General features: G+C 38.5%; 3 protein-coding genes and 1 long non-coding RNA gene across 6 annotated transcripts; 2 read left to right on the top strand and 2 right to left on the bottom strand.

Moving 5' to 3' along the window:
* The first annotated feature begins 8,944 nt into the window (after window positions 1-8,944).
* On the top strand, window positions 8,945-22,405 carry TRMT61B (tRNA methyltransferase 61B). Of its 2 annotated transcripts, none has more exons than XM_055400922.2 (7): window positions 8,945-10,218; window positions 13,008-13,110; window positions 15,954-16,144; window positions 19,954-20,045; window positions 20,549-20,775; window positions 21,465-21,542; window positions 21,627-22,405. In XM_055400922.2, the coding sequence occupies exons 1-7, from the start codon at window positions 9,505-9,507 to the stop codon at window positions 21,668-21,670; spliced, it is 1,449 nt and encodes a 482-aa protein (XP_055256897.2). In that variant the 5' UTR covers window positions 8,945-9,504; the 3' UTR covers window positions 21,671-22,405. The 2 variants fall into 2 exon arrangements, with proteins under 2 accessions (XP_055256897.2, XP_055256898.2); XM_055400923.2 differs by having other exon boundaries at window positions 8,949-10,218; window positions 20,549-20,748; window positions 21,627-22,403.
* On the bottom strand, window positions 21,881-56,556 carry SPDYA (speedy/RINGO cell cycle regulator family member A). The gene is made up of 7 exons (XM_055400924.2): window positions 54,979-56,556; window positions 53,950-54,202; window positions 51,892-51,950; window positions 49,398-49,483; window positions 42,449-42,620; window positions 34,140-34,437; window positions 21,881-22,015 (listed from the first exon to the last, which is right to left on the bottom strand). The coding sequence occupies exons 2-7, from the start codon at window positions 54,182-54,184 to the stop codon at window positions 21,927-21,929; spliced, it is 939 nt and encodes a 312-aa protein (XP_055256899.2). The 5' UTR covers window positions 54,185-54,202; window positions 54,979-56,556; the 3' UTR covers window positions 21,881-21,926.
* Window positions 56,557-58,939: 2,383 nt separating this feature from the next.
* On the top strand, window positions 58,940-59,806 carry LOC129539894 (uncharacterized). Its single transcript, XR_008682542.2, has 3 exons — window positions 58,940-59,071; window positions 59,279-59,337; window positions 59,750-59,806. It is a non-coding gene; the product is annotated as an uncharacterized LOC129539894 (long non-coding RNA).
* Window positions 59,807-66,434: 6,628 nt separating this feature from the next.
* On the bottom strand, window positions 66,435-101,827 carry PPP1CB (protein phosphatase 1 catalytic subunit beta). Of its 2 annotated transcripts, none has more exons than XM_055400925.2 (9): window positions 101,708-101,827; window positions 101,340-101,479; window positions 83,004-83,135; window positions 81,243-81,473; window positions 79,181-79,285; window positions 77,703-77,774; window positions 73,334-73,485; window positions 70,326-70,460; window positions 66,435-68,238 (listed from the first exon to the last, which is right to left on the bottom strand). In XM_055400925.2, the coding sequence occupies exons 2-9, from the start codon at window positions 101,389-101,391 to the stop codon at window positions 68,134-68,136; spliced, it is 984 nt and encodes a 327-aa protein (XP_055256900.1). In that variant the 5' UTR covers window positions 101,392-101,479; window positions 101,708-101,827; the 3' UTR covers window positions 66,435-68,133. The 2 variants fall into 2 exon arrangements, with proteins under 2 accessions (XP_055256900.1, XP_055256901.1); XM_055400926.2 differs by having other exon boundaries at window positions 101,631-101,765.
* Between the last annotated feature and the right edge of the window lie 18,978 nt (window positions 101,828-120,805).

The following is a 120,805-nucleotide window of genomic DNA, read 5'->3' as shown; positions in this document are numbered from 1 at the left end:
GTCCTCACAACAGCCTTAGGGTGTAGAAACTATCAACATCTACATCTTTCTGATAAGAAATTGACGTGCAGAGCTGGGCAATGGAGGAAGAGCTTGAGCACAGACAACCAGACCCAATGAGTATGTAGGGTTTATATAGACGACCCTCTGATACCCAAGCATATCAATTCCTTGATCTCCTCCCTTTCAATGACCTCTATGCCACACCAGCCCCTCACTCCCACTATCATGTCCCAGACCTTGCCATGCAATAAATGCACCTCTTTCATAATCTCAGTTTCCTCACACCATTCTATACCACCAGCTCCAATCTTTTCAGCTCACTCCCTCTAACTCCCAGCATTCAACCGGTCCTTCTACCCGACCAGACCATCAATTCTTTCATCCTATAGTCTTTTCACCAGCCCTCATCCCTCCTCCCTGATGGTTGCACTTTCCTCTTAATTTATCATAAATTATCTCATTACAACCCTCAACTCCCTTGCCTCTTTCCCTCATCAAAGTCTTGGTAAAACCACGAGCCTGGGGAGTTCCCTGGCAGGCCAGTGGTTAGGATTCCACAATTCTACTGCTGGGGCCCTAGTTCCTTGGTCAGTTCAATTCAGTCACTCAGTCATGTCCAGCTGTTTATGACCCAAAGGAATGCAGCACACAAGGCATCCCTATTCATCATCAACTCCCGGAGCTTGCTCAAACTCATGTCCATCAAGTCGGTGATGCCATCCAACCATCTCATCCTCTGTTGGCCCCTTCTCCTCCTGCCTTCAATCTTTCCCAGCATCAGGGTCTTTTCCAATGAGTCAGTTCTTCACATCAGATGGCCAAAGTATTGGAGATTCAGCTTCAGCATCAGTCCTTCAAATGAATATTCAGGACTGATTTCCTTTAGGACTGACTAGTTGGATCTCCTTGCTGTTCAAAGGACTCTCAAAAGTCTTTTCCATTACCACAGTTCAGAAGCATCAATTCTTCAGCGTTCAGCTTTCTTTATAGTCTAACTCTCACATCCATACATGACTACTGGAACAATCATAGCTTTGACTAGATGGATCTCTGTCTGTAAAGAAATCCCTCTGCTTTTTAATACACTGTCTAGTTTTGGCATAGCTTTTCTTCCAAGGAGCAAACAACTTTTAATCTCATGGCCGCAATCACCATCTGCAGTGATTTTGGAGCCCAAGAAAAGAAAGTCTGTCACTGTTTCCATTATTTCCCCACCTATTTGCCATGAAGTGATGGAACTGATGCCATGATTTTACTTTTTTGAATGCTGAGTTTTAAGCCAGCTTTTTCACTCCTATTTCACTTCCATCAAGAGGCTCTTTAGTTCATCTTCTCTTCCTGCCATACGGGTGGTGTTATCTGCATATCTGAGGTTATTGATATTTCTCCCTGGAATCTTGATTTCAGTTTGTGCTGCAGCCAGTCTGGCATTTTGCATGATGTACTCTGCATATAAGTTAAATAAGCAAGGTGACAACATACAGCCTTGATGTACTCCTTTCCCAATTTGGAACCAAACCATTGTTCCATGTCTTGTTCTAACTGTTGCATCTTGACCTGCATACAGATTTCTCAAGAGACGAGTAACATGGTCTGGTATTCCCATCTCTTTAAGAATTTTCCACAATTTGTTGTAATCCACAGAGTCAAAGGCTTTAGCATAGTCAATGAAGCAGAAGTAAGATGTTTTTCTGGAACTCTCTTGCTTTTGTTATGATCCAATAGAGTTGGCAATTTGATCTCTTGTTCCTCTGCCTTTACTAAATCCAGCTTAAACATCTGGAAGTTCTCAGTTCACATACTGTTGAAGCCTAGCTTAGAGAATTTTGAGCATTACATTGCTAGCTTGTGAAATGAGTGCAAGACAGTAGTGGGGTGAAATCACGTTTAGAATCAAATCCCATACCTGCCAGACATGCTCTGAGGGCTCAAACATACCTTGTACACACCAGGACGCAGAGACCCCACAGAGATTGATACAGAACTGTGTTTAAGTGTCCCCTGAGGAAGTACCAATCAGCAGTGGACTACTGAGGGGCAGGGGCTCTGGGTGCAGTAGACCTGGGTATGGCATAAGCCCTCTTGGAGGAGGTCATCGTTAACCCCACCATAGAGCCATCAGAACTTACACAGGACTGGCGAAACAAACTCTTGGAGGGCACAAACAGAACCTGCGTGCACCAGGACCCAGGAGAAAGGAGCAGTGACCGCACAAGAGACTGACCCAGACTTGCCTCTGTGTGTCCAGGAATCTCTGGCAGAGGTGTGGGTCAGTCGTGGCCTGCTGCAGGGTTGGGGGCACCGAGTATAGCAGTGCATGCATGGGACCTTTTAAAGAAGGTCACCATTATCTTCATTACCTCCAGCATAGTTTGGCCTCAAGTCTAATAACAGGGAGGGAACACAACCCTGCCCATCAACAAAAAATTGCATTAAAGATTTACTCAACATGGCCCCGCCCATCAGAACAAGAACCAGTTTCCCCCTCAGTCAGTCTCTCCCATCAGGAAGCTTCCATAAGCCTCTTATCCTTCTCCATCTGAGGGCAGACAGGCTGAAAATCACAATCACAGAAAACTAACCAATCTCATCATATGGACCAGGGCCTTGTCTAACTCAATAAAACTGTGAGCCATGCCGTGTAGGGCCACCCAAGATGGATGGGTCAACGGTGGAGCGTTCTGACAGAACGGGTCCACTGGAGAAGGGAATGGTAAACCACTTCAGTATTCTTGCCTTGAGAACCCCACAAACAGTATGCTGCTGTGTCACTTCAGTCATGTCTGACTCTGCGTGACCCCATAGACAGAAGCCCACCAGGGTCCCCCGTCCCTGGGATTCTCCAGGCAAGAACACTGGAGTGTGTTGCCATTTCCTTCTCCAATGTGTGAAAGTGAAAAGTGAAAGTGAAGTCGCTCAGTCGTGTCCGACCCTTAGCGACCCCACAGACTGCCGCCTACCAGGCTCCTCCATCCATGGGATTTTCTAGGCAAGAGTACTGGAGTGGCTTGCCATTGCCTTCCACGAACAGTATGAAAAGGCAAAAAGATAGGACACTGAAAGATGAACTCCCCAGGTTGGTAGGTCCCTAATATGCTACTGAAGATCAGTGGAGAAATAACTCCAGAAAGAATGAAGAGATGGAGCCAAAGCAAAAACAACACCTAGCTGTGGCTGTGACTGGTGATGGAAGTTAAGTCTGATGCTGTAAAGAGCAATCTGGCATAGGAACCTGGAATATTAGGTCCATGAATCAAGGTAAATTGGAAGTCGTCAAACAGGAGATGCCAAGAATGAACACCGACATTTCAGGAATAAGTGAACTAAAATGGACCAGAATGGGTGAATTTAACTCAGATGACCATTATATCTACTACTGTGGGCAAGAATCCCTTAGAAGAAATGGAGTAGCCATCAGAGTCAAAAAAAGAGTCCAAAATGCAGTACTTGGATGCAATCTCAAAAATAACAGAATGATCTCTGTTTGTTTCCAAGGCAAACCATTCAATATTAAAGTAATCCAAGTCTATGCCCCGACCAGTAATGCTGAAGAAGCTGAAGTTGAACGGTTCTATGAAGACCTACAACCTTATCGAACTAACACCCAAAAAAGATGTCCTTTTCATTATAAGGGATTGGAATGCAAAAGTAGGAAGTCAAGAAACACCTGGAGTAACAGGCAAATTTGGCCTTGGAGTACAGAATGAAGTAGGGTTAAGGTTAATAGAGTTTTGCCAAGAGAATGCACTGGTCATAGCAAATACCCTCTTCCAACAACACAAGAGAAGACTCTACACATGGACATCACCAGATGGTCAACACCGAAATCAGATTGATTATATTCTTTGCAGCCAAAGATGGAGAAGCTCTATACAGTCAACAAAAACAAGACCAGAAGCTGACTGTGGCTCAGATCATGAACTCCTTATTGTCAAATTCAGACTTAAATTGAAGAAAGTAGGGAAAACCACTGGACCGTTCAGGTATGACCTAAATCAAATCCCTTATGATCATACAGTGGAAGTGGCAAAGAGATTCAAGGGATTAGATCTGATAGAATGCCTGATGGACTATGGACAGAGGTTCGTGACACTGTACAGGAGGCAGTGATCAAGATGATTCTCAAGAAAAAGAAATGCAAAAAGGCAAAATGCTTGTCTGAGGAGGTCTTACAAATAGCTGTGAAAAGAAGAGAAGCAAAAAGCAAAGGAGAAAAGGAAACATATACCCATTTGAATGCAGAGTTCCAAAGAACAGCAAGAAGAGATAAAGCCTTCCTCAGTGATAAGTGCAAAGAAATAGAGGAAAACAATAGAATGGGAAAGACTAGAGATCTCTTCAAGAAAATTAGAGATACCAAGGGAATAGTTTATGCCAAGGTGGGCTCAATAAAGGACAGAAACGGCATGGACCTAACAGAAGCAGAAGATATTAAGAAGAGGTAACAAGAATACACAGGAGAATATACAAAATCTTCATGACCCAGATAACCATGATGGTGTGATCACTCACCTAGAGCCAGACATCCTGGGATGTGTAGTCAAATGAACAAAGCTAGTGGAGGTGATGGAATTCCAGTTGAGCTCTTTCCAATCCTAAAAGACAATGCTGTGAAAGTGCTGCATTCAATATGCCCGCAAATTTGGAAAACTCAGCAAATTTAGAAAACTGACTGGAAAAGGTCAGTTTTCATTCCAATTCCAAAGAAAGGCAATGCTAAAGAATGCTCAAATACCGCACAGTTGCACTTATCTCACATGCTAGTAAAGTAATGCTCAAAATTCTCCAACCCAGGCTTCAACAATATGTGAACCGTGAACTTCCAGATGTTCAAGCTGGTTTTAGGAAAGGCAGAGGAACCAGAGATCAAATTGCCGTCATCCATTGGATCATCACAAAGGCAAGAGAGTTCCAGAAAAATATCTACTTCTGCTTTATTGACTATGCCAAAGCCTTTGACTGTGCTCAGTTCAGTTCAGTCGCTCAGTCGTGACCAACTCTTTGCGACCCCATGAATCACAGCACACCAGGCCCCCCTGTCCATCACCAATTCCCGGAGTTCTCTCAAACTCATGTCCATCGAGTCGGTGATGCCATCCAGCCATCTCATTCTCTGTCGTCCCCGTCTCCTCCCACCCCCAATCCTTCCCAGCATCAGAGTCTTTTCCAGTGAGTCAACTCGTTGCATGAGATGGCCAAAGTATTGCAGTTTCAGCTTTAGCATCAGTCCTTGTGGATCACAACAAACTGTGGAAAATTCTGAAAGAGATAGGAACACCTGACCACCTGACCTGCCTTCTGAGAAATCTGTATGCAAGTCAAGAAGCAACAGTTAGAACTGGGTATGGAACAACAGACTGGCTCCAAATCGGGAAAGGAGTATGTCAAGGCTGTGTATTGTCACCTTACTTATTTAACTTATATGCAGAATACATCATGACAAATGCCAGACTGGATTCAGCACAAGCTGGAGTCAAGATTGCCAGGAGAAATATCAATAACCTCAAATATGCAGATGACACCACCCTTATGGCAGAAAGCAAAGAAGAACTAAAGAGCCTCTTGATGAAAGTGAAAGAGGAGAGTGAAAAAGTTGACTTAAAACTCAACATTTAAAAAACTAAGATCATGGCATATGGTCCCATCACTTCATGGCAAATAGATGGGGAAATAATGGAAACAGTGACAGACTTTCTTTTCTTGGGCTCCAGAATCACTGCAGATGGTGACTGCATGAAATTAAAAGGTGCTTGCTCCTTGGGAGAAATGTTATGACCAACCTAGACAGCATATTAAAAAGCAGAGACATTACTTTGCCAATAAAGGTGTGTCCAGTCAAAGCTCTGGTTTTTCATGCATGGATGTGAGAGTTGGACTATAAAGAAAGCTGAGCACCGAAGAACTGATGCTTTTGAATTGTGGTGTTGGAGAAGACCCTTGAGAGTCCTTTGGACAGCAAGGAGATCCAACCAGTCCATCCTAAAGGAAATCAGTTCTTAATATGCATTGGAAGGACTAATGCTGAAGCTGAATCTCCAATAATTTGGCCACCTGATGCGAAGAACTGACTCGTTGGAAAAGACCCTGATGCTGGGAAAGATTCAAGGTGGGAGGAGAAGGGGACACGACAGAGCATAAGAATGTTGGATGGCATCACCGACTCAATGGACATGAGTTCGAGTAAACTCTGGGAGTTGGTGATGGACAAGGAGGCATGGTGTGCTGCAGTCCATGGGGTCAGAACTGAGCAACTGCATTGACTGACTGACTGAGATGAGTGCAACTGCTCAGTAGTTTGAACATTCTTTGGCATTGCCTCCATGATCAGGGAACTATTAAGAAGATCCCACAAGCTGCAAGATGGGGCCAAAACAACACAAACCTGGTAAAATTGGTAAAATCTAACTCTCCACCCACAAACAACTGAAGGTGAAGAGGAAAGCCACAACCACCTTATTATTACTCTTGACCTACTTTAAATTGATCACAAACCTCATATGGGATGTCAGTGCTAACCAGTTATCAAACAGTTGGTCCCTAATTCATTCACTGTTTCACTGTTGCTGTTCAGTCACAAAGTCGTTGTCTGACTCTTTGCAAACCCCATGGACTGCAGCACACCAGGCTTCCCTGTCCTTCACTATCTCCCAGAGTTTGTTCAAACTCATGTCCATTGAGTTGGTGATGCCATCCAACCATCTCATCCTCTGTTGTCCCTTTCTCCCCTGCCCTCAATCTTTCCCAGCATCAGTATCTTTTCCAGTGAGTTGGTTCTTCCCATCAGGTAGCAAAGGGTTGGAGCTTCAACTGCAGCATCAGTTATACCAAAGAATATTCAGAGTTGATTTCCTTTATGGGCCTTGATGCCATGATCTTCGTTTTCTGAATGTTGAGTTTTAAGCCAGCGTTTTCACTAGCATGAACCTGGGAGAGAAAATGCTAGTTGCCTTCAAATCCATTTCCCTCTTCTTCAGGATTAATATAATTTCAGATTTTTGGTTAGGCAGATATTCAGTTGTAATAAAGACTAAATTTCTCAGCTTTCCTTGCTGCTAGATCTAGCCATGTGATTAAGTTCTAGTGAATGAAATGTAAGCAGAAGTGATATATGTGTTTTTAGGAAAGTGTTTTTAAAGAAAGAAGGCATGACCTTCTTCCCACTTCTCCCTTCTTACTGTCTAGAATTGGGATGAAATGGCTGGAGGTTGAGCAGCCATACTCAATACTGGTACTTTTAGATGTGTGTAGGACAAAATATTTATATCACTGTATGTTATTCAAACAACAGAAAGAAAGGAATGCTATTTACTGTTCACAATTTCATAAATTATGTATTTAAATGTACTTCCCGTATTTTGTCAATGTACCTTCTAATTCTTACTCCTTCTGAAATAACATCCAAATATCTTAAATAACATTTTAGAGATAATAAAGTAGGAATGATAAATTTTAAAACAATTGTAAGGCTTAAGATTCAGAAGGTTCCAACTCAGACCCATATTTAGCAGTGATAATAAAAAGAACTTTTCTTAAATCGAAACCAAAAGTGACACATGCAGTTGGTACAGGGGAGAGCAGGGCTATTTTGTCTTTTCATGTTTAGGATTAAAAGAGAGAAGTCTTGATGATGGAGTTTACAATGGTTGATGTTTTAGAAAGCACAGATTAAAAAGGATTTATGTCTTTGAAAGTAATAACAAGACTTATTTTCTCAAATTTAAATTGAATTAGTAGTTCTCTGAACATATTCCCCTGCTAGCTCTGAATTCAGTCGTACTGTTGACTGGTCTTTGAGAAGGGCTGTTACAGTACAAAGAGCATGGACTGCTGAACCAGACTGACCTAGATAGGGAACCCTGTCATGCCACTTGTCAGCTATGGGCTATTGCCCAAATCGTTTAATCTCCCTGGGTCAGTTTTCTTATGCGTAAAACTGGAATACTTATTTCTGACACAGGATTGTTGTAAACTTATATGAAATAAATATCTAATGTGCCTTGTAATGCCGAACCCTCAATGAAATTTTACCAACTGAATTAATATTAAGCAAACAAGTTAGTGATATTTAATGTCAAATGAGATTTTGGACTCCATAGATAACTTTTCCCCCCATTATTAATTTTGTTTAGTTTTTAGGGTTAAATTCATTTTTATTTAAAAATTGGGGGGGGGTGGTGCCAAAACCTGAAAATAAAAATTTTTAAAGAGATTCAGCAAGAGAGAATTAGAAAGCACAGTCAATTCTCTCTCTTTCTTTTTTCTTAAACAACTGAATTAATTTTCTCACAGTTCTGGAAGCCAGAAGTCCAACATCAAGGTGCTGGCAGGTCTGGTTTCCTCTGAGTCTTCTCTCCTTGGCTGTAGATGGCCATTTTCGACCTATGTCTTCACATGGTGTTCCCTCTGGATACTCATCTCTTCTTATGAGGACAGCAGTCGTACTGGATTAGGGTTCACTCTAATGGCATTTTAAGCTAATTACCTCTTTAAAGACCCTGTCTCCAAATACAGTCCCATTCTGAAGTACTTAAGGTTAGGGCTTCAGTGCATGAATTTAGTGGGCTGGGGGTGGGGGGTGGTGTGGGGAATGAAATGCAGCCTATAACACCCCTCTACTCTGCCACTCCTGTTTTAGCAAAGGTTTTTCCCTGATAGCTCAGTTGGTAAAGACTCCACCTGCAATGCAGAAGACCCCCAGGAGAAGGGATAGGCTACCCACCCCAGTATTCTGGCCTGCAGAATTCCATGGAGAAGTCCATAGGGGTCGCAAAGAGTCAGACCTGACTGAGAGACTTTCACTTTCCCATTTTAAGACACTAAAATTTTGCTTAGTTTTGAGGAGGGTAAAATACTTAAACTAAGTATTATATTTTAGTTATTGAAAACAATTCTGTTAAATGAGCACACCGTGGATACAAGCACTTTAATCTAGGGTGGCCTATTCCCAGGGCCTGGGGAGGACATGCAAGTGGTCACAGCCCGGTCAAAAGGGCCTCGCTAAGACCAGGGGAAGAAGGCGGCGCTCAGCGGGGAAAGGAGAGACAGTCAGCAGGTGGTAGCTACAAATGCAACCTGTAAAAACACATCTCGCGGCCAGTTTTACTGATGGTGACTGAGCGACGTTCCTGTTCCTGATGAATAGCGAGCTAACTCTGACACAAGACTTCAGCTTAGACAGCGCTTTGACAGGCTGTGTCTCTGTTAATCCTCTCGTCCCCGGACGAGGCTGGTGGAGATGTGTCAGCGGTCAATTGTTTAGCCTGAACACATTCCAAAGAGGAAAACGCGCCCCCGCGCAGGAAAGGGACCAACTCATGGGACAGTTAGTCAGCGAGGACGGGCGGCCACCGCGCCCCCTCTGGAGACAAGCGCCGTAGCCGAGATCTTCCCGCTCAATAGCTGTCCGCCCGGGGGAGGCTGCGTCACTGCTACGCGCAGCGAGAGGCGGAGCCTCGCCGCGCCTTCCGTCACTCGCCTGCGACTGCGCCTGCGTGGATCGTCATGCTGGCAACCAGGTGTGTCGGTCTGGTACTGCTACCGCTGCGGCGCCTCCAGAGGTTTCCAGGATTCAGGACCTGTCTCTTCCTGCGCCGCCTTGGGCGAGAGTCCTTCGAGAGAGGCCGGTTACTGTGTTTTAAAGCCTCACCTAGAGACACGGGAAATGAAGAAGGAGAGCGCGAGGCGGCACAGAGGAAAGCCCCAGGCGCAGAGTCGCCTCCATTTCTCCCGCCCCGCTTCCGGGGACTTGGGACCAGATGTCTGCCGTCGCTGGAAAGCCTCGGACTCCCGGCGCCGCGAGAGGAGTCACCCCCTCAAGAGAGCGAGGGCTCGAGTGGAGACCGGGACCAGTCGGATCCTGCACACCCGGGATCCGGGAGTCCCTCAGTGCCCGCCTTGGTCCAGCCTGCCACCAGGGACGAAATCCTTCACGTCTCGTCTTCCTGGTCCGCTTCCAGAGTGGTGCCTTTTCGGGTTGGGGAGCTGATTTTAGCTGAGACTGGGAAGAGAGAAACACAATTTAAAAAATTATTTAGGTTGAGCAACGCCGGACACTTAAATAGTAATTGGGGAACAGTCCCGTTCAGCGAGATCGTGGGGAAGTTCCCTGGCCAGATTCTGAGGAGTTCCTCTGGTAAGCACTTCATGCTGAGGAGGCCGGCATTGGAGGATTATGTGTTACTGATGCAAAGAGGGCCTGCCATAACGTATCCTAAGGTAATGCCATGGGAGTTACTAAGAGCAAAACGGATGCAGTACTACAGATCTGATTAATGTACTTAAAGCACCTCTCAGAATGTTTCAAGTTTCTAGTCTCACTTTTTTTTTAAACCAATGACTATAACTTTTACATATTTTTTGATTTCTAATTCTAGGAAGAAACAGCCAGATTTTCATTTTAACTTGAGAGCTTCTATTCTCTGATCTGTAAAGTGACTTACTATTATGGAGTGCTGTGGACTCACTAGGCATTTAATAAGAATGTACATTTAATCCCCATAATACTTAAGTTTGCAGGTTCAGCTTTCAAGAGAATGTTGAACTCTTGGGGACAATTGTTTAGTACCACTGTGGTGATATTTTAAGCATCATACTTAATGAGGTAAGTTATTAGAGGTTGTTGTTCAGTCATTAAGCTGTGTCCAACTCTTTGTGACTCCAGGGACTGCAGCATACCACGCTTCCCTGCCCTTCACTGTCTCCCTTAGTTTGCTCAGACTCATGTCCATCGATTCCATGATGCTATCCAACCATCTCATTCTCTGTCTCCCGCTTCTCCTGCCCTCAATCTTTCCCAGCATTAGGATTTTTTTCTAATGATTCCACTCTTCGCATCAGGTGACCAAAATATATTTTATCAACAAAAGATTTATTACTATGCTTTTATCATTAGGGAAAAATGTTTGTATTAAAACAGCTAAAATTAGACACTAAACATAAAAGAGATATTCTTTAAAGGAAATTACCTACCAATTCCTTGTTATAGTCTTATATCCATTGCTAGTGGATTATTTTAATCATTCATCATAGTCACTGCCCTTGAGTAGAATGTTCATTTGTAATTATAACAACTCTTCCTCCAGTCCTAGATGAAGAATCATTCATTATTTCTTCAGCAAATAACCACCAACTTAATACATTCAGAGCACTATTTTAGGGAGATGTAGGGGTCGCTAAGAGTCAGACAGGACTGAACGACTTTCACTTTTCGCTTTCATACATTGGAGAAGGAAATGGCAACCCACTCCAGTGTTCTTGCCTGGAGAATCCCAGGGACGGTGGAGCCTGGTGGCTGCCGTCTATGGGGTCGCACAGAGTCGGACACGACTGAAGCGACTCAGCAGCAGCAGCAGTGTTGAACTACAGTCCTTGCTCTCAACATAGACCTCATGCCCTAGAGCAATGGTCCCCAATCTTTTTGGCACCAGGGACCAGACTCATGGAAGACAATTTTTCCACAGACTGGGGGTGGGGGGGCGGTGTTTTCAGGTTGATTTAAGCACATTACGTTTATTGTGCACTTATTTCTATTATTATTACATTGTGATATATAATGAAGTGTTTCTATGTCTTATATGAAAGAGCCAAGGAAACAGGACTGCTTCTCGTGGGCATTTCATTGAAATGATTGCTGGAGCTGCCTCCCACTCCTGTATGAAATTATCTGTGCTCCCTCCCACTTCTGCTCCCATATGCCTGACAGATGGAAAAGGATATGTGTGTCTGAAAGACTTTGAATTTGTGACTGAAACTTTTTGAAGAGTACACCTTAAATATTATGTGTCTATGTATCATTTGGTTCAAATCTTAGTCCATCATTTCAGAAAATACATTTTTGGCTTTCAATTGGACCACTGTACCTGTTAAATATTAATAGTTTCTTATGCAGCCAAACCCATATTTAATACACAGTTTTTTTGTGATCCAACAGAGGATCTTTTTTTTTTTTTTAGAATTTTCACTGCAGCTTTTCCCAGAAAAGAAAAAGATAGTAAAAACTTAATTGATATGCTGCTTATTAGCAACTTTGAAAGGTTTGCTTTTGGGGGGAATGGTGAAACAAATGCTAACATTTACATTTTTCTGTCTATAGCATTTATAACAAATAGTGTAACAGTCATCTGCATGGTGTTTGGGAGTTCAGCATCAGTATTACTTGCCCACTTAATTCCTGGCTGTGTGACTTTGGGCAAATTACTTAACCTTTCTGATTTCTCATCCTTATAATGGCAGTGGTGATCATTTTCTCATTATTATTCTGATTAAACAAGATAATATTTGAAAGCAGTTTGCATAGTTAACAGAAGCCTAGCACCTGGTGAATTTTCAATAAACAGCTATTACTACTATCATCCATGATATTCCTGTTAACAAAACAATTCTTTAGTTATAAAGTTTGGCAAATGTGTCCTCCTGCCTGTTCCTGGTATCCTAATTCTAAATGAGAATTCATCATTTCATGCAGATTATGTAATAACTTCCTAACTTGTCCTTCTGCCTCTAATTTTTCTCAATTCTAGTACATCCTGTATTGCCCTGACAGATTAATCTTTATAAAATGCCATTTATATTACCTCAGTGACACATCCTAGTTATTTACCATTGTTAAGTTTAAATGCTTTAGCCTGGATTCAGATAAGCAAACTGTATTTTATTCTACCTCTTTTTTGTTGAAAGCTGTTCCTACCTTGTGACTGTTTCCTTACATTTTCTATGTCTTTAAGCTAGGGTAGTCTGCTGATTTCTCTCCTTTCTCTGAGCTGCTAATGTTACTTATTGTCTGTAATTTCAGTATTATACTTAAGTCCTTCTGTATTTGCTAATTGATTCCTAAATCTCTCATTTTGTCAAGTAAACCATAAACTCTTGGTAGAAAGGGCCAGAGTTTAATCCTTTTTTTTTTTCCTCCTCCACTTTTCTCCAAGTCCAACATAGTATTCGAAGGAGTAGGTGCTTAGTACATATTTATTGGCCACACAATCACCCTTGCTGTATTTCAATCATAGGATATAAATGTGATACTGTCGATGATGAATATCCACCCAGGTGATACTGTTTTGGAAGCTGGCTCGGGCTCTGGTGGAATGAGCTTATTTTTATCCAAAGCAGGTAAGAGATTAGGGTAAATGAATAAAGATGACAAAACATTCAATCTGTTCATAATAACAGAAAGTTAAATAGATACAGATGTTTCAGAAAATGTTCACATAACTTTGTGATAGAGAGCATTCTCCTTGAAATCAAATGTAAGCAATGATTTTTCTATTCTGTACATTTATTCAAGTCATTTTCTGTCTAACCCTCTCTCTGTTTGCTTTCTATTGCTCCTTCCATGCTTTTTTTTTAACTGAAATTTTTATTAGAACATAACACAGCTGCAGAAAAGTGCACAGATCATTAGTGTATACCTCGGTGAATTTTTATGTAGTGACCACACTCATTTAGTTATTTCCCAAATCAAGATAGGAAATATTATTGTTCTATTGAAACCTCAACTCCCTCTCAGTCCTTATCCTATCCAAAGGTAGAAGGTAACCACTACTCTGACTTTAATCACCATTGATGAGTTTTGCCTGTTTTGAATCTTACATAAAAGGAATCCTTTAGTACTGTATGCTTTTGAATCAGGTTACTTTCATTCAACATTCTGTTTGTGAGGTTCAGTCATTGCATGTAGCAGTGGTTATTTCATTTTAGTTGCTATTTTATAAGTAAAGCACAGTTTGTCCATTCTGTTGTTGATGGGCATTTGAGTTGAATGTTGTAAACAGTCCTCGAGTGCTCCTCTGCACATTCTTGTGCTTTCTTTTGGTGCACATGTTTTTGTTGATAATAGTGCCAAATAAATACTCAGTATCAGAAACTATAGAAGGGAGAAAAGGGCTGTCAGCTGCTGGGGAAGAGTCATATACTATTAGAGGCAAAGAATTATCATTGTTCATGAATAAATTAATTAAACTATTAAGCTAAAACTAGATCATGAAGAATTTTCCTTTCTTAGAGAAAGTCTCTGAAAATTGTCAGTTAAACTACTGCTTGAAGGTCAAAAATCAAGACGTATATAGTAAACATAAATATCTGTTCATGTTACCTCCACCTGAATTCTGGTTACTGTTGTAACTGATTACTGCTCCTTTTGGCCACTGAATTCCTCTGATTGTCAAGGTTGCTTTGGCTTGTTTGACTGCCTCTGCAGTGTTCCCTTTCTCACCTAATAATAGACAGCACTCTCTTTGGATAAATTTTTTTAAAAACTCATTCATGTTGTTTTTATTAGTGCATTCTTTTTTAGCTAATAAACATTGTTAGAGCAGTTGTAGGTGTATGTGGGTAGATTTTATAAAGATTACAGATAGACATATACTGAATTAAACCTTTTAGTTTTTGACCTAATGTCATCACATACAAACATAATCCAGCTTATACTGGGTCAGGGGTCAGGAAATTCATTTTGGGCTCCTCACATCTTTTGTTGGACTCTTCTGTGCATAGTTAAAGGCAGCCATTTCTTCACAGTCTGTGACTGATTCCTAAATGCATTTGACAAAGTGAATTTATAAAAGTTTGTGAGATAGGAGTGTCCATATTTCTAATACCTATAGTGTTGGAGGAGTGTCACATAGCATGAATAATCTTGACCTATGAGTGATCAATAAATCATTGCTATTTACCTTCAGGATGGATATTTTCACTCCATAATTTTCTAAACATTTAGCTTATGCTGCTATTAACATTAATTTTTATCCCTTGAGAACATGATGAATTACAGCTGGACTTACATTTTAAAGAGACATGCTGGAATTTAAACTCATTTTAACTATAGACTGATTAACCTGGGACAGCCTCCAAATCAAATCACCTCATATAGAGAGGGATAGAAAATTAATTGCTGTATTTAAAATGTAGTAGTTTTCTGTGAAACTGCAGTATTCCTATGATAGTTTGAAAGTTTTTCAGACACACACAATAATACAAGTATCTTTGAAAGTGAAGTGAAAGTGGCTCAGTCTTGTTTGACTCTTTGTGGCCCCATGGACTATACAGTCCATGCAATTCTCCAGGCCAGAATACTGGAGTAAGTAGCCTCTCCCTTCTCCAGGGGATCTTCCCAACCTGGGGATTGAACCCAGGTCTCCCGCATTGAAGGTGGATTCTTTACCAGCTGAGCCACAAGGGAAGCCCCAAGTATCTTTTAAGTATCCAAAAGGCCTAACTTCATCCTAACAAGACATGCAAGTTAAAACTACAGTGATAAACTATATGCAATTTTTAGGTTGATACAAAGTTTGATAACTCTGTTGGAGAGAGTATGGAGAAATAGTCACTCTAATACATTATTGGTCAAGTATAAATTGGTATCATTTTTTTTGGAGAACAATTTGGTAATAATTTTCAAAATAAAGAAAATTCACATGCCCTTTGAGTCAGCAATTCCATATTTAGGACTTTATCCTAAATATATAACTGGCTTATGTTTACAAAGACCTAAGCAAAATAATTGTCACTGTGGTATTGTCTGTAAAACATAAGACGAGAAACAAGCTAAATGTTCTTTGGCAGGTGACTGGTTAAATAAACATAGCCATACAAGGGAACATAATAGCTCTTTTAAAAAATGCAGTAGATCGTTAATCACTGAAATGCCATTGGTAAATAAGAAGAAAGGTACAGGACAGTATGTATGATGGGACACTGTGTTAAAAACAAAAAAAGAGATACTTGCACACTTGTAGAGGCACCGACTATCTTGGGAAGGGTAAATAACTGTGGTGATATGGTTGCCTCTGAAGAGGGAGACTGACTGGGGATTTGAGATAGGATAGAGACTTTTGTAACCTTGAACCACTTGAATTATTTTTTCACACCCATGTATTATTTTTGAAAAATAATTTTTTGACATTTTTAATAAACTGATTTATACTATGTACTGTCATAATTTTTTTTTAATTAAGTTGGATCACAAGGACGTGTCATAAGTTTCGAAATTCGAAAGGACCACCACAAACTGGCTATGAAGAATTATAGACACTGGCGTGATTCATGGAAAATAAGTCATGTAGAAGAGTGGCCAGACAATGTAGATTTTATTCATAAGGATATTTTAGGAGCAACTGAGGACATACAATCTTTAACATTTGATGCGGTAAGTTTTCTAAAGTGGGTCCTATGATATTACCTAATACTGAGTACAAAGAAAACAAAGACCACACTTCTTTTCCATACAAAAGGATCTCCCTTCATTATTTGTCCCATTTCCATTTCTAGAGTGGAAGGAATATTTTCCTTTAATATCATGGTGGGATTTAGAGCAGAGATATATACTGAACTAGGTGCCAGAGTTGTCAATAAATGTGCCTGTGCCCTGCGTGCCATGCTCAGCCACTTCAGTTGTATCTGACTCTTTGCGACCCCGTGGACTGTAACTCGCAAAGTTATGTGAAGCAAAAACTTCCAGAGGCACAGCTGGGTTTAGAAAAGGTGGAGGAACCAGAGATCAAATTGCCAACATTCACTGGATCATAGAAAAAGCAAGGGAATTCCAGAAAAACACCTACTGCTATTTCATTGACTATGCTAAAGCCTTTGACTGTGTGGATCACAACAAACTGGAAAACTGTTAAAGATATGGGAATACCAGACCATCTTACCTGTCTCCTGAGAAACTTTTATGCGGGTCAAGAAGCAACAGTAAGAACCTTATATGGAACAACTGACTTGTTCAAAATCGAGAAAGGAGCATGACAACGCTGTTTATTGTCACCCTATTTATTTAACTTACATACCAAGTCCATCATGTGAAATGCCAGGCTGAACGAGTTACAAGCTGGAATCAAGATTTCTGGAGAGATATCAACAACCTCAGATATGCAGATGATACCACTTTAATGGCAGAAAGTGAAGAGGAACTAAAGAGCCTCTTTTGATGAGGGTGAGAGAGGAGAGTGAAAAAGCCAGCTTAAAACTCAATATTAAAAAAAACTAAGATCATGGCATCCAGTGCCACCACTCCGTGGCAAATAGAAGGGGAAAAGGTTGAAACAGTGATAGATTTCCTCTTCTTGGGCACTAAAATCACTGCAGATGGTGACTGCAGCCATGAAATTAGATGACTGCTTCTTGGCAGGAAAACTATGACAAACCTCGATGGTGTATTAAAAAGAAAAGACATCACTTTGCCAACAAAAGTCCATATAATCAAGGCTATGGTCTTTGCAGTAGCCATGTATGGATGTGAGAGCTGGACAATAAAGAAGACTGAGTACTGAAGAACTGATGCCTTTGAACTGTGGTGCTGGAGAAGACAATTGAGAATCTCTTGGACAGCAAGGAGATCAAACCAATCTTAAAGGAAATCAACCCTGAATACTCATTGGAAGGACTGATGCTGAGGCTGAAGCTCCAATCCTTTGGCCACCTGATGCAAAACGGCCGTCTCACTGGAAAAGACCCTGATGCTGGGAAAAATTGAAGGCAGAAGGAGAAGAGTGTGAGGGAGGGTGAGATGGGTGGTTGGCATCACTGACTCAGTGAATAAACTTGGGCAAACTTCAGGAGATGGTGAGAGACAGGGAATCCTGGCATGCTGCAGTCCATGGAGTTGCAAAGAGTTGGACACAACCGGGCTACTGAACAACAGATATTGAATGTAGTTCCCTGTGTTAAACAGTAGGACCTTGTTGTTTATCTATTTTATATATAATAGTTTGTATCTGGCAATCCCAAACTCCTACTGTATCGCTCCCACCTGTTTCTCATTTGGTAACTATAAGTTTGGTTTCTATGCATTAGCAGTAGGATGAATTTGAGAAATACTGAGATTTGTATTTGTAGAGATAGATTTGTAGGACTGGGTAATTTTAATCCAAACAGAAGCATCATAACCCCACAGATTCTCAAAAGAAGAATTCAAGGTAAAGAAAATAATGACTCTAAATTTCTGATTTGAGTGGCTAATGAATGGTAATATTGTTGGCTGAGTATAATAGAGCTTTGGATTGGCAGGCTGCTTGGTAGTCTGACTTTTGGTCCTGGTCAGTAATATAGTAAGACTGCAATCAAGGAAATCCATTTATGTCTACAATGTTGGCCCCTTGATTAGTCATTGAGATCTTTACTTGGATATCTAATAGGCATCTTAAACTCATGTCCAAATCTGAATTCTCAAATATTTCTCCCCAAGCTTGTTCTTCCCATTGTCTTTGTCGTTTTCCTCAATAGTAAATGAGGAAAATTTACTCCATTCTTTCAGTAGCTTAAGCTGAAAACATTGAATTTATCCTCACTTCTCTCATATCTCACAGCCAATCCTAATTCTAATTGGCTTTGTCTTATCACATTCAATGCTATTTGCTATTGCAAGTCTTTCCTTGCCCAAGTCAGAATATACTTAATGCCACTGAACTATACACCTGAAATGACAAGTTTTATGGTATGTTTACCACACTCAAAAAAGTTTTAAAAGTCAGATCATGTCTAAAACTTTCCAGTGGCTTCTCTCTTCATGAGTAAAGCTAAAGTCTGTAAGATTCTGCATAATTTTTCCCTCCCCCATTTCCACCACATCCCCATCATCTGAGAACTCTTCTCTTGCCACTTTCCCACTTTTGTCCCCACTACAGCGATAGTGGCCTTCTCAGACTCACCAAATATGATTCAGCCTCACCAAATATGCTTCAGCCTCAGAGCATTTGTATTTGCTCTTCTCTCCATCTGGAGTACACTTCCCCCATAAATATCCACAGGGTGAGCTTAATCACTTTCTTCAGGTCTCTCCATGACCAGCTTATGTATAAAATAGCATTTCCTTTCCTTGCCTTGTCACTCTAGCCTTCTATTCTCCTTTATAATCCTGTAGTTCATGTCACTCATTACTCTCTGAATTACATATTTATTGAATTTTTGTTTAATGCCTATCCCTTAATTAGAATATAAGTTCCTATGAAACAAAATAGAATGTAAGCTCCCATTTTATTTTTACCACTTAGCAAGATACTTGGCACATGGAAGTTGCTCAATAAATATTTGGTTAATAAATTATTAATGGATGATGACCCATTTAAAAAAAACCAAACGTGAACAGAATACTTTCTAATTTAGTAAATTTAAGGATGTGCCAACTAGATTAGATTTCTGGAGTTATCAGTAAGTCAGTTATTTTCTCTTTTGGCTATTTATTTTTGTTTTCAATGAAATTTTTTTGAAAATTTCCCTTACTCATTGTATTCACTTGACATCTTTTGAGTATATAGCTTTGTATTCTGCAATTGAATGAAGAGTAAAGAAATAAGGGACATGATTCTTATATTTTAGAATCTCTAAAATTAATATTCAGAAGTTTTCTTTTGAACATAAAAATACACATTTGAGATAATGTGAATTTCTATTGCAAAAAGCTGAAATAAAGCATTGAAATTTTATATATACAGTGGACCTTTGAACAACAGGAAGTTTAGGGGCAACAATCCTGCTTGCAGTCAGAAATCCGAGTATAACTTACAGTCAGGACTCCCTCTCCATGGTTCCATCATATCCAAGGGTTCTATATCTTCAGATTTAACCAACTGCAGATCTTGTAGTTCTGTAGTGTTTACTATTGAAAAAATCCTTGTGTAAGTGGACCTGCGCAGTTCAAATCCATGTTGTTCAAGGGGCAACTCTGTGTTTATGTGTATGTATAAAAGTAGCTAAAGATTCCTGTATTAACAATATTGTCAAGTACAAGACTTGGCATTACAGTTTTTATGTAGTCAAGAATTATGACAAAATGTATAATAATGAATGTGCCTTTTTGAGAGAAGTAAAATGATCATCAGTACTGTATTCTAAAAAGTGAAATATTTTAACTAGGTATTTTAACTGCTTTCCCAAAGTATATCATTTCACCACAATAAGAAAAGACAATACATGCTTTATTTAATCAAAACTCAGTCTGATTCTCTTTCCCCACTATAGGTAGCTTTGGATATGTTGAATCCTCAAGTTGCTTTGCCTGTTTTATTCCCAAATCTTAAACAGGGTGGTATATGTGCTGTATATCTAGCAAAGTGAGTAATGTGACTGTGCTTTTTTGTAATGTTATTTTTTTAATTTATTTTTAATTGGAGGATAATTGCTTTACAATATTGTATTGGTTTCTGCCATATATCAACATAAATCAGCCATAGTTTAATGTTATTTTAAACACACTTTTGTTTTAAATATTAGGCTAAAATGTTCATCTTGTAACTGAGTTAGATGTATATTTTATCTCATAAAACTGTTATGAAAGAGCATATGTCCCAAATTTAGTTATATTTCTGGTTAAAGCATCCTTTACATAAACAGTAATATAAGATGGCTATTTCTTCTGACAATTTAGAATAAAAGTTTTTAAAAGTGTAATCTATATTTTTTTACTTAGTATTCTCTTTTGTGCCCTAACTTGCATTTTTACTTTTTTTTCCCGTCTTGATTTGAGTATAGCATTTAAATTGGGATAAGAGGTATAGTGAACTTAAAGTTATTGCTGTAGTAGAAGTTTAAAGTACATTTTTCACTTTTTTGAAAGCATCACACAGGTTATTGAACTTTTAGATGGAATTCGCATCTGTGAACTTGCCCTCTCATGTGAAAAGATAAGTGAAGTTATTGTCAGAGATTGGTTGGTTTGCCTTGCAAGACAGAAAAATGGAATTTTAGCTCAAAAAGTAGAACCTAAAATCAACACAGACTTACAAGCACACTCTCAAGAAAAAATTAGAATTGAAGGTGAGATGTTTCAATATGATGACCATGGTGAGCTTCAATTCTATTTTATGCATGTGTTTGCAATAATAAATGGAGAATACATTCCTGAGTGTATGAGCAATACATTATAAAATATTTCTCAGGATTTATTATTTTTTTCCTATGGAAATTGAAATGTATTTATTCTATTCATTTAAAATCTCTAAGAGAAAGAATCATGACTTTTCCTGCCTTTTATGTAAAACTCTAGAATTGAACTTCTTATAATATTCATATTTGTGACAAGGGGGTTGGCTTATGAAATACTTTAAATATACTAAAGAATATTTTAAATTTAGATCAGTGATTATCACTGACGGGAAAGAATTTAATAGGACTTGGTATGCAAATAGCTAATATTCCAAAAAGCAACTTCTAGTATGCTGCTGGAATTTTCCAAGAACTAAATTTAGTTCCTTATTGTATGTACACATTATTTAGACCATAAACAAGTTTTCAGACATCTATTGATTTATGATATGGGCTTATTCATTGGTAATAAAACCATATATAAAGTTTATCATGTAATCCTCGACAAGTTGTTTCTGTAAGATAACTGTCAGAATAGCTCCAAAACAAACACTAAAAAAAAAAAAAAAAATTACAAGAAAGGGACAGAAATTTGTTGTTTAACGGTTTTGTAAACAAACTGTCAAATATTTTATGTGGCTTATAATACATATTTTGTTTTATAACAGAAGAATCACATTCTGATTTTCCCTATGGATCGTTTCCCTATATTGCTAGACCTATACACTGGCAAACTGGTCATACAGGTGAGTAATTTTTTTCAGGCTATATTATATGGTGTTTTCTTCTCATTATTGCAATCACCTTACCTTTTTCTCCCCTTAATTTAGCTTTTCTTGTCAAATTGAGGAAGTGCAAAGCACAACTTAACTGAGTACCTCAGATGACAACTGATTTGAAGACTTGAAAAGTATCAACATAGAACTTTATATTGCAAATTACTACTTTCATGGATTGGTATTTTTAGCTATCACTATGATTTGTATAACTTTCACATGTAACTTTGAAAAGTAATAAAAGCTGGAGAAACATGTAACATTTCAAAACGGCTTAAATGTCCCATTTTGACACTTGTCTTGCAGTTTGGCGTTTTGGAGTAAATGATTCCAAGTTGGTTTAGTTGAGCCATTTCATTCTTCACTTCCTGTAAACCACTCCATAGATTTGTCTTTCTTCATGAAATTAGTTTTCCTTTCTTTGTTTGATTGATGGTCATTGGCTACCAAAATAAAATATGCATTTTGAGGTAAATTTTATGTATCTGTGTATTTTAAATATATACCTTACTGGCTTGTATGTATCTTAAAAAATAATAAGTCTAGGCTATAGTAAATAATAGGGAAAAAACTGAAAATGATATCACTATCTTTAAAATTGTAACAAAAGATGTAACAATTCTTGAAATCTCTTTTGCCCTTCACAGAATTATTTTAACAGTTTGAACGAACATCAGAATTATTTTGTTGTTATATAAGTCAAATGTTTGGTGAGTTTCCTGGTGGTGCAGTTGTTAGAGCTTGGCACTGTCACTGCCGTGGCCGAGGTTCAATCCCTGGTCAGGGTACTAATATCTTGCAAGCTGCATGATGCAGCTAAAAAAAAAAGTTTGGAGAGATACACTTTATAAATATGAACTAACTAGGACTAGATTTTATTATTCATAGGCACCAGTCATTTAGCATTTACCATGTGCCTTACATGTCTTAAGGAGTTGATAATGTCTTTTTATTTAATATGTGTTGCTCATCCTTAAGGTTATCCATATTTTACAGATAAACATAAGCTTAGAGTTATTGTTTAAATATAGATTTTTATAGGTTTTGAAGTAGTAGTGCCTGTAAGGATAAATGCTTCTTATCTCTTAGGTTAGAAGTACTTAATATACATATCCTAAAAAACATTTTACATACTTTTCATTATGTGGAAAAATCTAGTCTAAAATCTCTGCCTTTTTAGATTTTATACCCTATAATAGAGATAGACATTTAAAAAAAATCATACAAATATAAAACTAAAACTGTTATAAATGCCTCAGAAAAGTACAGGGTACAATAGAGATTTTGCTCAGGTAAAGTAATTACCTGTGCAAGTGACAATTGAGCCAAGACCTGAAGGGTAAGTAAGAGTTAATTATAGCAAGGGAAATGAGCACAAAAAGGGTCAGTGATATTGCGGTTGACTGAAAGAGACTGAAAAGAAGGTAGGGGTCAAGCCATGCAGGATCTTGTAGACCTGTTATGGAGTTGGTCTAACCCAAGAAAAATGGGGTGCTACTGAAGGATTTAGTGAAGTAAGGGGTAACATGCTTAGATCTGTGTTTTGAAAAAAAATCACTTTGGTTGCATTTAGAAAACTGATTAAATCATAAGCAGAGAAGTCTTCTGTTTTTATTTCTGTGTGATAAGTATCTAAACACTCATATAATAATAATGGCTTTAAAGTTTTTATAACATTTCCAGATGTATGGAAGTTCTAATATACATTTTTAAATTCCATCATGGAATACTCCCCATTCTTCTGCCCTTCTATTTAACTGCTAGTGAAATTCTGTCCTTCACTTATTGTTTTGAATGTAGGCCCTAATTGTACTTTTTGAAGGGTATGACTTAAAGAGGAGAGAAAAGTTGTACCTTCTCCTGTTTCATGTAGAATAATTTGTTTGGTACACTGCTCAGTAGATGTTGAACTGAACAAGACCTCACAGTGTCGAGTCTAATACTGAGTTGAAAACAAAACTACAGAAGCAAATAAACATTTATTTGTATATTTAATCAAAGTCCAGTTTAAGCCCTTTATCCGTCTCTTCAGTGAATACTAAACATCTTTATAATTCGGTTTGTGGGACAGATGCCTTCTTCTAAAGTTAGCTTTCTTTGTTCATGTCTGGCCCTCATTTACCATAAAATACTCCTAGAGATCTGTGACTGATTCACAGCTGTCTTCCTAGTAACTTGCAGAGGTCCTGACTTTTCCACCCAGTAAATGGTCAGTAAAAGTTTGCTGATGGCTTTGAAGCCTAACTGGACCAGGTGTCATTTCATCAATGTTGACTTTGTTGTTCTAGGAGGAAATGTAAGTATGTAGCTCGTGGATTGTGGAAGACTTTGATTTTGAACTTACTTCAGAATCAGTAGGAAAGTTAAGTTTCCGTGTTTATGCAAAAGCAGGTATTTTTTAAAAGTCTGTGTCTGCGTATTTAAAGGAAGGAAAAACCATTAAATGAGAAATTTCATAGTAATACATAGTGTACAACTACAAGGTGATTGGTAGTAATATACAACTAGGAATGGTGGAAGAGGAGAGAATCCAAAAAATTATTGTAAAGGAAGAACCAGATAAGCTGGTAGTTCACTGGATGTAGAGGGAGAGAAACTATATATACTCAAAACTTTCATCCACTGTTCAGAAGCCCTTTCCCTTATTTCTCTGGGCTGAACAGTATTCAGCCAACACCCAGCTCATAAATTACTTCCTTGGAACAGCCTTCACTGTCTCTTACCCTGAAGAGTTAATTTTGAAATCTTTTGTGCTTGTAAATGTTGATTATATAATTAGCATTGGTAATTTATAAGCCCTGATTATGACTTCATTAAGGATTTTAAAATGGGATGACTAGAACAGTGGTAATGACAAAAGTCAATAAGAAAGTTCAGAGAATGATTTATTTTTGAGGGAAAATTATTTGCTTTTAGATTATATAGCAGTTGGAATGTCTCATGCCTGCCTATATGACCCAGGAGTAAGGTTTGGTATATTGCTTTCTTTCCCTTATGTACCCATGTTTCAGATAGATTAGCCTAGGTGCCATAGTCTTAAAATAGCATAAGGTAATTTAGTTGGTATAAACATGTACTATCTCTTCAGATAAAACTGGGATCCATCTTGGTGTTTTTATTGTTGCTGTTTCACTATGCAACTGTAACTTTTCTGAGTTTGTTTATTCATCAGTAAAATGAATGTCATAGTGCCACTTCAGGATTTCTTGGTGGAGTCAAGTGTTAAATGAGAAGGATTTATTTTTGAGGAAAAATTATTTGTTTAAATCTTTATAAGGTAGCTTAGCCCATGATTGGTGGTTGTGATGCATGTAAATTTGTACAGAATGCTTCATCTATCCCCCACAACCTTATCAAAATCAACTATTTTATTCTTTATAAATGTTATATAAACTTGTTTGTTGAACATGTTCTTTTGAGAAAAAAAAATGTTAAGGTAGAAAAACATGATTTTAACCTGAAAAGCAAGAAGTTGCTTGTATTTGAAGAAGGATGGAAGCATGGATACCATCTATTGCTAGTCTTAGCATAAAAGCCTGGAGCAGAGCATCAGTTCTTTGTATCCCTCCTGGAGAATGAATTATCTGCAACCACAAACCTTAGGTGATTCCAACAACCTTATGTGAACTGGAGGAAGAGAATTTTGCTGAATAGAGGCCACTACTGGCATCAACAGCTGCTGAGGCAGTAAGAGAATGACCACCGTCCTGATAGTATCATGTTACCCTTAAACCTCCCCAGCCCCAATTAGCTCACTCTCTTGTTAAACCTATTGAGGGAAAGTGAATATAAATGTCTATTGGTCAAGTGTATGTATGAACAATAATTTTTCTTTGTATTGCCTACCCTCTGTCATCCCGAAACAATAGGTTTTACATTAGCCTTGAGTTAATACTGAGAACAAAACAGGAATGAGAAAGTAATTGTTTCTTTATAAGGACTGATCCTAAAGCTGAAACTCCAATACTTTGGCCACCTCATGCGACAAGTTGACTCACTGGAAAAGAGTCTGATGCTGGGAGGGATTGGGGGTGGGAGGAGACGGGGACGACAGAGAATGAGATGGCTGGATGGCATCATCAACTCGATGGACATGAGTTTGAGTGAACTCCAGGAGTTGGTGATGGACAGGGAGGCCTGGCGTGCTGTGATTCATGGGGTCGCAGAGTCAGACACGACTGAGCGACTGAACTGAACTGAACTGATACAGGACTTATATATCCTAAGCCAGGGTGTCAGGGTGTTCATCCAGAAACGGATGAAAGCACAATTCCATTTACAATTTCCCTAAATCAAGTGCCCCGCTTTTCACCTAAAATCCCTCAAAGACCAGTTTTTGTTTTTTCCTTTCCTTGAAGCAAGCTGACTGGCAGAGCCTCTTCCTCCCTTGGTGCACTCTGATTTCCCATTGAAATATCAAAGCCTAAGCATAGACTGTGACTACTCTTGATATCTAAGGGGCTAGTTTGAATAAAATATAAGTGCTTCTGTTCTTTCTTTAAATATTTGTTCAAATTGTGGTTGGAATTCTCTTCTAGTTCATACAGCCTTCCATCAGGGACTTCGTTCTTAATGCTTTCACCAATTCCTTAGTCCTTGGCAGTCAGCTAGGACTTCTGTGGCAACTTAGTTTTACCACAGAAGGCAGGATTTCACCAAAGAGGCCAGTAGAGCATCATAGGAATTGAGTAGATTCAGACCTGGGTTCAAGTGTCACTCTTATCACCTTGGGGAAAGTATTTAACCTTTCTAAGCCTCTGCTTCCTTATCTACAAAGTGGAAATACTAGTATTTACCTTAGGCTTGGCTGTGAGTATTAAGTGAGGTTATGAATGTAAAATGCTCAGCACATTGCATGGGACATTTTAAACATCTAGTAAATCTTACCTGTTATGAGGATAAAAGAGCGTAAGCAAAAGGAGCTGGGAGAGAGAAGAGGGATACTTAAAGGCAACTCTTATTTTATAATTTAGCCTATGGTAGATCCTATTCACCCTCCAATATGAGTGAATGAATAAAAATTATGCTTGAAGATGTTACAAGGGAAGAGACTAAACTATCACTCAAAATATTTAGTGATTACTATGGCCAGTGAAAGTGAAAGTGTTAGTTGCTCAGTTGTGTCCGACTTTGTGACCCCCATGGACTGTAGCCCACCAGGCTCCTCCGTCCATGGAATTCTCCAGGAAGGAATACTAAAGTGGGCTGCCATGCCCTTCTCTGGGAGATCTTCCCAAGACAGGGATCAAATCCAGGTATCCCAACTTTCAGGCAGATTCTTTACCGTCTGAGCAGGGAAGGGAACAATGAGAGGCATGATCCCTACCTTCAAGAGTCTTAAGAGATTAGTTTCTCTTTTAGTAAAACTTCAGTAGCTAATGCTATAAAGATGTAGTAAAAATAAATAGGTGAAATTCTGAAATAATGTGGGTCTCATTATAGTCTTAGAGCCATAAGAAATTGCCAGTCCTATGTTCATATGGGACAAAAGTACTATAAGAAGTAAAAAGGATCACTGCTGGTAGAATATTATTCTGGTTCTGTTTCAAATTGGGAAATGTCAGAGAAAAACAACCTTTCTAAATATAATTTAAATGGAAATTAGAATGTGGTTGACTCAATGTATTTCCAGTTCATGGTTCACTTCAGTTGCTCAGTCGTGTCTGACTCTTTGCAACCCCATGAACCGCAGTATGCCAGGCCTCCCTGTCCATCACCAACTCCCGGAGTTTACCCAAACTCATGTCCATTGAGTCCGTGATGCCATCCAACCATCTCATCCTCTGTCGTCCCCTTCTCCTCCTGCCCTCAATCTTTCCCAGCATCAGGGTCTTTTCAAATGAGTCAGCTCTTTGCATCAGGTGGCCAAAGTATTGTAGTTTCAGCTTCAACATCAGTCCTTCTAATGAACACCCAAGACTGGTCTCCTTTAGGATGGGCTGGTTGGATCTCCTTGCAGTCCAAGGGACTCTCAAAGAGTCTTCTCCAACACCACAGTTCAAAAGCATCAACTCACCTGCACTCAGCTTTCTTTATAGTTCAACTCTCACATCCATACATGACTACTGGAAAAACCATAGCCTTGACTAGATGGACCTTTGTTGGCAAAGTAATGTCTCTGCTTTTTAATATGCTGTCTAGGTTGGTTATAACTTTCCTTCCAAGGAGTAAGCGTCTTTTAATTTCATGGCTGCAATCACCATCTGCAGTGATTTTGGAGGCCAGAAAAATAAAGTCAGCCACTGTTTCTACTGTTTCCCCATCTATTTCCCATGAAGTAATGGGACCGGATGCCATGATCTTTGTTTTCTGAATGTTGAGCTTTAAGCCAACTTTTCACTCTCCTCTTTCACTTTCCTCAAGAGGCTCTTTAGTTCTTCTTCGCTTTCTGCCATAAGGGTGGTGCCATCTGCATATCTGAGATTATTGATATTTCTCCCAGCAATCTTGATTCCAGCTTGTGCTTCTTCCAGCCCAGCGTTCCTCATGATGTACTCTGCATAGAAGTTAAATAAGCAGAGTGACAATATACAGCCTTGACGTACTCTTTTCCTATTTGGAACCAATCTGTTGTTCCATGCCCAGTTCTAACTGTTGCTTCCTGACCTGCATACAGGTTTCTCAAGAGGCAGGTCAGGTGGTCTGGTATTCTCATCTCTTTCAGAATTTTCCACAGTTTGTGGTGATCCACACAGTAAAAGGATTTGGCATAGTCAACAAAACAGAAATAGATGTTTTTCTGGAACTCTCTTGCTTTTTCCATGATCCAGCAGATGTTGAAAATTTGATCTCTGGTTTCTCTGCCTTTTCTAAAACCACCTTGAACATCTGGAAGTTCACGGTTCACATATTGCTGAAGCCTGGCTGGAGAATTTTGAGCATTACTTTACTAGCATGTGAGATGAGTGCAATTGTGCAGTAGTTTGAGCATTCTTTGGCATTGTCTTTCTTTGGGATTGGAATGAAAACTGAACTTTTCCAGTCCTGTGGCCACTGCTGAGTTTTCCAAATTTGCTGGCATATTGAGTGCAGCACTTTCACAGCATCATCTTTTAGGCTTTGAAATAGCTCAACTGGAATTCCATCACCTCCACTAGCTTTGCTCATAGTGATGCTTCCTAAGGCCCACTTGACTTCACATCCCAGGATGTCTGGTTATCTGGGTCATGAATCTTTTTTATATAGTTCTTCTGTGTATTCTTGCCACCTCTTCTTAATATCTTCTGCTTCTGTAAGGTCCATACCATTTCTGTCCTTTATTGAGCCCATCTTTGCATGAAATCTTCCCTTGTATCTCTAATTTTCTTGAAGAGATCTCGTGTTTCCCATTCTATTGTTTTCCTCTATTTCTTTGCATTGATCACTGAGGAAGGCTTTCTTATCTCTCCTTGCTATTCTTTGGAATTCTGCATTCAAATGGGTTCTTTCCTTTTCTCCTTTGCTCTTCACTTCTCTTCTTTTCACAACTATTTGTAAAGCCTCTTCAGACAACCATTTTGTTTTTGCATTTCTTGTTCTTGGGGATGGTCTTGATCCCTGTCTTCTGTACAATGTCACAAACCTCCGTCCATAGTTCATCAGGCACTCTGTCTATCAGATCTAGTCCCTTAAATGTAATTCTCACTTCCACTGTATAATCATAAGGGATTTGATTTAGGTCATACCTGAATGGTCCAGTTCACAGAGTGCCAACAAATATCTGTATAGTCAATGCTATGGTCTTCCCACTGGTCACATACGGTTGTGAGAGTTGGACCATAAAGAAGGCAGAATACCAAAAAATTGATGCCTTCGAACTGTGGTGCTAGAGAAGACTCCTGAAAGTCCCTTGGACAGTAAGGAGATCAAACCAGTCAATCTTAAGGGAAGTCAACCGTGAATACTTGTTGAAATGACTGAAGCTGAGGCTGAATCTCCAGTATTTTGGTCATCTGATGTGAATGGCTAATGTGAATGTCACTGGGGAAGTCCCTGATGCTGGGAGGTGTCAGAGGATGAGATGTGGATGGCATCACCAATGCAATGGACATGAACTTGGGCAAGCTTCAGGAGATGGTGAGGGACAGGGAGGCCTGGTGTGATGCAGTTCATGGGGTCTGAGTCAGACATGACTGGGCAACTGAACAACAACCATTGTTCAAAACCACGTAAATCACCCCAAAGAAATATGTAAATAAATTGTGGTACTTATACCATGTCATGACTAAAAATCAGATTTTCAAAGACTAAATAATGACAAATTGCTTTAAGATAAGTGAAAAAAAGCAAACAAGGAGAAAATAGAAACAGAAAAGTGTATAGTATGACAAAACAATATCAATACAGTATGATATTGGCATAAAAACAGACACATAGATCAATTGAATAGAATGGAGAGCACAGAAATAAACCCACACATATGGTTAATTTATGACAAAGGAGCCAAAAACACATTGGGAAAAGATAGTCTCATCAATAAATGGAGTTGGAAAAACTGGATAGCCACAAGTAAAAGAGTTTAAAACTGGACCAGTATCTTACACCATGCACAAAAATAAATGGATTTAAGACTTGATACCACAAAACCCTAGATGAAACAGAGGGAAGGCCCTTGAAATTGGTTTTGGCAATTGCTTTTTGGATTTTATACCAAGAGCAAAGGCAACAAAAGCGAAAATAAAGAGTGGAATTACATCAGACTAAAAAGCTCTCTATGGTATAGGAAACCATCAACAAATGAAAAGGCAAACTACAGAATTGGAGAAAACATTTGCAAATCTTATATCTGATAAAGGGTTAATATCCAAAATATATAAAGAACTCATAAAACTTAACAGAAAAAAAATCCAATCAAAAGATGGACAGAGGAAATGAACAGACATTTTTTCAAAGACATACAAATGACCAATAGGTACATGAAAAGGTGTTCAACATCACTAATTAGCAGGGAAAGGCTAATTAAACCCACAATGAGCTAACATCACACCAGTTAGAATGGCAGGTAACAAGAAATAACAAGTTTTCATAGGGATGTGGAGAAAAGGGAACCCTTGTGCACTGTTGGATACAGTCACTATAAAAAATAGTATACATGTTTCTCAAAAAACTAAAAATAGAACTACCATATGATCCAGCAGTTCCATCTCTGGGTATTATCTGAAGGAAACAAAACCACTATCTTGAAAAGATACCTGCATCTCCATGTTCATTGCAGCACTATTTGCAATAGTTAAGAAATGGAATGGAAACAACCTAATTGTCCATCAACAGATGAATGGATAAAGAAAATAAAATGAGAATATTTTACACAGAGAGACACACATCTTTAAAAGAAGGATATCTATCATTTGTGACAACATGGATGGGCCTTGAGGGCATTGTGCTAAGTGAAATAAATGAGATAGTAAAATCACTTATATGTGGAATCAATAAAAAGCCAAACTCATAGATACCCCACCAGATGGTGGTTGCCAGAGGTGGCGAGGAAAGGGGCAATGGGTGAAAGCAGTGGAAAGTATAAACTTCCAGTAATAAGATAAATGACAGTGTCTTCCTGGCTCCTAGCTGACTGGGCCCCTTTTCCTGCAGTGCTCTTGAGTCTGATATGGTGGGACAACTCACCCCCACCATGGGAATGAGCTCATGGTAGAGTTTTGCCAAAAGAATGCACTGATCATAGCACACACCCTCTTCAAACAACACAAGAGAAGACCCTACACATGGACATCACCAGATGGTCAACACCAAAATCAGATTGATTATATTCTTTGCAGACAGAGGAGAAGCTCTATACAGTCAGCAAAAACAAGACTGCGAGCTGTGGCTCAGATCATGAATTCCTTATTGTCAAATTCAAACTTAAATTGAAGAAAGTAGGGAAAACCACTAGAACATTGAGGTATGACCTAAATCAAATCCCTTATGATTATACAGTGGAAGTGAGAATTACATTTAAGGGACTAGATCTGATAGAGTGCCTGATGAACTATGGACGGAGATTTGTGACATTGTACAGAAGACAGGGATCAAGACCATCCCCAAGAACAAGAAATGCAAAAAAAGCAAAATGGTTGCCTGAGGAGGCTTTACAAATAGTTGTGAAAAGAAGAGAAGTGAAGAGCAAAGGAGAAAAGGAAAGATATACCCATTTGAATGCAGAATTCCAAAGAATAGCAAGGAGAGATAAGAAAGCCTTCCTCAGTGATCAATGCAAAGAAATAGAGGAAAACAATAGAATGGGAAAGACTAGAGATCTCTTCAAGAAAATTAGAGATACAAGGGAAGACTTCATGCAAAGATGGGCTCAATAAAGGACAGAAATGGTATGGACCTTACAGAAGCAGAAGATACAGAAGCAGAATACACAGAAGAACTATATAAAAAAGATTCATGACCCAGATAACCATAATGGTGTGATCACTCACCTAGAGCCAGACATCCTGGGATGTGAAGTCAAGTGGGCCTTAGGAAGCATCATTATGAGCAAAGCTAGTGGAGGTGATGGAATTCCAGTTGAGCTGTTTCAAAGCCTAAAAGATGATGCTGTGAAAGTGCTGCACTCAATATGCCAGCAAATTTGGAAAACTCAGCAGTGGCCACAGGACTGGAAAAGGTCAGTTTTCATTCCAATCCCAAAGAAAGGCAATGCTAAAGAATGCTCAAACTACTGCACAATTGCACTCATCTCATATGCTAGTAAAGTAATGCTTAAAATTCTCCAAGCCAGGCTTCAACAACATGTGAACCATGAACTTCCAGGTGTTCAAGCCGATTTTAGGAAAGGCAGAGGAACCAGAGATCAAATTGCCATCATCCACTGGATCATCAAAAAAGCAAGAGAGTTCCAGAGAAACATCTATTTCTGCTTTATAGACTATGCCAAAGCCTTTTACTGTGTGGATCACCACAAACTGTGGAAAATTCTGAAAGAGATGAGAATACAAGACCACCTGACCTGCCTCTTGAGAAATCTGTATGCAGGTCAGGAAGCAACAGAACTGGACATGGAACAAGCGGCTGGTTCATGCAGAGTACATCATGAGGAACGCTGGGCTGGAAGAAGCACAAGCTGGAATCAAGATTGCTGGGAGAAATAGCAATAACCTCAGATATGCAGATGACACCACCCTTACGGCAGAAAGTGAAGAGGAACTAAAGAGCCTCTTGAGGAAAGTGAAAGAGGAGAGTGAAAAAGTTGGCTTAAAGCTCAACATTCAGAAAACAAAGATCATGGCATCCGGTCCCATTCAGTTCAGTTCAGTTCAGTTAAGTCGCTCAGTCGTGTCCGACTCTTTGTGACCCGGTCCCATTACTTCATGGCAAATAGATGGGGAAACAGTGGAAACAGTGGCTGACTTTATTTTTTGGGGCTCCAAAATCACTGCAGATGGTGATTGCAGCCATGAAATTAAAAGACACTAGATCCTTGGAAGGGAAGCTATGACAAACCTAGACAGCATATTAAAAAGCAGAGACATTACTTTGCCAACAAAGGTCCATCTAGTCAAGGCTATGGTTTTTCTAGTAGCCATTTATGGGTGTGAGAGTTGGGGTATAAGGAAAGCTGGACACAGAAGAACTGATGCTTTTGAACTGTGGTGTTGGAGAAGACTCTTTGAGAGTAACTTGGACTGCAAGGAGATCCAACCAGTCCATCCTAAAGGAGATCAGTCCTGAATATTCATTGGAAGGACTGATGTTGAAGCTGAAACTCCAGTACTTTGGCCACTTGATGCAAAGAACTGACTCATTCGAAAAGACCCTGATGCTGGGAAAGATTGAGGGCAGGAAGAGAAGGGGACAACATAGGTTGTGATGGTTGGATGGCATCACCGACTTAATGGACATGAGTTTGAGTAAGCTCCGGGAGTTGGTGATGGATAGGGAGGCCTGGCGTGCTGCAGTCCAATGGGGTAGCAAAGAGTCGGACACGACTGAGTGACTGAACTGACTGATTAATAAGATAAGTAAGTTCTGGGGATATATTGTACAGCACAGTGACTATAGTTACCAATATCCTATATTTGAGAGCTGCTAAGAAAATCCTAAAAGTTTTAATCACAAGAGAAAAACAAAAACAAACTATGTGTGGTGATGGATGTTAACTAAAATTGTGTTAATCATTTTGCAACATCTATTAAATCATTATGTTGCCCACCTAAAACTAATACAGTGTTACATGTTACTTTTATTTCAGTTTTTAAAAGTGTGTAAAAGAAACCAATAGTTACTCACTGATAAAGCTAGATGGTGAGATTAGAAGTAAATTTATTTTCTTCTTAAAACTTGCTTTGAATAAAATAAACACTTCAAAGTAAATGGTTCAGGCTCTAAATATACTTGGGATCCATGGTGAATTAGGCTTTAACAAAAGTCACGTTAAAAATCTCTTAGTTTAGGTAAGCTACCACAAAACAGATACCAAAACAAAAAGTAGCAACTGAAAAGGGGAAAATTTTCAATACTAATTTAACTCTTATTGTTATAGTATAAAATTATTACGGACCACTGCCTACAAGGACTACAGGTCAATAGATAACTTCGATTCATTACTAAGGTGCATAGATCTGCCATATTGCTAAATCATACCTTGAGAATAGCTATAAGCTTGAGAAGTATCAACTATTTTGTCCATTGAGAATGAGGTGTGTGATTCCTGAGAATGTTTCTCCACCACCTCTGCTGTATCACTGGATGAAGATGATGATGAAGACAATCCCAGTCTAACATATCTTCCTTTTTTACCACATAGTGAACAATCTACCGGTGTGGCACTAGGTCCCCGGGGTAGTTGAACTTCATCTCTGTTGTAGTTTCTAACAGCTCCACTGTGATGCACAGAGCGTTCTCGTTGCCATATATAATGGGTTGGAGCAATGGCCATAACCTATAGTGGAAAGCTTCCTTTTAGAATTTTTAAAAAGATTTTAAAATTTAGTTAAAGAACAAAAATTATAACTTAAGAACAGCTATCTCTAAAACTAGATCTAAAAAAAGCATCTCCAGATAGGGCAGTATTACCTATAAAGTGATTCATTGCTTGGATCCTTAAGATAACAATTGGTAGAATATTTAAATTATTTCTAACAGGAAATAGAACTGAAGCAACTTTCCAGGTTTTGCTCAGATATTCTAGGTTTGGAAAAGATAATGCCCCCCAAATAATACATCATTCTTAACTCTGGAATGTATTGGGTTGAGAATATTTTTAATTGAGGTTTCCATCTATGTATGTTTATCTTAGCATGTTTGCAATAATAGCAAGACATATGGTAAATGAGAACACAGGTAAGCTGCTTAAGAATAGTCAGTTAAGTTCCTCTCTGTTCCTGTTTTCTTGTCTGTGGTATGGAGAGAATAACACTATTTTAGCAGGTTGTTGCAAGTATTAGATGAGGTATTATTTAGAAAGTACTGAAGATTCTGCACTACATGTCAGACACTGTTTTTTAAGGTGTTAGATAAGATACTGCCTTTAGAGTCGGGATAGACTTAGTTTCTTATCCTGCTTCTGCCACTTGCTAATTGTATGATGCTAGTTACTTAACCTTTAGGAGCCTCAATTTCTTAATATCTAAAACTGGGGATACTATCTGCCTCATAGGATTGTCCTGAAGGTTAAATATGTATAAAATCATTATCACACAGTAAACATCTGGCCAATGAAAGCAAACAATAGCCATTTAAAAGACAAGCTAGGGAAGTGTACCTACCTGCTGAACTCATGGTGTCTAAAATGTAAAAACAGAATGTTAGAATGTTACTTCTAAACAACAACAAAAAAAATGTTTAGTTGCAGTTATCAATGACCCAAGGTAAATTAGAATGGTAGAATTTGAGAGCTACGGAGTGCTTTTAAAAAATATTTAAGTTTCTGGACAAAACTATAATTCAAAAAGATAGACAGTGCTTTATTAATTGCCTAGACAAGTGATTTTTCAGACTGGTTTGAGAAGCCCTTGGTTTCACAGATAACACTGGGGATCCCAGGAGGGGCGATCAGCTTGGAGAACCTCAATTTGGGGGATCATATAAAATTTTGTTTGTCAAGAAGCTTTTGTTGTTAAGAATGAAAACCTTAACTGCACCCCCCACCCCTAGTCCGGTTAAAGTCAAATCCCTCAGAAAATAGGGTTATTACGGTTATTGTCTCATTCAAGGCAATGAATAAAGAATACTAGCTATGCTAACTTTATGATCATTTCTTTTCATATTAAACTTTTTATTTCGTATTAGGGTATAGCCAGTTAACAATGTGATAGTTTTGGGTAAATAGCAAAGGGACTCAGCCATCCATATATGTGTAGCCATTCTCCCCCAAACTCCCCTTCCATTCACAGTGCCATATAACTTGAGCAGAGTTCCATGAAGCTATGCTAGTTTTTAAAGTGTACTTTAGGATTGGATTTATTTTATAATCTACTTCTTAAATCCTTGAAAAAAGTTTTCAACCAAAGACATGTAATGAAAGTTATATATCTTTTAAAAGGCAGAAGTAAATAAAGATGTTAACTGTAAACATATATATTTCTATGACTGTAAAATTTGTTTAAGAAATACCCAAGGTGAGGAACTAAAATGTCAATTTTTCTTATTCCTTCCTAATTTGTCTTTAATTTTTCCTCAGTATTGCTCTATTTCCCATATCTGGAATGGCCTTTCCCTTTACTTGTCTTAGCATTGTTTTTCCTTCAATGCCTGGCATAAATCCCACCTTTCTAGAAACTCCAGGTTTCAAATTTTGTTTTATTGTTAATCCTATATTAGGACTCAGCATATAAATGTTAGTACTCAGATATATCTTTTTATGCATGTAACGCCTTCCGGACAGGAACAGCTTCTTGTACATCTCTCTCTCAAATGCCCTCTCCACAACTGTGAAAGTGAAAGTTGCTCAGTTGTGTTCAACTCTTTGTGACCCTATGGACTATACAGTCCATGGAATTCTCCAGGCTAGAATACTGGAGTGGGTAGCCAGTTCCCTTCTCCACAACAGTACACAGTCATTAAATATTTCTTAATGATAGATGAAAATAAAAAATTAAGAGGCCACCGATATTATTAGCCTTCAACAATATAACTTTTGTAGGAACCCTACAACAAAGTCTAATGAAGAGAGCAGAGGGAACTATGAAGTAAAGGGAACTCTAAAACAAAGGGCACAATAGAGAAGATTTGGTACTGTTCTTTCTGCAATAAACTAGGCATCATAGTCTCTCCACATGCTAACCTAGAGAACTGCATACAAGTGCACACTCATTTAAATATATATGAGGTCTACATATATTTTACACACACATTAGAATGTTACAGTAATAACAACAGTGAATTAAAAAGAAAACCGTATCACAGTCAAAAAAGCAAGATTTTGGTCTTAATACTATTTAGTTCCTATGACCTTAGGCACATTGCATTAACTTTCTGAGCCACAAGACCTTTTAGATATGAGAAAAATAGGTCACTTAGAGTTATCAAATTCTACAATTCTATGAAAGTGACTTCTCTGAAGCATTGATAGCACTTGACCTATCAGAAACATTATCCTAGTTTTTTTTTACTTCATCTCACTCTTATTTTTAGTGATTTCTTGGTGGGGGTGGAGGTAGGCTTTGGTGAGTTTTTAAAATTTAATATTTGGCTGTTTTTCTCTCTATGCATTCTACTTTCTACTTCTCTGTGATCTCAAGTGGCAGTATAATATAAGGTGTTAAAAGCAATGACTCTCGAGTTAGACTGCCTAGGTTTGAATACTGTATGCTGCTTTTCTAATTGTGTAAACTTGGAGAAGTCATTTAGTCTTTTTGTGCCTATTTCCTTATCTGGATTACCTAGTTATCTGTAAGAATTGTGAGAGGTAATACATGTGCAGTACTGAGACCAGTGCTCAGAAAGTATTAACATTACTTTCATTGTGGATCTTTTATCTACTACCAAACTTTAAACATCACTTAATGAAATGACAGATGTCAGAGAACACAGAACACTGGGAAACCATCAGATGTGAAGTCAAGCTCTGGTTCTGCCATTTAACTATGTATGATCTTGAGTAAATTTCAACCTCCGTGGTCCTCAGTTTCATCACTTATTAAATGAGAATGCTACAATCCTCAAAAGTACTTTTGTGAGGATAAGGAGCTAATTTATATGAAAATATAAATTTGTAAAGCACAATGCAAATGTATAGTGTAATTATTGTAAGCCAGTTTGTAGCTAGTACTGTAACTTGCGTTTATTTTAGGATATGTGACTAAAAAATGGATTGGCAGTGTGCCAGTACTGGGCTCTTAATAACAAATGCATAGAACACTTAACTAAATTTCTTAGCATGTCTCCCCACCCCCCAAAAAAAAATTATATATCTGGATATCTGGATAAGGGTCAGTGCTAAGGCTGCTCAGTAAAGAATTGTTCCATAGTCTTGTTTATTTTTAATGTTTTTTTATTGAAGTACAGTTGATTCACAATGTTTCAGGTGTACAGCAAAGTGATGTGGTTGTATACTTTCTCAGATTATCTTCCATTATTGATTATTACAAGATACTGAATGTAGTTTTCTTGTTATACAGTAGAGGTCCTTGTTGTTGGTTATCATGGATAAGAAAGTATGAAAAAGAAATGGAAGCTTTAAGTTCCATTATGTCAGTCAGTTATATTTACTGAGTACTACTACAAGTCAGGCAGCGTTCTAGATACTGTACATATAATAAGCACAGAATAAAGACCCTCTTGGGGACTTCCCTGGCTGTCCAGTGATTAGGACACAGCACTTTCACTGCCGAGGGCTCAGGTTCAATCCCTGGTTGAGGGAACTAAGATCCTGCAACCTGCACAATGCAGCCAAAAAAAGAAAAAAAAAAAAAAGACCCTCTTGGAAAGGGGGAAATAGACATCAGCAAGATAAGTAAGTAAAATAGAGTGTTATACAATGGCTAAGTGTTGTGAGGAAAACCAGGAAAAGGAGTAGAGAGTAATACAGGGATGTACTACTTGCTATTTTACCAGTTTTATTGAGATATAACTCAGATATCATACAATTCACTCGTTTAAAGTACAGAATTCAATGACTTTTGATATCTTCAGGGTAGCACAATGATTACCACAATAAATTTTAGTACATTTTCATCACTTCATAGAGAAGGCAGTCACACTCCATTCCTCTCTCCCTTCAGCCTCAGGCAACCACTTTCTATGATTTTGGATTTATGTATTCTTCACAGTTGATGTAAATGAACTATGTGGCTCTCTGAGGACTGGCTTCTTTCACTTGCATAAGGTTTTCAGCATTCATCCACTTTGTAGCATGTATCAATACTTTATTCCTTTTAATTGTCAAGTAATATATCATTGTATGGATATTCTGTCTATCCATTCATTAGCTGCTGGACATTTCAGTTGTTTTTACAACTATTGACTATTATGAATAAGGCCGCTTGCTATAAACATTCATGTAGAAGTTTTCAAAAAATATCTATTTATTTTTGGCTGTGCTGAGTCTTCATTGCTATACTTTCTCTAGTTGCAGTGAGCTTCTCTCTAGTTGCGAAGCATGGGCTTCTCATTGTGGTGGCGTCTCTTGTTGCAGTGCACAGGCTCTAAGGGCACGTGGGCTTCAGTAGTTGCTGCTCCTGGGCTGCAGAGTGCAAGCTCAGTAGTTGTGGCACACGAGCTTAGTTGTTCCATGGTATGTGAGATATTCCTGGACCAGGGATCAAACTGGTATCCCTTACATTGTAAGGTGGATTCTTAACCCCTGGAGCACCAGGAAAGCCCCATGTACAAGTTTTTGTGTGAACATATTTTTCATTTCTTTAGAGTATAAAACTAAGAGTGGAATTGCTGGGTCATATGGTCTCTGTTTAGCTTTTTGAGGAAGTGCCAGATTGTTTTCCAAAGCAACTAAATAAAATTCCCACCAGAAGTGAGGGTTCCAATGTCTCCACATCCTTGTCAATATTTGTTATTATCAGTCTTTTTTTTAAATTACAGCCTTCCTAGTACATATAAAGAAATAGCTCCTTGATTTTGATCTTACATTTTTCTGATAGCTGTTGAGCATCTATTCATGTGCTTTTTTTGCCCATCTGAATATCTTTTTTGAAGAAATGTGTATTCAGATCCTTTGCCCTTTAGAAAATTGGGTTGTCTCTTTATTTCTGAGTTTTAAGAGCTGTTTATATATTTGAGATACAAGTACCTTATAAGATAGATGATTTGCAAAGATTTTCTTCCAGTTTCTTGGCTATCTCTTCACTTTCTTAATGGTGCCCTTTGAAGAACAAAATTTTTAAATTTTGATGATGCTCATTTTTTAATCTGTATTTTCTATTCTTGCTTGTGCTTCTGGTTATTACATCTAAGAAACCTAATCCAAGGTCATGAAGATTTAACACCTATGTTTTAAGAATTTTATAGTTTTTAACTCTTAAATATAGGTCTTTGATCCATTTGAGTTAGTTTTTATATATAATATGAAGCAGGGGTCCAGGTGCTTTCTTTCGCATGTGGACATCCAGCTGCTTCAGCACAATTTGTGGAAAGATTATTCTTGCCCCACTGAGTTTTCTTGGTACCCTTGCCAAAAGTCAATTGAACATAAATTTCTGGACTCTTCAATTTTTATTCCATTGAGGGAGATACTATGCAATATAGGGTGGTAAGGAATGATTTCTCTGAGGTGACACTTAGCAGAGTCCTGCATGAAGTGAGGAAGTGAAGCATACTAACTAATATCTGGGGGAAAGCATTCCAGATAATAGGAATGGCAAGTGCAAAGACTCCAAGGTGGGAGCGTCCTTGATGAATCTGAGGAATAGCTATAAGGCCAGTGTGGTTGAAGTGAAGTGATCAAGGCTGGGAGATAAAGTCAATGAAATAAGGGAGGAGAGCTGGCAGACCAGGTGGAGCAAGGTAAGGATGTTGACTTTTACTCTGAGATGAGAAACCTCTGAGTTTCTGAGGAGACATGATTTGATTTCCTAAAAGATTTACTCTGGCTGCTATGAAGAATAAACTGTAGGAGAGAAAGACTGTGAGGGAGTCTATTTGGAAAGTTATGGAAATAGTTGAGGCAAGAGATGACAATTAAAGTAGGGTTTAGTGGTGGAGAAGGTGAGAAATAGTAGGTTGCTGGATATTTCTTTAAGGTATAGACTGAAAAAAAAAAAAAAAAAAGCCTAGGGTGACAGTTTTTGGCCAAAAACTAGAATGATGAAGTTACTGTTTATTGACATGTGGAAGATTGTAGGAGGAGCAAGTGTGGAGGTCTGTATGGGAGAATCACAAACTCAATTTTCAGCATGTTAAGTCTGAGGTATCTACTAGATAACAAAATATGAAGTAGAAAATTAGATATGCCAATCTGGAATTAGGGGAGAACTCTGTTAGTTCTCAGTGCTGAAGCCTTGAGAGACTGAACTTATCTGTAAATCCCACTGACATTGTCAGTGTCAGTGAAATGAGTGAAAAAGTCAGTGAAAAATCAGTGAAAAAGTCATTACAGCAACTGACTTTTCAGGTGTCTAAAACATTGTAGTCTTTTATAACCCACATCATTCTCTAACAGTCTGGTGCCAGCAACCGAGGTAATTCCAGCTCCAACAGAATAAAACTGTTGCAGTTAAAATGTGAGTCATTGTATCTGATGAGTAGTGGGCAGCCTACCATGAGAAAGCATTGCCTATCCTGACCTCTTGCCTCCAGTGCCGCCTCTATGCACTTGGCTGAGTGTTCCACGGAGCTTGAAGCATTTACTTTGATAAAATCAGAGTGTTCAAATAAGAGCACTATCATACCAAGGATGGCAACAGGTGCACAAATTACCCACTCCTGACCTGGGGAGGCAGTGACAAAAAATAACAAGACAGGAATTTTTCAAGGCCCTGTAATAGGAATGAGTCCTTTAAATTCATTAATGAGGATCCACTAATAGCAGGGAGGTAGTCATACATACTCATCCTTTCATATTTTTCTATCGAATATAATCATGTGCTGTATAGTCTTCTAAGTTATTTCTGAATCTTTGCATTTCTCCCAATATTCAACAATTCTAATTTAATCCAAAACCATGTATAACTTCTATAACTTCATCTCATTAATAAATATAATTAACAAGATTAGTTCTGGACAGAGTTCTGTGACACACCTCTAAAGTCTTCCCTCAGGTTGGATACTAATCCATTAATTGGCTTCTCTGGCCTGTAGTCATTAAACTAGATATGACTTCATTTAACTACAGCATTATCTGCCAAAACTCTTCTGAACTAGTTCTGGCTTACATTAAAGAACTTAATTAATTACATGAACTAGTTACTGCCTTCCATTAATTTTCTACTCCGATATTTTTAGTTTGAAACATTAACTTTCTTTACTGAAAACCAGAACATCAGATAAAATAACTGATCTTTTAATTCAGTGTCTTTCTGCTTTACATTAATAGAATCTGTCATCAAGGAAACTTAATGTATGCTATATGAACAGGTATAGTTTTAAAGCTTATTTAAATTTATTTAAATTTTAATACCATACTGTTTATATTTCAAGCTTATGAATGTGAAATTTTGATACTTTAGTGGAAATTATTATTCAGCTCAAATGTTATTACCCTGAAGTACTTTGGAATGTGGACACTATTTCTTCCTAATATATTGGTGATCTTTTAGAGAAGAGAAACATACTAAAATAAAAAATACTTTCTATGGAAGTAGGCTGTTCAGAAAAAAGAAATAATTTTTAATTATTGTGCTATAAATTTAAAATATCAACATTTTAATATACAAATTGTACTCATGGTAATCATCAAGGTTAACAGTTTACCCTTCATTTACAAAAAATGAAGCATAGAACCACATTACATAAAGAGAAGACAGAGATTATATATATAAAGCATTTAAAAATCTTACCTCCTCACAGCATCGCCTGCTTACAATAGCCCTATAGTCAATTCTATCCCAGAGTTGGTCCCTTAACTTTAAGAAGTCAGGGAATAATTTTCTCCAGTTTTTCCCTAAAGCCCATGGAAAAATTTCATATTTGGATTCTTCTTCATCTTCTTCAACTGTATTAGCAAGATACCTTAAAAAGAAGACCAACAACTCAAGAAAGAAATGGGTGAAGTACAGGAAGAGAGTGTTTGCGCACATACAAAAAACCCAGCTTGTTTATAAGCACAATAAAAGATGTTCAAGCCTTATGAATGATTAAAGAAATGTATATAAAAAAATAGAGATACAATAAACTTTACATTGTTGAGTTCTGGATATTTTTATATTCCTACAAATTTTGAGCTTTGTTCTAGGATGTAATTATTTGAAACAGTCTGATCCTTTCAAGTCTTGATTTCATGATTTGTTAGATGGATCTGGAGCAATGTTCAGTTTGGGGCTAATTACTCCCCACTAGGGAAAGATGTTTCCAAGTACTCTACTCAGTACTGAATTATTCAGTGTGAACTGTAAGTTTTTTCAGTCTGGCTGGTGCGAACAGGCACTAATTGAGCCGCGGGTGCATGTTAGGCACTGTGTTCCCTCTAACCTTTTCGTATGGTCCTTCTCTACACTCAAATACCTGAGGGGGATTAGGCATGCATAAAAGTAGGAAAACAAGACAGATAAGAAGAATCATTAGCCAATCAAAACTGTAATAGACAAAGACACTAAAACAGTTACAATTATTCCAGATGTTCAAAAAGACAAGTAGACACATTGAAAGTATACTTCTAGAGATGAAAACTTTGTGTACAATGAAAATTACACTGAGTAAGGGTAGTGAAGTGAAGTGAAGTCACTCAGTCGTGTTCGACTCTTTGTTGCCCACCAGGCTCCTCCTTCCATGGGATTCTCCAGGCAAGAGTACTGGAGTGGGTTGCCATTTCCTTCTCCAGGGATCTTTCCAACCCAGGGTTCGAACCCGGGTCTCCCACATTGGAGGCAGACACTTTAACCTCTGAGCCACCAGGGAAGCCAGCAGATTAAATGTCACAGAAGGAAAGATTTGTGCACTGAAGACATAGCAATATAAACTATCCAAAATGAAACACATTGAGAAAATGAAACAAAAATAATGAACAGAGCATCAATAAGCTGTGAGACAACTTCAAGCAGCTTAATAAAGGTGAAATTGGAATCCCTAAAGGGTGGTGGACAGAAAAAACACCTGAAGAAATAAGTACGGAAAAATTTTGAAATTTGATGAAAACTATCAACCCACAAAGAAGCTGAATGAACTCCAAAGCACAAAACATATAGAAAATTACACCAAAGCATATCATAATTAATTGCTTAGGGCCAGTGATATAGAGAAAAATCTTAAAAGCAGTCAGAGAAAAAAATAGACACATTAAATTATACAGGAATAGAGATAAGGATGAAGCAGATTTCTCACTGGAAACAATGCAAGCTCCACAGATGATTTTCTAAGAAAAAAAAAAAGGCAACTTGTAATAAAAAGATTTACAAAACATATAAGGGAACAAGGCAAAATGAAAAGAAACAGGCTGTGAAGTGTGAAGATACTGGAATTAATAGACAAACACCCAATAAAAGGGGGTCTTAAAAGCAAACAGAAAGGTAGGCAAATGATCCCAAGTGGAAGGTTTGAGATGTAAGAAGTAACAGTAATCAAAGATACATAAATATGCAGGCAAATCTAAACAAATGTTGAATTTATAAAACAACAATAATAATGTCTAACTTTTTAGAGAGCATCATGTAGAACTAATGGAATTGTAAGAGAACAGAAGTTGGGTCTTGTAATTAAAAATAACTAGGGTAATTGCTGAAAGAATAGGTGTAGAATGTGAGATTTCCAAAGAAGTAGAGGAAAAAAGGTGTCAAAGGTAAAATTTTAAAAATCTCAATTAAAAAAAAAGATAAAAGTGGAGGGGAAAGAAGGAACAGAAAAAAAAAAAAAGGAATATTTACAAAGTACACCACAAGATGGTGGGAAAAAATGCAAATATATAAGAAACAAGAGTATTTTTTTCTGTAGTGAAAGTGAACTACAGCTACACATATCAATAGAAACTAGTCTCAAAATAATATCATAAAGCAAAAGAAAGAATTTACAGAAGGCACGTACATATAATTTTTATTGTACAGCCCCAAAATAGGAATAACCAAATAATATATTATTAAGAGGTATACACATAGAATAAAGGAAAGCAAAAAAATGATTACTTGTGGAAGGAAGAGGCTCTAATTGGGAAACTGTGTGCTGTGAGCTTCTAAGATTCTGGTAATGTTCTATTCTCAAGTCAGGGGTACCTGAATGTTTGTTTTGCTTGTATTCTTTCACACACACATACATATACACTCCAATCACTCTTCTGTAGATATTTCATGTTAAAAAATTTAAAAGCACACACAGAAGTGTGAGTACATTTCTATTCATGTAACATACACACTGGTTCATATATAGAAAATTATTTCTAGACAGATACATATGAAACTGTTAATTATCCTTGAGGAGGGAGCTCAAGATCTTGAGATACGAGAAGACTTACTTTTAATTGTATACCCTCCTATGTAGTCTTTTTAACCATGCACACATTCATATTTGTGTGTGTGTGTGTGTGTGTATGTCTCAGTTGTGTCCTACTCTTTGTGACTCCATGGACTGTAGCCCACCAGGCCCCTCTCTCCATGGGATTTTCCAGGTAAGAATACTGGAGTGGGTTGCCATGCCCTCCTCCAGGGGATCTTCCTAACCCAGGGATTGAACCTATGTCTCTTGCATCTCCTGCACTGGCAGGCAGGTTCTTTACCACTGGCGCCACCTGAAAAGTACCCATTCATATTTAGTTACATTAATATGAGTACTTACATATTTTTATTCTCCCTTAAAATAATTATATATTTTAATATTATTTAATATCAATATCATAAAGCACCTCATTGTTAAACTCAGTTATTCGAGTCAAATTGTGCCCTCTGTGAAATTACATCAAGTAATTTCTCACTTTAGTATCCCTAAGAATTGTTAGTAAACTGTAGAGTTGGAAGAGGTTGGCCCCTTTCATGCTTGCTGATTATGAAAAATCTATAATGCACATACTGAGTGCCACACTCAGTATGGCAGCAAATTTGGAAAACTCAGCAGTGGCCACAGGACTGGAAAAGGTCAGTTTTCATTCCAATCCCAAAAAAAGGCAATGCCAAACAATGTTCAAACTACCGCACAATTGCACTCATCTCACACACTAGCACAGCAATGCTCAAAATTCTCCAAGCCAGGCTTCAACATTACGTGGATCTTGAACTTGTAGATGTTCAAGCTGGATTTAGAAAAGGCAGAGGAACCAGAGATCAAATTGCCAACATCCGTTGGCTCACAGAAAAAGCAAGAGAGTTCCAGAAAAACATCTATGCCAAAGCGCTTGACTGTGGATTACAACAAACTGTGGAAAATTCCTAAAGAGATGGGAACACCAGACCACCTTACCTGCCTCCTGAGAAATCTGTATGCAGGTCAAGAAGCAACAGTTAGAACTGGACATGGGACAACGGACTGGTTCCAAATTGGGAAAGGAGTACGTCAAGCTGGATATTGTTCACCCTGCTTATTTAACTTATATGCAGTGTACATCCTGCGAAATGCCAAGCTGGATGAAAACAAGCTGGGAGAAATATCAATAACCTCAGATATGCAAATGATACCACCCTTATGGCAGAAAGCAAAGAACTATCTTTTGATGAAAGTGAAACAGGAGAGTGAAAAAGCTGGCTTAAAACTCAGTATTCAAAAAACTAAAATCATGGCATGCAGTCCCATCACTTCATGGCAAATAGATGGGGAAACAATGGAAACAGTGACAGACTTTATTTTGGGGGGCTCCAAAATCACTGCAGATGGTGACTGCAGCCATGAGATTAAAAGATGCTTGCTCCTTGGAAGAAAAGCTATGCCAAACCTAGACAGCAAATTAAAAAGCAGAGACATTTTTTTACACACAAAGGTCCATCTAGTCAAAGCTATGGTTTTTCCAGTAGTCACATATGGATGTGAGAGTTGGACTATAAAGAAAGCTGAGCGCCCAAGAATTGATGCTTTTCAACTATGGTTTTGGAGAAGACTCTTGAGAGTCCCTTGGACAGCAAGGAGATCCAACTAGTCAGTCCTAAAGGAAATTAGTCCTGAATATTCATTGGAAGGACTGATGTTGAAGCTGAAACTCCAATACATTGGTCACCTGATGTGAAGAATTGACTCACTGGAAAAGACCCTGATGCTGGGAAAGACGAGGGCAGAAGGGGACAACAGAGGATGCAATGGTTAGATCACCAACTCGATGGACACGATTTTGAGCAAGCTCCGGGAGTTGGTGGTAGACAGGGAAGACTGGTGTGCTGAAGTCCATGGGGTTGCAAAGAGTTGGACACTTCTGAGCAACTAAACTGAACTGAACTGATAATGTACTATGGTACAGAGGAACCTGGTAGGCTATAGTCCATGGGGTCGAAAAGAGTTGGACACGACTGAGCAACTTCACTTTCACTTTTCAATATAGTATTAAGACCACATTATGATTCCATTCTACATTAACAATTTTTCAGGCTCCATGCAATGAAATGTCTGTATCTTACACATGTAAGTTGTCTTCTAATTTGAAATAGATTTTTATTGGAGCAGAGTCCATTCATTTTGCATAGGGTTAATTATGTTTATTCAAATAAAGAGTTAAGAAATTCTATGTTAGCCATTGAGGTATGCAAAAAAAGTAAGGTACACATTCCTTGCCTTTAAGGAGTTTATAGTCAAGTAGAAAAGGCAACCAAGTATGAAAAAAATACATAACTAAAAAAAGAATACAGAAAATAGTAGAATTTCAGAATGTTAAAAGAATATATAGAAAATAACTTGAAATAGAACTGTGGCTGAGAAAATATTTAATGAGAACTACTGAGTTGGGTGGGCTTCCCCTGTGGCTCAGATGGTAAAGAATCTGCCTGTAATGCAGGAGACCCAGGTTTGATCCCTGGGTCAGGAAGATCCCCTGGAGAAGGAAATGGCAACCCACTCCAGTATTCTTGCCTGGAAAATTCCATGGACAGGGAAGCCCGGTGGGCTACAGTCCATGGGACTGCAAAGAGTCAGACATGACTGAGTGACTATTACTTCACTTCACATTGAGTGGGGTTATATCAAAAGTATGATTAGATATAAAAATGGAAATTATGATTCATGTTACTTTTAATGTGAAGCTTATAATACAACATGCAATAAAACCTGACATGCTACTACACAGTGTAAGCTAACAAAGTGCTTTGCTGGTAATAATTTTACAAAACTGGTCAAATTCAATTTTGGGCATGTGGTAAAATTTAAGTAAAGTTTCTTTTGGCTTGTTTTCAATTTTCAGGTGAGAAAAAATACAAAATAGATATTGCATCAATATACAGATATAATACTAAGAGACACATTAATAGCCATACAGCTTAGTGTCAAATGGCTGGATTTGGCCATTGGCAAATCACACCTAAATCTGTGCCCCAGTTCCACTGCTTACTAACTTTTGTGATCTTGGAAAGCACTTCATCTTCCTAAGTTTCATTTTTCCTATCTGTAAAATGGAGATAATTTAAAAATATATCTCATAGGAAAATTAAACGAGTTTACAGAAAATATTTTTCTGGTGCCTCGCACATGATACTCAAATTAGCTAATACTACTGTGTTCCTCCTGGAAAAGACTCTGATGCTGGGAGGGATTGGGGGCAGGAGGAGAAGGGGACGACAGAGAATGAGATGGTTGGATGGCATCACAACTCGATGGACATGAGTTTGAGTGAACTCCGGGAGTTGGTGATGGATAGGGAGGCCTGGCGTGCTGGGATTCATGGGGTTGCAGAGAGTTGGACATGACTGAGTGACTGAACTGAACTGAACTGATTATGTTCCTCCAATTTAGCAATGATCATCGAATTTTATACTGAGTTTATTTTTTCCTATGCATGGGGAAATGTATCTCCTGAAAACATGCAAAGATCAATTTCTTCTAGTCCTATTTCTTGAATTACATTCTGAATTAAGCAGACTTTAAATTCTTCATTGCTAATAGTTGCTGTGATATTTAACTTCAATATGTTTATATGTAGCTCCTTAGTTAGGTACTTAAAATTATATTCATATATTTCAAACTGTAGCATTGTATCCAGGTACTGGGGTTTTGATATTGAGATTGTCTAAAGTATTTTCCACAAACTGTTCAACTTAAAAGGGCAATAGTTATGATTTTTACTAAATATTAAATTTCAAAGAGGATATTCTGGCTTTAAAAAGTCTCTAAGTCCAAAAAAGGAAAATTTTGGGGTAATTTATATGGAACACTATATAAAGTATGACAATGTGAAAAGTACAATACAAATTCAAGTGGAATATTAAATAATGAATCTTAGGCATAAGATCAATGAAAAGAACATAAGAATATCCTATTAAAGTTAAAAAAAAACCATACAGCCTTTAAACAGGAAGGCCTATTCAAAGATATATACCAGGCTTTAAACAGCCTCTATTTTAAATAAGGTATTATATATATTGCGCTTCCCTGATAACTCAGCTGGTAAAGAATCTGCCTGCAATGCAGGAGACGCCGGTTCAATTCCTGGGTCAGGAAGATCCTCTGGAGAAGGGAAAGGTTACCCACTCCAGTATTCTTGGGCTTCCCTGGTGGCTCAGCTGATAAGGAAACCGCCTGCAATGCGGGAGACCTGGGTTCCATCCCTGGGTTGGGAATATTTGCTTGGAGAAGGGAAAGGCTACCCACTCCAGACTATACAGTCCATGGGCTCACAAAGAGTCAGACACGACTTATAAATAACTACCATAAAAATCACTTAGTAGAAAGCATACTTACAGAGCAATAAAGAAATTTATCCTGGTATGCTCATTTACAGTAAATTTAGCTCTCTTGAAATAAACAAAGGTCATAGCCAAAAGATACTACAGAGAAAAAAGTTAAAAGTTAAAATTAATGTTTTGCTTTCATAAGTAAAACTGCTTTAAACTAGCTGTCTTTATATGCTAAAACAATAAAGCATTATTAATCCTTATTACAGAAACACCTATTTGAGTCCTTATTTTTTGGCTTCCTTTGATCCATATGAACAGTGAGAAATAGTTCTGGATCATTTATGATTAAGTCATAATTGGAATCAACTCCTAAATTTTATTCTTGCCAATATTTTTTGAACCCCAAACTCATTTTTTTCCCTATTATTCAAACATACAAAGAAGCTGAAATAATAATCAAGTGAATAACCATACATCCTTTACCAAGATTCATCAACTGTTACTCTGTTGCCACACTGGCTTGATGTATGTGTATATGCAATTTTCCCCCCCTCAACTCTTTGAGTTAATTGTAAACATCCATACTGAAAATAATTAAAAAATAACTTCTAACCAGAAATTAGAATCACATGGCTCTATTTTCACTGGGAAAAGTGTTTTAAATGTATTATTAGGAAGACATGTCTAGCCTGTTATTAGGACACATGCCAGGTTCTGCCTGTTCAAGTTAAAAATACAAATATATTAGACTCCCTCTCATAAAATAGCTAATTCATCCTACCTTCACAGGTTTGACCACAAAGGTGATTCCAAGGTTTTCAAGATAACTTTCAGTAAAGGACTCAATACTAGTTTGTCAAGATACACTATTCCTGGTTAGTTACTTTAGAGGCACTGCCCCCTGCTGTCCAACAACTTTAATTACCGATAAGGCACTTAAATTTAAACTTTAGAAGTCCACATGAACTGGATATTTGATATTAAGGCATTACTGTTAATTTTTAAAGGCATTAGTGACACTGATTATGTTTAGAAAGATCTCACTTTTTAGAAGTACGTCTTTAAATGTTTATGGATAAAATGTTAGGCTGTCTGGGATTTGCTTCAAAATAATCCAGTTTTGGCGAGAGAAATGAGAAGAAACAAGAATGGCCATGAGTTGATGACTGTTTTAGTTGTATGGTAGGTACACAGACGGTCTTTGTTTTATTGTCTCTACTATAATTTTAGATGTACTACCGCATGTTTGAAATTTTCTAAAATTAAAATTTCAAACTTTAAAAGAAAACCTCCAATTTTATTTTTGTTATCTTAAGCTTAAAATAAAAAGAGTTTACATCAATATTAAATTAATGGGTATTTAATCATGAGGTAGTCTGTTCATTCCCTTTTCTGTTGGTTGGCACATTATCTTAAATGTGATATGAAGTCATGCTGCATTTTCTGATATGACTAACTGGTCTAAGATGACATTTATAAAGCTGAAATTCTGTTTGGCTAAACCTAAAGAGTACAGAGACATCACAATCCCTACTGTATAAATCAGCATCATGATGTTCTTTTATGAAACACTGACTCCTATATAAAGAATAAGATAAACTAATTTTACTCTAAAAGATTATTGGGATTTGTTTCATTTAAATTATCTACAAAATATTAAAATGTATAATTGACCACTTTTATCAAATGTTATTACTGATCGCCGAAGAATTGATGCTTTTGAACTGTGGTGCTGGAGAAGACTCTTGAGAGTCCCTTGGACTGCAAGGAAATCCAACCATTCTAAAGGAGATCAATCCTGGGTGTTCATTGGAAGGACTGATGCTAAAGCTGAAACTCCAATACTTTGGCCACCTCATGCGACGAGTTGACTCACTGGAAAAGACTCTGATGCTGGGAGGGATTGGGGGCGGGAGGAGATGGGGACGACAGAGAATGAGATGGCTGGATGGCATCACCGCCTCAATGGACATGAGTTTGAGTGAACTCCGGGAGTTGGTGATGGACAGGGATGCCTGGAGTGCTGTGATTCATGGGGTCGCAAAGAGTCGGACACGACTGAGCGACTGAACGGAACGGATTACCTTATAAAAGGTAACAATTCTGATTAAAACATATTAAGCCTAATACAGCAAATATTTTATAACTATAAATGGAGTATAACATTTTAAAATTGTGAATCATATTGTACACCTGTACTGTACATCATCTAAACTTCAATTAAAAAAGAATAAAAAGCAAAACCAAACCAAAAACACCCAACCAACCAAACAAAAAATATATTACGTCTATATTGATTCTTGTTTTAAATCAAACAAATATGGGTTTAAGATCATATGAACCTAAATCAATAATACTTTATATTCCTTGAGTATAGATGGAATGAATGTATGTTGTATACTAATGTGTAAGCATTCCATTTTGAAGGAGCAACGTTAAGTTAGTTCTTTTCTTAACCTTAATTAATAAGATAGAAAATCATTGTAAGGTTCATTAAAGTCCTGACAGTCCAGTAACATAAAAATGCTAGTTAATGATTATACTGTTATCAAATTTACCTTGTCTGCAATTCTACAGCAGCAGTCCATCCACAAGAAATCCTGAATTAAATCATCATCTACAACAAAAGAAGACTATGACTTGTCTTTTGAAAACAGGTTTCCTTTTGAAGAATTAATTTTTACATAAGGAGATTATAAACAATGCTTTAAATCAAACAAAATGGCTGGACTGGTGTTGTCCAAAGTATAGTTTTTGGTTCTTTAGTGTGTTTACCATGGAAAACACTGTACAGAAAACTACCACTTTATTTTTTGCCTTCCCATCTATTTGCCTTAATATATAGCCCAGACTAAAGGGGGAATGCCAGAAGTGTTTGATTTAGCTCTTTTAGGAATGTTTGGCGTAGTTCCAGATGGGCTCTTTTGTTAATTTCCAAAACAAATCTTTAACTGGTGGAAATGTAATCTGATAAAAGATAACTCAGTCATTAAGAAATAATGACTCAATGAATACTCTGTTTTCTAAATAGCTTTTTTTTTTTTTAAACCACTTTCTCCTTTTAGGTACAGGGTAATTTTAGGTTTTGGGTTCTTTTTCTATCCTCCTATTTATCGCACCTCTGCCCAATAATCTATTATCCAAATACACATGAAAATGTCTATGTAAAGAAGATTTAAATTCATTAGTTATTTATAACTAGCATTTAATTTTGGAAAGATAGTATTATGACAAAAAGATCAACAGACAAAAGTACTGTTAAAAAGAATAACATCCAAAAAATAGGTGAAAAATACTCACTTCAAATAAAGGCTCAAATACATAATACCAAAATATATGTGTAGCTGTCAGAAAATAATTTGGAAAAAAATCCACTTTTTTTCATTTCCCCCTCCATTTTTAGTTAAATAAGTATAACTTTTTGTTATATCCTAGAAATATCATCTTGGAGAAGGAAATGGCAACCCACTCCAGTGTTCTTGCCTGGAGAATCCCAGGGATGGGGGAGCCTGGTGGGCTTCCGTCTATGGGGTCACACAGAGTCGGACACGACTAAAGTGACTTAGCAGCAGAAATATCATCAGTGTAGTGAAATAAATGGAAAGTTCCAATTTTCTGAGAATAATTAATCTCTGCCTTGTTAATTCCATTTCTATTTCTTAAATTACCTAAAATGGTAGAGCCGTGTATTTTTCCTTATTTCCCACATTCCGTTATGAATAACAAAAAAGTTTGTGGGTAATAATTTTGCTCTACTCTTAATAAAGAGAGACGGAACCCCCATCCCCCATTTTTCAAAGACTTCTGTCCTCTCAGCAGGGCAAATACTCTTGTCCCTAACTCTCTCTTCTTTTATGCATTTCCTTTCCTCTATAAGCAAGGAAAGTTGTTACCTGAATCTACCAATCTGTGAAAGCTACTTGATTTGATTCAGTCCCACAGATAAGTACCAGAATCTATCTATCCAACGCTTTATTCTGTCTACCTTACTACCTTACCTCAAAAAAAAAAAAAAAGGGTCCTCTTTCTTGGGCCAGTAGAAATACTACAAAGTTTCTTTTTGGCTATTTTTAAGATTATCAGCAAAGTAGCACTGTTTCAAGATCTGAACAAAATTCAATTTTATTATATGAGCATTATGATACAGCATAGTTAGTTTTGAATAATATTCCCCAGAGATTATACTAAAACTTCTCTAGGTTGACTAACTTTGCCAGTTTGCTCAGTTTTAGCACTGAGTCCTGGGAAACCCCTCAGGCTCAGTGACCCTGAGTCAGTTAGCTCACCTGAGACTTTATGTGTATTTACTTTAGGTCAAACAAAACTCATGCTATGACCTTGAATTGCCCAGAATTTACATTTGATACTTGAATTAAGTAGTCTAGAAGCTAGAAGAGTCAGAATTTCTACTCTAAAAGTAATAAAAACAAACGAAAATCTAGCACTGGGGGGAAAAAAAACAGACTAAGGCAAAAACAAATTTGGCTGGAGACAGAAAATCTAACACAGAAAATAACAGCATCCTTTTTGATTATCATGAAAATGATAAAACAGAACTTACATTCTCTCACTTTAAGTACTTTATAATTAACTCTATTACAATATTTTAAACCTACCAAATAATTTAAAGAAAGCAGTCATTTCCTGACGCTGTATAACTAGACAGGGTCCTTTGGGGCGTTTAGACTTGTTGCTATTATGTGCATTTTTTTCAGATGCTGGCCAACTATCTTTAAAAATAGGACGCTTCAGAGTAATGGGTTTTTTAGGTTGATGCAATCTATTTGACCCTGATTTTACATGTACAGTGACAGTAGGTGGTGTCTCACAGCACAGCTGATTATGTCTCATTTTGGTTTCCCACGATTCCTGTAAAAATAAAACACATAGTTATTTATCACACTCTTGTTCACTTCAAGAAAAGCTATGATTCCTTTGGGTCTGGTATGCCTCTATTACCAAATAATAAGATACTGCATACTATTTTGCTTTGACTACTAGGGAACTAAAAACCAAATTTTAAAGTTAATTATAGAAACTGTGCTGAGTTTATAATCTATTTGTGGTATTCTTTTTTCCTGATAATTTTTATTCTGCTTGTATTGACATAATTTTATCATATGATTATTGTCATCTCAAATTTTTTATAGAATAAGGCAAACTATTTTGAGAACTAAGTTATTGTCAATATCATTATGTTAAAAAGCAATTCACATACATACAAACATTTTCTAACTGGTTAATTCCTGGATATGTTATAAAACTCACTGATTCAACAAGTGCTTATTGATATTTTTGAAAAGTTAAAAACAATTCTAGCAAAGAAATGCATGCATTGAGGAATTCTCATAAATTGATCACTTTAACTTCTAAAGTTCTGAGTGTATGACTATGTTATTTGAGTGGCTGATTACCAGTGTATATGAATGTAAACTTCTATAGTCTAATAAAAATTGAAAGTTAATCCATCAATATTTAATGATATGCATAATCACTATTATGTTTGATGGTAATTAGTTCACATAATTACTAGTAATACTTTTATGATCAAAGTATTTATAGAATAATAGGAAATGGAGTTATGAATAGCCAAAGCAGAAAACTACTTTAAGACCCTAATGAGAATCTCTGAATCCATAACTCACAGTGACCCAGGCGGTCGTTCCTCCCTCAGTGTTCAGTGAGTTAGGTACAGATTCTCCTTCCTGACCCTCAGAAACTTCCCTGCCGAAGGAAGGGATGGAAAATAAAATTGGATATAGTGAGGCTAGATCAGAATTGTCCAATATAAAGTGAGCCACATATATAACTTTGTATTTCTAAAGCCACATTTAAAAAGCACTAATAAGCAAGTCAATTTAATTTTACAAATATACTTTATGTAACTGAGTATATCCAAAATATAATTTTGGCATGAAATCAATATAAAAACTAATAAGACATTTTATATTCTTCTTTTATACTAAGTCTTTGAAATCTGGTGTGTATTATACTTATATCTGAATTTTGAATGCTAAAATTTGCAAGTTAGTGAAATGTAGTCTTGCCAAAACAATGATCTAGGAGGTAAGGGGAAAATATTTTATATTCCTTCAATATTTAATTGTAAAGTAAAAATTCTTCAGTTGCACCTGCCACATTTCAACTGTTTAATAAGCACATATGGCTAGTAGCTACCCATATTAGACAACACAGGGCTAGATTATGAAGAACTGCTGCTGCTACTGCTAAGTCACTTTAGTCGTGTCCGACTCTGTGCAACCCCATAGACAGCAGCCCACCAGGCTCTCCCGTCCCTGGGATTCTCCAGGCAAGAACACTGGAGTGGGCTGCCATTTCCTTCTCCAGTGTGTGAAAGTGAAAAGTGAAAGTGAAGTCGCTCACTCGTGTCCGACCCTCAGCGACCCCATGGACTGCAGCCTTCCAGGCTCCTCCATCCATGGGATTTTCCAGGCAAGAGTACTGGAGTGGCTTGCCATTGCCTTCTCCGTATGAAGAACTAGGCAGAGTAAATTATATTCAATTACTTTTATATATAATTCCTTCTCCTCTACTTTGCTTCCCTCCTCTCCACTCCTTTTTCTTCCTAGATCCTCATCTGTATTGTTTTTTTCCCCCCAAAGAAAGAGCAGCCTTACAATCTAGATGGAAAAAACTAGTCATGCTTCTCACATTGGGGTGTGAGGGCTAGGCTTAGGGAGTGGGGGGCAGATGTGCCAGAAAACAGAATAACTGTGTCACTTCTCCCAGGATATCACTTTTACTTAATGTTAAGTAACTTAAAATAGTGTTGCTTTATTAAAACAACCTGGGATATATGATGGAAACAGAATGCAAATTTTCTATCAAAACAAATAGTGGTCACATTTTACATTATTCTGCTTCATATAAAAATTTAGAAAACAGAAACAGGAGGAAATCCCCCAATAGAGATTCATTATTAATAAGCAAACACTGGCAAGAGAGTTATGGAGAAGGAGCTTAAGGAGAGAAGCTATCAATGATACATTTTTGGTCAAATTCCAACTTTAGGTAACTTCTATTTTTGCTCTTCATTTAGACATACTAAGAGAATGGCAATAGTCAAATGAGAATTATTTTAAGACAAAGGGTAATTTTTTTATAATTCTTTTCAAAAATTAATTGAAGGATAATTACAAAATTTTGTTTTCTGTCAAACCTCAACATGAATCAGCCATAGGTATACATATATCTCCTCCCTCTTGAACCTCTCTCCCATCTCCCTCCCCACCCCACCCGTCTCACCCCACTAGGTTGATACAGAGGCCCTGTTTGAATTTCTTGAGACATACAGCAAATTCCCTTTGGCTATTTTACATATGATAATGTAAGTTTCCATGTTACTCTCTCTATACATCTCACCCTCCCTTCTCCTCTCCCTGTGTCCGTAAGTCTGTTCTCTGTCTGCTTCTCCACTGCTGCCCTGCAGATAAATTCTTTGGTACCACTTCGTAGATTCCATATATGCATTAGTATATGATATTTATCTTTCTCTTTCTGACTTACTTCATTCTGTATAATAAGCTCTAGGTTCATCCACCTCATTATTATAATTATTAACATGTATTCCTTTTTATGGCTGAGTAATATTCCCTTACATATATGTACCACAGGGGTACAACTTCTTTATCCATTCATCTGTCAATGGACATTTAGGTTGCTTCCATGTTCTAGCTACTGTAAATGAACACTGGGGTACATGTGTCTTTTTCAATTTCGGTTTCCTCAGGGTATATGTCTAGGAAACGGATTGCTGGGTCACATGGTGGTTTATTTCTAATTTTTAAAGGAATCTCCATACTATATATAAGGCAGGATTTTAAAGTATGACTGAAGGCAAAGGGACAGAACTGGTTGAGAATAAATGTTAAAATACTGGACAAGAGACCTGGATTAAGACCTGATTTCTCACCAGTGATATGATCTTAGGTTATTTAACTTCTGGGAGTCTACCTTTTCTCGCTTGTGATATTGAGACAGTAAAAGCACTTATTTTTTTTAGAAGCTGGTACATAGTAAGCATTCAAAGTTATCTATTATCAGGTATTGTTATAATACATATTTTGGAGGGTTAATGAGGAAAGGAACCATATGAATAATGCACAGTGCTGAATGTTTGGCAAAAACTCAACCTATGGCAGCACTATTATTGTAACTTTTTTACAGGAAGAGTGTCTTTGAAGGAAAGAGTCCTAATATGACAGATAACCAAATTTCACCTCAACTAATAAACGCAATTTAAATGTTAAAATTTTATTGCTAACAGGCACCATAGGTATATTATAATGTGCTTATGATAAAGAATAAAGTTTGTAAAGAGACAGGCTCTCAATTACTTCTAAAGTTTTTTTGTTTTTTTTTAATTGAAGCTAGCTGGCCTACAGTCGTACTGGAAATGTTAGGAAAGGACATTTGTAATTTTGATAAATGGGCTAAGGGCATAGCCCTGAGATACAGCAACTCAGGTCTCAGGATTCTGGTGCAGATGCTCCTGGAAAAAAAAAGATGCGTTTAATGGGACACAAAAGGCAGGATGAATTAAAAACACTGCTATCCCCCGCTCAGCTGTATAAAGTCGGGCGGGCTGCAGGGAGGCGCGACCTCTTTCCTAATGGCCTTCCTTTCCGATGCGGGGAGCGCCCGCTGAGAGGGCACGGCGAGCCCTTGGGGACGCGTCTCCTTTGTCCTCTCCCCCGCCGACTAGTGAGCACAACCAGCTGAGCTGGTGAGCAAAGTGCGGCAAACCCCAACAAACACGGCCGAGGGGAGCGCCCTGCCTCCTCTCTCTACCGCACCGTAGTCCTCCTCCCCGCTCCTCCCGGCTCTGCGCAGTCCTACCGCTACGCCTCCGCCTCCCCACCGGCACCTGAGGAAACTCAAGGGCGGAAGTGTGTGAGGAAGGGGTCGAGACGCCGCCGCCATAGCCTCACACATTTAGGCCGGCGGGGCTGGAGGCAAGAGGGGGCGGAGGGGCCAGGCACAAGCAAATCTGTACAGTCGCCGGCGAGCGAGCGGAGGGTACCTGCGGAAACCTGAGGCTGTTGAGCGAGAGCCGGACCTGCGGTCAGCCTGTCCCAGACGCCCTACGCCTCAGACGGTTACTCGCAGTTCGCTCCCCCGCGGCCCCGCGACCTCCCGCCAACCCGAGCGAGGCCGACGCAGGCCAATCAGCGCCCGGAGCCCTCCCCTCGAGGCGGGGCTAGCCCGAGGCTGCGCGCAACGCCTGCCGACCTTTCACCGTTACCTTCCCATGCTTCCCCCAGGAAAGGGCCTGGTAAAAGGCGGGACGCTACCAGGCCTCTTCTTGCCTTCTAATACAACCCCTTTCCCCTGGGCACATACTAAAGTCAGGCTTGGATTAGAGCCATTTATCTTTTCGGAGAAGGCAATGGCACCCCACTCCAGTACTCTTGCCTGGAAAAATCCCATGGACAGAGGAGCCTGGTGGGCTGCAGTCCATGGGGTCAGGAGGAGTCGGACACGACTGAGCGACTTCACTTTCACTTGCACACATTGGAGAAGGAAATGGCAGCCCACTCCAGTGTTCTTGCCTGGAGAATCCCAGGGACGGGGGAGCTTGGTGGGCTGCCGTCTATGGGGTCGCACAGAGTTGGACACGACTGAAGCGACTTAGCAGCAGCATCTTCCCTCCAGCGAGACGGAGGCACCGCTGGGCCGGGAATTCTGCCCCACCGCACCAAGCATATACATTGGCAGGTACGCAAAAAATGGAGCGATCAATAGCGGGAGGACGAAGAATCAGAGGAACTTTGCAGCAGTAGTTGTAAATTGCTGCTACGTTAAATAATTACAGAAACAGAGGAAAAGGCAACTTAAACTGAAAAATGTGTGAATACTGTGGCTCACTGTGAGAAGGGGTAATGTTCTTTTATCCTGTTAAATCTATCGTTCTAACTCCTACAGGAACCTTTTCGTTTTGGCGGGATTCTAGCCTTTCTTTGGCCTGGTGCCTAGGATGTAAGGTACTTAATGTTTGTTCAATGAATAAGTAAAAGGATTCTTCCTTGCTTTTTAATTTTGTCCCTGACATCTTTTTCTCTTTCCTTCTAATTTATAACCTGTTTCCTCACCCCTTTGATATATCACGTTGCTGCAGTCTTCTAAATATTTTGAATGACTGCATACTACTCCAGAATGGATGGACCAAATTTAAATCGTTTTGATATTTGCATTGCTTCTAGATTTTTTAGCTACCAACATTGTTGTTATTCAGTCGCAAAGTCGTGTCTTGACTTTGCGACCCCATGGTCTGCAGCACCCTAGGCTTCCCTGTCCCTGTCTCCCAGAATTTGCCCAAGTTCATGTCTATTGAGTCAGTGATGCCATCCAACCATCTCATCCTCTGTTCCACTCTTCTCCTTCAATCCCTCCCAGCATAAGGGTCTTTTCCAGTGAGTCAACTCTTCGCATGAGGTGGCCAAAGTATTGCAGTTTCAGCTTCAGCATCAGTCCTTCCAATGAACACCCAGGACTGATCTCCTTTAGGATGGACTGGTTGGATCTCCTGGCAGTCCAAGGGACTCTCAAGAGTCGTCTCCAACACCACAGTTCAGAAGCATCAATTCGACACTCAGCTTTCTCATATTCCAACTCTCACACCCATACATGACTACTGGAAAAACTGTAGCTTTCACTAGACAGACCTTTGTCGGCAAAGTAATGTCTCTGCTTTTTAATATGCTGTCTAGGTTGGTCATAACTTTCCTTCCAAGGAGTAAGCGTCTTTTAATTTCATGGTTGCAGTCACCATCTGCAGTGATTATGGAGCCCCCAAAAATAAAGTCAGCCACTGCTTCTAATTTCATGTACACTTAAAAAGGAATTTGGCCTTGCCTATTTGTGGTGCTTGCAAGCTCAGTCCTGTCCAACTCTTTGTGACCCCATGGACTGTAGCCTACCAGGCTTCTTGTCCATGGGATTCTCCAGGCAAGAGTACTGGAGTGGGTTGCCGTTTCCTTCTCCAGATCTTCCCAACCCAGGGATCGAACCCGGGTCTCCGACATTGGAGGCAGACGCTTTACCGTCTGAGCCACCAGGGAAGCTCCTATTTGTGGTACTTCCTAGCAATTAGTTCCTCAGTCAGCAACTCTGAAGAACTATTATTTAGTTCCCTTCTTTCTTGGGCTCTCACCCAGTTAGAGGATGGCAAAAACCACCTACATGTAAGAGGACACAATCTGGGAATTCATTTTTCATTTTAAGCGTTTTGAACATTTTCTTGAATGAACCAAGAAACAAACCGGCTGTGAAAACCTTAAATACTGATTCTCTTGAAAACACCACTGTTTGAAGCCTCATCCCGCTTTCTCTGGTGGTTCTCTTTTCCCCAAGTTATCAGGGTTTACTGTGATTACTAGTTTCCAGCCTTTACAGGCATGCTGCTTTGCAGATACTACATTTTCTTTTTCACAGATTAAAGGTTTGTGATAACCCTAGCAGACCTGTGCAAGTCTGTTAGCGCAGCTTTTCCAGCAGCATTTTCTCACATTATGTCTCTGTCACATTTTGGTAATTCTTGCAATATTTCAAACATTTTCATTATTATTTCGTTATGGTGACCCATAATCAGTGATCTTTGATGTTACTGATTATTTTGAGGTGCCACAAAGGGAGCCCATAAAAGCCCATCTATAAATGTGTTTTGATTGCTACACTAACCAGCCATTCTCTCATCTCACTCCCTTTCCTTGGGCCTTTTCCCTGAGACACAACAAAACTGAAATCAGGCCAGTTAAGGTTTTACAGTGGCTCCACAGTGTTTAAGTGAAAGGTAGAGTTGGATGTCTCCCATTTTAAATAAAAATCCAGGCATCTTTTACATAAATGGGATTGCATACAAATTTTAAAAATGAAGTATTTGATATGTACAAAAATATTAGTAATATATATGCAAGCTAAGCACAAACACTCAAGAAACCACCACCCACCAAAAAAGCATGGTACCTAAGACCCAAGGAATAGAACATAATACTATTGAGATTCTGTATACTCCTCCTCCCTTCCCTTACTTCCCAGAAGAGGTGACTTCTGTTTTTCCCACTCCCTACCCCTCCTCCTCCCAGGGAATCTGAAAGCCTAATCACTGGACTGCCAGGGAATTATCCCGTTCCATTTTTTTTAGATTTACCATATTCCCAAGCATAAATCTTGTTTGATAATATTCTCTATTCTCCATACTTTTAAGACTTAGACATGCTAATGCATGACAGTGAATCATTTTCATTCTGTATAGGATTGTTCTATATACCGTAATGAATCAATGCTCCTGTCAAGTCTTTTGGGTTATTTTTTTGCTATGACTGCTGTAAGTATTCCCATACACAGACCTGGTTATCTGGTGTGCTGTCTCTGTAAAGCCACTTAAGTTATTTATAGCTTGCACAGGATCTGATTAGTTGGTTGGTTGATTGATCAGTGCACATGTATTAAAATCAAATATTTTGAATACTACTTCTGTTTATGTATGTATGCCCTATGGGGCACACATGGAGTTTTTTTAATAAATGTTTTAAAGTGAAACTGTTGGTTTTTAGAGTATGTACATTTTCAACTAAGCAAGATTATCAATGCTAACTAAATTCATTTTCCAAGGAGTTGTATGTACTAATTTTATGTAAGAGTTTCCATTTGTCCACATCTTACCAACATCATGTTTTCAGACTTTGTGTGACAAAGATTAACCTTAAGGGCCAGCCACTGATTCAAGCTGGGCAAAATTCGCTTCCTGGAATTCTGTACTGTGACCAAGTATGGCTAATTGCTCTTTTATATGGTTCGGTTCAGTTCAGTTCAATCACTCAGTCGTGTCCGACTCTTTGCGACCCCATGAATCACAGCACGCCAGGCCTCCCTGTTCATCACCAACTCCCGGAGTTCACTCAAACTCATGTCCATCAAGTCGGTGATGCCATCCAGCCATCTCATTCTCTGTCGTCCCCTTCTCCTCCTGCCCCCAATCCCTCCCAGCATCAGAGTCTTTTCCAGTGAGTCAACTCTTCGCATCAGGTGGCCAAAGTATTGGAGCTTCAGCTTTAGCATCAGTCCCCTCCAATGAACACCCAGGATTGATCTCCTTTAGAATGGACTGGTTGGATCTCCTTTACTGGCAGAGGTTAAAAACCCTTCAGAAGTATTAGCATTGAGCAGTAATCAAAAAGATAAAACTTCTCTCCAGTTTTCTCCACTGTACCTCACTTTTTTGTTCAGTAATGAAAATATCTATTTTTATTTCTCCTCATTCTAGCTTCTACTTATGACATAATCTTTATTTGTTAAATTGAGGCAAGTTTTCAAGTTTTGATTCCTGGTTTTAAGTGTTCATTTACTAGGTTGACTTCTGAAAGACAAAGTGTCACACAAACTACATCACCTTCCTAAAAATGTTTGAAGAGTCTCACAACAAAGATGACTTTAAGGTCAATAGAATAAAACCTAAATAAAATGCAGCAAAGGGGAGGCAAGAAAGTAACCATAAAGATATTGCAAAGTTTGATACTGAACAAGAGACAACCTCCTCAATGTGCCTGTCAGCAGAAGCTGAGAAATGTTCCTTCAACAAACTGAACACTGACTTCTCATTATTTACCAATGTTTTACCAAATAAGGATTATAGTTCTGACAACAGACATTTTTGCCATACAGACCCAAATCAATTTTCTCCTGAGACTATTCCAGCATTCTTGTTAAGACAGAAAAAGCAGTTAGATGAGGATAAAAACTGGAACTATTTTTGACTAATTTCTCCAAAAGAGCAAAGTGTCAAAACAGAACCAGTAATACTAATTTTTGAAACTCACTTGTCATTCATTAAAACAACATCTGCATCCGTACTATGTGCCAGGCACTACACCAGGAGCTGTAGACACATCAGCAAACAAGAGATAAAAATCTCTGGTCCATATGCGTTTACATTCTAGTCACATACAATTAGACTGATCTAGACCCAAAGGCTTCTAAGGACCAAAAACTTTTTGTAGGAATGCCCAACATACTAATGGATCTGTACAGCATATAATTTGATTTTCAGCGGCATGACCAAGCCCCAACTAAGATTATCCTGGAAGATGGGGATTTATTTCTAAAACTTAAGGCATATACTGCGTAACAGATACATGTGCTAAGAATGGGGCCCTAGGCCTCACATAAGTTTTTCTGAGGTATTGAGTAATTTCCTGAGTTCTACCAGAATATGCTTAAGGTGACTCTACCCCTCACACCTGCCTTTTCAGGAATCCTTATTATACTGAAAGCTACAGAGACAGAGCTCATGTTTGCCCAAGAATGGTAGGATAGGTGTCAGTTTGTTAATAACCTGTTGGTGAGTGAAAGCATTTTCAAATGGTGCCAGGATCAGTTTGAGAATGACATATTGGAGGGTAGCCTTATATAAGGTTATTCCACCCATTTTGTTTCCGCTGCTGTTTTCCCCCCAAGAAATATATTCAGTTCAGTTGCTCAAATATATTAGAAGATCTATTATTATTTGACTATTACTGTTACATATAACAAGTTATTCCAATTAAACTTGTTACATATATTAAGGACTTCTCTGGACTACTTCTTTATTGTTGCTCTATATTACGTCTTTGTGACTTTGTTAATTAAAACTCCCTGTTTATATATGATAAGACTATAAGTTAGTATACTAAAAGGCACACTATTTTAATAACTAGTAATAATTAGTGTAATAATATGATAATTTCAGATGTTTAGTTGTAGTCTCACTGCTCTCTCAGGAAGATTTTTAGGCCTGTACATCCACTGAATTACTCAGATTTAGAAAGCTGCAAAAATTAATGCTTATCTTACTTGGTGAGCTCAGGCCAGGCTTAATGGAAAGCCTCTAAGGATAGACCTTAGGTTCCCACCTTTTTGCACATAGTATCAAAGAAATGCCAAGTCTGTGAGCTTCAGGCAGTTTATTCTCACTGTTTCACATATGTACAACACAGACCGCACAACACACTTATAACCTTCCACAGTACTGATACCCCAAATAATGTGTGTTACAAGTAAGATTTTGTAACATTAGTGGGCAAAGATCCCTAAGAAAAAAAAAGCAAAGATTTATGGCTACTTAAGAATAAAGTAGAATAAAAAATAAGTGTTTCTCTGGTGGCTCAGACAGTAAAGAATCCACCTGCAATGAAGGAGACCTGGGTTCAATCCCCGGCGGGCAGAGGGAGATCCCTTGGAGAAGGAAATTGCACCCCACTCTGGTATTCTTGCCTGGAAAATCCCATGGACAGAGGAGCCTGGAGCACTAGAGTCCTTGGGGTCACAGAGAGCTGAACATGACTAAGCAACTAAACAACAATATAAAAATAAGGTTTAATAGAACACTGACCACCTGCAAAGAAAGAAAGTAACAATGAGAAATTAAAGAATTTTATGATTTAATAACTCAACCAATGGAAGAAAAGGTGGTAGCTGTAGAAAGTAAGTTTTGACTTAAAAACATTTTCTGATCAATGGATTTATTTAGAAATTCTGGCATTCAAATGTATAGGTAAAACTTGAACAAGAGATCAAAATTTCTACATTGCATCTAAATTTCACTTTTGTTGAAACATTATATAAAGAGAATAAAGATAATAAAACTTTAAAGTGTGTACTTACATGGAATCAACTTATGTCTTACTTAACTGCTGTTCACTTTGCAAGGTATGCTGTCACTTTACACTCCTTTTAACCACTTTTTAGCTGTTTAAGGAAGTTATAAAACACTAAACTCTATTAGTAAAGAGGGAAACAGTATTTCTATGTCAGGCAATGGTACAGTGAGGCTGTTAGGTATCTTTTCAGGCACAGTTTTTATTCATGGATGGATTTACAAGGAACAGAGAGAGGTGGATTAAGTCACGGTAGCAAGAGTAGAATAAGCCTGCTTATTTTCCTTCTTATCTAAACACATTTTTAGAATGTGAAAGAAAAAAATTTCGGTGTTTTTTTTTTTTTGGTTCAAAAGCTACAGTTGCCAAAGAGAAAAAGGAATGTGTCTGAACTTATAAATGGAGATACATTTAAGTTCTTGGGCTCAATATATTAATAATATACATTTACATATTCTTAAGAGACATCTCAAGATGCTCCTGGTTTTCCCTCAGGTGAATTTTTTTAAAAAGGCCTATAACCTCTCATACTTCCAATTAGTCACTTTTTTTAAACTTTAAAATTCTTCCTGCAGGTATTTTGAACAAACCAGCCTTGCTGATCATGATTAAAACTGGTCCCAAAGCAAAATTAAAATAGTGAATGCTAAAGTTTCAAATATTTGTAGTTGATTCTTTCCATTCAAGAACAGAAACTGACCAACATAATCCATGTGATCCATCACATTATCACAGTTATCTAGTGTGTTCAGTGACTGAATGTCATGACATTTAGAATAAAGATAAATTTGAATATAGAAAATCATTAAAATTCAGAGGAAAAACGACATAAATCAGTGACAGGGAAGAACAATAGAAATTAGTGACACTAATTTTAGATACTCTTCTCCTAAGAAACAAAGTTTTATTTATTTCAAGTAACAGTGCTACCAAGCAAATAATGTTTGTAATGAAAACAGTATATGAAAAAAAGCTGTTAAAAATGGTTTGAAGACTGAATAATTTTAAAATGTGATAAATTTCCATTCTTCAAATTCAATGACCAATATTAATTTGCTTAATTAGTGACTATTCAGTATTAACCTGACTAAATTATTATAAAAACTCAGTATAGAGGATTCAAATTAATGTGTTTTGACTAATACTAAGATTAACAAAAGACTGCCCTATTTCCCCCAAAGGCTTATTTTCTAGACACCCTTCACACTGTGACTACTAAGAGTACATCTAAAATTCTATTAAAAATTGTTCAACTTACTCTTAAGTTGGGAAGATATTTAAATCACATTAGATAAAAGCCTGTTTGACCTAATATATCGTAAGCAGTATATGAACAATTTTTAAAAAGAACCAATTCAGCATGAAAGATATTAAAAATCTATTTGAATAAAATGTGTTTAAATGTTTCACTGTAAAGGAAAAAAAAGGACTAAAATAACCAGTCAGGCTTCATGTCAATTAGACAACTTTTACTAATGAGAAAACTACATTTAAAATGTGCTTTAAAACAAAATGGAATTAGAAAAAAAAAAAGACATATGCATTTGATAGAACTTTGCACTGTGCTGAAAATCAAATCTCCTACAGTAATACAATATGCCAAATCTTAAGATGTAAGTTAATAGAATTCTCAATTTACATTTTCAAAGATGATATTAAGGTCAAGAATTTCACATCTATGGTAGCACTTATAGGAGGGCATTTGTAAATATGATGTCCATCCCTATGAAGCTTACAAATTTGACAATGCTCAATAATAGCTTTTAGAATCACATCCAAAAGTGTTGCACCCAAAGAATTACAAATTGGTGTCCTGTAAGTTCTCCTAAAATCTTTATGTTGACTCTTCTACTCCTGTCATTTGTTAATACTACCCTTAAAAAAAAAGAGAACAGGAAAAGAAATGCTGCAATAAACCCTTGATCATGTACAGAAATTATTGCTACTATAGTTCACTACAAAGCATGTCTATACAATATCATATGAATTTTGATCATGAAAAATCAGAATAAAAATCTTTAGTGACATAAGCCTTACAATCGTATACAACATTCACATGGCAATATTAGACAGTCAAGCACCCAATACCCATGGTTGACAGATGTCCCACTGACCAGCATTCATATAAATACATCCTTCGTACAGAGAGAGAAAAAATAGTGTCAGCTTTCCAAGGCTTGTCAAAAAAGGATTCTCATGTTCTGTGGATCTAAAAACAAAAAACAAGAACAAAAAAAACCCCAAAAACAAAACCAATGCAGGTGAGGGTGTTACCAGAAAGTTAAGCATGCCAAAAAGGTGTTTCGTGCGAATTAAAACCTAAAGCCAAGGTACCACATAATCACATTACCAACTAGTTGGGTATACTAAATGAACCTTATCTTAAAGTTAAATGAAATGCTACTGCACAATAGAGCATCAATAAGTTAAAATGAGAGTGCACAAACTCAAATCAGTGGCAATTTCTGTATGAAGCAAAATATTCACTATCAGCTGTAATAGTTGCCCAAACTGATTAAATCACTCGATTGGACAGTTTGCATATTTTAAAAAATATGTCTAAATTCCTTTTTACTGTAATGAGGCATAAGTTTTCTTAGTAAGATCAAACAGGTACATAAGTAAATAAGCAATGGAAAATTAACAGTTGATGAATGTCTTCAAAAATCTTCCCACATTGCACTTTTTAAAATGTTTGGGGAAAAAATTTAAAGAATCTGCCATTATTTCAGCAAAAACAAACAAACAAAAACAAAACAAGCCCAAAATAATTAAACAACCAAGCAACACTAAAACCACATTACACAGATGGATCATCATGCTTTCGTCTGGTTTAACTATCACATCTAGTTTAACTGGGATGCTTTTCAGCTTTAAAAACTGTGATACGTGAAGATGTAACTTGAATGGGTAATTCTGAATTTGGATTTAACTTTGTTGAATATTATAACAGAGTATACTTATTACAATACAGTGTAGCACATCTTTCTATTAGAAAAAAATTTAAGATCCTTTACCCGTCTCCTCAAGTTAAAGGTGTGACATCATAAAGGGTGTCAAATGGCTGGATGGTTTTACAGTGCACACTTAAAGATTATGAAGTATGTCCTTAACAAATCTGATGGTTTCTTTACAGAGTTCCTTTCTTCACCTTTTCTTCGGTGGATTAGCTGTTCGAGGTGGAGTGACAGGACGTCCTGAATTCAGTCCACCATATTGGTACTTAGCTTTCTTTTCAGATGGTTTCAATATCTTAAAGTAAATAATTTAATAACAATGTTACCTTTTTTCAAGTACAGTAAGTTTAAGGAAATTATTGTTACATAGGCTTCTCAATAAATGACATCAATAGTAAAATTGTAGGAGAAAAACAGCAAAGTTCTACAATCATTTCTCATATTTAAAACGTACCAAAAAATAAATAAAAAGTACAAATGTTATTACTATTACTGGTCATTCCATTGACAATTTAGTGACAAAAGCTCAAGTACACAAAACCCATCAACTATTCAATCCTTCGATCTAAGTATAAAATTTTCAAACTAGTGCATCTTTGTGATGAGGAAAAAACACTAAGAGTCAAAAGACCCAGGTTCTTGTCATAATTCTCCTATTTATTTAGAGGGTAATTAGTCACAAATTCTTCAATCTTCATTTATTATGTATATGCAGAGCTTTCATTTTAAAAAAGCTATATATATATAATGTATCTTAAAGTTCACCATTTAAAATGTAGAAAGAACAATTTTTAACATATTTACAACTATGAAACCACTGGTATAATCTAACATTAGAACATGTTTGTCACTCCAGGAAGAAACCTTGTTCCCAAAAGCACTCACTCAGTCTTTATTTCCATTACTAACTGCCCTAACACCCTTCAACTCTAAGCAATCACTACTTTCCTTTCCTCTATTGAACTGTCTTTTCTGGCTATTTTAAATAAATGAAACCAGACAATCTGTGCTATTGTGACTGGCTTCTTTCACTGAGAGAAGGATTTTGATGTAGCATGTATGAGTACTTTATTACTTTTAATTGCCAAACAATATGCCATTTTATGGATATGCCACATTTTATTTATTCATTCTTTAGCTGATGAACATTTGGGTTGTTTCTACCTTTGGTTATTATAAATAATGTTCCTATTAATATGTATATATACATGTATTTGAGTACTGTTTTCAATTCTGTCAGGTATATACCTAGGAGTGGAAATACTGGGTCATATAGAAACTTTCTATGTTTAACTTTTTCAGGAACTGACAAACTATTTTCCAAAGTGGCTGCACCATTTTCCATTCCCACTATCAATATAGAAGGTTCCAACTTCTCCACATCCCCAGCAACACTTTGGTTATAAAAAAAAAAAAATACACACACACACAAACAATGGCCTGGTTACTACACTTAAATTCTGAATGAGAAATCAAACATTTAGCATTCAATTGTATTAGCTGATAGTAATGGAAACCCCTCTTACATTTTTTAAGAGAAATACAGTGTGTTAAGGACAAAAAATAAAGTTATTTTAGTCCATGAACAAGAATGATTAAGTAGCATGCTAAAGCTAGTCTCTCTTTTAAATGTAAATGTTTCTATATCCACAAATGGATACTTTAAGATTATTTGGAAGGTTTTTCGAGGTAAATATTCTACATCATTTTCATCAGAGTTCATAAACTCTTTCTACTCAACACCTGTCCCATCCATTCATCTTGCAAAAGAAAACAAAATCTGATTTCACATTCTTTTAGTAGCAAAGCCACTACCTAAGGATTCATATAGGAATTTACCCGTTTAAACACATGCCATCAAGAATGACTGACATGACTTAGGTTTCCTAAAACCTAAGTGAGATATATACCTGAAAGACTAGAGTATTTGTGAATGAAAACAGAAATCTATAGGGAGTCCAAGAGTGATAATTACTTCTGAATAAAACTGATTTCCTATACTTGCTCAAGGAAAGAACACATATCTGAAAGAAAATTCTTCTGACAATAGTTTTAAATTATATTTCTAGATGATAACTTATAGCTACCAAAGGGGAAAAAGAGTAGGGGAGGGATAAATTAGGAGTTTGGGATACAAACTACTGTATATAAATTAAATAACAAGGTCCTACTGAACAGCACGAGGAACTATATTCTATATACTGTAACAAATCACAATGGAAAAGAGCGTAAAAAAGAATATGTAACACTTTGCTGTATACCAGAAACTAATTCAATATTGTAAATCAACTATACGTCAATTAAAAAGATTTCCAGTTGTTAAAAATTTGTATTTAAAGAGAACAAAAAGAAGAAACAAACAAAAGTATACATATAGCATACCTGAAATGAACACATCAAAGTTTCATCCACACTCATCATTCCACCAGCATTATCAAACTCGCCACAGTAATTTGGGGCTGAAAACAGGGTTACCAATTGTCGCTTAGCAAAGAATTCATATCCATCTTCCACAACCTGGCAGAGAAAAAGTCAAATGAAAAAACATTTATGTATCTTTTAAAATTTTCAACTATCAGTACTAATTAAGATAAATGTGACAAAGACTGGAAAAAAATACAAACCCCTATTTTGTTTGGGAAGCGTGATTTTTATTCTTAAACTTACCCGAGAATATTAAAATTGGCTTTCCTTTTCTATAAAGGCTTAAATGAAATAAATTTATGATTACTGAAGTTTAAAAGGACCATTTTCAAGTGTCCTACTACCATTCTCCATATGCTAATAGGAACAGTTTCTAAAGGGAGCTGAGTTACCATGGCATTATGGTCCAAATATAAAATCCTAATTCAATGAACAATAATCAGACAATGAAAGATTATGTTATGAACATTTTTCTTCTACTTTCTAATTTCCTATTAGTATTACAAACACTGAAAACTTTACTAAGCTGAGCTTAATTTACACAGATTGTGCTACTACAAACTAGCTGTCCATAGATTTTTATGTGTATAACTCTTTCCCTTAATGATTTAAAATGATTTCTAGAATCTGTTGTCAGTTCCTCAGTGAATTAAACAATTTATGTTTCTCAGATCTACAACTTTGAGAGGTAGGCAATGACATGTCAACATTTTCTATTTATTTACAGGACAGGTAAAAATACATTTTGAAGTCTTTTATGTATTCTATGATTAAGCAAAATTATCCTACAATACTTGGAAAAAGTACTTCCACAACCATCTACATTTTTATATAATTCCTACCTAAGTATCAGGCACCCACTCCAGTGTTCTTGCCTGGAGAATCCCAGGGATGGGGGAGCCTGGTAGACTGCCATCTATGGGGTCGCAGAGTCGGACACAACTGAAACGACTTAGCAGCAGCAGCAGCAGCAATCAGGCACATGTTCCTGCTGTTATTACTTCATGGTAAAATTTAGGTATTAACCTTTTCTGTTAAGACCTTAGCCACCTTATCAACTCCAGCGCAGCATACTGCCTGGCATTCAGTACGTCCTTTTAGTTCTTAATTTGCTTGTTCATGTTTATTTATTCACATATTGACCAAAAGAACAGGGTTGTTTTTCTTAAAAGGAAATTTTGTGTTGTTTCCCATCATAAGTCTCTTAATTTTAGAGATAACAGGCTTGAAAATAAGCAGAACAGGATTTGCAGGTATCTAGAAAATGACCATGGCGTCCATCACTGCATGGGAAATAGGAGGGGGAAAAGTGGAAGCAGTGACAGATTTTATTTTCTCCCAAATCACTGCAGCCATGAAGTTAAAAGACACTTGCTCCTTGGAAGGAACGTGATGACAAACCTAGATAGAATATCAAAAGGCAGAGAAGGCTGCTGCTGCTGCTAAGTCGCTTCAGTTGTGTATGACTCTGTGTGACCCCATAAACGGCAGCCCACCAGGCTCCTCCGTCCCTGGGATTCTCCAGGCAAGAATACTGGAGTGGGTTGCCATTTCCTTCTCCAGAGAAGGCTGACCACTGCAGAACTGATGCTTTGGACTTGTGGTACTAGAGAAGACTCTTGAGAGTCCCTTGACTGGAAGATCAAACCAGTCAATCCTAAAGGAATCAACCCTGAATATTCCTTGCAAGCTCCTTTATTGGAGCTTCAGCATCCAATACTTTGGCCACTTGATGCAACGAGCTGACTCACTGGAAAAGACTTTTCCTGGGAAGATTGATGGCAAAAGATAGAAGCAAAGAATGAGATGGTTAGATAGCATCATCAACTCAATGGACATGAATCTGAGCAAACTCTGGGAGATAGTGGAGGACAGAGGAGCCTGGTGTGCTGCAGTCCACGGGGGTCAGAGAGTTGGACACAACTCAGCGACTGAACAACACAATAGCAAGAAATCTTATATAAACACAATGTTCACTGATTAAAAGATAACTTTGCCAAAAGCAAAGAATTTGGGGATATGACTTCATTCAACTGAACTAGAAAATTTTAACAGAAAAAAGGGCATGTGATGTACAACATGTACAGAAAATGAGAGGCCTGTCATCTGTGTTATCACATAGGATCACATAAAGAGGTAGAAGCAGTCAAGGTTTATGGGGCACAAAGCTGCCGAAAAAACTATGTAAGTATATATAGCATATAAGTAACTCAATAAATTTTACCTTAATAAACAAGGAATCTTTAAATAGTTACAAATTTAAAATATGTAAGAGCAGCTAAAAAAGATTTTAAAAAAATGCTTTTCAGTGTATTTCAAATCAGTTATGTTCTAGAGAGCATGAGGACTGGACACTTACTTACCACCCTGATTCAATAATTACCAAGACTTTTCTACATTTATTTCATCTATCTTCCTGCTCCTTTTTCTGATGTATTTTAAAATATCTTAGCACTACATACTTGAGCATGCATTTCTGAAAAATATGGACATCGTTCTCACATAACAATACAATTCATTGCAGCTAAAACAATTAACAATGACTCCTTGGTATCTAACACACAGTCTATAATCAGATCTTCCCAATGATCTCAAAAATGTCTTTCTAGAGTGTGGTCTATTCTTATCAAAAGCCACACAATGTATTTGATTGTTATCTATAATATGTAACTATCATATTAAAATAGGATCAAATATTTCTAGAAGGTTGCAGACAAGCACTGAAAAATTTGTTAGTATTGCAATACACTGCAAAAATATATTCCTCTGATATCTTTCCTCTTAGAGGGTAAGAAAGAGCTAACTAATCATTAGGTTATTAATTGTGAAATCAAGGTATCGGATTTACCTCTTCTGTTTTCCTTGTAATAATTTTCTTAAATTTCAATTTTCTCCCCCCAAAAAAAGGCATAGACCTGGATGAAGTTAATAAATACCAAAACATCCAAAAGTTTTGTATTTCATACCTGATGAGCTCGACAAATCAAGTCTAAATCATGACGATTCAGAAATTTACTGACTACATCAGCTCCAAAAGTGAAGGAAACACCGCGATCATTTTCTCCCCACCCTTGCACATCCTTATCTGGGTCAGACCACAGCAAATCACAGAGCAAACCTTTAAAGGATAAAAACACAGCAATGAAAAGACAGAATTTATAACATAAAAGTATATCTACATCACATTTCTTCTCCTGTTCTACCTTTTAATAAATACTGCCAATCATTGCTCCTTAGTGTCCCAGCCTATAAAACTCAGACATTTTTTGCTAAAGTAATCACACATATACAATGTTGCCTGGCTCAAGGTAGTACTCCCCAGCCCTTTAAACAGGTAAGAAATATATGCCCAGAATGCTCTAAACATGATATTGGAAAAGGCTCTTCATCTTTTGTCTATAGTTTCTCTATATAGATACCAACTGATTCAGCAGCATTTCCTGAATAATTCCACCCTTTCCTTAGAGCTACCGATCCTGCTTCTGGTGCTATAATCTATTCCATTAATCTACTTTATCACTAAGACATCAACACACTAGTTTCTAAATAAATCTTTTCATTTAGTAGGTCTATCCCCACTCAATAATTTTCTTCAGGACTGTCTTGGTTACTTTTAATCCTTTGTTCTTCTCTATATAAACCTCTGAATCAGTTTGTCTAAGTCTGTGAATCCAACTGAGATTTCATTGTAACTACATTTGATCTATAGATCAATTTGAGGGAAGAAAATATTTTCTACAAAAGCCTGGAAGATTTAAATAAAGTATGGAGGAACAAAATCAGATCAAATCCTTGACTTTATAGTAATGTTTCAGGCTTAAAAAAAATAGAGCTAAAAATATTTAAATATTGGTGACAGAGGATGGATGACATCACTGACTCAATGGACAATGAGTGTGAGCAAACTCCTGGAATGTGAAGTCAAGTGGGCCTTAGAAAGCATCACTATGAACAAAGCTAGTGGAGGTGATGGAATTCCAGTCGAGCTATTTCAAATCCTAAAAGATAATGCTGTGAAAGTGCTGCACTCAACATGCCAGCAAATTTGTAAAACTCAGCAGTGGCCACAGGACTGGAAAAGGTCAGTTTTCATTCCAATCCCAAAGAAAGGCAATGCCAAAGAATGTTCAAACTACTGCACAATTGTACTCATCTCACACACTACCACAGCAATGCTCAAAATTCTCCAAGCCAGGCTTCAATAGTACATGAATTTAGAAAAGGCAGAGGAACCAGAGATCAGATTACCAACATCCACTGGATCACAGAAAAAGCAAGAGAGTTTCAGAAAAACATCTACTTCTGCTTTATTGACTATGCCAAAGTCTTTGACTGTGTGGACCACAACAAACTCTGGAAAGTTCTTAAAGACATGGGAATACCAGACCACCTGACCTGCCTCTTGAGAAATCTGTATGCAGGTCAGGAAGCAACAGTTAGAACTGGACATGGAACAACAGGCTGGTTCCAAATAGGGATAGGAGTACGTCAAGGGTGTATACTGTCACCCTGATTATTTAACTTATATGCTGAGTACTTCATGAGAAACTCTGGGCTGAATGAGGATAAACACAAGCTGGAATCAAGATTGCCGGGAGACATATCAATAACCTCAGATATGCAGATGACACCACCTTTATGGCAGAAAGTGAAGAACTAAAGAGCCTCTTGATGAAAGTGAAAGAGGAGAGTGAAAAACTTGGCTTAAAACTCAACATTCAGAAAACTAAGATCATGGCATCCGGTCCCATCACTTCAAGGCAAATAGATGGGGAAACAATGGAAACAATGATACACTTTATTTTTTAGGGCTCCAAAATCCCTGCAGATGGTGACTGCAGATATGAAGTTAAAAGATGCTTGCTCCTTGGAAGAAAAGCTATGACCAACCTAGACAGCATATTAAAAAGCAGAGACATTACTTTGCCAACAAAGGTCTATTTAGTCAAAGCTACGGTTTTTCCATTGGTTATGTATGGATGTGAGAGTTCGGACTATAAGAAAGCTGAGTGTCGAAGAATTGATGATTCTGAATTATGGTGTTGGAGAAGACTAATGAGAGTCCCTTGGACTGCAAGGAGATCCAACCAGTCCATCCTAAAGGAGATCAGTCCTGAATATTCATCAGAAGGACTGATGCTGAAGCTGAAACTCCAGTACTTTGGCCACCTGATGCAAAGAACTGACTCATCTGAAAAGACCCTGATGCTGGGAAAAATTCAAGGCGGGAGGAGAAGGGCATGACAGAGGATGAAATTGCTGGATGGCATCACCGAATCAATGGACATGAGTCTGAGTAAACTCTAGGAGTTGGTGATGGACAGGGAGGCCTGGCGTGCTGCAGTCCATGGAGTCAGAGTCAGACACAACTGAGCAACTGAACTGAACTGAAATTCCAGGAGATAGTGAAGGACAGGGAAGCCTGGCATACTGCAGTTCATTAGGTTGAAAAAAGTTGGACGTGACTTAGCGACAACATCTTCATCATTCTAACAGTAGTATAAATCTTAGGAGGGACTTGGGAATGTTAACTAAGAAGACCAATAAATCTACTCTGAGAAATCAAACATTTAACATGCAGGCAGAGAAGGAATGAGCAATAAGTATTGGAAAGGTATTGTCAAAACAAAAGAAGAAATTAGAATAGCAGATCTTCTCAAAGGTTAAGAATTAACCTAGAAGTAGGAAATGGTTAAGCTTCAAGTACAATGAATAAATGCTAAGGGAAGACTTTTAGAATGAGTTGGGGTCAAAGTTTTTTTTGATAATCCATATACTAATACAGCTTATAACAAAAGGAGGTCTTCATTTTGAGTCACAATATAGCTTATCTTGGTAGGGGAAGTATCTGAAACATATTGTAGAAATGGTGGCAATGTACACTTCATTTCTATCATTTCCTAAGCTCCTGTCATAAGAAATCCACCAGTATAATAAATCCACTAGGATGGTCTCAATTTACAAGCTCTTTCTGGTTTCTAAAGAATCAGAAGCTGATTCTTTAAAGACACACACACAGCTCTGTAATGCTCATAGTTCCCAGTCTGTTTCCATAGAAGCAGCAGTGAGGAGGTTAAGATACTATTCTATGATTTTTATATGACAAAATAGCTAGAATGTAGTTGGCTTTCGGGACTATTTGGAAAATGCAACAGCCTGGATGCATACAAAATCAAATAATCGTAGCAACAACAATGTGGCGTTCTTCAACCTTAACGGAATCAAGACAAGAATCTGAGAGTCAAGGCTTAATGTTTATAAACCAAGTATCATAATCATTAGGCTATTGTTTCAACAATATTAATTTAGAAAATAAATTTCTAAATATGACGGACAATATGAAAGCTCAAAACAGCCATTTCATGGCATCTCAAAAATTTCCCATTAAAATATGATGGAAAGAGAAACTTAACATGCCATCTTTGAAAATGATTTATGCCTGAACTATACCATCAACAGGAACACTCAAGATGTAATCACTTGAAATTTGTGTTGTACCTTATTTTACATAAATACTCTATTATTACTTAGCTTCTATTAGGTTTAGTCAAGTATATTCTAAATTACAGTCAAAATCCGGAAAAATGCATTTTTTAAAAATAACACAAAAACAGTGGTACTCTGTTAGAAGACAATGTACTGCAATATGTCAGTGGCTTACTGAAAAAAGAGGATCTATACAACTATTTATATGGTTAATGTTTAGTCACGAGTAGCATTCTGAGTGATATCATTATGCTCTCAGTATGCTTTAGTACACTGAGCAAAAAATAGCAAGATCTTAGGCAAAAAATAAGTTTGACAGAACCATATTACAGTTATAATAAAATCTAAAACTTCTGTACTATGGGGAATTAGTGGAGAGTGAAATATTTTGTATTATTCCAAGTAATCTGTAGTTAGCTTATTGACTACTAAAACAAAGCTCTGTTACACAATACCGTCCTCAGTCAGTTCAGTTCAGTCGCTCAGTCGTGTCAGACTCTTTGCGACCCCATGAATCACAGCACGCCAGGCCTCCCTGTCCATCACCAACTCCCGGAGTTCACTCAAAAACTCATGTCCATCGAGTCGGTGATGCCATCCAGCCATCTCATTCTCTGTCGTCCCCTTCTCCTCCTGCCCCCAATCCTTCCCAGCATCCTATTTTCATTAAACATAAAAAAGTTCAAATATACCAACATTTTACATTAAAAATTGATTAAGTGACTTCCCAGGTGCTCCCAATGTAGGGGGCACAGGTTTGATCCCTGTTTGGTGAACTAAGATTTTGCATGCTGCATGGTGTGACCATACACACACACACAAAAGATTAAACTTCTCTATATACTTAACCTGTATCAGGGACATCAGTGGGTCTCATAATTCTCCGTATCTGCTCCATAGATTGCAGGTCTGGTGACAGTCCTATAAATGAAAACAGGACTCACAGTACTGATATCTAAAAAATTTTCACTCCAAATAAAAAGCATTTAATCAAAGTAGATTCACATACTTTCAAGCATTCCTTTCAATGTTATCTTTAAAACACTGGGTTATTAAATAGAATCCCACCTTGATATAGAAGAACATTATGATTAGGTCTTCCCTATTTTTCCCTACCAGAGAAATAAAACTCCTTTTCATTTCAAAAGATTTTTCAAGGGAAAATCCTACCACTTTTCTTTCTTTCCAACCATTCCTTGCCCTTCATAGGAAGGCACTCAATTCTAGTCCTTCCTACTAAGAAGTTTGGCCACATCTTCTTACCACTTAATCGTAAACATTTCCTAAATGTCTAGTGTTTACTGTACAATGTTTCAACTAACACAGTAAATTATGTTCTATCTAAGAATAAACAACTTATTACCTCAGGCTAAGACACATACATCTATCTTTTAGCGTTTTTCTACCTTAATTCTTCCTGCACACTGATGAAAAACTATTTTCATTAAATTATCTCCCTGTACAAAAACCCAATATGGTTATTAAACCATTCAACAAACTCCTTTGCCCAGTGCTCACATCTCTAAAATCTGATCCCATCATTCTCCAAAATGTATTTGACATTCTAGTTGGGGCAGCCCTCACATAGTCCTTCAACTAGAAAGACTCTCACGTCCTTTTCATCTCCAAAACCCAAGCTTCCATAAATGTTTGCCCAACAATTCTCTCCTTTCCTGATTTTTCATTATAATCATTGTCAACAAGTACTCTGACATAAATTCCTTTCATTACTCAAGTATCTGTTTTGAAAATGTTTTATCAACAGGTTTTAAAATGCTTCAAGATAGTCAGATCATACACTATCTATATATTTTCATGGTATCCAGCCAACTGCTAGACATGTTAGTTTTTCAAATAAACTGTCATATATTTATCATTCTATTATCACTTTTAGGACTAAAGCAGACATAGTACATAAAGCCTAGAACTCGTGGCATGTGAGAATATTAAACTCAATTACATGTGAATTCTGATGAAAGGCATTTAATAGAGACAGGAAAATAGTCATGATCCTTGCATTTTCACTGATAGTTTTCTATAAAAACTGAGGCAAAGGAAAGACATTTTTTTCAAACAAAACTCTGGTCATCCTCCTCATATATGAAATTCTTTAAAGACAAGTACTAAATCTGCATTTTCATTATGTATAAATAACCACAAATTTCTAGTTATTAAAAGATATTTTTGGCTATGTTTAAAAGTTTTAATCACTTGAGTTTTCAAACAAGCACTGCTTTGTTTTCCCACAGCACCTCAATAAACACAGGCCCTTTCTAAATAAGGGAAAAAAAAGAAGAAAAGTCCACAAGGCAGATTTACTAGTCTACCTCCATGACAACAGAAGATCTTCTCATCCACAATGGCAGCTATAGGCAGACAGTTGAAACAATCAGTGAAGGTCTTCCACAACTTAATATTAAATCTTCGTTTGCCTAAAAAAAGGACAAGCAAATAGTACAAATCTAAAACTGTTCTCATTAGTTATTCTCACAGCCACAGACTTATATATGATTCCAATTTTCTTATGTTTCACCTCGTACTTGTTTTTTTCTATAATGAATGTCACTTGTATACTTTTAGGGTAATACATATAATAAACATTCAGCACCTTCAGTAAAATTATGAAGACTAAAAAGACTTTGCCAGGTGTTTTATGAAACAAATCAAACATTTTCGCCTTTTAAGATCACTATAATATAGCATCTCTAAACAATCTAACAGATTATTAATTTTTTCCATTCAACATGTTAAATACCTAGCCAAATAAGTAAGCAGAAGTGAAAAGAGTGCCTCTGGAGACTGTCTGTTTCAACTTCAATGCCCTGGTAACATGGTATAAACTTGATGCCAAGAAAGAAGAATTTCCAGGTGCTTAACTTTTGAGTAAGTTTCTACTTGGCACCATAGCGAGGACAAAGAGACACAAAGGCTATAACTTTGCTGTAGTCTAACATCAAGAACTACAACAAAGACAATCTTAAAATGTTCACCTTTTTGGACTTACTGAGTTTACTGAATTTGGTAGTAAGTTGAAACAACCAACCAAGGGGAGGAATAAAAGACACAAAGCACTCATTTTCCATGCTTTTTATGTCATAACCTTTCTCTCAATGAACAAGCACAACTGAAAGTGTTTACAAGCTGCTCTCACATCCATTTCATTTCTATCCTTAAGAGTATTCAAGTCCATATTTTATCCTTTAATAATACACCTCTATTTCTGATATAGCTTTAGAAAAGTGGTTATAGCCTGGTGTGCTGCAATCCACTTCCTGTCTACTGGTCTGATTTAAACAACTGAAACCATACACTAGACCTTAGAAATAAAAATGCAATATAAAATCATTCCTACTAGAATGTAAACTCCATAAGAATAGAGATCATCTCTCTTGAGCACTGTTGCATTCCTAGTATTTAGAATAGTGCCTGGCATATAATACATCCTCAAAAGTTTGTCAAATAAATGATTACATGAATCAAAGAGATAGGGGTTCTAATAGCTCTACCATAATTAAGGATGGAAAAAAGAAAAAATAGATTCTAATGGAGAATTCAGCACTGAAAAACAAAATTCCGTTTGAAAATCATTGTTAATTGGTTCTAACTTTTAATTAATCAAACATATGTTCATTCACTCTCTCATTAAGTTAGTTGCTCAGTCGCGTCAACTCTGCGACCCCATGGACTGCAGCCCGCCAGGCTCCTTTATCCATGGAACTCTCCAGGCAAGAATACTTGAGTGGGTTGCCATTCCCTTCTCCAGGGGATCTTCCCAACCAAGGGAAGCCCATTCACTTCCATAACCTAACCAAAAGCAAAAAGACCAAAGTCAAATGTAATGGGGTCATCTGTAACACTTGGCAATACCACCACACAACAGCAAACCAGTGATTTCTACTGATGAAAAAGAGTACAACAAAATAAGGACCAGAGTATGCAACATCCTTATAGGTACAGACTAAAATTCTAATAAACTTCAAATTTTAAATAATTTCTTAGAACTTCTCAATATTTTTTGTGACACAGGCTTGACAAGAGTTTTCATCATATCACAAGAAAACTAAAACCTTAATGGAGACTAGAAACGGGCTACTTACTACCTATAGGGACCTCTGCTCCACTTGGATATTTTTACTACATAAACTAATTATAAGAGGGCCTTTCAGCTGAGTAAGCTGCAGTCAACCTGAAACAACATGACCGAGGAGAGCCTAAGGAACCTATTTAACTAATAACATGTTTCCCAGTTTCAGGTTCCTCTTCCATGAAAGGCTCTCTTCTTGGTCTTCTGCTTGATCGTATTTTTTTAAAACTTGAAAGAACTCTTCTGAAATGGAAAACTATTAGAGAATTTTCCAATTAAAAAGAAATGCTTTTATTTTTACTTACATTCATCATAGAATCCATAAATGCGATTGATGCTAGCACACTCATGGTTTCCTCTTAAGAGAAAGAAGTTTTCTGGATATTTGATTTTATAAGCCAATAGCAAGCAGATTGTTTCCAAAGACTGCTTTCCTCTGTCCACATAATCTCCTAAGAAAAGATAGTTGGCTTCTGGGGGGAAACCCCCATATTCAAATAATCGCAGTAAATCTGTATACTGTCCATGAATATCTCCTAAAAATAGAAAAAGCCAGTTTCAGAAAGTTTAAGGTTACTGTGGTAAAGCAGCTTCTATGAAATGATTCTCAATGTTTATACCCTTATGTAATCCTCTCTCCTGAATGTGCGCTGTAACTAGTGACTTACTTCTAACGAAGAAGATACAGCAAAAGTGAGATGGGCTGTCACTTCTGAGACTGGGTTACAATTCCCATCTTGCCTGCACTTTCTCTTGCCTTCTCTCATGCTCGATGATGCAGCTGCCTTACGGAGAAGCATACCTGATAAAGAACTAAAGGAGGCCATGGGCCTTAGGAACTGAGGTCTTCAGTCCACTGGCCCATAAGGAACTGAATCCTTTCACAATTGAGTCCTGAGATGATTACAGGCCCAGATGGCATCTTGACTGTAGTCTTGTGAGAGACTCAAAACCAGAAGATCTAGCTAAGCTCTGCCTGAATTTTTACCCCACAGACACTGTGACGTGACAAATTCATGTTAAGTCACAAAGTTTGGGGGTAATTTGTTATATACTAATACAGTTACATTCATTATCTGGTAATTTAACTTAGGTCCACTTTTTTTATGCCTAGTAGTGAGCAAACAGCAAAAACTTAAGAAATATTTAGTATAAATAACTTCTATTACTTTCAAATTATTTCTGTATGAAAGCATGTAAAGACTATCTTGTTGAGACTACTGAGTCACTTAAATTTTAAGATGACTTTTAATTTGCTTCATTTAATTCATAGAAGGGACTGATCATTTCCACACAATTTCAACTATCTCTTCAAAAGCTGCTGGTTAAGTTCATAAAAGCTATGTGATAAAAGAAAAACTGCATTATCAAACCAAAAGTCAGTACAATACATTATACATACCACATCCTACTGTTATATAAACTATAGAAAAATGCTTTTCTGTGCCATCAGTTTTTCCAATTGCAACAATATGTTAACTTAAGGTTTAAGTTTTTCCCTTTGGCCAAAAGCCAATTTAAGACTTGAAAGATCAAATATAAATTGTATAGTTATATAATCTTCAAAATAAAAACAATCAAAACTAAGTTAGAAGACCGTGGATACGGCCATATCGACCCCCAAAATTCTATACCTGTGTACTCGAATCCGTATCCTTGATAACAATAGATAACAATTTTTGACATTTCCCCCCCCAATTTCATCAGAGTCCCAGATTTGTTTTTAAGTTGCATCTCACTGATTACTAGTGAGTCTGAGAATCTTAATGTTTACTGGTCATTTGAATCTCTTCTACAATCTGCTCCCAATTTTTTTTTTATTGTATTGTCTTTTTATTTCTAAGAACTCTTTGTAGAGTGTGACCAGCAATCTTTTAATCTGCTGTATATACAGTAAACATTTTCTTCTCATCTCTAACTTGTCATTTTCTCAAAGTCTCAACTTCTACAATTGTATGTAATAAAACCTAGCAAACCTTTTTTTCACAAAACTTTTTAGATGTTTTCTCTAATTCATCTTCAGTAGATTCAAAAGAGATTGTTTCCAACTTGACCCGTTTACATACCACAAATTTTCAGTGGTGCTTCCAATTCCAAAAGAATAGGCTGGCTGAGAAAGATCTCCCGAGACTTGATACATAAGCCCCGAACTTCTGCTTCAGTCATCTGTACAATCTTTCCTGGACGACATCCTCGTACTGGTAAACAGTAAATAAAATGGTCAGTTTTCTAAAATTTATCCATAAAATAGTAATTCTTAAAAAAGGCATCATGCCTATATTCTGAATATCAGAAGATTCACATGGGCAGCGAACTACCAGATACCCTGTTGTGTTCCATGGCTAACAGCAGGTTACTCTATGATCTTTGGCTTCTCTCTATCCTCACTGTTGCTGGTTTCCAATGCTCCTTAAGGCTGCTGCCATGGGAATGTGGTCTTCTTTGTTCTCCAGGGGTCAATTTGAGGCCTTGCAGCTCAAGTAACTAAAACTCATTAATTAATATGGTTCCCAGTAACTTCTGGGATGGAGTGGGGAGGCATGGTCCATGCAGAATTCCCTTATTTGCTCTACTGAAAATAAAGGGAAAGTTGCTCAGTCATCCATGGAATTCTCCAGGCCAAAATACTGGAGTGGGTAGCCTTTCCCCCTCCAAGGGATCTTCCCAACCCAGGGATCAAACCCAGGTCTCCCGCATCGCAGGCGGATTCTTTACCAGCTGAGCCACAAGGGAAGCCCTTGCCCATTGAACTGAACTTGTAATCATTTCCTCTCATTGTTACCTTCCCTACTGGCTCTTTCTCTTTAAATACACTGTGAGCTGCCAATCTTACTGTGAAAAAGCATTTATTAAAGAAAACAGAGACTACATGTTTATATACCCCCATGACTTACTTCCCATTTACCAGTCCGTACATTTCTTGCTAAAAATTGTGGATTTGTCAGGTTGAAAAAGGCTTAAAAAAAAAGCCTCTAACCCTGCAAAATCCTATTCATATATATAATCCATTAATATAATAATATAACAAAGAGACAATGTTGAAATGTGTTTTAAGCAAATATGATGATGGTAAGACCATTTCTGAAATTCAAACAATGATCAGAACGGCTTTTACTATGGGAACTTAGTCTTACTTCTACAGTAAGTACTAGTTCTCAATCAATTACCTACTTTCTGTAATCATTTGAATTTTTTAAATATGAAGACACAACTTTTTATCTTCCGCTAACTATCTAAAATACTTAGATTCAACGCCCTGGAACAGGAGCAATTATTAATCTTGGTACAAAAATTTTAATGTGGGAAATGATTACAAAAAAGATTTTACCATCAGTGCATCAAATACCTATCTATTTTAGTTTTAGGAGGCAAAAAGTATTCTCTTTGAAGGATTAAAGGTTTCTGGGGGCTTTCAGATGACAAACACACACCTAAAAGTAATTATTTAGAGATGACACCAATGGACAATACAAACAAAATACTTTGGGCTCTCATAGAAGTTTCCACAATTTCTGCTGTGATTCTGTAGTAATAAAACACTTCTTGGTTATCAAAATTTAGTTTTAATTTGATGGCAATGATTATTAAGCAAATTAAGACTAGTGTGGGTCACTTTGATGTGTTAAAGTGTCTAAATTCCAGTGGTGAATGTTTTATCTCATATTTGCTTTATTTCCTCTGTAAGCTCTGTCTTTAATTCTGGCCTCCCATGCAAGTGATTTAAGTTACAATTAGGTACACTTCAACTAACATTTTTACAGGGCTAAAAATGCTTCAACTTTTAAGTCATGCTAATCTACAGAAACTAAAAATTTGCCAAAATCTCTTGTATTTCACTGCATGCTTTTTCCAAATTAATATCTCTAAAAGTTAGGAGATACCTTGCAATCAGTACTTTCTTAAAATTGTAATTGGTAATAGCTCCCCTACTCTCCACAGGCAAATAAAACAGCGACTTTCATAAGCAATCACTTCTAAAAGTTGATGAACTTTAGAGAAGCTAAAGGTTCTGCCAAAGGTTAAGCTCCTGACACATGACCAAATTTTAGGAATACATCAGCAAAATGATTGGGAGAATAGGGTAGACCGCTCAGGACAATCCCACTGTCTTTCAATGCAAAAGTCATGCTCCCACCAGTGCATACTGCAAGACTTCCAAGAACACTTCAGAATTCTCAGTTATCTGATAAAAAGGAATAAATTAAGGCAATCTGTTACACAGGGGAACTATATCACTATCACAACATTCATGAGGAATTACAGAAGGTGGGTTTATGAACCTAGACCCAAGGGTCTTTAGATTATGAAGATACTACATATCTGCATAATTAATTTAGTGCAAAGCAACTTCACATCGATCATCTCATTTAATCCTTTTGGAATCCTGGGAATTAAAAAGGGAAGTTACTACCTACATTCTACAGTAACAGAAAGAGATTAAAATAATTTGCACAAGATTACTAGAGGAGTAAAAAGCAGCAGAAAGGAATTGAGAACAAGGTCTTCAAACTCAAAAGTCAATACTCTTTCTAGTCCACCACATAAAATTTTTTAGTCAAAAATTTCCCAGAGAAAAATTTTTTTTCGGCAGGTAATAAGTGCAAGCCAGGTGAAAATTCTGTTACAGCAAATATCTACTGTACTATTACTGTTTAAACATCGATTGAGCTATTATATAAAGTACACTTTATGTATACACCTAGGCAACCACCCAGATCAAGACACAGAAAACTTCCAGGAGCCCAAGGCTCCCTTAAGCCCCAACCATTCAAAAATAATGCCCAAGGTTACTATTCTTATTTCTTCCAGCATAGTCTAACCTGTTTTTGAATTTTAGATAAATAGAAATTTACAGTATAAATTTATAAATAGTATACACTCTTCTGTTCCCTGTCATCTGTGAGATTCATGCATGTTGTATTTAGCAGCCATTTGAAGTATTTTCTTATATGAATACACCAAAATATATTTATCTACTCTATTTGGGTCATTTCCTGTTTGAGGCTATTATGAATGCTATGAATATTCATGTACATTTCTCTTGGTATACATATAACAGGAGGATTGCTGGGTCACAGGAAGACTTAGCTTTATTAAGAAGCAGACACCACCAGTTTCCTAGAATGGTTAAACCAATTTACAATCCCACCAGTAATGCTGCTCTACTTCGTCAACAATTTTAGTCAATTTGTTGGTTGTAGTGATATCCAGTGAGATTTTGGTTTGCATTACCCTTTACATATGCTCAATAGGCCACTGGGACATCCTTTTTTTGTGTGAAGTTCATTTTAAGTCTTTTGTTCATTCTTTAAAACTGGACTTAACTGATTTGTAGGAATTGTTTACATACTCCAGATGAATTCTTTGTTGGATACATTGTAAGTATCTTCTCCCAGTTTCAGTTCACTTGCTCAGTTGCGGGTGACCCCATGGACTGCAGCACGCCAGGCTTCCCTGTCCACCACTAACTCCTGGAGCTTGCTCAAACTCATGTCCATCAAGTCAGTGATGCCATCCAATCACCTCATCCTCTGTTGTCCCCTTCTTCTGCCTTCAATCTTTCCCAGCATCAGGGTCTTTTCCAATGAGTCAGTTCTTCGCATCAGGTGGCCAAAGTATTGGCCAAAGTATTCAGCTTCAGCATCAGTCCTTCCAATGAATACTCAGGACTGATTTCCTTTAGGATGGACTGGTTGGATCTCCTTGCAGTCCAAGGGACTCTCAAGAGTCTTCTTCAACATCAGTTTAAAAGCATCGATTCCTTGGCACTCAGCTTTCTTTATGGTCCAACTCTCACATCAATACACGACTACTGAAAAAAACCATAGCTTTAACTAGGCGGACCTTTGTCGGCCATGTCTCTGCTTCTTAATATGCTGTCCAGGTTGGTCATAGCTTTTCTTCCAAGGAGAGAGTGTCTTCTAATTTCATGGCTGCAGTCACTATATGCAGTGATTTTGGAGCCCAAGAAAATTTCATTCTCTTAATGCTACCTTTGATAAACTGATATACTTTAATGTATTTAAATCCATCTTAAATTTTTTTTTGGTGTCTTGCATCATATTCAAGAAATGTTTGCCTTCTCTGAAGTATTTCCTTATGTTTCCTTTTAAACCTTTTATATACTTTATTGTTTAGCCTAACTCATTCAATAATCTACCTTAATTTTGTATATGGTGTGGAATAAAGGTCAAAATTCTTCTCCTCCCCCTTAAAAGTTTTTTTTTTCTTCCAGTTCTATTGAGATATAATTGGCATACACCTCTGTATAAGTTTAAGGAGAATACCACAAAATGATTACCATAATTAAGTTTAGTGAATAGCCATCATCTCACATTGAAACAAAATAAAACAGAAAAAAAGTTTTTTCTCTTGTGATAAGAACTCCCAGGTTCCACTCTTTCTCTTTTATGGCTGTGCGTGTAGCTTGTGGGATCTTAGGTCCCCCACCAGGGACTGAACCTGGGCCCTGTGCAGTGAAAGTGCAGAGTCCTAAGCCCTGGATGGCCAGGCAACTCCCTGGGATCCACTCTCTAAACAGTTTTCATATATAATATACAGCAGTGCTGATTGTAACTATCATGTTGTATATTACATACCCAGTATGTATCTCATAACTGCAAGTTTGTACCTTCTGACTACCTTGAATCAATTTCCCTCCTCTGGTAACCACAAATATGATCTTTGTTTCCTACAAGTTTGCTTGTTTTTGAAGTATACTTGATCCGCAACACTGTTAGTTCCTGGTGCAACACAGCGAGTGATGCGTGATGCGCTGTTTCTATACATTTCAAAACGTTTAGTTTCCATCTGTCACCATACAAAGGCACGGACTGTATTCCCCAAACTGTACCTTTCACACTCTTGACTCATTTACTTTTAAACCGAGAGGTTTGCACCTCTTAACCTTCCTCGTCTATTTCTCTTAGCCCCCGCTCCCAGCCACCATCCGTTTGTTCTATGACTGTGTTTCTGTTTCGTTTGTTCACCTGCTTTGTTTTCTTAGCTCCCACATCCAAGTGAAATCACATAGTATTTGTCTTTGTCTGACTTATTTCACTTAGCAAAATACTGTCCAGGTCCATTCCTGTTGTCACTAATGACAAGACTTCATTCTTTTGCACGGCTAATAGTCCACAACACAAACACACACACCATATCTTCTCTATCCATTCACTGTTCCCACATTTTGGCTATTGTAAATAATGCTGCAACTAACACAGAGGTGCATGTGTCTTTCCAAATTAGTATTTTTGTTTTCTTTAGATACATACCCAGAAGTAGAATTGCTGGATCCTACAGTAGTTTTATTTTTAATATTTTGAGGAACCTCCATTCTGTTTTCTGTAGTGGCTGCATCAATTTACCTCCCACCCTCAACAGTACACCAGCATGTCCTTTCATCCATATCCTTGCCAAAACTTGTTCTTTGTTCTCTTTTTGATAACAGCCATTCTGACAGGTGTGAGGTGACATGTTAAACTTTTCCATTGTCTTCTGTTGCCTTCTTTCTGTATTCCCCCTTTATTTTTTCTCTCTCAGCGCTGCAGAATTTCCACTCAACTATCTTTCCCTAGTTTACTACTCCTCTACTCTGCTGTTTCTAATTTGCTAGTATGTAAACACAACTACCAAATTCTTAATTTTAGTTAATGTATTTTTTTGGTTATAGAGTTTCCAGGTCTCTGATAAAATTTTTCCTTTCCTCTTTACCTTGAGCATATTAAATCAGTTATCTTAAAGTCTGTGTGACATCTCTAAAATATGAATTATATAAGGTGGATTTATACCTTTTTTTCCTCTTTTTTTTGGGTCCATTAAATATGTGGGCATTCCTGTAGTATTTCACTGAATGAACTACTTGATTATGGATGAATAATTGTAGTAGTTTTTTATGACATCTTCTCCATAGAGGGTTGTTTCCTTTAGCAGCAGAAAGCGTGGCAATAATGCACCCACATTTTCTTGAGGGCTGGTCTATTTCATTTTGCCCTCAATCTTGGCCATGATGGAGGTCTCAATGGAAAACTCAGGGTACAATATAGTCTCTCTTACTTTGTTGCCACGCAGGTACTGGACAATGCTGGAAACTCTGCTCAGATTCTTCTGGGTTTCTTAGAATTTTCTCTTGCATGTGTGTATCTTAGAAGTCAATGACTTTAGGGGGACTCGACTACAAATTCTGAGGTTAGAGTCTATGTGATTCTCTCCTCTTCAGGACTTAAGTTTCAACTGCTTTAGTTGCCCCAGACTTCCACCTCTCCTCTTTAGTCCAGTAAGATTGCCACTTTTTATTTGGAGTCTATTCCCCTATGCCTCTAGGAGTGACTGGTGAACTCACTGGTACTTCTTCTCTCTTAAAGAACAAAACCCTCTGCTCAAGTGAAAATAGTAAGTACACAAAATATGATTATTGGGTATACACTAGAAATGCATACGATTTTATAAAGAACTTTGAGAACTACTTTGCCAAGGACATTAAGGGCCATAACTCCATACATTATGTGAATGAATCAGTCATGCAACTTGGGTGTGAGCACCAAAGTATCCTGACTCCTGATAAAGCAATCTTTCTGCAAAATCATGTTTACAACAGAAAGGGGGGAAGACACTACGGTCCGAGGTGAAATTTGGTCCTTTACATATCTTTAATAACAGCTGGTGGGGGAGGTGGGAAAAAATACTTTGTGACACATAAAAGTTACATGAAATTCAAATGTTAGCATTCATAAATGAAGTTTTACTGGAACAGAACCACTCTCACTCATTTATGTATTATCAATACCTACAGGTACTTTCACGCTACAATGGCAGAGTTGAGGAGTTGTGGCAGCGAGTACATGGGGTACCCTCATGGCTTTGCATTGCTTCCCAAGGTTCTAGAAATTGCAGAGATACAGCTATAACTCAACAATGTCTTGAGTGCCATTTTATTTTACTTTTATTACTAGTGCATACTCATCATGTCCAAAGGAAGAAAAGTGGAATGTGAATGTCTAAGGCACAATGGAGTGTAGGCTGTTACTGAATTAGACTACCAGGCATTATATTTATGACTTTCCAGCTAAAAGAATAAAACGTGTTAACATTAGGAAACTGAGCACTCGTCACAACATTCCCAACTCACAGTTAAAGTAACAAAACTTAAAAAAAAAAAATTTAAACAGAATCTCATCACAGCAGAATTTCTTCACAAAAATAGAAATTAGGCTGCAATGGAAGTAAGTTTCCAACTGATTCATGTATTAGCAAGTGAGGAAAGCCATTTACTAATGGCGACTTAATTAAATCATGTTTGTTTGAAAAAGCCAAAGAAATATGTCCCAAAACTATATGTATTTATTGAAGTCTTTCTGTAAAAACAGCTCTTGAAGATTTGACAACATTGGAAGCAACATCAATAATCAGTTAAAAAACAATTTTGAGTAGTTTCATTGGCTCTTGATGAGATCACAGATATTGTCAATACTTATTTGTTGCTTATCTGAGGAGCCAATACTGAATTTGAAATGATGGAAAAGTAAGCCTCTATGAACAGTATGAGTGGAATAACCACAGGCAAGAATATTTTCAAAGAGGGACTTCCCTGGAGGTTCAGTGGCTAATACTCCACACTTCCACGGCAGGGAGTGGGGTGGGGGTGGGAAGCAATGTGGTTCAAACCCTGGTGGGGGAACTAAGATGCCATAGTCCACACCATGTGGCCTAAAAAAAATTTTTTTTCCCAAAGAAGCCAAACAAACCCAAAACAACGATGGAGGTAAAACTATGCATGGAGCAAAAAAAGACAGACTTAGTTGGATAATTTTAAAAAGCCTGTAAAAACTGAAGGTATTTAAAGTTTATGGTGCAGTTACTGAGTGGAAAAAGATTCTAATCACACTACTGAACCAGCGATACCAATGGTATACTTCATTAGCTCTCATAAACCTAACCACTGTTGGTTCCACAAATGTTTGCGAGAAATAAAAGCTGAATATCCTGAGTTGCCCTACCACAGAGCAGTTCAGTAGTGATGAAGTTTTACTGATTTTTTTTTTTAAGACTTAGGGCTGATACTGAAATTTTTCTGAATGAGAAGAGTAACCCCCGATCACTACTATCAAACAGAGAGAAGGTTTTATAAATTAGATTCTGCTACAAACCTAATAATGTTTCTCAGTTAAAACCTAAAATTAAAATGCAAAAAAAAAACCCCAAAACAAAAAACCTTGTATGTGAAACATATACTATACTAAGTCACTTTAACAACTAATGTTGCCTGGGTCACAAGCAAATGTCAGGTTGCTTTATACAGTTTCAGGGCTGTCAAGAGTTAAAACAAGTGAGATTTTTACTCCCTCACAGTTTTGCACTGAGTACTATTTTCTAAGCTCAAACCACAGTTCTAACAGCATTCATCAGATCTTAGTGCTAATGCAAAATATATCAAAATTCATTTACTTGTGCAGGTGAGGAGCCTCCACCTAACCTTTCACTGGAATTGATTAATCTGTAATGTAATGACGTGCTAAAAGGCAGATATCAAGAGAGGACTAATAAAATCCTATAAATACCTTCCAAGTGATGACTAAAATCACTTAACAAAAACCATATGCTTGCGGATTGATATTAGTTTTGGCAGTACCTACCTGTAGGTGTTAAGAAAGCTTCCAAGATAAAATACATAAAATCTTATTATAGATCAACAATAGACGAACATTTCCAATTGACTTTGATGATACAGAACACCAACTTTGAACCTCAATTAAGCAAAATATTGTCTTCTTCCCTAAAAGTCCCTTCTCATGACTGAAAAAAATTATACTCAATCATTATATTTCAAATGCTTTCAAAAGTCTTTTCAACGCAGGTTTGTCTCTTAAATTACAAATGGTGTGTGATATGTATGCCTGTGTTGTGTGCATGTTAAATTTTATTTTTCAATAACAATGCTATTTTTTCCAGCAAGTTTTTACTAATAACTGTCTTCTCTGAAACAGAATGTCAAGAGAATAATTCCACTATTTTTGCCCCATGAAATCTTAGTAATCTTCATTAACCTTTAATATTTTAATTTCTACAATACTAAAATGATTCACTCAAGGTTACATACTAAACAGCAAAGTTAACTTAAAAACATAAAATTTTTACAATTGGCTAGAATGTGGAATTTTGGTTTTAAATGAAAGAACTAGGCAGCTGCCATAATTTTATCTTAAGTTTGCCTGATAGTAATAATTAATGTGATCTGAGTCTACATATGGCCTTCAGGAGCTCTGTAACCCCCGTCTGTAATACTGTGTATATAAACATGCATATTTTTCAGAGAAGGCCCAGGGCTTTCATGATTTCTCAGAGGGGTCTGTGAATCACTGTATCATTTCAGGTACACTAGTAAACAAACAGATAATGAAAAAAGAGTAAAGAAGAAAACAGATACAGGGGCAGGCTAGACATTTCAGGAATAGAAGGGAGTGCCGTAGGCCTGTGGGTTCTCAGAGTATGATCCTCCTTTTCACTGCATTGACATATGCATGGTGAAAACAATGATGATTAAAACGCAGGCACCTGAGCAGAAACCAAGTCAGTGGTACTAAACTGCCATGCACTTACAGTGAAACAGAAAGATCCAGTTTCAATTTAAAATGTCCTTAAGCAGTAAAAATGATGAATTGTATTAAATCTCCACCACTGAGTATACATCTTTCTAATATTCTGCATGAGGAAATGGAAAGTATCCATGAAGCATTCCTGCTGCATATTCAAGTACAATGGCTGTCTTCAAGGAAAGCTCTAGAGTGACTGTTGAAGTACCAAAGTGATCTAGCTACTTTTCTTCTGACAGAACATCTCTTGCTGGAAAGCACAACTAACAAACTGGGGTTACTCACTCAAGATATTTAACAGATATGCTTGAAAATGAACAAAGTGAGCCTGTCATTTCAAATGAAACAACTGACAGGATTTGTTGCTAGTGAAAAATCAAAATTTTGGAAACTTTGTATCCAACACCATGAATATGACAGCTTCTTCATACTTAAGGACTCATCTGATACCTTGTTCTAAATTAACAAATGTGATTCTTTAATGTTGTATAAAATGTGTCAACTTTGAACATCTGCATAAATCACCTTAACAGGTGAGTTTAAAATAACCAATGCATGTTACAAAATCATTTGTGAGAGCCATTCAATAAAAAGCAAGATAGATCAATGGATTTTGATGTAAGAGAATATTTCAGATTCTACATTACAACTAACCTTTAAGAAATTACCATTTGTCAATTTCTATTATACTATTAAAGAATATCCACCATTATCTATAAATGCTTTTAAAATACTTTCTTTTCCAATTTATCTGTAAAAGTACAGATTTTCTTCATATACGTCAACCAAAACAATGTTATCAAAACAAACTGAAGCAAAGCAGGTACGAGAATTCTGCTGTCTTCTACAAAGCTAGAGATTAAAGAAATGTGCTGATCCCTAATATTTTTGTTGTAGAAAGCAAACTCTACTTACGTAAAGTGAACAGGTTATCAAAATTTTAAGTTTGTAGTTTTAATTTCTAACAGTACTGATAAACAACTCACATGAAAACTCCTGTCCTCAGTTCTTTTTATGAGTATAAAGTAGTCTCAAGATTCAAAGTTTGAAATCCACTGCTCTCTAGCCCCTAATCAAAAGACAGCATACACAAATCTCCTTAAATCACCTTTCACCACTTTATTCTGCCTAGAAATCTCTCCCCCTCAGCACCGTGTTGTTCCATGTCCAGTTCTAACTGTTGCTTCCTGACCTGCATACAGGTTTCTCAAGAGGCAGGTCAGGTGGTCTGGTATTCCCATCTCTTTCAGAATTTTCCACAGTTTATTGTGATCCACTCAGTCAAAGCATTGGCATACTCGATGAAGCAGAAATAGATGTTTTTCTGGAACTCTCTTGCTTTTTCCATGATCCAGCGGATGTTGGCAATTTGATCTCTGATGCCTCTGCCTTTTCTAAGTCCAGCTTGAACACCTGGAAGTTCATGGTTCACGTCTTGCTGAAGCCTGGCTTGGACAATTTTGAGCATGACTTTACTAGCGTGTGAGATGAGTGCAATTGTGCGGTAGTTTGAGCATTCTTTGGCATTGCCTTTCTTTGGGATTGGAATGAAAACTGACGTTGTCCAGTCCTGTGGCCACTGCTGAGTTTTCCAAATTTGCTGGCATACTGAGTGCAGCACTGTCACAGCATCATCTTTCAGGATCTGAAATAGCTCATCTGGAATTTGGTCTCCTCCACTAGCTTTGTTCGTAGTGATGCTTTCTAAGGCCCATTTGACTTCACATTCCAGGACGTCTGGCTCTAGGTGAGTGATCACACCATCATGGTTATCTGGGTCGTGAAGATCTTTTTTGTACAATTCTGTGTATTCTCGCCACCTCTTCTTAATATCTTCTGCTTCTGTTAGGTCCATATCATTTCTGTCCTTTATTGAGCCCATCTTTGCATGAAATGTTCCCTTGGTATCTCTAATTTTCTTGAAGAGATCGCTAGTCTTTCCTATTCTGTTGTTTTCCTCTATTTCCTTGCATTGATCGCTGAGGAAGGCTTTCTTACCTCTCCTTGCTATTCTTTGGAACTCTACATTCAGATGCTTATATCTTCCCTTTTCTCCTTTGGTTTTCACTTCTTTTCACAGCTATTTGTAATGCCTCCCCAGAAAGCCATTTTGCTCTTTTGCATTTCTTTTCCATGGGGATGGTCTTGATCCCTGTCTCCTGTACAATGTCACGAACCTCCGTCCAAAGTTTATCAGGCACTCTATCAGATCTAGTCCAACATTAGAGAAAGCTATATTAATACAAGTCCTTAAATTTCTTTGGACTTCCCTGGTGGCTCAGACAGTAAGAGCGTCTGCCTACAACGCGGAAGACCCGGGTTCGATCCCTGGATTAGGAAGATCCCCTGGAGAAGGAAATGGCAACCCACTCCAGTACTCTTGCCTTGAAAATCCCATGGATGGAGGAACCATGGACGGATGCTACAGTCCATGGGTTTGCAAAGGGTCGGACACAACTGAGCCACTTCACTTTCAATTTCTTTTATGGGGGAAAAGTAACTTGATTTCTTTAAATGTTGAAAAAAGGTGGCAGGATTAAGGGAAAAGTTAAAACGGTGTTAGGCAAGCACTCAAATCAAGATAATGTTTCTATCAATAGTTTGGTAATTGACTAGATGGAAACTCAGGCATGGTCTGAGAAACAGCCCAAGGCCTAAATTCTTTCATGATGAAATAAACCTAGTCTTTGCACAGAAGCAGGTAAATTTGGGAAGGGAGGGCCCTGAGGTCAGTGATTATTAGGAAGGTTATGTATGTCCTCATAAATCACTCTGCTATATACAGGTGGATAGGCAACCCACTCCAGTGTTCTTGCCTGGAGAATCCCAGGGACGGGGGAGCCTGGTGGGCTTCCGTCTATGGGGTCGCACAGAGTCGGACACGACTGAAGTGACTTAGCAGCAGGCAGATTAAAGGACAACTGTCCCTGTCCTTTATCTACTTTCCCTATGTATGGCAAGTACCCACCCAAACCAGAAACTGAACTCCTCTATCAAGCTTGTGCCTACTGGTTATTTACATATACTTAACTTCAAAATGAATTTCTGTATTTTTAGCCTCCTCCGTCTAATTGTGGAATAAGGACTTAATTTCCATTAAAGCATTTTCATTCTAACAGAGGAAAATCTGAGGTGCAGTGTATTACAGAGGATGAGTTGTAAAAAAAAATTGCATTTCACCTATTAATAACCAAGACTTCAAAGGTAACCATATTCAATCTTGGGGGAAGGTGGAAAGTTTACAAAAAGAAAGGAGAGTTGCAACCTCCATCTCTTTCTGCTTCCTGTCTTCACTGATCCTCTATTTTCCCAGAAACAGTAAGCCTTGAAATGACTACTTCTAGCCACTAGAGCAGTGATTGCTGCCCAAGGGTATAAATTTGTATTGACTCAAAATTAAATTCTAAAAGATTCAACTGTGAATCCATATCCTCCACCACCACACCACGCTAAGCCTACTGACATTTGCAAACCATTTCTTCTTGCATCCCTAAAGCCCAAGACTTCTAGGATAACCTTTGTTTCAGAAACTGAGATTTTAATTATTTCTAAATATTTTGACATTCTTAACAGCTGCATTATTTTAGCTGTTAGAGTTGCTTGAGAACATAGGATATTAGAACAGATATTCTATTAAAACAATAAATGTGGATAATAAGACATCAGAGGAAAAATATTACTTGATAAAATTTACTATTTTCCTCACTAATCCTAAATCTTAATATAATCCTGTCTCTAGACTCAAAGTAAATAGATTTCTAAATCCCAATAAATCCTAATCTTGGATTTGGACATTTATTAGAAAAGCCCTGTATTCAAAAAAAATAATAACACTCTGGACTACTTCTTCAAATTGTCAAAATTTCCCTCACCTGGAACTAACAGGAAAACCACTTAATCGCTCAATCTCTGAACAATGAACCATCTTTATGCCTTCTCCAGCTTTTCATCTAAAAAGAAGCAAGAGAAGAGAAAGCAACCTTCAGCCTATCTCCCCTATTCCTCAACCTGCTTTTTCCAAGAGACTTGGCCTTGGGTTTACACACAACACTTGCCCTGAAGAAGCTGAGGTTGCCAAGATCAACTAGCACTTCCTTCAAACTGCCTAACCTTTAGACTGCTGGGTCATAATTAAACAACTGAATCAGAAAAGAAGCTTTAAACAGTTTGGCAGTTCCTCAAAAGGTTAAACAGTTACCCATTGACAAAGGAATTCCACTCCCAGTTATATTACCCAAGGGAAATGAAAACATATGCCCACACAATCACTTGTACATAAACATCCATAGCAGTATTTTTCACAACAGCCCAAAGCAGGAAACAACTCAAATGTCCATCAAGTGACAAGTGGACAAATAAAAATGTTGAACAGTCATACAATGAAATATTGTTTAGCCACAAAAGGAACGAAATACTGACACATACTTCAATTTAGATGAACTTGCAAAACATTAAAAAGAAGCCAATCACAAGAGATCACATAATGCATTATTTCATTCACATGAAATGTCCAGAACAGGCAAAATCCACAGAAAGTATATTAGGGGTAACCTAGTGCTGGAGAGGAGTGAAGGGAAAAGGGACTTGTCAGCTAATGGGAACAGGGATGTGTTTGAGAATGGTGGGGAGAACTTTCTAATGTTGACGGTAGTGACTGATGGGTTGCACAACTCTGTGAATATACTACAAACCACTCAATTATACAATTCAAAAGGTGAAATTGCATGGTATGTGAATTGTATCTCAATAAAACTATCATTTAAAAAGGAGAAAGGAGAGACTTGGGAATTCCCTGGCGTTCCAGTGACTGAAGGCACAGTGCTTTCACTGCAGGGGACCAGGATTCAATTCCTGGCTGGGGAACTAATATTCCACAAGTTGCGTGGTGAAGCCAAAAAACAACAATAAGCTTAAAAAGTGGGGGGGGGGGCTTTAATATGGCTTCATTAATCTTCCTTTTTTCAAATCCATTCCTTTTCATGACTTTCAAAAGGACACAAGAGAGGTAAACGTCCTATTTGCTTAGCCTTCCAGCTTAACTAAAAATAATCACAGCAGTTCCACAAATTTAGACATCTGATAGGTTGTAATTAAGTGAAAAACGGATTTAAAAACAAAAATATACACATTCCAAGGTTTTCATAAAGTGGGCCAAAAATATAAACACAACCATATTCTGTCATGTTAAGTTTTCGCTAATTGTCTGCTGCTAAGTCACTTCAGTCGTCTCCGACTCTGTGTGATCCCATAGACGGAAGCCCACCAGGCTCCCCCATCCCTGGGATTTTCCAGGCAAGAACACTGGAGTGGGTTGCCATTTCCTTCTCCAATGTGTGAAAGTGAAAAGTGAAAGTGAAGTCGCTCAGTCGTGTCCGACCCTTAGCGACCCCACGGACTGCAGCCTACCAGGCTCCTCCATCCATGGGATTTTCTAGGCAAGAGTACTGGAGTGGCTTGCCGTTGCCTTCTCCGTCGCTAATTGTCTATTGATACTAATATTCTACAATTTATCTTGTAATATTAATTCTTGTAACATTGCTACTTTGTAGCAAAGTAAAAAAAAAAAACTGCAAGAAAACTTATTTTTATAATCAGAAAAGCATATCCCAGACACTTACAGTTTTAAATGTACATAATACACATACATAATCAAATAAATGATATATATAATGGGCACATATTATTTATCATCAGCTGATACAGCCCAGTTTTTAAACACTTGGATCATGTCTGTATTTGGGAACAGAGCTGGCACAATCTTAACCACCTGGAAGCAGATTCCCAAACAAGCAGATTCTACTCATCCTATTTCAACTCCTCCATAGTAAACTCAACACTGACAGTCTGAATAAAGCTCCCCAGGTGATTTCTCTATACTCCCACTGCCATCCTAAGTCCTTTTGGAACTGCTCATCAAAGTAAAAAGGCTTTTAGTGGATTTCCTAGGATACTCACAGAAACTAGCTTCAATTTAAACAACCAGTCAAAAGCACGATGATAAACCCACAACAATGTAGTAGCAAGGTCACTACAGCTGAGAGTGGTAGGAATCTCTGGCTTTGTAGTAAGTAAAACTTAACCAAGAAAATATAATGGAGGAAAATGCACTGTCCAAACAATAAATTAGTATACTGTTTTGCATTAAATAATAAAAATAAATAAATGTAAATGGTGTTTGGAAATTCACATGATTTGCCCACCTAAGAAAACACAAAGCAACTCATAAAATTTATAGTAAAAGTGTTATAGCTGACTGGTAATTTGATGTAATGAAAAGAAAAAAAATCGAGACTATATTATGGAACTACAATCAACATTTTAAAATGAGATCAAGAATTGCTGATCAAGTCCTGTACTTTCATTTAATACTAAAGACAAACCAAAAATTTAACTATTCCACTAAGCAACCTCACTTGAATTTGAGTTAAATTTAATTAAAAAGTAATGTCACTGAAAATCAAGTGATTTTTATTTGGAGGCTAAAAAAAATTATTTCAAGACTAAAAATAACTACTTACTAGAGAATCCAAGTCTGTTTTGGATGTCTTTGGACAGGTCTAGATTTTGCAAAGGAGAAAGGAGCCTGGAGAATGCTTCCCTGGTGGCTCAGAGGTTAAAATGTCTGCCTGCAATGCGGGAGAGCTGGGTTCGATCCCTGAGTCGGGAAGATCCCCCAGAGAAGGAAATGGCAACCCACTCCAGTATTCTTGCCTGGAGAATCCCATGGACGTCCACGGGGTCACAAAGAGTCAGACATGACTGAGAGACTTCACTTAAGAATCCCAGGGAGGCACTGTCAAAACTAATATACTTCCCAAGAAGCAAGTAATGGTACCCTTTACTGACAGAGCAGGCTGCAAAAGCTTGAAAATCACTTGTTTAAATTGGTATTTCCTGAATTAAGAGACAGTGTCTTGTCTTTGCATTCCTGGTGACTGGCACAAAGCAGGTCAATAAATTCTCGCTAGTTAAAAAGGGGAAAATGTCTGGAAAACAACTGTCAAAAACCAGAACCGAACACTGATGTAATTTAAATTCACAGAAACAAACAAAATCACTTAGCCTACTTTCCCCACCATATCTTTTTCCTAGTAACCTAGAACAATCCGTGAGTGAGTGAAGTTTCTTAATTATGTATAATCATAAAATCATCTGACTTAAGACGTTCCACATCAAACATTTAAAAATAGATAAATCTATCTTGTCTTATGCCTATAAAGTATATAAATAAGTATATGGAAAATAAAAATGAAGTTGGATACAAGCATCAGATTTTTAAATATTTAAATTTACAAGACAAGTTCATGGTGAGCATAAACTTCTCCCAAAGTTAACAAGATATTAAAAATTTTAAACAGCTACATTCCCCTCTCAGAAAAAAAAAAAAAAATTCCCCCCAAAGCAAATGTCTCACACTCAGCAAGATGTTCACATCTGTTAAAATCCACATGTCTTAAACAGTGAACACTGACTGCAGGCACCAGGGGGCCTCCCAGGAATAACTTAATAGTAAAGGAAAAAGCAAATAAGAGTTCCTGGGAAAACTTTGCTTCTTATTCAGTCTTCAAAGACACTCACTCTCACTGCTGGAAGACTTTCACATCTGGAGCAAATACGCTGTAGTTTGTTACACAACCGGTACCCAGAAACCGATGAGATACCGACACTTCGGCCAAAAAAAGGAACGAGCGCCCTCCCTTCCGTCCCCCATACAATCTTCTGGGATGCTTTTCCATCACAGTAAGTAGACACTGCTTCACTGTGAAAAATAATCATCTTCAGGAAATTCGAAAGCAAGTAACAACGTCTATGTAATCCTGCCACGGTTTCTGACAGAGAGAACTCTAAATCTTTTTTTAAAATGGGTTAATTTCTTTTCTACACACTCACGAAGCAGTTAGTGATGACGCAAATGTTGGGGTAAAGGCATTCGCGGGCAGAAGACCGCGATGGACTTTGAGTAATATCCTGGCTTCTCCATCTCTTCCTTATCCCTCAATCCCCAACCCTAACATAAGACAATCCAATAAAAACAGAAGGGCCCAGAAACTTCAAAAGCTGCGAAGACTTGTAAAGACCCTTTAAACAGAAGAGAGGCTTTACAATCTTACCTTTTCTAAGTTTCTGCAGAAATTAAATCCTGCTCAAACCTGTTAAAATTCTCAAACCCGAAAACTAATCCCTACAGCAAACGCGTGTCTACATATTTCTGGCGTGCTTCTTCGGCTCGGTCAGACCTGTCTTACTATTTTTTAAAGATAATTAGACATGGGAGGTACTCAGCTCTCGCTAGTGTTAGCTTCTCCCTGAATAGTTCGTTTGATCAGTTCAGTAAAATTTGCTGAACAGATCAAACAGTTTTCCCACGTAGACTTTTAAAAAAAAAATTTTTTTCACTCCCAGAACAAGAATCGGGAGGCAGCCAACGGCAAGGCACAAAGAGAACAGAGGAGAAACACACATTTCGCGGGCATACAACGCATCGGAGCACGCATCCCGGCCCCCTCCTTTTGGGAAGGGTCACCCCACGCCCCGGCCGCGCGCCGCCGAGCGGGTCCCCGAAGGTCCGCGGGGCACTGCCCGCCCGCGGGGCACACCGCCCGCCCGCGGGGCCAGCCCCTCTCGCCCGGCCTCTCTCCCGGAGGCCGCTCCCCCGGCCCACCAGCTTCTTCGCCCCCATCCTCGGCGGCCGCCTCGGGGCGGGAAAAGCAGGGAAGCGGGAGGGGGGTGCTCCCCTCGGGCTCCAGCGCCCGAGGGACCAGGAGGGGTAAGGGAGGGCGTCCCCTCCCCGCGGCCCGCCGGGCCCCGACTCACCCTCCAGCAGTCGGGTAATGAGACTGTCCACGTTCAGCTCCCCGTCCGCCATCTTGTCGGCACCAGACGCTCCTTCCCGGCAGCGGGAACAAGGGCTTCTCGGCGGCGGAGTCTGCGGCGACCGCTCGGCGTGCCCTCACCTACAAGTCACGCGGCGTTTCGACCCAAGCTCCCACTCCCCCTTCCCCCGGGCCCTCCCCCCACCCCCTCCCCGCCTGGCAGTGGAGCTCGCACACACTCGGAGGCACCCACGATGAATAAATAAATAAACAAGCGGAGCCCCCCACGAACCGGGCCGCGTCAGACCCAGCCGCCGCCGCCTCCTCCTCCTCCACCTCCTCGGCACCGCCCAACTCCGCAAAGCTCACCAGCGCCGCCGACGGCCCCACCCGCAGCGCCACTCACTCCACACCGCCCTGCCCCGCCACCGCGCCACGCAGCCCCCCGCGCAGGCGCACGGCGTACTCTCCGCGCGGCCCCGCCTCGTCCAGCCCCTGCCCTCGCGCAATCGCACTGGACTCGGTTCTCCCGCCGCCACCGCCGCCGCGCCGCACCGCCCCCTTCGCGCAGGTGCGTCGCCCTTCCTCGCCAGTTCCACTGCGCGGAATCTCAGCGGCTGCGCAGGCGCTCTGGAGGCTCCCAGGGTTTGCTGCGCTGGGGAAGCTCCCGTTACGCAGAGCGCGCGTAGGCAGTGCTGACCTTCCCCCCTCCCAGCTGGCCGGGCCCCTGCGCTACGCAGACGCGGTTGTGGCTGTTCCCGCCTCGCTTTTCTTTTCTTGGTTTCAGTCCCTGATTTGGCAAGCAATTCCTCGTTTTCAGTAAGCGGGAAACGTGGACTGCTGTTACCCATGTTTGAGTTTGTCCGTTTGGAAAACGAGAAGGGGTTGTTCTACTGGCAGTTTGACTTTGCAAATAAAGGGTTTTATAATCCAACGGTTTCACAAGATTGGTTGCCAAGTGTTCATGGATGAAATAAATTGAAGTGGGCCTTGGGAGGGTCTGCAATAAAAATATTTCACATGGGTCCCGCTGTCTGCTTTCTTTAGATCTCTTTCACATACCTTACGTCTTAAATTCTGTGGATAATGTTTTCCACAGTGCATTTAACAACAAGAAAAATACATTATATTGCTTAATCATTCTACCGTGTGATTTTGCATTTATCTCCGACACTCGACTGTGGGCTACACGGTAAACCCAGTTTGTCTTTGTGCTTTCAGCTCCTGCCACATCTGGTATGTGGAAGAGAGGGACAAAGAAACACTGAGACTCAGAAAGGTTTATTGCCCACCTCTTCTTTCCATCACATAATTCTGCCTCTAGGAAAGCAAGGGGAAGAGTAGCCACGGAAAAGATCTAGATAAGCCAGAGTTTTTGGCCTGTTCTCAGAAGTAGTCAGAGGCAAAATCTTTAATCATTCCTCAGGTGTTTGTCCAGAAACTTAAGATGCTGTTTCAAGCTCAAGGCAGGGCTCCCCCCACTCTCATATCACTAATAATAACTAACGTTTTTGAGATCCCTGTATGTACTGTGGCACGGTTTTAAATGTTATAGAACATGTGTTATTTAATCCTTACACCAGTCCTAGAGGTAGGTACTGTTATTGTCTTTACTTTGTAGGTGGGATTTATTGAAACTCAGAATGGTTAAGTAACACTCAATTCAGTGGCAGATCTGGGATTCTAACCCAGGCATCTAGCACCAGCGTCTGCACTGTCAACAGTTGTCATATACTCCCCCTCAGTGTGTGAGCTGAGATGCTTAAAATATGCATGTGCTGTATCATAAACGTTGAGAACAGAAATCATAAGTGTTTTTTTTTGGGGGGGGGGCAGGAGGGGGAGTGAAGCATTGTCCAAACAAGGAGTTTGTGATGGTTCAGATGACTTACAGAGAGGATTTCCTAATCCCATTTTGTCTAGCTTTCTCTCCATTTCAAGAGTCACCATGTACACTGGTGGTGAACACAGACCAGGTGACAATCTATTAGAGTGATCCTGTCTGAAGTAGTTTTCATTGACTCTTATTGCTGCCAGTTCATCCTGGGGCCTTTAGGGGTGAAGGAATGGATCCTCATCAAACTCTTTTATTAGTGAACATTAACTTATACCTGTTTTATTCCAGAAGAAGGGATTTAAAGTAGCTTATATAAATACGTGCAATAGAATCAATTAAAATAAGTACAGAGAATAATAGCACAAAAGAAAACTGAGGGAGAGATAATGGGAAAACCAGCAGTTTTGTATGCAAAATGCATGGTGTAAGGTCCTTTTGGTTTGCTAGGGATAGGTCACAAGTATGGTTCTAAGCTTTCTAGTGACCAAGGAAAACTGCAACCAGTCAGTAGCAAGAGGAGTAAGTGTTCTGGCTGAACTGGATCTGGAACTTGAGTAGACCAGCTGATGGACTTGGATGCCACTTTCCCAGATCTCTCCATGAGCCTCTGAGAGTAACAATGCTTCAGAACACTTAAATTAGTGTCTGTTTATCCTCCATGTTTCATGGGACCCATTGTTGTTGTTAAGTCGAGTTGTGTCTGACTCTTTGTGACCCCATGCGCTGCAGAATGCCAGGTTTCCCTGTCCTTCTCCATCTCCCAGAGCTTGCTCAAACTCATGTCCATTGAATCAGTGATGCCCTCCAACCGTCTCATCCTCTGTCATCCCCTTCTCCTTCTGCCTTCAATCTTTCCCAGCATCAGGGTCTTTTCCAGTGAGTCAACTCTGAATCAGATGGCCAAAGTATTGGAGCTTCAGCTTCAGCATCAGTCCTTCCAATGAATATTCAGGACTGATTTCCTTTAGGATGGACTGGTTGGATCTCCTTGCAGTCCAAGGCTCTCTCAAGAGTCTTCCCCAACACCACAGTTCAAAAGCATCAATTCTTCAGCACTCAGCCTTCTTTATGGTCCACCTCTTATACATCCATACCTGACTCCTGGAAAAACCGTAGCTTTGACTGTACAGACCTTTGTTGGCAAAGTAATGTCTCTGCTTTTTAATATGCTGTCTAGGTTGGTCATAGCTTTTCTTCCAAGGAGCAAATGTTTTTTAATTTCATGGCTGCAGTCACTATCTGCAGTGATTTCGGAGCCCAAGAAGATAAAGTCTGTCACTGTTTCCATTGTTTCCCCATCTATTTGCCATGAAGTGATTAGAGAGGATGTCATGATCTTAGTTTTTTAAATGAACCCCCATGAAAGAGAACTTTGAACTCTGTCCTCAATTAGGGTCCAATATATGCAGATACATTTACCGGACAAGGAACTCCCAAAGTAAACTGAGTTATACAGAGAGAAAGTGAGCACTTTAGAGAAAATACTACAAGTGGAGTAGGGCAGAGAGAGTCCAGTCTCAGCAGAGTTCTGGGAGTCAGAAGGGCTTGGAGAGTGGTTTTGAGTACTGCCTACATATGGAAGATGGCCCTTCATTCCCACCCTCACCATATTTTCTAGTGTCTTAGAATCTAAGAAGGGACTATTATGAAAATGAAAGAGCTATATTACTAGTGGCCCAACCAACTTTCCTGTGGGATCTGCCTCAAAAAATATTACATGAGAATTAAAATCAGATTTTGAAGTTTGGCTAGTGTGTATACTATATATTACTAAACACTTCTGCAGCTTTTGGGACAGCTCACTGTAAACTGAAATTTTTTTTTTTTAAAGAAAAATCATATGAATATCTATGTCATATAAGGTAAATAAAATCTACATTATGCCTCATGTTAGTTTAGGTCAAAGGAAATTTGGAAAAGAAAGAAAAAATATAAAGATCACCTATAATTTCACCAGCCATAGATAACCACTTTTCTGTTTTCTTTCTGAATGCACTTGAGTGCTCAGTTGCTTCAGTCATGTCCGACTCTTTGCAGCCCTATGGACTGTAGCCCACCAGGCTCCTCTGTGTATAGGGATTCTCCAGGCAAGAATACTGGAGTGGGTTGCCATGCTCTCCTCCAAGGGATCTTCCCAACCCAAGGATTGCACCTTCGTCTCTTATGATTTTTTTTTTTTTTTTACTACTGGCACTACCTAGAAGCCCCTCTGAATATATATATACTTATTTATATAATATATAATTATTTTATAAATATATTTACTATATACACATATATAGTGGGTTTCCCTGCTATCTGAAAGTAGAGCATTCCTATGCAATTACTGTAGGACATATCTTGCTAACAAACACACAGAATAAATCAGATACAGCACAGATGCTCACAGACACAATTCAATGTTATGGCAGCCTGATTCTGAGATGCTGAGTATAGTTCCTAGGGAAAGAGCTTGGTGGTACTTGGTGTGAGCACTGCCTCTGTCACAGCCCACTGCAGAACTAAGGCTAAACGCCATTTTTGCTTCTCACATTTTTGTAAAAATGAAAGTCCTCTTTAGATTTCTTTCAGTTAGCAGAAAAAGATACTTATGTAGGTCTTTCATAAAGTCAAAGTTGCATAAAGTGAACTTTCTTAAAGCAGGGAAGAGATAGATGAATGCCTATTTTATAAAACTGGTCATGCTTCACGTCCGTTTCATCCTACTTTGTTAAGTGATTTTTCATGCCACATTTATGTAAATCTCAGTTTTCAAAGTTAATTTAAAATGTAGGCAAGACATTGAGGACAGAAGAAGAGGTAAGAGGTGGAGATCTGGAGACCAGAAAAGAGAGTGCTGCAGGCAGCAGCAGCAATAGAGGCAGCTGGAGCCACTGTAAGGATCAAGGCTAGGTAGGTCCCAAAGAGACAGAAGCCTCATTTAGCACATACTGACACTGACGAATTTCTTGCCCTGAGTCTGAGCAGTGACCTGTGGGCAGAATGGGATCGCCAGTTAGGGAAGTCAGCAGCTTAGAGGCAGGGACACAAGAAAGTTGCCAATGGTATAGGAGACTTTGGTTGGAGCACTAACAATATTTGGTGGACTCTGAAGAGCACCTGAACCTGGAGACCAGCAGATTTTAGAGCAGGGGACTAGCAGGAAGTGGTCCTGATTGCATGCGGGAAATTGCCTACCTTTCTTTCTGGACATGTAGCCAGACTTAGAAAAAGGATGAGGCTAAGGTCCTCCTTAGAATTGATGCCGAAGAATTGATGCTTTTGAACTGTGGTGCTGGAGAAGACTCTTGAGAATCCCTTGGACTGCAAGGAGATCCAACCAGTCCATCTTAAAGGAGATCTGTCCTGGGTGTTCACTGAAGGACTGATGTTGAAGCTGAAACTCCAGGACTTTGGCCACCTCCTGAGACGAGTTGACTCACTGGAAAAGATTCTGATGCTGGGAGGGATTGGGGGCGGGAGGAGAAGGGGACGACAAAGAATGAGACAGCTGGATGGCATCACCGACTCGATGGACATGAGTTTGAGTGAACTCCGGGAGTTGGTGATGGACAGGGAGGCCTGGCGTGCTGTGACTCATGGGGTCACACAGAGTCGGACATGACTGAGCAACTGAACTGAAGGTCCTCCTCCTGGTGAGACCAGGATTGTTAATCTATTAATCACAGACTAAAGGGCAAACCATTAGCTAGACTCCCAACCCAGTAGATAGTGGTGTGTCAGAGCCAGTTGTTAAACTTTCAGGGAGTTTTGCAAGCCAGTTGTTAAATAATCATTATTTAAAAAGTAAATTATATAGACTTACAACTTGAAGCTCAACATTCAGAAAACAAAGATCATGGCATCTGGTCCCATCACTTCATGGGAAATAGATGGAAAAACAGTGGAAACAGTGTCAGACTTTATTTTTTTGGGCTCCAAAATCACTGCAGATGCTGATTGCAGCCAGGAAATTAAAAGACGCTTGCTCCTTGGAAGGAAAGTTATGACCAACCTTGATAGTATATTTAAAAGCAGAGACATTACTTTGCCAACAAAGGTCTGTCTAGTCAAGGCTATGGTTTTTCCCGTGGTCACGTATGGATGTGAGAGTTGGACTGTGAAGAAAGCTGATCGCCGAAGAATTGACGCTTTTGAACTGTGGTGTTGGAGAAGACTCTTGAGAGTCCCTTATACTGCAAGGAGATCCAACCAGTCCATTCTAAAGGAGATCAATCCTGGGTGTTCATTGGAAGGACTGATGCTAAAGCTGAAACTGCAATACTTTGGCCACCTCATGAGACGAATTGACTCACTGGAAAAGACTGATGCTGGGAAAGGTTAGGGGCGGGAGGAGAAGGGGACGACGGAGAATGAGATGGCTGGATGGCATCACCGACTCTGTGGACATGAGTTTGAGTGTTCTCCGGGAGTTGGTGATGGACAGGGAGGCCTGGCGTGCTGTGATTCATGGGGTCGCAGAGAGTCGGACATGACTGAGCAACTGAACTGAACTGAACTGACAAATATAACACAGACAAAGGTAATGATTACTCCAGATTCATCACATTCTATTTATGTTGCTACATCTTACTATTATGTATAGTCTAAAAGTTGTTAACATGTATCTGTAAGGTGGAAATACTATATAATGAAATGCTATTATGTATCACTTTTCATATCTACTTTCAGTGACATTATATTGGTCAAGGTGGGAGGAATATTTACACCAAAATAATCAGTGAATGCTATAAATCCAGAGCTGTTTTCCACTAGAAAACTGGTTGTTCAACATTTACCACCATGCCACTGGGCTTAGGAGTAACAACATGCGTGTTAATATCCTCGGTAGTTCCGGAAATGTCTGTGGAGGGAAATTGGACTTCCTGATTGTAAAGGACTTGGGGAATCATGATTTAGGGTCTTAATAAAATCATGATCTTATTTGTACTTACTGACAAGAATTGCCAGGGCTAGACCAGTGCTCAGAGAAACCCAGCTACTGAGACCAGAGAGATGTCCCTGTGGATTGTCCTCAAAGAAGGCACTTTGGAACACAGTGAGCAGTAGCCTCATGATTCCTTTTAGTAAACACAACACAGACTTTCATAGGGACATTTTATATGCCTCTTGATATTGGTCAATAGCCAATATGGTGTGAAGCTGAGTAGGTTTATGTAGCAAAGTATGAAGGTTGTGATAGTGACATACAGGCTTTTGTTGCCTTGACTAATCCAAGATAGCTTATAAATGAATGAATCGACATTCATCAAGCTGTCCTTCCATGAATATAATTCCTCTCAATCAAGTTTTGAATAAGTCTTAAGTGGCAATAAGTTCTAAATTTTACTAGACATACCTTGAGGGCAGCCATTCTGTAATCAAATACCACAGGCTTTTGTAGTCAGCTTACTTCAAGGATGCTGAGAAACCAGGTCAGGACACACGCATCAGTAGGAGGCTACCTCTATCAGTATAGAGCCAAGCTTTGGTGTACACCCAGGCAGGACCAAGAATTTTGCTTAGGATTTACTTTTGGTTTAATTTCAATAGCCATGTGAGAGAATAATCAAGCACCAAAGTGATCATTTAAGTCATAAGGCATGTCCTCAGTCATTTTCAGTTCAGTTCAGTTCAGTCACTCAGTCGTGTCTGACTTTTTGCTACCCTATGAATTGCAGCATGCCAGGCCTCCCTGTCCATCACCAACTCCCGGAGTTCACCCAAACTCATGTGCATTGAGTCGGTGATGCCATTCAGCCATCTCATCCTCTGTCGTCCCCTTCTCCTCCTGCCCCCAATCACTCACAGCATCACAGTCTTTTTTCAATGAGTCAACTCTTCGCATGAGCTGGCCAAAGTCATTTTAGCCTCTCAAATTATAAAGCCAGGTAAAACCAAATGCCTCTTCCCCCACCCTTGGTCTCAAACCTTCCCCTTCCTGACTTCTAACTCTCTCTCTCTGTTAAGTGCTGTCTCTTAAAGTAACTCTCCGGTATATATTTTTTGATCACAAAGTAAATGCCTTTGAATTGAAGGAGTTAACTGACTGCATGGAACAGTTAGTTCAGTTCAGTCGCTCAGTCGTGTCTGACTCTTAGCAACCCCATGAATCACAGCACGCCAGGCCTCCCTGTCCATCAGCAACTCCCGGAGTTCACTGAAACTCATGTCCATTGAGTCGGTGATGCCATCCAGCCATCTCATTCTTTGTCATGTCTCCTCCCACCCCCAATCCTTCCTAGCATCAGACTCTTTTCCAGTGAGTCAACTCGTTGCATGAGGTGGCCAAAGTATTGGAGTTTCAGCTTTAGCATCAGGTCCCCGTCTCCTCCCATCCCCAATCCTTCCTAGCATCAGACTCTTTTCCAGTGAGTCAACTTGTCACATGAGGTGGCCAAAGTATTGGAGTTTCAGCTTTAGCATCAGTCCTTCCAATGAACACCCAGGATCTATCTCCTTTAGAATGGACTGGTTGGATTCTCCTTGCAGTCCAAGGGACTCTCAAGAGTCTTCTCCAGCACCACAGTTTAAAAGCATCAACTCTTCGGCGATCAGCCTTCTTCACAGTCCAACTCTCACATCCATACATGACCACGGGAAAAACCATAGCCTTGACCAGACGGACCTTGGTTGGCAAAGTAATGTCTCTGCTTTTTAATATGCTATCTAGGTTGGTCATAACTTTCCTTCCAAGGAGTAAGCGTCTTTTAATTTCATGGCTGCAATCAGCATCTGCAGTGATTTTGGAGCCCAAAAAAATAAAGTCTGACACTGTTTCCATTGTTTCCCCATCTATTTCCCATGAAGTGATGGGACCAGATGCCATGATCTTCGTTTTCTGAATGTTGAGCTTCAAGCCAAACTTTTTACTCTCCTCTTTCACTTTCATCAAGAGGCTTTTGAGTTCCTCTTCACTTTCTGCCATAAGGGTGGTGTCACCTGCATATCTGAGATTGTTGATATTTCTCCCGGCAATCTTGATTCCAGCTTGTGCTTCTTCCAGCCCAGCGTTCCTCATGATATACTCTGCATAGAAGTTAAATAAGCAGGGTGACAAGATACAACCTTGACATACTCCTTTTCCTATTTGGAACCAGTCCATTGTTCCATGTCCAGTTCTAACTGTTGCTTCCTGACCTGCATACAGGTTTCTCAAGAGGCAGGTCAGGTGGTCTGGGATTCCCATCTCTTTCAGAATGTTCCACAGTTTATTGTGATCCACACAGTCAAAGGCTTTGGCATAGTCAATGAAGCAGAAATAGATGTTTTTCTGGAACTCTCTTGCTTTCTCCATGATCCAGCGGATGTACAATTAAAGTCGGTTGGGCAACAATCACAGAGGATAGCTATGTAATATTTGAAGAGTTGATCTGTGGCTCTTTTTTCTTCTTCTTGCAATTAGATTACAGGACCAGCTGTCTATTTAGGTCATGCCATGGTTTGTTACAATAAAGCCAGGATATATACATATACAAGATAGTGTCTCTTTCAGGCTCTGCCATCTCGCTCATTCAAGGATAGTCAAGAAATGACTCATTGTGTGTGCTGGTAAGGGAAAGTATACCAAATGGAAAGATTGTTTCAAATAAAACAGTTTAGATGTTTTGTTTCTAAACACGGTAGCTCACCTCATTTAATGTATCCAAATGATGTTAGTTTCTGTTTCAGTTGGCTTTCATAAATAAAACAAAGAGTTATTAAGTTTTTTAATGTAGTTATAAAATGAGTGGCTCTCCCTTAAGACCACATTGAAATTAATGACACGTATCTCCTAAAACTAAAACCAGATGTGCCTGTGAGCTGTGAAAAATAGTTATTGGATGATGTCCAACATTAAAAAGACCCTTTTATATAAGAAACACTAGTTAAATAGAATATTTTTGAGGGTTGTTTGTTTTGAGATTTTTTTTTTAAGTTATTTTTGAGGTATCTTGATTTAAACCAAATCTTGTCTACTATTAATACATTCTTATTTAAAATGCCCTCATGTTATTATTTGAGGACATCTTACAGCAAATAGACCTCCAAAACAAAGTGAATAATGAATTCATTCAGTATTTATGAAATATTTGGTACGTTTGATACTGCACTGAAGAAGGCATGATCTTCTCAACTTTCAAGTGGTTTAATGGCTGTTTGGGAAAATGACCACAAAATGATTTGGATAGTGGGACAGGTATTGGCTTGAAGGTGGGAGACCAAAGTAGCTGAATAACCTTAAACAAATCTCTTCATCCTTCTGAATCTTGGCTTCATTACCTACAAAATTAGCCCCATTAGATATCCAAAGCTTCTTCCAGCTCTAACAAATCTTTGATTCTAGGACACAAAACTGAAATCCAAAATGTAACATAATATGGTACAGGCTGTCCCCAACTTAGGAACTGGATCAACTCCAAAAGGTCAATTGTTTGGAACACAGAATATATTTTCCCACAGAGACTGTGATACAAGTGATGGTTAAATCCCAGATCCATCTGCAAAATCAATTTAATCCTCCATGTAACTGTAGAAGAGTATCCATGGTAATATGAACTCCAACCACCAATTACGTATAACAAAGTTTATGGGAAAAGCCATTGAGGATTCTAACTTGGCATGGCAGAAAACATCTATCAGTGTTTTCCACTATCCAAAGCAATAGGCATGAAGCAATTCTAGTTCTAATTTACAGGCAGACCTGAGCCCCAAATGTGAAACAAAGGCTAGAGTGGCATATGGAGAGTGAGGGAGGCTCTGGTACCTCTGATCTCATAAAGTGGTGGGGGGATGCTGAGGATAGTTCATGACTTCTGGAGATTTGTTACTAGGAAGACGTTGGCTCCAAACCAAAGGACAGAGAATGTAAGTGTAGGAGATAAAAAATAAGGGCATGAACATGTATGTGTTGGGAACTTTTTAAAAAAGATACAATTGTTTTGATCTCACTCATTTTGTGGTTGAGGAAGCCTGCACCCCACCCCCATCCTTATCCCCTTTTTCATCCCTTGGTCTTCCAGGACAGCCTGCTCAGCCATCAGCACAGCACTTTCTGTTTTGCCCATGTGGTGTAACAGTGCCGCCAGCTCAAAGAATGACTCTCTAGTTGCTCAGAAGAAGCCTCTCGCACTCCAGTGCAGGTTTGAACAAGCCATCCAGAGAACAAGCTGGAGTAATCCCAAACTCTAGTGACATTGGGGTACTTCTAGTAGTGATGTTTCTGTTAGGACAGAACCCAAACTGGCTGGGAGAACCACTGTCCCCATGTCAAGGTGACAGGCATTGCTCATTTGTCAGAAAAAAAAGGTTTTTTGTGTGTGGGGGGTGGTTCTTACCCTGTGCTGGGAATTTTTACTGACATTATCACACTTAATCCCCCTAAAAATCCTGTGAAGTCAGTATGTTTTCCTGTATAGACGTGGGAATGAAAGTTCAAAGACTTTAGCTTACCTTGAGTCACCATCTCAGTCTGATGTCTAAGACCTGGCTGGAACAACCACACAGTACAACTTAGAGATCAGGGCTGGTTTGGTAGACCGGTTCTGGGACAGGGTTGTGAGAGGAGGAGGTGAGGAGAGGGTGGGCCCTGGCAGTGGCTGTAATCTGCTTTGATGGCAGGGATAGTTCACTCACAGCAGGATGCGAATGGGCAGAAGGTGAGTGGTTTTTCAGTAGTGCAGAGACTTCCAGAAAGAGATGGAAGAGAGATCCATTCACATCAATGGCTGGAGAAGGGTAGGAAATGACCGCCTCATCCTCTTGAGAGGGTTCCCAAGCCAGACCAACATATGCAGCCCTGATTTGTCCACATGTTATGCCAGGCCCCCAGGATCAGTCTTGGGAATGTGGTTCAGTTCCTGAGCCTTTTAGAATGGGAGAGGGCAAGTAAGGCCATAATACAAGTGCAGCTGAGGGGCTGGAGCTGGGTTGTGAAGTGCTGTGGGGTTTATTCAGTGCCTTTCACACAAGGTGCTGTAGGTTTGCTGTCAATCATCTCAGGAGCTTTTTGAAAATACCAGTGTTTGATTTCCCCTCCTCCCATTGAAAGTGAAAGTGTTAGTCACTCAGTCATGTCTAACTCTTTGCTACCTTATGGACTGTAGCCCTCCAGGCTCCTCTGCCCATGGAGATTCTCAGGCAAGAATACTGGAGTGGGTAGCCATTCCCTCCTCCAGGGATCTTCCCAACTCAGGAATCGAGCCTGGGTCTCCTGCTTTGTAGGCAGATTCTTTACCACCTGAGTCACCAGGGAAGCCCATTCACTCCCATACTCAAACCAAAAGCAAAAGACCAAAGTCAAATGCCTTAGGGTAATTCATAACACTTGGAAATACCATCACACAACAGCAAACCAATGATTTCTTATTGATGAAAAAGAGTACAACAAAACAAAGACATCCCAGAGTATTCAATATCCTTATCAGTTCAGTTCAGTTCAGTCGCTCAGTCGTGTCCGACTCTCCGCAACCGCATGACTCACAGCACGCCAGGCCTCCCTGTCCATCACCAACTCCCGGAATTCACTCAAACTCATGTCCATTGAGTCGGTGATGCCATCCAGCCATCTCATTCTCTGTCGTCCCCTTCTCCTCCCATCCCCAATTCCTCCCAGCATCAGACTCTTCCAGTGAGTCAACTCGTCACATGAGGTGGCCAAAGTATTGGAGTTTCAGCTTTAGCATCAGTCCTTCCAATGAACACCCAGGATTGATCTCCTTTAGAATGGACTGGTTGGATTCTCCTTGCAGTCCAAGGGACTCTCAAGAGTCTTCTCCAACACCACAGTTCAAAAGCGTCAATTCTTCGGCAATCAGCCTTCTTCACAGTCCAACTCTCACATCCATACATGACCACGGGAAAAACCATAGCCTTGACCAGACGGACCTTGGTTGGCAAAGTAATGTCTCTGCTTTTTAATATGCTATCTAGGTTGGTCATAACTTTCCTTCCAAGGAGCAAGTGTCTTTTAATTTCATGGCTGCAATCAGCATCTGCAGTGATTTTGGAGCCCAAAAAAATAAAGTCTGACACTGTTTCCATTGTTTCCCCATCTATTTCCCATGAAGTGATGGGACCAGATGCCATGATCTTCGTTTTCTGAATGTTGAACGTCAAGCCAACCTTTTCACTCTCCTCTTTCACTTTCATCAAGAGGCTTTTGAGTTCCTCTTCACTTTCTGCCATAAGGGTGGTGTCATCTGCATATCTGAGGTTATTGATATTTCTCCCGGCAATCTTGATTCCAGCTTGTGCTTCTTCCAGCCCAGCGTTCCTTATGATGTACTCTGCATATAAGTTAAATAAGCAGGGTGACAAGATACAACCTTGACGTACTCCTTTTCCTATTTGGAACCAGTCTGTTGTTCCATGTCCAGTTCTAACTGTTGCTTCCTGACGTGCATACAGGTTTCTCAAGAGGCAGGTCAGGTGGTCTGGGATTCCCATCTCTTTCAGAATATTCCACAGTTTATTATGATCCATACAGTCAAAGGCTTTGGCATAGTCAATGAAGCAGAAATAGATGTTTTTCTGGAACTCCCTTGCTTTCTCCATGATCCAGCGGATGTTGGCAATTTGATCTCTGGTGGCTCTGCCTTTTCTAAAACCTGGTTGAACATCTGGAAGTTCACGGTTCACATATTGCTGAAGCCTGGCTTGGAGAATTTTGAGCATGACTTTACTAGCGTTGAGATGGGTACAATTGTGAGGTAGTTTGAGCTTTCTTTGGCATTGCCTTTCTTTGGGAATGGGATGAAGACTGACCTTTTCCAGTCCTGTGGCCACTCCTGAGTTTTCCAAATTTGCTGGCATGTTGAGTGTAGCACTTTCACAGCATCATCTTTCAGGATTTGAAATAGCTCAATTGGAATTCCGTCACTAGCTTTGTTTGTAGTGATGCTCTCTAAGGCCCACTTGACTTCACATTCCAAGATGTCTGGCTCCAGGTGAGTGATCACGCCATCGTGATTATCTTCATCGTGAAGATCTTTTTTGTACAGTTCTTCTGTGTATCCTTGCCACCTCTTCTTAATATCTTCTGCTTCTGTTAGGTCCATACCATTTCTGTCCTTTATTGAGCCCTTCTTTGCATGAAATGTTCCCTTGATATCTCTAATTTTCTTGAAAAGATCTCTTGTTTTTCCTATTCTGTTGTTTTCCTCTATTTCTTTGCATTGATCGCTGAGGAAGGCTTCTTATGTCTCCTTGCTATTCTTTGGAACTCTGCATTCAGATGCTTATATCTTTCCTTTTCTCCTTTGCTTTTCGCTTCTCTTCTTTTCATGGCTATTTGTAAGGCCTCCTCAGACAGCCATTTTGCTTTTTTGCATTTCTTTTCCATGGGGATGGTCTTGGTCCCTGTCTCCCGTACAATGTCACAAACCTCTGTCCAGAGTTCATCAGGCACTCTATCAGATCTAGTCCCTTAAATCTATTTCTCACTTCCACTGTATAATCATAGGTGATTTGATTTAGGTCATATCTGAATGGTCTAGTGGTTTTCCCTACTTTCTTCAATTTCAGTCTGAATTTGGCAATAAGGAGTTCATGATCTGAGCCACAGTCAGCTCCTGGTCTTGTTTTTGCTAACTGTATAGAGCTTCTCCATCTTTGGCTGCAAAGAATATAATCAATCTGATTTCGGTGTTGACCACCTGGTGATGTCCATGTGTAGAGTCTTCTCTTGTGTTGTTGGAAGAGGGTGTTCACAGAGACAGCGGTAATAGCCTTACAGGGACAAACTAAAATTCCAATATACTTCAAATTCAAATTCCTCCCCTTAGGAAGTCCTATCTGTTAATAATTCTCAGCATTGGGAGGAGAGGAGTAGATTTTGGAACAATGCCCTAGGAAGTTCTAATAGGGGTCCATGCATCCATCCTCCATTTTTCACTGGCATAGATTGCAAAAAATAAAACAAAGCATATCAAAGAGGCTGGCTCAGATAAGAGAGCCAGGAGAGGGTTCTTCAGGGGAAGGGATAATTTCTGATGAAGTTTGCTGAAGTACAAAGAGACTGGAATGCCTGGGGCAGAGAGTGTCCACAGGGAGTGATAGGAAATAGGGTGGAGTGATTAAGGCGAGCTAGGAGGAACTAGAATGCTGGGCAGGAAAGTTTAAACCTAGAGCTATTTGAAGCAGGAAACTGTTATTTATTCTCCTTCAATGACTATTGAGCACCTGCTCAGTGCCAGGCACGATGTTACCTGCTGGGGTCCAGCAGAGAACAAAATAAAGATTTTCTTCTTCAAGCTTATATTCTGGTAGGGCAAGTGTAGGGTGATCAATCCATCCCGATTTGCCTGGGACTGTCTGGGTTTAACACTGAAGGTGCCTTGGCCCAGGAAACCCCTGGGCAAAGCGCAATGGTTGGTTTCCTAGGATGTGGAGTATGCATGCACATACATGTGTAGTACTAGGGGCTATAAAAGGATTCCCTGGTGGCTCAGACAGTAAAGAGTTGGCCTGCACTGTGGGAGACCCGGGTTTAATCCCTGGGTCAGGAAGATCCACTGGAGAAGGAAATGGCAACCCACTCCAGTATTCTCGCCTGGAAAATCCCATGGATGGAGGAGCTTGGCAGGCTACAGTCCATGGGGTCAAAAAGAGTCAGACACGACTGAGCAACTTCACTCTCAGTTTTCAGGGGCCATAAAGAAACATAAAGCAGGGTAAGAGGTTAGGAATAAAGAAAAATGGTTTTTTAGAGATGTGTTCAGGAAGGATCTCTGAGAATGTGATAAATGAGCAGCAATCTGAATAAAATGAGAGTGGGTCCATATAAATATCTCAGGGTGGGTTGGTGAGAGTTGATTATTTCTAACAAAGAGAAGTACCGTGTAAAGGCCCTGAGGTGGCAACATGCGTGGCATAGATGAAGAAAGAATAGCCTTGACAGGTTGAGAGGGCGAGTCAGAAGCAGAGAAGGTCCCAAGAGAGTGAGCCTTGTCAGGGACCCTGGATTATATTGAGTGTGATGGGAGGCCCTGGAGGGCTGAGAACAGAATGTGGAGAAAATAAGAGTGCAAACAGGAAAACCATTTAGGAAGCAGTGTCATTTGAAAGTCTTGAAGAGTTCCTTTTCAAAATGTTTGATCAGAGAGAGAGTAGTATACAATGCCTTTCAAGTAGATGAGCCTGGGCAGGATTAGGCTGAGCGGGGAATGGGAGCGGAGAGGAGGAAACGTCTAGAGTTGCCTTGGTGATGGGATTAACAGAAGTTGGTGGTGCAGGATGGTACAGGGGGATGAAGGAGAGTGACGAATCAAAGATGATTCCAGGCTAGTCTTTCACACACTTGTTCTCCTAGTTTGAATTTCTCCCTCAATTGTCCTGATCCAAACTTCAGGGATCATGAAGTTTTCTCCTGGAATGAGGAGGGTTCCGTGATATCAAGGGCAGGCATTTGGGGTCTTATAGTCCGGGGCTCACACTGTGTCTCCCCCCTGGACAAACCGTACCACTCAGGCAGCTCACCTAAACCCTGGGGCTCTCAGTGCCCGTGACGGTGGAACAGGAATGCTGACGCCTTCCTGGCAGAGCTGGGAGCACCGAATGAGGTCCCACTCAGAGAGCACCCAGTCCAGAACAACGCTGAGCCCTCAGTCTGGGCCCATTCTCTCCCTCTGTTTGTACCCTTGGAGTTCAGGCCAAGTCCCTGCACATTTTCAGAAGGGATCAGTGCCATATATGTCATTTTGTGCTCTTCGGCCCCCTTTCCTTACCCGCCAGCCTATATACCTCTGTGTTTTGGTGGAGTCCACAACTCTGGACAGTTGGTTCTTTTCCGTCCCCTGCCTCTGTTCAGATGTGCCTTTCCTTTCACTGGGATAGTCTCAGAAAACTCCCAGCCGGTCTCCCCATCCGCCAACCTACACTCACATCCTTCAGGCCGCAGCATCTCCAGGATAAAAATCGAAATACCTGAGCGGGTCTTGCACTGTCCATGTTGCTCTGCTTACTTCTCCATAAACTTTCCTCCCCGACCTACCCCCATCTGTGGCCCCACTAGCCATCCTCCACCCCTGCCGAGTCCACAGTATTATTCCTTGTGCTTCCATGGCACTTCATACTTACTGATACTTACCTCCCATTATGTCTGTATAAAAATTCCAAGGTATTTGATGCAGGAGTTCAGAGCTCAGTTTCTGGAGCCACCCAACCTCCATCCTCATCCCAGCCCTGTTATTTAACAGTGGGGCCTAATGATAAGAGATTAATTAAATAAAGGATGATACTTCCCTCAATCAGAATTGACCTTGAGCAAGTTACTTCATCATTGTGCTTCAGGACAATAATAATATCCACTTCACAGGGTTGTCATGAATATTGAGAGTTAATATATCTAAAGTGTTTAAATAGTACCTTAAAAATAGGAAGCCCTCAAGAAACATTGCCTGTAATTATTACATCTATCTCCCTGAGTTTGAGTTCCTTAAAGGATGAGACTAAGGATTTAGTCTTAAAAATTGTCTTAAATCTTCTCTACCCTCCAAATAGTTACTTAAACATTTGTTGAACAGAGATATAAGTAAATCTTTTTTTCTTAAAGACTTTGTTTCCTCTTTTATTTAATTTTTTCCTCATTGAAAGATTTGGACTGTGCCCAAGCTTTTATTAATAAAATACTATTATTAATATTTTTTAAAACCTTAAATTTTAATTTCAATTATCAGTAAAAATGATAAACAATTTTATAGCTCTTTTACACATAGTCACAGGTTGCTCTTCATTAAATTTTGTCCTGTGACAATTTAAATGCCCAACTCTAGGAAACTCATTAAACAATGATATTTCTGAGTAGCAAAATATTATGTACCCAATAAATACCTTACTTTTCCATAGTTTACTTGTTACAGGGCTTTTATAACTTCCATTTATTTTTGCTACTATAATAGGTAGATAGTGATACAGTAGGGCCATTTTAATTTGCATTTTTAACTAGCCTCTTCATTTTTCCATATAGTGACTTACTATATTTATAATCAAGTGTGCAAACTTTGGGTTCATTTTTCTTAATTACTTATAGAATACGGTTGTGTATTGACCATACATATTTGGATCTATATTTTGTATCAGTTTATATCAATCTATTTTGGATGGGAAGATCCTATTTAGTCTATATATTGAGTATATGTATTTTCTTCATCCTGTGTTTTCCTTTAAATATGTATTTTATATTCTGATATGTTTTGTCTAAGCTCATCTATTTTGTCTCTACCAAAGGTATCCATTGAGTAAATTAGTAGACTGTTGTAGCTTAGACAAATTTTAATGTTCTGGTCCTTATTCTTTTTATGAATGAGGACTCTGAGGGTTTGAGAATCTGACTTAATACCACAAAATTGTCATTTTTTAGTAGCTAAGACCAAATTTTCTCCTGTAGCTTGAATGAAAAAAATGTTTTTTAGTTTAAGAAAATATTCCAGCTCTTCCTTTGTGGAATGGGTTTTGCTTGAGTCATGAGATATATAAATATAATGTTTAAACTATTCAGAGCATGAGCAGAAACATGGAAGTCACCTTCCAGTGACTATGTATTACACTTTGTGTGTGTACATTTTGATGGGTGTCTGAGAGCTGTAAGAATGAGCAAAAGAGAACAAAACACACATACACACACACACACACACAGGGAAAACCCTATGCATAACCTTTTTCTAAGTTAAAGTAAAAGTAGGATAGAATTAAAGAAGACCTAAATAAATGGATCTATGTATTATGTTCATGAATTGGGAAAATGAGAATAAGATATCGATCTTCTCCAAATTAATCTATAGATTCAAGGCACTCAATCAGAACCTCAGTTACTTTTTTTTTTTTTTTGGAGTGGGAAGAGGTGGTTAAAATTGACAAACTGTCTCTAAAATGTATATAGAAATGCAAAGGATCTAAAACAGATAAGACAACCTTGATGAGAAAGATAAAAGCTGGGGATTATACTACCAAGAGCTTCACTGGTGGCTCAAATGGTAAAGAATCTGTCTACAATGCATGAGACCTGGCTTTGATCCCTGGGTTAAGAAGATGCCCTGGAGAAGGGAAGGGCAAACCTCTTCAGTATTCTTGCCTGGAGAATCCCATGGACAGAGGAGCCTGGTGGGTTACAGTCCGGGGAGGGGGCTCACAGAGTCAGACACAGCTGAGCAAATAAAACACACACACACTACCAAATTAAAATATTTAATATAAAATTACAGAAATTAAGATAATGTGGCATTGGTACAAGAATAGACAAAGAGAGTAGAGTCCAGAAACAGACTTACACATATGTGGTGGGGGGAAATGGTCTTTTCAGTAAACAATTCTGTAGGAATTGGATAGTTTTATGAAAAAAAAAAAGTACGCTTTGACCTCTACTTCATACCATACACAAAAAATTAACTTCATCTGAACCATAGATTTAAATGGTAAAACAATAAAGCTTCTGAAGAAAACATGGGAGAAAATCTTCATGGCTGCAGGGCAGTCAAATGTTTCTTAAACAGGATGTAGAAAAGGTAATCTAGGCAGAAGGCAATGGCAACCCACTCCAGTACTCTTGCCTAGAAAACCCCATGGATGGAGGAGCCTGGTAGGCTGCAGTCCATGAGGTCGCTAAGAGTCTGACACCATTGAGCGACTTCACTTTCACTTTTCACTTTCATGCACTGGAGAAGGAAATGGCAACC

This window comes from Moschus berezovskii, chromosome 11 (assembly GCF_049115385.1).
Source record: "Moschus berezovskii isolate FMDL1 chromosome 11, NW_MosBer_1.0, whole genome shotgun sequence".
Lineage (NCBI taxonomy): Eukaryota > Metazoa > Chordata > Mammalia > Artiodactyla > Moschidae > Moschus > Moschus berezovskii.
The sequence above is the reverse complement of the archived record's forward strand: the minus strand, read 5'-3'. Positions and strand labels throughout refer to the sequence as shown.

Excerpts from the sequence above, each read along its gene's own strand:
- TRMT61B (XM_055400922.2), top strand. The coding sequence starts at position 9,505 with ATGCTGGCAACCAGGTGTGTCGGTCTGGTACTGCTACCGCTGCGGCGC. Across the intron at positions 10,219-13,007 it reads CTGCCATAACGTATCCTAAG|GATATAAATGTGATACTGTC; the intron begins GTAATGCCATGG and ends TTTCAATCATAG. Across the intron at positions 21,543-21,626 it reads CTGGCAAACTGGTCATACAG|CTTTTCTTGTCAAATTGAGG; the intron begins GTGAGTAATTTT and ends CCCTTAATTTAG.
- SPDYA (XM_055400924.2), bottom strand. The coding sequence starts at position 54,184 with ATGAGACATAATCAGCTGTGCTGTGAGACACCACCTACTGTCACTGTA. Across the intron at positions 51,951-53,949 it reads TGCTTTCTTTAAATTATTTG|ATGATGATTTAATTCAGGAT; the intron begins GTAGGTTTAAAA and ends CTTTTGTTGTAG. Across the intron at positions 49,484-51,891 it reads GCTGTAGAATTGCAGACAAG|TATCTTTTGGCTATGACCTT; the intron begins GTAAATTTGATA and ends TTTTCTCTGTAG.
- PPP1CB (XM_055400925.2), bottom strand. The coding sequence starts at position 101,391 with ATGGCGGACGGGGAGCTGAACGTGGACAGTCTCATTACCCGACTGCTG. Across the intron at positions 77,775-79,180 it reads GATCTTCTGTTGTCATGGAG|GACTGTCACCAGACCTGCAA; the intron begins GTAGACTAGTAA and ends TTTCATTTATAG. Across the intron at positions 73,486-77,702 it reads CACTGATGTCCCTGATACAG|GTTTGCTCTGTGATTTGCTG; the intron begins GTTAAGTATATA and ends TATCCTTTAAAG.